General features: G+C 47.0%; 2 protein-coding genes across 2 annotated transcripts; both read right to left on the reverse strand.

Moving 5' to 3' along the window:
* Positions 1-972: 972 nt before the first annotated feature.
* On the reverse strand, positions 973-107,879 carry LOC134934217 (galactose-3-O-sulfotransferase 4-like). Its single transcript, XM_063929704.1, has 4 exons — positions 107,782-107,879; positions 107,610-107,702; positions 38,188-38,482; positions 973-1,827 (listed from the first exon to the last, which is right to left on the reverse strand). The coding sequence occupies exons 1-4, from the start codon at positions 107,877-107,879 to the stop codon at positions 1,057-1,059; spliced, it is 1,257 nt and encodes a 418-aa protein (XP_063785774.1). The 3' UTR covers positions 973-1,056.
* LOC134936017 (uncharacterized) lies at positions 13,712-26,636 on the reverse strand. Its single transcript, XM_063930916.1, has 3 exons — positions 26,267-26,636; positions 23,769-23,904; positions 13,712-16,235 (listed from the first exon to the last, which is right to left on the reverse strand). Exons 2-3 carry the CDS (start codon positions 23,835-23,837, stop codon positions 15,282-15,284), a joined length of 1,023 nt encoding a protein of 340 aa, XP_063786986.1. The 5' UTR covers positions 23,838-23,904; positions 26,267-26,636; the 3' UTR covers positions 13,712-15,281.
* Positions 107,880-144,179: the final 36,300 nt, after the last annotated feature.

The following is a 144,179-nucleotide window of genomic DNA, read 5'->3' on the forward strand; positions in this document are numbered from 1 at the left end:
GTTCTCTGCAGTAGAGCGAAGTTTTATACTTTGCATGTGTTCTCCGAAATCTTACTAATACCCTTCTCAGTCAGAAAACCATGCAATTACCTGGCCTTTCAGTGCCGGTTCATATTCCCGGGCTCTGTCCGATCCCCCTTTCACACAAAGAAACAAATTACCGGGTCAAGAGTTTCGACCTGGTAAATTGCTGGTCAACACGGGTATTTTGTCTGTGTGAAAGAGTCATCCCGGGTCAAAATTCCCGTGTCTCAAACCCTGGTAAATTCCTGGGTCGAAGTTCCGGGAATTTCAACTTGGGTTGACCCTTTCACACAGAAAAAGGACCCGTGTTTTTTGGGTAGAACTGCTTCACCCAGTAATTTAATTTTAATTTTTAAAATGATTGCCAGTGGTTATGTAATAAAGAAGGTAACGCACATATATATACTATTTAATCAGACTTTCAATTTTATTAATAGGTAAAGTATCCAATTTAAATCTTATGTATCAACAGTATGCTGTTTACATTTCTTATCTATAGTCCTCTTTCTGAGCTTAGGCCCCTGCAGCAATACAGTAATTATGTTTTTATTTTGTTCTTCCCACTAAATTGACGTGCGACTTAAGGCCAGTACTCTCTGGCCGATGCGGTAGAGATGTGTGCTGAGCGAACCACTCAGCACACATCTCTCCCGCCGCTCAGCACAGCGCGATGTGTGCTGAGCGTGCGGGGGGGGGGGGGGGGGGGAGACGGAGGGGGTGCTCACTGCACCCAGCGGGTGAACGACCAGGCCAATCTAGCAGCAGCAATAGCAATGCGCGGGGCTGCGCATCGCTATCGCTGTAGGGGGTACACACGGAGCGATCATGCTTAAATTCTAAGAAATCTAGTCAGATTGCTTAGAACAGGCCTGGCCAACCTGTGGCTCTCCAGCTGTTGTAAAACTACAAGTCCCATCATGCTTTGCCACAGTTTTTCTATTAGGGAATGCTAAAACTCTGGCAGGGCATGCTGGGATGTGTAGTTTCACAACATCTGGAGAGCCACAGGTTGGCCAGGCCTGGCTTAGAATATCATTCCGTGAGTACCCCCCTTAAGAGATTTATGTACTGCAACTCTGGAGTCACCATTTGAATACAACGTAGATGATCTTGGAGTGAAAGCTTTGTCTTTACATCCCAACCTAGGATCTTCTGCTCTCCAGATTGATAGGGCTCAATACCGTCTCCTTTAATGTCTTCTGGTCTAACAGGCTCCAGACTATCAAGGCACAGTTCAGCCAACTGCTGTCTCCTTTCGCTCAACCTCTTCACCTCATTGTCCATCTTTTCACTCCCAAAACGTTCCACTTTCTCCCAGAATGTACGGTTAAAGTAAGAATAGAGGTACCAGTCAAGAGAATTCCATGCCCTCAGTTGCTCAACCTCTCTTTGCTCCAGTGGCCTAGAGGCCTCACGCATGTTGAGTTTAAAGGTCTCCACATCATCAAGCTCCCAACAGAGCTCCTCTTTCAATAAGATCATGGATTCATCAAAGTGCTCAGTTAGAAGGACCAACTTAAAAGTCCTTTCCACTGTCTGAGCTACTGCTCTAGCCAGATCTTCTGTAAAGAGGGCATCTGGGTCATATCCTAGGTCAAACCACAATAGGTTGTGTGCATAATGGTGGTTTGTCACTCCCTGTTGATAGTAGTGTGATGGATGGGAAATAAATGCAGTAAAATTAGGCGCCTTCTTGAATGCAGGTGATAAGGAACGATAGTAGGAGAAGGCGGACTCTGCCACCGTAGCTGGATCTCGAAGAATTGTGAAATAGAAGGAGTCTGATGGCATGACCTTCTGAACCTGAAAAATATACAAACTCTGTTTTATACACATTCTTATGTAATTATTCCAAGGCTTATGTGCACAGTGACTAGACGCAAGTACAAGAAATATAGACGACAGAGGGTAAATCATATCAGAAACACTGGGAGTTAATGGATTAAATGTAGAACTAAAGAAGAGATTGGTCTTTAGGTAGCATTTTAAGATTTTGGACATTGAAATAAGGAAAACACCATTCCATAGATAAACTGGAAGTTGAGAGCATACAAGATTAGTAAAGGTTATGACAATGATGAAACATCACCATCACAGATCTATTTCAGTTATACTTGAAATGCTCGTGAAACAGTCATTAGCAGATGAAGAGATAGATCTATGCACCAACTCCATACAAGTGATCTTCGAACCTGTAGCATGAGAAAAGCTTACAGATACAGGTGATATAAACTTAGAAGATGTTGTTGCCTTTGGCTATGCAAAGTCCCCTCTATGTCTTCTTTATGATGCAGAATGTTTCCCAGTAAAAAGTGCTACTACATGGTCTCATAAAGGGATTATTTATAGTTGACTGTACAAGTTCAAGTTCAAAGTTTATTGTCATCAGCCAACACGTTGACAGACAATAGCAATATGACAGTAACCATGATTTGGGAACAACATGTCATACCTTCGAATAACAATACATTCACATATTTAACATACAGATGTAGCCATGGTCATCATTGGTGCTGTGCCATACATAGTCACGCCATACAAATTGCACAGGTAGATGAAGTAAGGCGTGATAACAGGGCTGTTTCTAGCCAATTTGGCTCCCAGTGCGAGATTTAAAAAAGCGCCCCCCATGACATAAAAAACATGTGCCCCCCCACACACACACACACCTAGATAAAAAAAACCGTGCGCGTGCATCTGGCAAGGGGGCGTGGCCTCATCTAAATGGGTGTGGCCTCGTCTGAAAAGACTACCTCACAGTTCAGTTTTTGACCCTGCTCCAACAGATCACGACCACCACAGGAAAAAAAAATTCTACCATATTAAGCCCCACACAGTAATGCCCCCTGCACCATATTATGCCACACACCGCAATGCCCTTGATACATTAAATCCCCACACTACGGCAGGCAAGAGTCCCCATTTCACACATTACGACAGGTGTCCCCATTTTACACATTGAGAAAGAGAGAGAGAGAGAATACTTGCAGAGGCAATTACAGCTCTTCGGCCCGCCTCACCAGTTGCTCCTCGCGCCGGCCTTTCCCTCTTCCTAACTTGGATTCCCCTCTGTACTCCGCTCGGGGGGGCGTTGGGAGTTTCACGGAGTGACGGAGTTGCGTCATGACGTAACGATGCAAACGCGTCTTTCCGTGAAACTCCGCCCCCGAGCGGGTTACTCTGGGAGAAATAGGAGGGGGAAGCAGGGAGCCACAGTTGGTGCCGCGGCGGGCGCCCAGTGCGGTTGCACTGCTCGCCTGCCCCAAGAAACGGCCCTGCGTGATAAAGCACAAGAGGATCCACAGCGTGCTATACACAGCTTTACCACTGGGTGGCGACTGTTCTACTAATGAAAACTACAGTACAGTGCTGAATAGCAGCAGATGAATATGACCCTGCAGAATACTGAACGCTGTAGCAAGCCCTGACAAGTGGGCCAGTGCACATTAAATATAGTAGTTCTTTTTAAAAAAAATAATACTGCAGGGTGGAGTACAAAATCACCAGAGTGGCAGGCACCCAGTGACATCAAGCCTTACAACTGAAAGCTCCCCTTGTGCACTGTATAAAAGTATCCGTTCATTAAGTAGAAATGTGAAATCGGAAAAATATTTGCTCAGTGTCTTCAATGCACACAAAGAAAATCACATTTCATAGTTCTACACAGCTCTTTAAAAGAAAAAATAATAATTAAAATCTGTGGTAGAGTTTGCAAACACAGTACTATAAAGAAAAAATGATAAAATGAGTGATATCACTATGTCACTGCAGGTGTCAGTCAACCGTCTCCATGGCTTTCTTGGCATAGTGGTATTGCTGATGGCTACAAGGCCCGTGAGCTAGGGTTCGATTCCTGCAAAGGACACACTTGTATATCTGTGTAAAAAGTAGCAGCAACATTTTTTTTCCCCAAAACAAGCTCTGTTGTGCTTCATATACAGACTCAGACATGCCTACAGATATAGTCAAAATTAGAAAAAAAGCTGTAGATGCTACTTTTTACACAGATATACTGTACAATACAAGTTTGACTTTTCAAATTACAAACGTCTTATCTTTATGAGACTGAGTTTACTGTACTTATTTCTGGTAGAGATGAGCGGGTTCGGTTCCTCGGAATCCGAACCCCCCCGAACTTCAGCCTTTTTTGCACGGGTCCGAGCAGACTCGGATCCTCCCGCCTTGCTCGGTTAACCCGAGCGCGCCCGAACGTCATCATCCCGCTGTCGGATTCTCGCGAGACTCGGATTCTATATAAGGAGCCGCGCGTCGCCGCCATTTTCACACGTGCATTGAGATTGATAGGGAGAGGACGTGGCTGGCGTCCTCTCCGTTTAGATTAGATTAGAGAGTCAGAGACACTTGAGTTGATTTACTAATTTGGGGAGCATTAGGAGGAGTACTCAGTACAGTGCAGCAGAGTTTTGCTGATAGTGTGACTGACCACCAGTTTAATTTTAATCGGTTCTCTGCCTGAAAAAAAACGATACACAGTCACATACCATATCTGTGCTCAGCCTCAGTGTGCTGCATGATAATATGATAATGATAATATATCATCTATGTATGTATTATATCTGACTGTGCTGAGTGCTCACTGCCAGTGCTGCTCACACAGCTTAATTGTGGGGGAGACTGGGGAGCAGTTATAGCAGGAGTACAGTGCACACTTTTGCTGCCAGTGTGACCACTGACCACCAGTATTTTGTCTGCCTGAAAAAGTTAAACAAACACTCCTGTGGTGTTTTTTTTTTTATTCTATAAACGCATTCTGCTGACAGTGTCCAGCAGGTCCGTCATTCATTATATTATATAGATATTTACCTGCAGTAGTGTTATATTTTTTTTGTTCATCTCTATCATCTTTATCATCTCTATATTAGCAGACGCAGTACGGTAGTCCACGGCTGTAGCTACCTCTGTGTCGTCAGTGCTCGTCCATAATTGTATACCTACCTGTGGTGGGTGTTTTTTTTTCTATCTTCTTCATACTAGTAGTTCAGCAGTCTGCTGACAGCATCCAGCAGGTCCGTCATTATATATTATATATACCTGCAGTAGTGATATATATATATTTTTTATATCATTATCATCTCTATATTAGCAGACGCTGTACGGTAGTCCACGGCTGTGGCTACCTCTGTGTCGTCAGTGCTCGTCCATAATTGTATACCTACCTGTGGTGGGGTTTTTTTTTTTCTATCTTCTTCATACTAGTAGTTCAGCAGTCTGCTGACAGCGTCCAGCAGGTCCGTCATTATATATTATATATACCTGCAGTAGTGATATATATATATTTTTTATATCATTATCATCTCTATACTAGCAGACGCAGTACGGTAGTCCACGGCTGTGGCTACCTCTGTGTCGTCAGTGCTCGTCCATAATTGTATACCTACCTGTGGTGGGGTTTTTTTTTTTTCTATCTTCTTCATACTAGTAGTTCAGCAGTCTGCTGACAGCGTCCAGCAGGTCCGTCATTATATATTATATATACCTGCAGTAGTGATATATATATATTTTTTATATCATTATCATCTCTATACTAGCAGACGCAGTACAGTAGTCCACGGCTGTGGCTACCTCTGTGTCGTCAGTGCTCGTCCATAATTGTATACCTACCTGTGGTGGGGTTTTTTTTTTCTTCTATCTTCTTCATACTAGTAGTTCAGCAGTCTGCTGACAGCGTCCAGCAGGTCCGTCATTATATATTATATATACCTGCAGTAGTGATATATATATATTTTTTATATCATTATCATCTCTATACTAGCAGACGCAGTACGGTAGTCCACGGCTGTGGCTACCTCTGTGTCGTCAGTGCTCGTCCATAATTGTATACCTACCTGTGGTGGGTTTTTTTTTTTCTATCTTCTTCATACTAGTAGTTCAGCAGTCTGCTGACAGCGTCCAGCATGTCCGTCATTATATATTATATATATATATATATACCTGCAGTAGTGATATATATATATATTTTATATCATTATCATCTCTATACTAGCAGACGCAGTACGGTAGTCCACGGCTGTAGCTACCTCTGTATCGTCAGTCACTCATCATCCATAAGTATACTAGTATCCATCCATCTCCATTGTTTACCTGAGGTGCCTTTTAGTTGTGCCTATTAAAATATGGAGAACAAAAATGTTGAGGTTCCAAAAATAGGGAAAGATCAAGATCCACTTCCACCTCGTGCTGAAGCTGCTGCCACTAGTCATGGCCGAGACGATGAAATTCCATCAACGTCGTCTGCCAAGGCCGATGCCCAATGTCATAGTACAGAGCATGTAAAATCCAAAACACAAAATATCAGTAAAAAAAGGACTCAAAAATCTAAAATAAAATCGTCGGAGGAGAAGCGTAAACTTGCCAATATGCCATTTACCACACGGAGTGGCAAGGAACGGCTGAGGCCCTGGCCTATGTTCATGGCTAGTGGTTCAGCTTCACATGAGGATGGAAGCACTCAGCCTCTCGCTAGAAAAATGAAAAGACTTAAGCTGGCAAAAGCACAGCAAAGAACTGTGCGTTCTTCGAAATCACAAATCCACAAGGAGAGTCCAATTGTGTCGGTTGCGATGCCTGACCTTCCCAACACTGGACGTGAAGAGCATGCGCCTTCCACCATTTGCACGCCCCCTGCAAGTGCTGGAAGGAGCACCCGCAGTCCAGTTCCTGATAGTCAGATTGAAGATGTCAGTGTTGAAGTACACCAGGATGAGGAGGATATGGGTGTTGCTGGCGCTGGGGAGGAAATTGACATGGAGGATTCTGATGGTGAGGTGGTTTGTTTAAGTCAGGCACCCGGGGAGACACCTGTTGTCCGTGGGAGGAATATGGCCATTGACATGCCTGGTGAAAATACCAAAAAAATCAGCTCTTCGGTGTGGAATTATTTCAACAGAAATGCGGACAACAGGTGTCAAGCCGTGTGTTGCCTTTGTCAAGCTGTAATAAGTAGGGGAAAGGACGTTAACCACCTCGGAACATCCTCCCTTATATGTCACCTGCAGCGCATTCATCATAAGTCAGTGACAAGTTCAAAAACTTTGGGCGACAGCGGAAGCAGTCCACTGACCAGTAAATCCCTTCCTCTTGTAACCAAGCTCACGCAAACCACCCCACCAACTCCCTCAGTGTCAATTTCCTCCTTCCCCAGGAATGCCAATAGTCCTGCAGGCCATGTCACTGGCAATTCTGACGAGTCCTCTCCTGCCTGGGATTCCTCCGATGCATCCTTGAGTGTAACGCCTACTGCTGCTGGTGCTGCTGTTGTTGCTGCTAGGAGTCGATGGTCATCCCAGAGGGGAAGTCGTAAGACCACTTTTACTACTTCCACCAAGCAATTGACTGTCCAACAGTCCTTTGCGAGGAAGATGAAATATCACAGCAGTCATCCTGCTGCAAAGCGGATAACTGAGGCCTTGGCATCCTGGGCGGTGAGAAACGTGGTTCCGGTATCCATCATTACTGCAGAGCCAACTATAGACTTGTTTGAGGTACTGTGTCCCCGGTACCAAATACATCTAGGTTCCATTTCTCTAGGCAGGCGATACCGAAAATGTACACAGACCTCAGAAAAAGACTCACCAGTGTCCTAAAAAATGCAGTTGTACCCAATGTCCACTTAACCACGGACATGTGGACAAGTGGAGCAGGGCAGACTCAGGACTATATGACTGTGACAGCCCACTGGGTAGATGTATTGACTCCCGCCGCAAGAACAGCAGCGGCGGCACCAGTAGCAGCATCTCGCAAACGCCAACTCTTTCCTAGGCAGGCTACGCTTTGTATCACCGCTTTCCAGAATATGCACACAGCTGAAAACCTCTTACGGCAACTGAGGAAGATCATCGCAGAATGGCTTACCCCAATTGGACTCTCCTGTGGATTTGTGGCATCGGACAACGCCAGCAATATTGTGCGTGCATTATATCTGGGCAAATTCCAGCACGTCCCATGTTTTGCACATACCTTGAATTTGGTGGTGCAGAATTATTTAAAAAACGAGAGGGGCGTGCAAGAGATGCTGTCGGTGGCCAGAAGAATAGCGGGACACTTTCGGTGTACAGGCACCACGTACAGAAGACTGGAGCACCACCAAAAACGCCTGAACCTGCCCTGCCATCATCTGAAGCAAGAAGTGGTAACGAGGTGGAATTCAACCCTCTATATGCTTCAGAGGTTGGAGGAGCAGCAAAAGGCCATTCAAGCCTATACATCTGGCCACGATATAGGCAAAGGAGGTGGAATGCACCTGTCTCAAGCGCAGTGGAGAATGATTTCAACGTTGTGCAAGGTTCTGCAACCTTTTGAACTTGCCACACGTGAAGTCAGTTCAGACACTGCCAGCCTGAGTCAGGTCATTCCCCTCATCAGGCTTTTGCAGAAGAAGCTGGAGACATTGAAGGAGGAGCTAAGAAAGAGCGATTCCGCTAGGCATGTGGGACTTGTGGATGGAGCCCTTAATTCGCTTAACCAGGATTCACGGGTGGTCAATCTGTTGAAATCAGAGCACTACATTTTGGCCACCGTGCTCGATCCTAGATTTAAAACCTACGTTGTATCTCTCTTTCCGGCAAACACAAGTCTGCAGGGGTTCAAAGACCTGCTGGTGAGAAAATTATCAAGTCAAGTGGAACTTGATCGGTCAACAGCTCCTCCTTCACATTCTCCCGCAATTGGGGGTGCGAGGAAAAGGCTCAGAATTCCGAGCCCACCCGCTGGCGGTGATGCAGGGTAGTCTGGAGCGACTGCTGATGCTGACATCTGGTCCGGACTGAAGGACTTGACAACGATTACGGACATGTCGTCTACTGTCACTGCATATGATTCTCTCACCATTGAAAGAATGGTGGAGGATTATATGAGTGACCGCATCCAAGTAGGCACGTCAGACAGTCCGTACGTATACTGGCAGGAAAAAGAGGCAATTTGGAGGCCCTTGCACAAACTGGCTTTATTCTACCTAAGTTGCCCTCCCACAAGTGTGTATTCCGAAAGAGTGTTTAGTGCCGCCGCTCACCTTGTCAGCAATCGGTGTACGAGGTTACTTCCAGAAAATGTGGAGAAGATGATGTTCATTAAAATGAATTATAATAAATTCCTCCGTGGAGACATTGACCAGCAGCAATTGCCTCCACAAAGTACACAGGGAGCTGAGATGGTGGATTCCAGTGGGGACGAATTGATAATCTGTGAGGAGGGGGATGTACACAGTGATGAATCGGAGGATGATGATGAGGTGGACATCTTGCCTCTGTAGAGCCAGTTTGTGCAAGGAGAGATTAATTGCTTCTTTTTTGGTGGGGGTCCAAACCAACCCGTCATTTCAGTCACAGTCGTGTGGCAGACCCTGTCACTGAAATGATGGGTTGGTTAAAGTGTGCATGTCCTGTTTATACAACATAAGGGTGGGTGGGAGGGCCCAAGGACAATTCCATCTTGCACCTCTTTTTTCTTTAATTTTTCTTTGCGTCATGTGCTGTTTGGGGAGTAGTTTTTTGAAGGGCCATCCTGCGTGACACTGCAGTGCCACTCCTAGATGGGCCAGGTGTTTGTGTCGGCCACTAGGGTCGCTTATCTTACTCACACAGCTACCTCATTGCGCCTCTTTTTTTCTTTGCGTCATGTGCTGTTTGGGGGGTGTTTTTTGGAAGGGCCATCCTGCGTGACACTGCAGTGCCACTCCTAGATGGGCCAGGTGTTTGTGTCGGCCACTAGGGTCGCTTATCTTACTCACACAGCTACCTCATTGCGCCTCTTTTTTTCTTTGCGTCATGTGCTGTTTGGGGAGTAGTTTTTTGAAGGGCCATCCTGCGTGACACTGCAGTGCCACTCCTAGATAGGCCAGGTGTTTGTGTCGGCCACTGTCTTGCTGTATAGAACTAGGGTGTGTGAGATTGCTCAATACATTCTGCGCTCACTGTTGCCCAGAACAGGCTTACACTTTAATGCAGCAAAACAAACAACACTTTTATGTCTCAATAGTAAATAATTTATTAGTTCTTATAGTATTTTCGTCAGGTATTAATTAGAGATGAGCGGGTTCGGTTTCTCTGAATCCGAACCCGCCAGAACTTCATGTTTTTTTTCACGAGTCCGAGCGACTCGGATCTTCCCGCCTTGCTCGGTTAACCCGAGCGCGCCCGAACGTCATCATGACGCTGTCGGATTCTCGCGAGGCTCGGATTCTATCGCGAGACTCGGATTCTATATAAGGAGCCGCGCGTCGCCGCCATTTTCACACGTGCATTGAGATTGATAGGGAGAGGACGTGGCTGGCGTCCTCTCCGTTTAGACACTTGATTTACTAATTTTGGGGAGCATTAGGAGTACTCAGTAGTGTACAGTGCAGAGTTTTGCTGATAGTGACCAGTGACCACCACTTTTATTTATAATCCGTTCTCTGCCTGAAAAAAGCGATACACAGCACACAGTGACTCAGTCACATACATACCATATCTGTGTGCACTGCTCAGGCTCAGGCCAGTGTGCTGCATCATCTATATATATTATATATCTGTCTGACTGCTCAGCTCACACAGCTTATAATTGTGGGGGAGACTGGGGAGCACTACTGCAGTGCCAGTTATAGGTTATAGCAGGAGCCAGGAGTACATAATATTATATTAAAATTAAACAGTGCACACTTTTGCTGCAGGAGTGCCACTGCCAGTGTGACTAGTGACCAGTGACCTGACCACCAGTATATAATATTAGTAGTATACTATCTCTTTATCAACCAGTCTATATTAGCAGCAGACACAGTACAGTGCGGTAGTTCACGGCTGTGGCTACCTCTGTGTCGGCACTCGGCAGCCCGTCCATAATTGTATATACCAGTGACCTAACCGTGTTTTTTTTTTCTTTCTTTATACATACATACTAGTTACGAGTATACTATCTCTTTATCAACCAGTCTATATATTAGCAGCAGACACAGTACAGTGCGGTAGTTCACGGCTGTGGCTACCTCTGTGTCGGCACTCGGCAGCCCGTCCATAATTGTATATACCAGTGACCTAACCGTGGTTTTTTTTTCTTTCTTTATACATACATACTAGTTACGAGTATACTATCTCTTTATCAACCAGTCTATATATTAGCAGCAGACACAGTACAGTGCGGTAGTTCACGGCTGTGGCTACCTCTGTGTCGGCACTCCGCAGCCCGTCCATAATTGTATATACCAGTGACCTAACCGTGGTTTTTTTTTCTTTCTTTATACATACATACTAGTTACGAGTATACTATCTCTTTATCAACCAGTCTATATATTAGCAGCAGACACAGTACAGTGCGGTAGTTCACGGCTGTGGCTACCTCTGTGTCGGCACTCGGCAGCCCGTCCATAATTGTATATACCACCTAACCGTGGATTTTTTTTCTTTCTTTATACATACATACTAGTTACGAGTATACTATCTCTTTATCAACCAGTCTATATATTAGCAGCAGACACAGTACAGTGCGGTAGTTCACGGCTGTGGCTACCTCTGTGTCGGCACTCGGCAGCCCGTCCATAATTGTATATACCAGTGACCTAACCGTGGTTTTTTTTTCTTTCTTTATACATACATACTAGTTACGAGTATACTATCTCTTTATCAACCAGTCTATATATTAGCAGCAGACACAGTACAGTGCGGTAGTTCACGGCTGTGGCTACCTCTGTGTCGGCACTCGGCAGCCCGTCCATAATTGTATATACCAGTGACCTAACCGTGGTTTTTTTTTCTTTCTTTATACATACATACTAGTTACGAGTATACTATCTCTTTATCAACCAGTCTATATATTAGCAGCAGACACAGTACAGTGCGGTAGTTCACGGCTGTGGCTACCTCTGTGTCGGCACTCGGCAGCCCGTCCATAATTGTATATACCAGTGACCTAACCGTGGTTTTTTTTTCTTTCTTTATACATACATACTAGTTACGAGTATACTATCTCTTTATCAACCAGTCTATATATTAGCAGCAGACACAGTACAGTGCGGTAGTTCACGGCTGTGGCTACCTCTGTGTCGGCACTCGGCAGCCCGTCCATAATTGTATATACCACCTAACCGTGGTTTTTTTTTCTTTCTTTATACATACATACTAGTTACGAGTATACTATCTCTTTATCAACCAGTCTATATATTAGCAGCAGACACAGTACAGTGCGGTAGTTCACGGCTTTATTCTACCTAAGTTGCCCTCCCACAAGTGTGTACTCCGAAAGAGTGTTTAGTGCCGCCGCTCACCTTGTCAGCAATCGGCGTACGAGGTTACATCCAGAAAATGTGGAGAAGATGATGTTCATTAAAATGAATTATAATCAATTCCTCCGCGGAGACATTGACCAGCAGCAATTGCCTCCACAAAGTACACAGGGAGCTGAGATGGTGGATTCCAGTGGGGACGAATTGATAATCTGTGAGGAGGGGGATGTACACGGTGATATATCGGAGGGTGAAGATGAGGTGGACATCTTGCCTCTGTAGAGCCAGTTTGTGCAAGGAGAGATTAATTGCTTCTTTTTTGGGGGGGGTCCAAACCAACCCGTCATATCAGTCACAGTCGTGTGGCAGACCCTGTCACTGAAATGATGGGTTGGTTAAAGTGTGCATGTCCTGTTTTGTTTATACAACATAAGGGTGGGTGGGAGGGCCCAAGGACAATTCCATCTTGCACCTCTTTTTTCTTTTCTTTTTCTTTGCATCATGTGCTGATTGGGGAGGGTTTTTTGGAAGGGACATCCTGCGTGACACTGCAGTGCCACTCCTAGATGGGCCCGGTGTTTGTGTCGGCCACTAGGGTCGCTAATCTTACTCACACAGTCAGCTACCTCATTGCGCCTCTTTTTTTCTTTGCGTCATGTGCTGTTTGGGGAGGGTTTTTTGGAAGGGACATCCTGCGTGACACTGCAGTGCCACTCCTAGATGGGCCCGGTGTTTGTGTCGGCCACTAGGGTCGCTAATCTTACTCACACAGCTACCTCATTGCGCCTCTTTTTTTCTTTGCGTCATGTGCGGTTTGGGGAGGGTTTTTTGGAAGGGCCATCCTGCGTGACACTGCAGTGCCACTCCTAGATGGGCCCGGTGTTTGTGTCGGCCACTAGGGTCGCTAATCTTACTCACACAGCTACCTCATTGCGCCTCTTTTTTTCTTTGCGTCATGTGCTGTTTGGGGAGGGTTTTTTGGAAGGGCCATCCTGCGTGACACTGCAGTGCCACTCCTAGATGGGCCCGGTGTTTGTGTCGGCCACTAGGGTCGCTAATCTTACTCACACAGCTACCTCATTGCGCCTCTTTTTTTCTTTGCGTCATGTGCTGTTTGGGGAGGGTTTTTTGGAAGGGACATCCTGCGTGACACTGCAGTGCCACTCCTAGATGGGCCCGGTGTTTGTGTCGGCCACTAGGGTCGCTTATCTTACTCACACAGCGACCTCGGTGCAAATTTTAGGACTAAAAATAATATTGTGAGGTGTGAGGTATTCAGAATAGACTGAAAATGAGTGTAAATTATGGTTTTTGAGGTTAATAATACTTTGGGATCAAAATGACCCCCAAATTCTATGATTTAAGCTGTTTTTTAGTGTTTTTGGAAAAAAACACCCGAATCCAAAACACACCCGAATCCGACAAAAATAATTCGGTGAGGTTTTGCCAAAACGCGTTCGAACCCAAAACACGGCCGCGGAACCGAACCCAAAACCAAAACACAAAACCCGAAAAATTTCAGGCGCTCATCTCTAGTATTAATACATAATCATAAATATAGGTATAATATCAAGAAACTACATCAATATCTTACCGTATATTGTAGCATCACTTGAGCACTCTGGATCGGGGAATCTCAGGACGATCGTCTCAAGGGGAAAATTCGGTATTCACACGCAGCACGTCTGCTAGCGTCTCAGGTGGATTCCGAAATTCCCCTAACATTCCCCGTCCTTTATACAAAACTAAAAACACAATCTATCCATATGTGGGTACATTCCGGGGGTTCTGAAACATCTTATCTAACTGAAAATGACAACATGAGTCCTTGTCTATAACAAACTGAAAATAACAACACGAGTCCTTGTCTATAACAAACTGAAAATAACAACACGAGTCCTTGTCTATTCTAAGAATCCTTCTTCTAGCATGAGACAAACACCCTTTCATAAGACAAACACCCTTGCTATTCTCTTGTCACTATGTGGCATAGTTACTGCGGCACAAAATGGAAGTCAGTCAGAAAACCCCACTCTCACCCTTTCATATCACACTCGTATCACAAACGGCCCTTGACTGATTCCAATTATAACGCATAACTTGCCATTACAACCTTTTGTCGTTTACAACATATGCGGTAAAATACCACACAGTTCCAAATAGATAAAATTATTATTATTATACACAGTATGAGAACAGGATGTATCAGAAAATTTAGCATATTGGATGCAGACGGAGAATATCCAGTAAACAAGTCCCACCAATGATGAGAAGTTGCATCCTGGACATCAGAACCAATTTTCTGTAATTGATCAGCAATTATTGTTGTTGTCACTTGATGAGTTACAATAGATTGATTTAGATATTTGATATGATATTCAATAACTTTGGATTGTTTCATAATTGTATGTAGTTTATCTAACTTCAAATCCCATTGGGGAATACTTAAATTTTGTGGACTCCAATATTTTGTAACATGTTCTTCACGGTCAGCATACAATATAAATGTCTCATTTTCCCAGGTTAAGGAACTAACATTACTAATACATCCGGAAAATGGAACTACCATTCCAGGTATGGCTGGTGTATCAGTTACCAAACATACTTCTTGTGGGGCTGCCTCCATCATCATTGTATATGACAAAGGTAGAACTATCCATTTGCATAAATTTACTCCATTCTCTAATAAGCAAGGTTCATAAACTGCAGATTGTACTCTACATATCTTGCCTTGTAAAGTGGGTGTACAAATACTCAAATCATGAGTTCTATTATTCTCATCTATATATTCTCCTTTCATAGTGGGGAACCAGTACCATTCTCCACCAGATGGTCCTAACAACAAAGGCATTACAATATATTTACACATTTGAATAACTTTGGTTACATTATACATAGTTAAAATACCTTGGCATATGGTGTCATTACAAATCATTTTAGCAGCTTCCAAGTGTATCCAAGCGTCCCTGGACACACTTGTATTAAAAATTGTTCTCCATACTTGTTCATTTCCGGTCATTAGCATAGTTTGCATAACGCCTTTTTGTTATTGCTCATACATAGTCTGTAGTGTACAGACGGTCCAATTTATAAATTTAGTAATGTTGGTATCAAATCCAACAGCAAAATCATTACTAGCATTAATTAGCTGGTTCATTAAAGTATCTATTCCAGCCGATATTTTGGCTGGCTCAAAAATAGTAGGCATCCATTTTGCTTGTAATGTAAGTCCGTCATTTAATTTACTACCGGCACTATGCATCCTATTGGCTAATGTTTCAATATCTATCCCATTTAATACTCCCGTTAGAGTCCCATATCCTCCCAACAATGTATCATACCAGGCACGTCGTTGCCGGGATATACATTGTCTATTATTGGGAGGGAAAACAACTTGTGTGACTAACACAGTCTTTTGAGCTTGTGTACCTACATTTTCACATGTAGATGGTAATCTTTTAACATGTCCAATATCGATTCGTGATGCATTGATATCAATAAACATTAAATCTTGTGCCCACCACGTTCGATTTTTTATTTCAGTAGCATTATGACATACCAAAATTAAAACGTCTTTTACGGCTAACCGAAATGTGGTTGCTCCTTGTTTAGAACAATTCTTGTATTCTTTATTCTTCTCTTCTTTAGGGAGAAATCGGAACCTATAAGGTTTGGAGCAGCAACTTATATTTACTGCAGCATTAATTGTGATGTTGCCTTCTGACTGATGTAAGGCAAATGTAGGTCGATATCTGTTTCTTTGTGGATCAGGCGGTCCAGCCCACATCGTTCCTGGAATTGTTATATTTACTATATTAGTACAGCGCTGATTGGCCTGACAAGTGAAATTATCTTGGGTTCTTGGTTTGGTGGCATTGTTCCATCCCCACCGTACAGTATGCAACTCTCGTTTCTCTATCTTCAATCCAGGTGTCCATGTACTAGAGGGGACGACCAATAATACAATTCCAAGGATTCCAAGACTGAGCCTCACGACAATCTATAGGTACAAAATCAGTGTAAGTTACTCTCGCAAATAAAATTTTTCTTGAGGTACATATTCCCATTTCTCTTGTCCTGGTTTCATTATTAAGAGTACTCTGTCTTTTCCCACAGCTATAACCTCAGCCGGTTCAGGCGGCCCTTGAGGCTTCTGTACCCAGATTTTTGCTCCTACATTCACAGTGTTAGATGAACCAAAACCTTTGTCTCCTCGAACAGTAAGTTCGGTTGGAGCTTCTCCCAATTGGATAGGCTCTATCAAAATGGGCATTATTAACAATTGTGCCACTCGGTCCCCTTCACAGATTACGCAGGGGTCTGGGCTCAAATTCATCACAACTATTTTAATTTCTCCTTGATAGTCGGGGTCAATTACTCCTCCTATCACTATTATTCCGTTCTTGGCCATACTAGAACGGGTTGACAACTGTCCATAATGATTAGAAGGCATTTTGCAACCTATCCCAGTAGGTATAACCTTAATCCCATAAGGAACAATAACATCAGGGTTTATAGCATACATGTCCAACCCTGCCGACATGGGCGTAGCTCTGTACGGTTCTATCGCCTTTTCGTGAATTTTCCAATAAATAAGGCTTTCTACTTTATGTGCTGCCTTGATTGATAAATTGGGGGTCAACATCCTCATCAGAGGAGTTGTGGATTCTGTCAATGGTCGGTTCCTAATAGTGCTCCATTGTGTAGCAGTCTTACAGGGGAAAGCTACCATTAATCCTGAGTATGTATCTACTGCTGTACATGCAAATTTACACCCTCGACTTTCTGGCAGGGGTCCAATAAAGTCCATCTGCCAGATTTGTCCAGGTAACTTACCTCTTCCAATATGGCCCATTACAGTATGGGGCACTTCCCTCTTTTGGGAGTGTTGACACAAGGGACACCGTAAAATCACAGATTTCACAATGTCCAATGTGAGGGGAATACCCCTTTCTCTGACGTCCTAAGTGGATGCTGGGGACTCCGTCAGGACCATGGGGATTAGCGGCTCCGCAGGAGACAGGGCACAAAACTAAAGCTTTAGGATCAGGTGGTGTGTACTGGCTCCTCCCCCTATGACCCTCCTCCAAGCCTCAGTTAGGTTTTTGTGCCCGTCCGAGCAGGGTGCAATCTAGGTGGCTCTCTTAAGGAGCTGCTTAGAAAAAGTTTTTAGGTTTCTTATTTTCAGTGAGTCCTGCTGGCAACAGGCTCACTGCATCGAGGGACTTAGGGGAGAGAAGTTCAACTCACCTGCGTGCAGGATGGATTGGCTTCTTAGGCTACTGGACACCATTAGCTCCAGAGGGAGTCGGAACACAGGTCTCACCCTGGGGTTCGTCCCGGAGCCGCGCCGCCGACCCCCCTTGCAGATGCTGAAGATTGAAGGTCCAGAAACCGGCGGCAGAAGGCTTTTCAGTCTTCATGAAGGTAGCGCACAGCACTGCAGCTGTGCGCCATTGTTGTCACACACTTCACACCAACGGTCACGGAGGGTGCAGGGCGTTGCTGGGGGCGCCCTGGGCAGCAATGTATAATACCTTATTCTGGCTAAAAATACATCACATATAGCCCCTGGAGGCTATATGGATGTATTTAACCCCTGCCAGGTTTCAGAAAAACGGGAGAAGAAGCCCGCCGAAAAGGGGGCGGGGCCTATTCTCCACAGCACACAGCGCCATTTTCCCTCACAGAAATGCTGGTGGGAAGGCTCCCAGGCTCTCCCCTGCACTGCACTACAGAAACAGGGTTAAAACAGAGAGGGGGGGCACTTATTTGGCGATATGTATATATATATATTAAAATGCTATAAGAGAAAAACACTTATATAAAGGTTGTCCCTGTATAATATAGCGTTTTTGGTGTGTGCTGGCAAACTCTCCCTCTGTCTCCCCAAAGGGCTAGTGGGGTCCTGTCCTCTATCAGAGCATTCCCTGTGTGTGTGCTGTGTGTCGGTACTTGTGTGTCGACATGTATGAGGACGATGTTGGTGAGGAGGCGGAGCAATTGCCGGTAATGGTGATGTCACTCTCTAGGGAGTCGACACCGGAATGGATGGCTTATTTAAGGAATTACGTGATAATGTCAACACGCTGCAAGGTCGGTTGACGACATGAGACGGCCGGCAAACCAATTAGTACCTGTCCAGGCGTCTAAAACACCGTCAGGGGCGTTAAAACGTCCTTTTACCTCAGTCGGTCGACACAGACACGGACACTGACTCCAGTGTCGACGGTGAAGAAACAAATGTATTTTCCTTTAGGGCCACACGTTACTTGTTAAGGGCACTGAAGGAGATGTTACATATTTCTGATACTACAAGTACCACAAAAAAGGGTATTATGTGGAGTGTGAAAAAACTACATGTGGTTTTTCCTGAATCAGATAAATTAAATGAAGTGTGTGATGATGCGTGGGTTTCCCCCGATAGAAAATTATTGGCGGTATACCCTTTCCCGCCAGAAGTTATGGCGCGTTGGGAAACACACCTTAGGGTGGATAAGGCGCTCACACGCTTATAAAAACAAGTGGCGTTACCGTCTCCAGATACGGACGCCCTCAAGGAGCCAACTGATAGGAGGTTGGAAAATATCCTAAAAAGTATATACACACATACTGGTGTTATACTGCGACCAGCGATCGCCTCAGCCTGGATGGGCAGCGCTGGGGTGGCTTGGTCGGATTCCCTGACTGGAAATATTGATACCCTTGACAGGGACAGTATTTTATTGACTATAGAGCATTTAAAAGATGCATTTCTATATATGCGAAACTCTGGCATCAAGAGTAAGTGCGATGTCCATATCTGCCAGACGATGTTTATGGACACGACAGTGGTCAGGTGATGCAGATTCCAAACGGCACATGGAAGTATTGCCGTATAAAGGGGAGGAGTTATTTGGGGTCGGTCCATCGGACCTGGTGGCCACGGCAACAGCTAGAAAATCCACCTTTTTTACCCCAAGTCACATCTCAGCAGAAAAAGACATAGTCTTTTCAGCCTCAGTCCTTTCGTCCCCATAATATCTGCCCAGGGATAGAGGTAAGGGAAGAAGACTGCAGCAGGCAGCCCATTCCCAGGAACAGAAGCCTTCCACCGCTTCTGCCAAGTCCTCAGCATGACGCTGGGGCCGTACAAACAGGTGCGGTGGGGGGTCATCTCAAGAGTTTCAGCACGCAGTGGGCTCACTCGCAAGTGGACCCCTGGATCCTACAAGTAGTATCCCAGGGGTACAGATTGGAAATTCGAGACGTCTCCCCCTCGCAGGTTCCTGAAGTTTGCTTTACCAACGTCTACCTCCGACAGGGAGGCAGTATTGGAAACAATTCACAAGCTGTATTCCCAGCAGGTGATAATCAAAGTACCCCTCCTACAACAAGTAAAGGGGTATTATTCCACACTATATTGTGGTACTGAAGCCAGACGGCTAGGTGAGACCTATTCTAAATGGAGTCACTCAGAGCAGTGATAGCGAACCAGGAAGAAGGGGACTATATGGTGTCCCTGGACATCAAGGATGCTTACCTCCATGTCCAAATTTGCCCTTCTCACAAAGGGTACCTCAGGTTCGTGGTACAAAACTGTCACTATCAGTTTCAGACGCTGCCGTTTGGATTGTCCACGGCACCCCGGGTCTTTACCAAGGTAATGGCCGAAATGATGATTCTTCTTCTTCAAAGAAAAGGCGTCTTAATTATCCCTTACTTGGACGATCTCCTGATAAGGGCAAGGTCCAGAGAACAGTTGGAGGTCTGAGTAGCACTATCTCAAGTAGTTCTACGACAGCACGGGTGGATTCTAAATATTCCAAAATCGCAGCTGTCTCCGACGACACGTCTGCTGTCCCTAGGGATGATTCTGGACACAGTCCAGAAAAAGGTGTTTCTCCCGGAGGAGAAAGCCAGGGAGTTATCCGAGCTAAGGATGTAGGACCAATCAAATTGGAAGGGGCGCTCGAGCTGTGTTTCCAAATAATATAATAATAATAATAATAATAATAAGCAGCTGTCTGAGTGGGATAGTCACGCCCACTATATCATGCAAAACAGAAACAAAACAAAATAAGACAGCGCTAACTGAAGATGGATTGTAGATAATACAGTACTAATTTATTAAAATGACAATATTCAACTAAACATTTTTTTAAAAATTCATAAAATCTAATTCACTGCACTTTTATATTGTAGTCACCATACATGTACTTATTGATCATTTGTTGTTATATCCAAAGTCCCCGTGAAGTCCGCTCATTTAATGTCCCATATCCTGGGGTTGTAGCACAATCCCTGGGCCGATAGTACGCTGGAGGAATGTCTTATCCCAATTCTTAAACAAGGCAAAAGGGAAGTGTCCTCACCAGCATTGCGTGTTGGTAATTCTCTTCGGTCCTTATTGTTGGATAGGGTGCAAAACTTGCGTTATTCAGCGGATTCCACAGAGGTCCAGGCAGTGTTGGGTGATCAGGGTAGGTGGCACAGGTTACACCTGACGCGTTTCTCAGCTTGACTGCTGCTTTTTCAAAGGCCTGTGCCACCTACCCTGATCACCCAACACTGCCTGGACCTCTGTGGAATCCGCTGAATAACGCAAGTTTTGCACCCTATCCAACAATAAGGACCGAAGAGAATTACCAACACGCAATACTGGTGAGGACACTTCCCTTTTGCCTTGTTTAAGAATTGGGATAAGACATTCCTCCAGCGTACTATCGGCCCAGGGATTGTGCTACAACCCCAGGATATGGGACATTAAATGAGCGGACTTCACGGGGACTTTGGATATAACAACAAATGATCAATAAGTACATGTATGGTGACTACAATATAAAAGTGCAGTGAATTAGATTTTATGAATTTTTAAAAAAATGTTTAGTTGAATATTGTCATTTTAATAAATTAGTACTGTATTATCTACAATCCATCTTCAGTTAGCGCTGTCTTATTTTGTTTAGTTATCCGAGCTAGTCAGGAACCTCCAAAAACCAGGAAAAGTGTCAGTGCATCATTGCACAAGGGTCCTGGGAAAAATGGTGGCTTCTTACGAAGCGATTCCATTCGGCAGATTTCACGCAAGAACTTTTCAGTGGGATCTGCTGGACAAATGGTCCGGATCGCATCTTCAGATGCATCAGCGGATAACCCTGTCTCCAAGGACAAGGGTGTCTCTTCTGTGGTGGCTGCAGAGTGCTCATCTACTAAAGGGCCACAGTTATGCATTCAGGACTGGGTCCTGGTGACCACGGATTCCAGCTTGAAAGGCTGGGGAGCTGTCACACAGGGAAAAAATTTCCAGGGAGTGTGATCAAGTCTGGGGACTTCTCTCCGCATAAATATACTGGAGCTAAGAGCAATTTACAATGCTCTAAGCTTAGCAAGACCTCTGCTTCAAGGTCAGCCGGTATTGATCCAGTGGGACAACATCACGGCAGTCGCCCACGTAAACAGACAGGGCGGCACAAGAAGCAGGAGGACAATGGCAGAAACTGCAAGGATTCTTCGCTGGGCGGAAAATCATGTGATAGCACTGTCAGCAGTTTTCATTCCGGGAATGGACAACTGGGAAGCAGACTTCCTCAGCACGACCTCCACCCGGGAGAGTGGGGACTTCATCGAGAAGTTTTTTCCACATGATTGTGCACCGTTGGGAAAGACCAAAGGTGGACATGATGGCGTCCCGCCTGAACAAAAAACTGGACAGGTATTGCGCCAGGTCAAGAGACCCTCAGGCAATAGCTGTGGACGTTCTGGTAACACCATGGGTGTACCAGTCGGTGTATGTGTTCCCTCCTCTGCTTCTCATACCAAAGGTACTGAGAATTATAAGACGTAGAGGAGTAAGAACTATACTCGTGGCTCCGGATGGGCCAAGAAGGACTTGGTACCCGGAACTTCAAGAGATGCTCACAGAGGACTCAGGGCCTCTGCCGATAAGAAGGGACTTGCTTCAGCAAGTACCATGTCTGTTCCAAGACTTACCGCGGCTGCGTTTGACGGCATGGCGGTTGAACGCCGGATCCTAAGGGAAAAAGGCATTCCGGAAGAGGTCATTCCTACCCTGGTCAAAGCCAGGAAGGAGGTGACCGCACAACATTATCACCACATGTGGCAAAAATATGTTGCGTGGTGTGAGGCCAGGAAGGCCCCACGAAGAAATTTCAACTCGGTCGATTCCTGCATTTCCTGCAAACAGGAGTGTCTATGGGCCTCAAATTGGGGTCCATTAAGGTTCAAATTTCGGCCCTGTCGATTTTCTTCCAGAAAGAATTGGCTTCAGTTCCTGAAGTCCAGAAATTTGACAAGGGAGTACTGCATATACAACCCCCTTTTGTGCCTCCAGTGGCACTGTGGGATCTCAACGTAGTCCTGGGATTCCTCAAATCACGTTGGTTTAAACCGCTCAAATCTGTGGATTTGAAATATCTCACATGGAAAGTGACCATGATGTTGGCCCTGGCCTCGGCCAGGCGAGTGTCAGAATTGGCGGCTTTGTCTCACAAAAGCCCATATCTGATTGTCCATTCGGACAGGGCAGAGCTGCGGACTCGTCCCCAGTTTCTCCCTAAGGTGGTGTCAGCGTTTCATCTGAACCAGCTTATTGTGGTACCTGCGGCTACTAGAGACTTGGAGGACTCCAAGTTGCTAGATGTTGTCAGGGCCCTGAAAATATAGATTTCCAGGACGGCTGGAGTCAGGAAAACTGACTTGCTGTTATCCTGTATGCACCCAAAAAACTGGGTGCTCTTGCTTCTAAGCAGACGATTGCTAGTTGAATGTGTAGTACAATTCAGCTTGCACATTCTGTGGCAGGACTGCCACAGCCAAAATATATAAATGCCCATTCCACAAGGAAGGGGGGCTCATCTTGGGCGACTGCCCGAGGGGTCTCGGCTTTACAACTTTGCCGAGCTGCTACTTGGTCAGGGGCACACCCTGGCTGAGGAGGACCTGGAGTTCTCTCACTCGGTGCTGCAGAGTCATCCGCACTCTCCCGCCCGTTTGGGAGCTTTGGTATAATCCCCATGGTCCTGACGGAGTCCCCAGCATCCACTTAGGACGTCAGAGAAAATAAGATTTTACTTACCGATAAATCTATTTCTCGTAGTCCGTAGTGGATGCTGGGCGCCCATCCCAAGTGCGGATTGTCTGCAATACTTGTACATAGTTATTGTTACAAAAAAATCGAGTTGTTATTGTTGTGAGCCGTCTGTTCAGAGGCTCCTACGTTTGTCATACTGTTAACTGGGTTTAGATCACAAGTTATACGGTGTGATTGGTGTGGCTGGTATGAGTCTTACCCGGGATTCAATATCCTTCCTTATTGTGTACGCTCGTCTGGGCACAGTATCCTAACTGAGGCTTGGAGGAGGGTCATAGGGGGAGGAGCCAGTACACACCACCTGATCCTAAAGCTTTAGTTTTGTGCCCTGTCTCCTGCGGAGCCGCTAATCCCCATGGTCCTGACGGAGTCCCCAGCATCCACTACGGACTACGAGAAATAGATTTATCGGTAAGTAAAATCTTATTTTCTTGCGCCCACCTGTAAGTTGCCTTTTCTCCCAGATGTCCACTCTTTTGGTGTGCCCAAAGGGCTGTACCCTGCAACCATGATTCCAATTCCTTCGTCTCTCCTGCCACTGGCTCATGAGATGACTTAGCAATGGCGGCTTGTGCATCTGCTTGTGAATTAAACAAACGTTCAAGTGAGTCTAATGGTACATGTGCATCAACATGGAATACAGTTACTTTTGTTTGTTTAGTGATAACTTCAATGTCCTCCCAGACTTCCTTTCCCCATAACTCTTTCCCATGAATTTTCCAATCATGTTTCTTCCAGCTCATCATCCATGTGGCTAATCCATTGGCTACTGACCATGAATCAGTATAAGTATTACATTCACCTCCAATTTCCTGTCTAAGGGCCAAATATACTGCAAATAATTCGGCATATTGGCTACTCTTTCCTTCCCCTTCTATTTCTAATGTCTTAGACATGCAGGGATTAAACGCAACTGATCTCCACTTTCTTCTTCCCGCAACATAACGTGCGGATCCATCTGTAAACCATGTGTGACATTGAGATTTGTCGCTTAACTCAGAATAAGGTTTACCCCATTTTACTGGTGATTCTTCCAGTTCTCTATAATCCACACTCATGCGCCAGGAGCCATCGCTCTTTTTCAATGGCCATACCGTATTATTCCAAGCAGTAGTGGTATATCGTACCACTCCTGTATCCATTAATTCTTTAATGGTTTCGCTTATTCCTTGATGGCCCCCCGGTATACGATATTGTTTCATTGCAATTAATTTAGTTGCAGGTGGGACATGTACTGGGGGCATTTTTACTTTTCCCACCACAATAGGTCTGGCCTGAATACAATTACTTCTGACTCCAAAACTAAATTTTCCTGTATCTAAATAAAGGGTCAGTCCTTTTAAAACATCAATGCCTATAATATATTCTCTAATGGGTACTATTAGTACTCGGCATTTCTTAATAGGTAAATTTCCTATTTTTAGAGGTATTTCCACCTGTACCCCTTCAGTTACTCGACCCCCCCAACCCTGCAATTTTAATTCGGGGTCCTTTAAATCTATTGGGATTTCCATATATTAGGGTAACCTCCGCCCCTGTGTCAATTAACGCGGGGACCTCTTGTACATTGCCCCGTGACCAATGGATTCCTAATTTGACATAAGGTCTCTCATCATGACGAATCCATACAGGGGCTTGGCTGGCTACCTATGCATCACCCTCTGAATCTTCCTGTTCCTCGGGAGGAGCAGTAGGCTTCAAATTTTGCAACATCTTGTCTATCTACATCAACCCCTCCAGCGCCATCCTCTACCAAACGGACCAGCCAGGTAAGGACGCCTTCCCCGGGGCGTTGTGAAAATTTGGTCAATAGTTCCATAACTTCATTTTGAGTGAAATCTTGCAGTATCATTTTCTCTTTGAGGACTGCCTGCCCTCCACCTTCTGCAACCTTAGTTAATTGCCTGCGCGAGACAGGACAAGCATTTGCCCCAGGAGGGTCAATGACAGGATTGGGAGGATCCCATCCCCCCTTGTCCTCTCCCTCCTCCCCATTACTACTATCCCATACATCACCATCCCATGTATCGGGATCCCATTGAAGATCGGCAGAAGCAATAATTGCTTGTACAATCTGATATTTCTGGGCTTTTTCTGATAACATCTGATTGCTGCACTGTAACAATCCTATCTTTCCTTGTTCAATTACTGTTTGTTCTATATCTAAATAATGTGATTGTAACTGCTGATATCTTTGGTGCATTTTACGGTATGCTGATACTAGTATCCAGCACCGTCTTCCCAGCGCCACTACATCACCTGCCTTGGCAGGGACCCCCTCAAGTACATATACAACATCGAGGGGTTCTGCACGGTATGCTGATACTAGTATCCAGTACCGTCTTCCCAGCGCCATTACATCACCTGCCTTGGCAGGGACCCCCTCAAGTACATATACAACATCGAGGGGTTCTGCATTCTTGAGTTTACCATCCCATGATTCTGCTAAACCTGACGTTAATAACTCCTGTGCTATAATATTGTAGGGACTTTCAGTCCACCCTGGGATGGTGATTTGCTCCGCTCCAGCCTTTTTTCCTTACGAAACATCCTTACCGTGCTATGTTGTTATATATCGGCGAAAACTTGGCAACCTGCCAATTGACAAAACTTTGCACAGAGGTAAGTCTGGCCAGGACCCACCACTGTACAAAAGCGTTTTACACTATAAGTATCCTACACCGAGATATAAGAAAACATAGATCCTGCCGACTACGCCAAAAATGTCTTGCTGTATAGAACTAGGGTGTGTGAGATTGCTCAATACATTCTGCGCTCACTGTTGCCCAGAACAGGCTTACACTTTAATGCAGCAAAACAAACAACACTTTTATGTCTCAATAGTAAATAATTTATTAGTTCTTATAGTATTTTCGTCAGGTATTAATACATAATCATAAATATAGGTATAATATCAAGAAACTACATCAATATCTTACCGAATATTGTAGCATCACTTGAGCACTCTGGATCGGGGAATCTCAGGACGATCGTCTCAAGGGGAAAATTCGGTATTCACACGCAGCACGTCTGCTAGCGTCTCAGGTGGATTCCAAAATTCCCCTAACATTCCCCGTCCTTTATACAAAACTAAAAACACAATCTATCCATATGTGGGTACATTCCGGGGGTTCTGAAACATCTTATCTAACTGAAAATGACAACATGAGTCCTTGTCTATAACAAACTGAAAATAACAACACGAGTCCTTGTCTATTCTAAGAATCCTTCTTCTAGCATGAGACAAACACCCTTTCATAAGACAAACACCCTTGCTATTCTCTTGTCACTATGTGGCATAGTTACTGCGGCACAAAATGGAAGTCAGTCAGAAAACCCCACTCTCACCCTTTCATATCACACTCGTATCACAGCCACTAGGGTCGCTTAGCTTACTCACACAGCTACCTCATTGCGCCTCTTTTTTTCTTTGCGTCATGTGCTGTTTGGGGAGTAGTTTTTTGAAGGGCCATCCTGCGTGACACTGCAGTGCCACTCCTAGATGGGCCCGGTGTTTGTGTCGGCCACTAGGGTCGCTTAGCTTACTCACACAGCTACCTCATTGCGCCTCTTTTTTTCTTTGCGTCATGTGCTGTTTGGGGAGTGTTTTTTGGAAGGGCCATCCTGCGTAACACTGCAGTGCCACTCATAGATGGGCCAGGTGTTTGTGTCGGCCACTTGGGTCGCTGAGCTTAGTCATCCAGCGACCTCGGTGCAAATTTTAGGACTAAAAATAATATTGTGAGGTGTGAGGTATTCAGAATAGACTGTAAATAAGTGTAAATTATGGTTATTGAGGTTGATAATACTATGGGATCAAAATGACCCCCAAATTCAATGATTTAAGCTGTTTTTTAGGTTTTTTTGAAAAAAACACCCGAATCCAAAACACACCCGAATCCGACAAAAAAAATTCGGTGAGGTTTTGCCAAAACGCGTTCGAACCCAAAACACGGCCGCGGAACCGAATCCAAAACCAAAACACAAAACCCGAAAAATGTCCGGTGCACATCTCTAATTTCTGGGACTCCCCATTGCTTTAATAGGCAGCCTCCCCGACCCCCAATCCCACCCCCATGAGACTTGTGATTTCACAGACTGGGTGTACTGCTTAGTAAATGACAGCATGAGCCATTCATTTACATATAGTAGTGTACTGGCCGTGTTGTGTTTTATAAAGCAGTACACTCAGTCCGTGAAATCACAGGTCTCATAAGGGGTGGAATGAGGGGGCTGCTTATTAAAGCAATGGAGAGGCTTGGGAAGAAATACTGTAAACTCAGTCTCATAAAGATAACACTCTTGTAATTTGAAAAGTCACACTTGTATATCTGTGTAAAAAATAGCATCCATGTTTTTTTTCTCTAATTTTGACTATATCTGTGTACATGTTTGAGTCTGTATACAAAGTATAACAGAACTTGTTTTGGGAAATTTAGATAGAATTTCCATGCACACATGGATGCCAGTGCCGAAAACAAATTCCAGTCCATCCTTGGTCCAGACACACAAGTGGCTGTGCTGTATAGTGAATGTGTATAGGGGCATGCTGCACGCTGATGTATACTGTGCTATACTCTACTGTACTGGCTGTGCTGTGTGCAGACTCAAGTGGCTGTGCTGTATAGTGACTGTATATAGGGGCACACTGCTGTAATAGTGCACTATACTCTGCTGTACTAGCTGTGGTGTGTCCAGACTCACAAGTGGCTGTGCTGTATAGTGACTATATATAGGGGCACACTGCACACTGCTGAATGCTGCGCTATACTCTGCTGTACTAGCTGTGGTGTGTTCAGACTCACAAGTGGCTGTGCTGTATAGTGACTGTATATAGGGGCACACTGCACACTGCTGAATGCTGCGCTATACTCTACTTTACTAGCTGTGGTGTGTCCAAACTCACATGTGGCTGTGCTCTGTATAGTGACTCTATAGCGGGCACACTGTTGTATACTGTGCTATACCCTGCTGTAAATTGTACTATTTGGTGTGCTTTACCCTAGTGAGCTCTCTTCATGTGCATCTATAAGCCCTGTGATCCATTCAGTTTGAACTGAGCTGCAAGTTAAAACACAGGAAAATATATACTGTGTGTGTGTGTGTGTGTGTGTGTGTGTGTGTGTGTGTGTGTGTGTGTGTGTGTGTGTGTGTGTGTATATATATATATTAAGGCTGGGCAAGTTAACGCGATAATATCGCGTTAACGCATTAACTAATTAACGGGTGACAATTATTTTAACGCTGCGCACCGGCAGCTGCCTTTGAAGGATAGAGGCTAAGCCGCGGCGCTATTCTAACTACAATGCTGTCCGTGAGCCAATCGGAGGTCACGGGCTGGCAGCCAATCAGGAGCTGCCATTTGGCAGCTCCTGATTGGCTGCCAGCCCGTGACCTCCGATTGGCAGCTGCCAGCCCGTGACCTCCATTTGGCAGCTCCTGATTGGCTGCCAGCCCGTGACCTCCGATTGGCTCACGGACGGCATTGTAGTTAGAATAGCGTTGCAGCTCTGTTCCTCCATGCCGTGGCTGCCTGGCAGTTCGCAGGCAACTGGCCCTGTCCCGATCTTTGCTGCTGCCTCCCGGGTCCCTTCAAAATGTAAGTTTTGTAGAATGCAGGGGGGAGGAATGGGCAGCAGTGCAAGTACGCGGGAACTTAGATATCTGGCACTGGGGGGGGGGAATGTATACCTGGCACTGGGAGCATATCTGGCACTGGGGGGACTTGTGTACCTGGCACTGGGGTATATCTGGCTCTGGGGGCATATCTGGCCCTGGGGGGATATCTGGCACTGGGGGGCATGTATACCTGGCACTGGGGGTTTATCTGGCACTGGGGGATATCTGGCCCTGGGGGGACTTGTCTACCTGGCACTGGGGGATATCTGGCACTGGGGGCATATCTGGCACTGGGGGGACATGTGTATCTGGCACTGGGGGCATATCTGGCCCTAGGGGGATATCTGGCACTGGGGGACGTGTATACCTGGCACTGGGGGTATATCTGTCACTGGGGGGACTTGTGTACCTGGCACTGGGGTATATCTGGCACTGGGGGCATATCTGGCCCTGGGGGGATATCTGGCACTGGGGGGCGTGTATACCTGGCACTGGGGGCTTATCTGGCACTGGGGGATATCTGGCCCTTGGGGGACTTGTCTACCTGGCACTGGGGGATATCTGGCACTGCGGGCATATCTGGCACTGGGAGGACATGTGTACCTGGCACTGGGGGCATATCTGGCACTGGGGGGACATGTGTATCTGGCACTGGGGGCATATCTGGCCCTAGGGGGATATCTGGCACTGGGGGACGTGTATACCTGGCACTGGGGGTATATCTGTCACTGGTGGGCATGTATACCTGGCACTGGGGGTACATCTGTCACTGGGGGGCATGTATACCTGGCCCTGGGGGCTTATCTGGCACTGGGGGGACATGTGTGGTGCATACAGTAGTTAGCTGCAGGCAGCCATGGAGACCGTGACAGCGCCGGTGCCATTTCAAGTGTATTGCTGGCCACCAGCGAGCCAATCGGAACTCGTGTACTGGCAGCCAACCAGGAGCGCAATACACTACTTTTGAATTCATTATTGAATCTTGCGCATAACAATGCGATTAATCGCGATTAATCTGAGAAAATCATGCGATTAATCGCGATTAGAAATTTTAATCGTTGCCCACCACTAATATATATAGATAGATAGATATTTCTGTTGTTTGTACTGTTTGATGCGCTTTGTTCACATGCATCTATAAGCCCTGTGATCCATGCAGTTTGAACTGAGCTATAAGTTAAAAAATAGAGAAATAACAGTAAAATATATATTTCTATTGTTTGTACACTTTACCCTAAAGTGCTTTGTTCACGTGCATTTATAAGCCCTGTGACTCCATGCAGTTTGATCCGAGCTGCAAGTTCAAAAACACAAAAATATAAATAGATCTATTGTTTGTACTGTTTCCTGATTGGCTGCCAGCCCGTGACCTCCGATTGCCCGTGCCATTTGTTCAAATCCCTGTGACTCCACACAGTTTGAACTGAGCAGCAAGTTCAAAACAGAAAAAAATATAGATCTATTGTTTGCACTTTTCTGTACACTTTACCCCAGTACGCTTTGGCAATATTTCATAGATGTGCTATAAACTGCTGTGTGTTTGTGCTACTGCTCTGTCACTTAGGGCGTCATTCCGAGTTGATCGCTCACTGACGATTTTCGCAGTGCAGCGATCAGGTAAAAAAACTGCAAAACTGCGCATGCGTATGCACCACAATGTTCAGGCGCGTCGTACGGGTACAAATCGGTTCGTTGCTGAACGATGAATTTAATGAAGAATCCATTTGCACAGCCGATCGCAAAGAGATTGACAGGAAGAAGGCGTTTATGGGTGTCAACTGACAGTTTTCTGGGAGTGGTTGGAAAAAGTCAGGCGTGTCCAAGCGTTTGCAGGGCGGGTGTCTGACGTCAATTCCGGACAGGAACAGGCTGAAGTGATCGCAAGGGCTGAGTAAGTCCAGAGCTACTCTGAAACTTCCCAAAATGTTTTTGCAGAGCTCAGCTGCAAAGGCGTTATCACACTTGCAAAGCGAAAATACACTCCCCCTTGGGCGGCGACTATGCGTTTGCACAGCTGCTAAAAGTAGCTAGCGAGCGGTCAACTCGGAATGAGGGCCTTAGTTACCAGCCAGATCACTGCAGCCTTTGGCCAATATTGGTGAAAACAATGGTGGTCATTCCGAGTTGTTCGCTCGCTAGCTGCTTTTAGCAGCATTGCACACGCTAGGCCGCCGCCCCCTGGGAGTGTATTTTAGCTTAGTAGAATAGTGAACAAAAGAGTAGCAGAATTGCTACTAAATATTTTCTTGCAGTTTCTGAGTAGCTACAGACCTACTCACAGATTGCGATCAGCTCGGTCCGTTTAGTTCCTGGTTTGACGTCACAAACACGCCTTGTGTTCGGCCAGCCACTCCCCCATTTCTCCAGCCACTCCTGCGTTTTTACCTGGCACGCCTGCGTTTTTTAGCACACTCCCGGAAAACGCTCAGATACCACCCAGAAACGCCCCTTTCCTGTCAATCACTCACCGATCAGCAGTGCGACGGAAAAGCGCCGCACAGACAACAGCAAAACTGCTAAGTTTTTAGTTAAATAACTAAGGGCATGCGCGCTGCGTACCATGCGCATGCGCATTTAGCAACAAATCGCAGCATAGCGAAAATCAGCAACGAGCGAACAACTCGGAATGACCACCCATAATGTAAGCTGTAAATTAATGTTAAAGGTTAATAAATCACCCATGACTTTATTCCGACGAACTTAACATTTATAACTAGCTAGCTTATCACTAAGAAATAAACACACGGACACCAACTGCTAGATTTAAAAGGTCAAACAGATATTTATTGTTTGGTGACCTGTCGTTTAAACTAAGAATATTGGAGGATGGCAAGAAAAAGGCGCTACCAACTCACCAGCACCAGTCAACTATAATAAACCATAAAATAGGAGGGGCCTCACAACCGCCTCCTTAACATAACCTGCACTGCGCAGGCTCACCCCCCTTACTTTAGCAGAGCCGTGGACGAACCCGCACGGGAACATCCGTAGTCCACCCGCAAGGGGAGGGCATACTCGCTGTTCATTCAAAAGGGGGTGCCCCACAGTGACCACTTATGTAACTATTTGACCGCTGGCTGGTAGCGACTTTCCGCCACAACAAGGATTTTAACAAAAAACCGCAGACCGCCATCCACCAACAACAGGAAAAGAGATTCAACCGGACAGTACTCTAAAAATACTGTCCAAGAACACACCAATACCCGCAGGGGAAAGGTGAATACCATCTTCCCTATAAAACTGCACATTGTGCAGCACCAAAAGCGGATGCCTAACCACTAAACCTCCTATCGCCTGCACGTATACTGACACTGCGGAATTAACTTTCTTCCTAGCTTTCTCTATAGCAGAGAAGCGAATAGCACCCCGCCAATGGAAACGGGGCACTATGTCGGACCACACCGCTATCACCCGTGGCCAAGATGCCCGCAACGCCACTAAGTCCGCTTTGATACTCAAGATGAGATCAATGCCTTTGACCCTCCCCATATCGTTCCCCCCGAGGTGAATGACAACCCAGCCGGGCCGCCCCCACCTCCGCTCATGGCGAAACAGCAAGCGAAGTAAACCCATCCAACGTAAACCTCTAACTCCTAACCATCCTTCTACCTTGTCCCCAAATAATTCGCCTGTTCGTCCTGCCATTGGATGCCTCTCCGCCCAAAAAATAAAAGAATGGCCAATGAGCCAAATCTGATCCGGGATGTCCAAATTAGCTGCAAAAAGAAAATTCCTTACCGTCAGACATTATACAGATCGAAAAACAAATTAACTTAAACATGCAATTAAGAACCCGAGTGAAGGAGAAAACTCAAAAAACCTCCCGTGAACCGTGTGTGAATGCCAATTGTAATTCGGTCCCCTCGGAGGAAAATTTAAAAATTCACTTCACACCCTCCATTTCTGAACGCTAGCCGTTCAAAAACCGACGAGTAAAACACGTTTCTGGGTTCGCGCAACAGGCGCAATAACAACAATACTTAACATATTCATTATACAAGGCGCAAGCCTAGCCAACTGAATACCGGTTGCCATAACCCCAACGGTATCCCGCCCGCAGGGGCAAGACCCACTCCCCGGAGAGGGCCTTAGTCAACGATTCTCCACAGGAAGGGCGGCACCAATAGACCCCCAACCTCCGCATCAGGGACCAGCTCCCTAAACTTATCGAACTCAAAACGCGACAGTGCGTCAGCAATTCTGTTGTCAACCTCTGGGACATGCGCAGCCATGAAATGAATGTTATGCCTCAAGCACTTGAGCACAAGATAACGCAACAAGCGCAGAGCCTCAGGAGAGGACGAGCGCTGGTTATTAACGGCGTGCACGACGCCCAGATTGTCGCAGCGAAATACAATACTCCGATCCGACAAGCTGGGTGCCCACAACTCGACCGCCACTATCAAGGGGAATAACTCTAGCAGGAGCAAGTTCTTTGTAAACCCTCGGGTCACCCATGCTGTGGGCCAAGGGGCGGCGCACCACTCTGTTCTGAAAAAAGCCCCAAAGCCCGAACCACCAGCGGCGTCGGTGAAAAGTTGTAACGCGGCGTTGGAACAGCGTTTCGCTGGCCACAACACCTCCCTGTTAAAAGAAACCAAGAAAGTGGACCAGGTTCTCAAGTCCTCCCTGACCTCGCGCGAAATGTAAACCGTATGGTGAGGTTTCCGTACCCCCGCCATGGATCTCTCAAGTTTACGGCAGAAAACCCGGCCCATGGGTATGATCCTGCACGCAAAATTAAATGACCCGAGCAACGACTGAACCCGTTGTAGTCTGACCCTGCGCGTGAGGAGGCACTGCTCTATGAGACCCAACAACTTGAGTACCTTATCGGCCGGAAGCCGGCAACAACCGGCTTCCGAATCGATTTCAATGCCCAAATAACTGAGGCACGCCGTGGGCCCCTCGGTCTTATCCGAGGCCACGGGAACGCCCAGGCGACCGAATAAACTCTGAGCTAAACCCAGTACATCCCCGCACACTGACCCCTCCCTTGGACCCACAAAGAGAAAATCGTCTAGGTAGTGGGCGACCCCCGGGTGGCCGGAGGCCGACACTATGCACCAATGCAAAAATGAGCTGAATTTCTCAAAGTAGGCACAAGAAATGGAACACCCCATGGGCAAGCACCTGTCTACATAATACCCACCCCCTAACCTGAAACCAAGGAAACGCAGGGAGTCGGGGTGGATGGGCAGGAGGCGGAAAGCGGACTCAATGTCCAGCTTGGCCATGAGGGCGCCGGGACCCGCCCCTTGGACTAACCGCAGGGCCTCATCAAACGATTGATATCACACCCTGCAAGCTTCCTCCGGGATGGCGTCGTTGACCGAGCCGCCACGGGGGTGTGACAAATGCTGAATGAGGCGGAATTGACCCTGAGCTTTCTTTGGGACCACCCCTAACGGTGAAACGCACAGGCGGGGCAGTGGTGGGAACGGGAAAGGGCCGCACATGCGCCCCACATCGATTTCCGCCTGGACCTTACGGGCGACCACGGAGGGGAAATCGCGTGCGGATTTTAAATTGCGCCTGGAGACCACGAGGACCGAATCTGGGATGGGAAGCCTGAAACCGTTACGAAAACCTTCCAACAAAAACAAACCCGAAGCGACGTCGGGGTAACTGCCCAACCATTTAGCCAATTCGGGAACGTTGATGGGGGAAAACGCCTTACTTTCCACTTCCGGGCGCGTCGGCAGCATCAGAGGGCCTGGACCCGGGAGTGGACTGGCAATCTTTGGCCGGGTGACCCCCGCCACACACCTTGCAGGAGTGTCAAAAACGGCAGTTAGCCCCGCGGGAACACTTGCCCTCGTTGAAAGCAAAGCATTTCCCTTTATTCCCCATGGGCGGGCTCGGCCGGACATTTAAACCCGGCTTGCCGCCCTGGGCTTCATAAAGGGGCTTATTCTGATGAGTGACCTCTAACCAAACTTCCACGTCCTTGAACCCCAAGGGTAGTGTCGGGTTACCGTCTTGGTTACGATGGAATTTCTCATCGTAATCCCTCCACGCGTAACCCTTGGATGTCAAGTACATTTCATGCACCAGGTACAAATACTTGACCGTGTTGTGATATTCCTTAGGCCTCGTCTCGTAGCACGCCGTGAACACTAAAAACCCCCGGAGCCACTGGTGAAAATTGCGAAATGCATTCTCGCCAATGCCTCCAACCTTCTTGGCCTTATCGAACGCCTTCCGCATGTCATCCGTAAGGGTGAACATGTCGATGTATTTACCTTTCTTAATCTTCTCCCTCATCCGTTTACGTAAACCCCTGGTGACCGCAGTGTTTGCGCAGTGCACCATTTCCGTAAAACGCGGAGGTTCAGGCGTGGTTGCCGCAGCTGCGCCCTTGGCCTTCCTCTCTTTCTTGTGCAAGCGATGCGCAATGAGCCTAGCTAACTTACGCGGGCGCCTGGGGGACCCGGAAGACCTAGTATCAGAAGAGGAGCTGGAAGAAGAGCTATCAGAAGAAGAATTAACTGCCTCACCCATTCCAGGAGGACCGCCCGTGTTTACTGCTGCGGTGGCGGGGCCGGATGGAACCTCTTCAGGGACCCGAGATCCCCCCGTCTCCACATGTTCAGCCTGCCTCGCCGCTCCTGTCTGTGCCTCGCTGGATGTTGCTGTCGTCGTGGCCCCCGACAATCCGGCCGGGGGAGAGACCCCCCTCGACGTACCTGCACCTGTTGGGGAAACAGAAGGGGGGGGTGGGGAGGAACAAAAGCAGCCACCTCCGGGGGGGGAACCGGAGGCAGCGGGGGAGGGGGAGCCGCAAGGGGGGCCGCGAACCGAGTGCGGGCAAGCCCGATGTCGCGACACCCGCCATTTCAAACGCTGCGCCAGACGCTGGAGGCAATGTGCCCGGGGAAGTAAAACCAGCGTGCCAAGAGGACGGAGCCTGTGAAAACGGCGACGCCCAGTAAGGCGTCTGGCCGAGTGCCCCTGGGGTAAAACCACCGGAGTAAGAACCCCCCCATTGCGCAAAACCCGGACCACTCGGCGTGGGCCAGGAGGTCACCGATTCCTGCGCGTGCGTAAATAAGAGGACGAAAAGGGGGCCGGAACCCCGCGGAATGCGGGTGCCGCCCCGGAAGTCATGACCAGGAGCTGCAATGACCCCGACCAGGCCACCGACACCGAAGCCGCCGGAAGGAAACCCGCGGGCGAAGCCGTATACGTGCCGCCCCGGTACGCAAATGGAGCGGCCAAGGAACTTGGTCCTGACCCCATCTGGTGCACCAGGAGCTGGCCAGCAGACGGCGTCGGCTCGCTGGGCCACAGGCCACTCACAGGCGGCAGCAGTATCTGGGACACCGGGAGCGCCCCGGGGTAAATCCCAGATGCCTGCCCGCTGACGCCCGACACCCCGCTGCCCACCAGGATATTGGCACCCATTGAAACGTTGGGGGGAAACAGAGCCTGCGCATGCTCAAACTCAGGCCCCGCACCCCCCGTTGTCCCTGGACCAGAAGGCAGGGACACTACATCCTGCACCAGCCAGGCACCCGCAGGGGAGCTGGCCGGTGAAAGACCCGTCATTCCCCTCCTAACCGCTGATTCGCGGCACCCGCCCGCCGGGTCACGTGACCCGCCAACCGCGGCCGTGTGGAGGGGCGTACTAACGCCTGTGGAGGCCGGAGCCCCGGCGCGCGCGGCTCTGCCGCTGCGCCGGGCTCCGGGAACGACCGACGCTGGGGAAGCACGGCCGCCCGTGGAGAGCAGGACCCTGTCTCCGGCGGGCGGCGAAGCGGAGGGGGGGACCGCGTGCACCCGCGGCCGGCGATAGCCCGCTGCCGCGAGCGGTCGGGAGGCCTCCGCCAGGCGGCGGGGGGGGAGCTGTTCTCTTGGGACGGGGCATATTGAAGGTGCAACTGGAAAACCTACTAACAGCTCACACGCACAGTAGCAGCAGGAGAGGGAGCAGCAGCTATACAGTATATCACAAGGGGGGAATTAGCCAATTACTGACAGGATGTTCTTACCACCATCCAAGAAAAACTGGCAAGAGGAAGATGGCTGCCAAAACCCTGAACTATATACCCCTGTGTATACTCCTCCTACCTATCCCTAATAGGCACCCATCTGTCACCTGACCACAACTGTCAATCACTAAGGCTAGCCCTGCCTATCCTCAACACATGTCAGAAAAATTCAGGGTGTTTATGTGGCTTCGAGCCTATGCGGATCTCTGCCTGCTTAATACTCTTGGAACTAAAAAAAAAAGGCCCAAATTGTGTGATTTTAGCTGTTTTTTTGTGAATTAAAAAAATTCCAAATCAAAAGCAGGATGACGAATCAGAGCCAAAACCAAATCCAGCAAAAACTGTTCAGCGCACATGTCTAACTTGTACAATGGACACACACCTGGTAACAGTTAGTAAGTATAATACTAGAAGAGATAGTTCCGCAACAGGTTGTGATATCAGACAGCAACCACTAATGGATGATGGTCTGATTACTGACTTTTAATGATAGTACACGAAGTGTGATGATTAGACGTCGGTGGCAGTGGCAAACGCAGGGGGATTTCCAAATGCAGGCCACAATCTCCCACTCTGTGGAACATTAGAGCAAGTGTGGGAGTCTGGGGGAACGGTAGAAGAACCTAATAATAACCCTGGACATTAATGCAGCGGAGGAGATGGAGCGGACGGGGGGGCTTTGTCTTCTTCTCGTTTTCCAACAGTTAGTAAGTAGTCAGATATTTAATAGGAGCAGACAAACACAACCTAGAGACACTGGGAATGGAATAAATGGGTTGACCCTATTTAAGTCGACACTCACTAGGTCGACCACTATTGGTCGACAGGCTCTAGGTCGACACCTGGAAACGGTCGACATGAAAAATAGGTTGACATGAGTTTTTTGGTTTGTTTGTTTTTTTGGTGTTGTTCTTCAGAAAGTGACTAGGAACCCCAATTAGTGTACTAATTTTTTTACGTACAAATTTAGATTTGAGCGACAGATTAGTCCTTTCTCATCTGCTCCGCTGCAAGCACCCCCATCGCAGGTGCGACTAAGGATCGCTGCTGCGTGCACAGTGCATGCGCACAGGCAAACTAGTTGCGGAAAACGAGCCACGTTTCGCCACGCCGGAGAGCAAGGATGAGGGGCGTCACATCTGTAGGACACGCCCCTTCCAACTTTAAATCTTTCTGCACATTTTTATGTTCGGCTCAGTTTACACGGCAACAAACGGTTATAGGAGAACACATGACTGTGGCGTTACCTCTGATAGTTTGAAGCGCATGTGGTGACAGATGATGTCATAGGTCGGCCTCATTGGAGAATCATACCCTTTCACGCTGTGACGGTGGAAGAGGCTGGGATAGTCGAATTGGTGTTTGAAGGGCAGAGCGAAGATTAATCTGTTCCTGTCTCCATAGCGGTGCAGTAGGTTCAGAACGCTGCTCGAAGCCGTTTTGTGCGTCTTTAGGAACACAATGTGTCTTTTCGCCTGGCACGTCGGAAGAGAGGATGAAGGCTCAGCGAACACCAGGCGCAGCTCAGCTGTCTGCCGATACCTGACAATGGAGTACACTCATTTACTTCTCAGTATACAGGTCAGCGCATATATTTACACAGACTCATTAAGGCGAGGAGATGCATAGCTGGTCCTAGAAGCAGTATTTCTCTGACGTCCTAGTGGATGCTGGGGACTCCGTAAGGACCATGGGGAATAGCGGCTCCGCAGGAGACTGGGCACAACTAAGAAAGATTTAGGACTACCTGGTGTGCACTGGCTCCTCCCTCTATGCCCCTCCTCCAGACCTCAGTTAGAATTTTGTGCCCGGCCGAGCTGGATGCACACTAGGGGGTCTCCTGAGCTCTTAGAAAGAAAGTATATTTAGGTTTTTTATTTTCAGTGAGATCTGCTGGCAACAGACTCACTGCTACGAGGGACTGAGGGGAGAAGAAGCGAACCTACCTGCTTGCAGCTAGCTTGGGCTTCTTAGGCTACTGGACACCATTAGCTCCACAGGGATCGCACACAGGCCCAGCCTCGGTCGTCCGGTCCCGGAGCCGCGCCGCCGTCCCCCTTGCAGAGCCAGAAGCAAGAAGAACGTCCAGAAAATCGGCGGCTGAAGACTCCGGTCTTCATTAAGGTAGCGCACAGCACTGCAGCTGTGCGCCATTGCTCCCCATGCACACCACACACTCCGGTCACTGAGGGTGCAGGGCGCTGGGGGGGGGGGGAGGGGGGCCATGGGCTGCAATAAGAGTACCTTATATTGGCAAATAAACACATAATATAGTCAGCAAGACTATATATCTGTAAAATCCCCTGCCAAAAATATCCTGAAAAAAGCGGGAGAAGTCCGCCGGGAAGGGGGCGGGGCTATCTCCCTCAGCACACTGGCGCCACTTCCTCTCACAGCTCCGCTGGAAGGATGCTCCCAAGGCTCTCCCCTGCAGTTTCCAGGCTCAATAGGGTAAAAAAGAGAGGGGGGGCACTAAATTTAGGCGCAAACTGTGTATTATAGCAGCTATAGGGGATAAAATCACTGTGTGTAGTGTGTATCCCTGCATTATATAGCGCTCTGGTGTGTGCTGGCATACTCTCTCTCTGTCTCCCCAAAGGACTTTGTGGGGTCCTGTCCTCAGTCAGAGCATTCCCTGTGTGTGTGCGGTGTGTCGGTACGGCTGTGTCGACATGTTTGATGAGGAGGCTTATGTGGAGGCGGAGCAGGTGCCGATAAATGTGATGTCACCCCCTACGGGGTCGACACCTGAATGGATGGACATGTGGAAGGAATTACGCGACAGCGTCAACTCCTTACATAAAAGGTTTGACGACATTACAGATGTGGGACAGCCGGCTTCTCTGCCCGTGCCTGCCCAGGTGTCTCAAAAGCCATCAGGGGCTCTAAAACGCCCACTACCTCAGATGGCAGACACAGATGTCGACACGGATACTGACTCCAGTGTCGACGACGATGAGACTAGTGTACATTATATGATTACGGCAATGAAAAATGTGTTGCACATTTCTGATATTACCCCAGGTACCACAAAAAAGGGTATTATGTTTGGGGAGAAAAAGCTTCTAGTGGTTTTTCCCCCATCTGATGAATTAAATGAAGTGTGTGAAGAAGCGTGGGCTTCCCCCGATAAGAAACTGGTAATTTCTAAAAAGTTACTAATGGCGTACCCTTTCCCGCCAGAGGACAGGTCACGTTGGGAGACATCCCCTAGGGTGGATAAAGCGCTCACACGTCTGTCAAAAAAGGTGGCACTACCGTCTCCGGACTCGGCCGCTCTAAAGGAGCCTGCGGATAGAAAGCAGGAGGCTATCCTGAAGTCTGTATATACACACTCAGGAATTATACTGAGACCGGCTATTGCTTCAGCATGGATGCAGCTGCGTGGTCAGATTCCCTGTCGGAAAACATTGATACCCTAGACAGGGACACTATATTGCTAACCGTAGAGCATATTAAAGACGCTGTCTTATACATGCGAGATGCACAGAGGGATATTTGCCGGCTGGCATCTAAAATAAGCGCAATGTCCATTTCTGCCAGGAGAGGATTGTGGACTCGGCAGTGGACAGGAGATGCAGATTCTAAAAGGCACATGGAAGTTTTGCTTTACAAGAGTGAGGAGTTGTTTGGGGATGGTCTCTCGGACCTCGTTTCCACAGCGACAGCTGGGAAGTCAGCATTTTTACCCCATGTTCCCTCACAGCCAAAGAAAGCACCGTATTATCAGGTACAGTCCTTTCGGCCCCAGAAAGGCAAGCGGGTTAGAGGCGCTTTCTTTCTGCCCAGAGGCAGAGGTAGGGGGAAGAAGCTGCAACATACAGCCAGTTCCCAGGAACAAAAGTCCTCCCCCGCTTCCTCTAAATCCACCGCATGACGCTGGGGCTCCACAGGCGGAGCCAGGTACGGTGGGGGCCCGTCTCAAGAACTTCAGCGACCAGTGGGCTCGCTCACGGGTGGATCCCTGGATTCTACAAGTAGTATCTCAGGGGTACAAGCTGGAATTCGAGACGTCTCCCCCTCGCCGTTTCCTCAAATCTGCCTTGCCGACAGCTCCCCCGGACAGGGAGGCAGTACTGGAGGCGATTCACAAGCTGTATTCTCAGCAGGTGATAATCAAGGTACCCCTCCTTCAACAAGGACGGGGATACTATTCCACAATGTTTGTGGTACCGAAATCGGACGGTTCGGTGAGACCCTTTTTAAATTTAAAATCTTTGAACACTTATATACGAAGGTTCAAGTTCAATATGGAATCGCTCAGGGCGGTGATTGCAAGCCTGGACGAGGGGGATTACATGGTATCACTGGACATCAAGGATGCTTACCTGCATGTCCCCATTTACCCTTCTCACCAGGAGTACCTCAGATTTGGGGTACAGGACTGTCATTACCAATTCCAGACGTTGCCGTTTGGTCTGTTCACGGCACCGAGGGTATTTACCAAGGTAATGGCCGAAATGATGATACTCCTTCGGAAAAAGGGAGTTTTAATTATCCCGTACTTGGACGATCTCCTTATAAAGGCGAGGTCCAGGGAACAGTTGTTGATCGGAGTAGCACTAGCTCGGGAAGTGCTACAACAGCACGGCTGGATCCTGAATATTCCAAAGTCGCAGCTGGTTCCTACAACGCGTCTACTGTTCCTGGGGATGGTTCTGGACACAGAACAGAAAAAAGTGTTTCTCCGGGAGGAGAAGGCCAAGGAGTTGTCATCACTAGTCAGAGACCTCCTAAAACCAAGACAGGTGTCGGTGCACCACTGCACGCGAGTCCTGGGAAAGATGGTGGCTTCTTACGAAGCAATTCCATTCGGAAAGTTCCATGCAAAGATCTTTCAGTGGGATCTGTTGGACAAGTGGTCCGGATCGCATCTTCAGATGCATCGGCTGATAACCCTGTCTCCAAGGGCCAGGGTGTCGCTACTGTGGTGGCTGCAGAGTGCTCATCTTCTAGAGGGCCGCAGATTCGGCATACAGGACTGGGTCCTGGTGAACACGGATGCCAGCCTTCGAGGTTGGGGGGCAGTCACACAGGGAAGAAACTTCCAGGGACAATGGTCGAGTTAGGAGACTTCCCTACACATAAATATTCTGGAACTAAGGGCCATTTACAATGCCCTAAGTCAGGCAAGACCCCTGCTTCAACACCAGCCGGTGCTGATCCAGTCAGACAACATCACGGCGGTCGCCCATGTAAACCGACAGGGTGGCACAAGAAGCAGGATGGTGATGGCAGAAGCCACAAGGATTCTCCGCTGGGCGGAAAATCATGTGTTAGCACTGTCAGCAGTGTTCATTCCCGGAGTGGACAACTGGGAAGCAGACTTTCTCAGCAGACACGACCTCCACCCGGGAGAGTGGGGACTTCATCCAGATGTCTTCCAAATGGTTGTACACCGGTGGGAAAGGCCACAGGTGGACATGATGGCGTCCCGCATCAACAAAAAGCTAAAAAGATATTGCGCCAGGTCAAGGGACCCTCAGGCCATAGCTGTGGACGCTCTAGTGACACCGTGGGTGTACCAGTCGGTTTATGTGTTCCCTCCTCTGCCTCTCATACCCAAGGTACTGAGAATAATAAGAAGGAGAGGAGTAAGAACCATACTTGTGGTTCCGGATTGGCCAAGAAGAGCTTGGTACCCAGAACTTCAAGAAATGATCTCAGAGGACCCATGGCCTCTGCCGCTCAGACAGGACCTGCTGCAGCAGGGGCCCTGTCTGTTCCAAGACTTACCGCGGCTGCGTTTGACGGCATGGCGGTTGAACACCGGATCCTAAAGGAAAAGGGCATTCCGGAGGAAGTCATCCCTACGCTGATTAAAGCTAGGAAGGAGGTGACCGCAAACCATTATCACCGCATATGGCGAAAATATGTTGCGTGGTGTGAGGCCAGAAGGGCCCCAACGGAGGAATTTCAGCTGGGTCGATTTCTGCACTTCCTACAGTCAGGGGTGACTATGGGCCTCAAATTAGGTTCCATTAAGGTCCAGATTTCGGCTCTGTCGATTTTCTTCCAAAAAGAACTGGCTTCACTGCCTGAAGTTCAGACGTTTGTTAAAGGAGTGCTGCATATTCAGCCCCCTTTTGTGCCTCCAGTGGCACCTTGGGATCTCAACGTGGTGTTGAATTTCCTTAAGTCACATTGGTTTGAGCCACTTAAAACCATGGAATTAAAATATCTCAAGTGGAAAGTGGTCATGCTTTTGGCCTTGGCTTCGGCCAGGCGTGTGTCAGAATTGGCGGCTTTGTCATGTAAAAGCCCATATCTGATTTTCCATATGGACAGGGCAGAATTGAGGACTCGTCCCCAATTTCTTCCTAAGGTGGTATCAGCTTTTCATTTGAACCAACCTATTGTGGTGCCTGCGGCTACTAAGGACTTGGAGGACTCCAAGTTGCTGGACATAGTCAGGGCCCTAAAAATCTATGTTTCCAGGACGGCTGGAGTCAGGAAAACTGACTCGCTATTTATCCTGTATGCGCCCAACAAGTTGGGTGCTCCTGCTTCAAAGCAGTCGATTGCTCGCTGGATCTGTAGTACGATTCAACTTGCACATTCTGCGGCTGGACTGCCGCATCCTAAATCTGTAAAAGCCCATTCCACGAGGAAAGTGGGCTCTTCTTGGGCAGCTGCCCGATGGGTCTCGGCTTTACAACTTTGCCGAGCTGCTACTTGGTCGGGTTCAAACACATTTGCTAAATTCTACAAGTTTGATACCCTGGCTGAGGAGGACCTTGAGTTTGCTCATTCGGTGCTGCAGAGTAATCCGCACTCTCCCGCCCGTTTGGGAGCTTTGGTATAATCCCCATGGTCCTTACGGAGTCCCCAGCATCCACTAGGACGTCAGAGAAAATAAGAATTTACTCACCGGTAATTCTATTTCTCGTAGTCCGTAGTGGATGCTGGGCGCCCATCCCAAGTGCGGATTGTCTGCAATACTTGTATATAGTTATTGCCTAACTAATGGGTTGTTGTTATGAGCCATCTGTTCGTGAGGCTCAGTTGTTGTTCAAACTGTTAACTGGATATAGTATCACGAGTTGTACGGTGTGGCTGGTATGAGTCTTACCCGGGATTCCAAATCCCTTCCTTCTTCCGCTTTTTTCAGGATATTTTTGGCAGGGGATTTTACAGATATATAGTCTTGCTGACTATATTATGTGTTTATTTGCCAATATAAGGTACTCTTATTGCAGCCCAGGGCCCCCCCCCCCCCCCAGCGCCCTGCACCCTCAGTGACTGGAGTGTGTGGTGTGCATGGGGAGCAATGGCGCACAGCTGCAGTGCTGTGCGCTACCTTAATGAAGACCGGAGTCTTCAGCCGCCGATTTTCTGGACGTTCTTCTTGCTTCTGGCTCTGCAAGGGGGACGGCGGCGCGGCTCCGGGACCGGACGACCGAGGCTGGGCCTGTGTGCGATCCCTGTGGAGCTAATGGTGTCCAGTAGCCTAAGAAGCCCAAGCTAGCTACAAGCAGGTAGGTTCGCTTCTTCTCCCCTCAGTCCCTCGTAGCAGTGAGTCTGTTGCCAGCAGATCTCACTGAAAATAAAAAACCTAAATATACTTTCTTTCTAAGAGCTCAGGAGAGCCCCTAGTGTGCATCCAGCTCGGCCGGGCACAAAATTCTAACTGAGGTCTGGAGGAGGGGCATAGAGGGAGGAGCCAGTGCACACCAGGTAGTCCTAAATCTTTCTTAGTTGTGCCCAGTCTCCTGCGGAGCCGCTATTCCCCATGGTCCTTACGGAGTCCCCAGCATCCACTACGGACTACGAGAAATAGAATTACCGGTGAGTAAATTCTTATTATTATTAACATGTATTTGCTTACATCAAAGAGGATATATTTGTGAATGTTAACACATGATCTCTGTAAGTAAATAAAAAAAAATCCAAAATGAATTATAAACAATATATGATTGTGCAACTACCATTGGGCGAGCAGGGTACGTCAACCAGATTAAGGGGGGGTTCACAGGGGGTATCACTCGGGCCCCCCTTTCTTCAAGATGGTTTCTGCACCATTGTGCAAGTAGGACCTGCGCTACTGATGCTGTCTGATGGGGTAAAGAGCAGGACCGGTGCTACCCGTAGGCAGCGTTAGGCACTGAGGCTGTTTGTATAAAACTACGTAGGTCGCTGAAAGAGACGTCCTTATATTGCAGTACTTAACACTGGTGGCAATGACAGATACTGGAGTAGCTACCATAGGTGCAGGGGATGCGGCTGCTATGGGGCCCGAGAAGCCTGCAGGGCCCGTAGCTCCCCTGCACCCTGTCATGCTACAGCACAAAGCAGCCAGGTCGCTGAAGAGACACTGGTCACTGCTTGATGCGGTGCTGCTGTTCTGTTGAGAGACATCTGTGGGAGGAGGCAAAGACATGACATCCCAGCAGGGCAGGCAGCAGCTGACCGTTCCACGAGTCCCAATCTCTCCTCGTACCGCGGGGCCCCAGAGCGTGCATTTGACACTTTTCTGGGTGTGCAGTGTTGCTGGCGGATAAGTGCTGGCCACGGGCACAGCTTCTGCTGTTCAGTGCGGGGGGGGGGGTGCGCTGGGGGCCCCGTGGAATTTGTGCTATGGGGCCCCCAAAGGTGTAGCTTCGCCGGTGGCAGATCCTACATACCGTGGCTGCTGCCCCTGCACTTATCAGCTGCTATCTGGCTGGAACTGATTTCACAGTCTAAAGGGCCCTACAGACTCTACGACCCGCCGTCGAGCTGCCCGACCGCCGATACGGCAGATGGGTGACCCGCCTGCAGGGGGGAGGCGACGGGGGGAGCACCTCATGCAAAGATGTTGAAGAGGTGCAATGAGGTGGCTGTATGACTAAGCCAAGCGACACAAACAATTCCAACTGTAATTATACGTCCAAACCACTGGAATTAAATGGCAAGATCACTGGAATTAATAATTATTAATCACTGGAATTAATTAGCAAGATCACTGTAATTATAAGTCCAAATCACTGGAATTAAATGCAAAGTCTCGCTATCGCCTGCCTAGTGAAGCTGAATCTGGATGGGATTTGTTACCGGGGACACAATACCTCCATCAATTGTCTAAATCCCACTGTACTAATGGCGGATACCGGATGCACGTCTAACACCAACATGAGTGTCAAGGCCTCAGTTACGAGGGATTCCATCGTCATGTGAAGCTACGAACCACTAGTCATGAACATAGGCCAGGGCCTCAGCCGTTCCTTGCCCCGCCGTGTCGTAAATGGCATATTGGCAAGTTTACGTTTCTCCTCAGACTATTTAAATTTCTTTTTTGGGTTCTTTTTACTGAACTATGGCTTTTTGGATTTTACACGCCCTTTACTATCACATTGGGCATCGGCCTTGGCAGACGACGTTGATGGCATTTCATCGTCTATGTCATGGCTAGTGGCAGCAGCTTCAGCACTAGGCAGAAGTTGTTCTTCTTGATCTTTCCCTATTTTAGCCTCAAAATTTTTGTTCTCCATTATTTTTTGGGAGTTATATGAGACTATGGGGGTAATTCCAAGTTGATCGCAGCAGGATTTTTGATAGCTAACAAAAATCCTGCTGCGATCAACTTGGAATTACCCCCAATATGCGGCACAGGAATGACTGCAATGACTGATGAGACAGGACACTACCACTGGTCTGATGCAGCACAACAGGTTGTTGTTATAATTAATATACTGCAGAAGTGGAAATATAGCAGCAGCGTATATCGTCACTGGAATGACTGATGAGACAGAACACTACCACTGGTCTAATGCAGCACAACAGGTTGTTGTTATAATTAATATACTGCAGAAGTGGAAATATAGCAGCAGCGTATATCATCACTGGAATGACTGATGAGACAGGACACTACCACTGGTCTGATGCAGCACAACAGGTTGTTGTTATAATTAATATACTGCAGAAGTGGAAATATAGCAGCAGCGTATATCGTCACTGGAATGACTGATGAGACAGAACACTACCACTGGTCTGATGCAGCACAACAGGTTGTTGTTGTTGTTGTTGTTGTTGTTATAATTGTTATACTGCAGCAGTGGACATAGAGCAGCAGCATATATCGTCACTGGAATTACTGATGAGACAGGACACTACCACTGGGTCTGCACAACACAGCACCACTTTATACTAGAGATGAGCGGGTTCGGTTTCTCTGAATCCAAACCCGCCAGAACTTCATGTTTTTTTTCACGGGTCCGAGCGACTCGGATCTTCCCGCCTTGCTCGGTTAACCCGAGCGCGCCCGAACGTCATCATGACGCTGTCGGATTCTCGCGAGGCTCGGATTCTATCGCGAGACTCGGATTCTATATAAGGAGCCGCGCGTCGCCGCCATTTTCACACGTGCATTGAGATTGATAGGGAGAGGACGTGGCTGGCGTCCTCTCCGTTTAGAATAGATTAGAGAGACACTTGATTTACTAATTTTGGGGAGCATTAGGAGTACTCAGTACAGTGCAGAGTTTTGCTGATAGTGACCAGTGACCACCAGTTTTATTTATAATCCGTTCTCTGCCTGAAAAAAGCGATACACAGCACACAGTGACTCAGTCACATACCATATCTGTGTGCACTGCTCAGGCTCAGGCCAGTGTGCTGCATCATCTATTATCTATATATAAATAATATTATATATATCTGTCTGACTGCTCAGCTCACACAGCTTATAATTGTGGGGGAGACTGGGGAGCACTACTGCAGTGCCAGTTATAGGTTATAGCAGGAGCCAGGAGTACATAATATATTATATAGTGAGTGACCACCAGACACACAGTGCAGTTTATTTAATATATCCGTTCTCTGCCTGAAAAAAGCGATACACACAGTGACTCAGTCAGTCACATACCATATCTGTGTGCACTGCTCAGGCTCAGGCCAGTGTGCTGCATCATCTATATATATTATATATCTGTCTGACTGCTCAGCTCACACAGCTTATAATTGTGGGGGAGACTGGGGAGCACTACTGCAGTGCCAGTTATAGGTTATAGCAGGAGCCAGGAGTACATAATATTATATTAAAATTAAACAGTGCACACTTTTGCTGCAGGAGTGCCACTGCCAGTGTGACTAGTGACCAGTGACCTGACCACCAGTATATATAATATTAGTAGTATACTATCTCTTTATCAACCAGTCTATATTAGCAGCAGACACAGTACAGTGCGGTAGTTCACGGCTGTGGCTACCTCTGTGTCGGCACTCGGCAGCCCGTCCATAATTGTATATACCACCTAACCGTGGTTTTTTTTTCTTTCTTTATACATACATACTAGTTACGAGTATACTATCTCTTTATCAACCAGTCTATATATTAGCAGCAGACACAGTACAGTGCGGTAGTTCACGGCTGTGGCTACCTCTGTGTCGGCACTCGGCAGCCCGTCCATAATTGTATATACCACCTAACCGTGGTTTTTTTTTCTTTCTTTATACATACATACTAGTTACGAGTATACTATCTCTTTATCAACCAGTCTATATATTAGCAGCAGACACAGTACAGTGCGGTAGTTCACGGCTGTGGCTACCTCTGTGTCGGCACTCGGCAGCCCGTCCATAATTGTATATACCACCTAACCGTGGTTTTTTTTTCTTTCTTTATACATACATACTAGTTACGAGTATACTATCTCTTTATCAACCAGTCTATATTAGCAGCAGACACAGTACAGTGCGGTAGTTCACGGCTGTGGCTACCTCTGTGTCGGCACTCGGCAGCCCGTCCATAATTGTATATACCACCTAACCGTGGTTTTTTTTTCTTTCTTTATACATACATACTAGTTACGAGTATACTATCTCTTTATCAACCAGTCTATATATTAGCAGCAGACACAGTACAGTGCGGTAGTTCACGGCTGTGGCTACCTCTGTGTCGGCACTCGGCAGCCCGTCCATAATTGTATATACCACCTAACCGTGGTTTTTTTTTCTTTCTTTATACATACATACTAGTTACGAGTATACTATCTCTTTATCAACCAGTCTATATATTAGCAGCAGACACAGTACAGTGCGGTAGTTCACGGCTGTGGCTACCTCTGTGTCGGCACTCGGCAGCCCGTCCATAATTGTATATACCACCTAACCGTGGTTTTTTTTTCTTTCTTTATACATACATACTAGTTACGAGTATACTATCTCTTTATCAACCAGTCTATATTAGCAGCAGACACAGTACAGTGCGGTAGTTCACGGCTGTGGCTACCTCTGTGTCGGCACTCGGCAGCCCGTCCATAATTGTATATACCACCTAACCGTGGTTTTTTTTTCTTTCTTTATACATACATACTAGTTACGAGTATACTATCTCTTTATCAACCAGTCTATATATTAGCAGCAGACACAGTACAGTGCGGTTGTTCACGGCTGTGGCTACCTCTGTGTCGGCACTCGGCAGCCCGTCCATAATTGTATATACCACCTAACCGTGGTTTTTTTTTCTTTCTTTATACATACATACTAGTTACGAGTATACTATCTCTTTATCAACCAGTCTATATATTAGCAGCAGACACAGTACAGTGCGGTAGTTCACGGCTGTGGCTACCTCTGTGTCGGCACTCGGCAGCCCGTCCATAATTGTATATACCACCTAACCGTGTTTTTTTTTTCTTTCTTTATACATACATACTAGTTACGAGTATACTATCTCTTTATCAACCAGTCTATATTAGCAGCAGACACAGTACAGTGCGGTAGTTCACGGCTGTGGCTACCTCTGTGTCGGCACTCGGCAGCCCGTCCATAATTGTATATACCACCTAACCGTGGTTTTTTTTTCTTTCTTTATACATACATACTAGTTACGAGTATACTATCTCTTTATCAACCAGTCTATATATTAGCAGCAGACACAGTACAGTGCGGTAGTTCACGGCTGTGGCTACCTCTGTGTCGGCACTCGGCAGCCCGTCCATAATTGTATACTAGTATCCAATCCATCCATCTCCATTGTTTACCTGAGGTGCCATTTAGTTGTGCCTATTAAAATATGGAGAACAAAAATGTTGAGGTTCCAAAATTAGGGAAAGATCAAGATCCACTTCCACCTCGTGCTGAAGCTGCTGCCACTAGTCATGGCCGAGACGATGAAATGCCAGCAACGTCGTCTGCCAAGGCCGATGCCCAATGTCATAGTACAGAGCATGTCAAATCCAAAACACCAAATATCAGTAAAAAAAGGACTCCAAAACCTAAAATAAAATTGTCGGAGGAGAAGCGTAAACTTGCCAATATGCCATTTACCACACGGAGTGGCAAGGAACGGCTGAGGCCCTGGCCTATGTTCATGGCTAGTGGTTCAGCTTCACATGAGGATGGAAGCACTCAGCCTCTCGCTAGAAAAATGAAAAGACTCAAGCTGGCAAAAGCAGCACAGCAAAGAACTGTGCATTCTTCGAAATCCCAAATCCACAAGGAGAGTCCAATTGTGTCGGTTGCGATGCCTGACCTTCCCAACACTGGACGTGAAGAGCATGCGCCTTCCACCATTTGCACGCCCCCTGCAAGTGCTGGAAGGAGCACCCGCAGTCCAGTTCCTGATAGTCAGATTGAAGATGTCAGTGTTGAAGTACACCAGGATGAGGAGGATATGGGTGTTGCTGGCGCTGGGGAGGAAATTGACCAGGAGGATTCTGATGGTGAGGTGGTTTGTTTAAGTCAGGCACCCGGGGAGACACCTGTTGTCCGTGGGAGGAATATGGCCGTTGACATGCCAGGTGAAAATACCAAAAAAATCAGCTCTTCGGTGTGGAGGTATTTCACCAGAAATGCGGACAACAGGTGTCAAGCCGTGTGTTCCCTTTGTCAAGCTGTAATAAGTAGGGGTAAGGACGTTAACCACCTCGGAACATCCTCCCTTATACGTCACCTGCAGCGCATTCATAATAAGTCAGTGACAAGTTCAAAAACTTTGGGTGACAGCGGAAGCAGTCCACTGACCAGTAAATCCCTTCCTCTTGTAACCAAGCTCACGCAAACCACCCCACCAACTCCCTCAGTGTCAATTTCCTCCTTCCCCAGGAATGCCAATAGTCCTGCAGGCCATGTCACTGGCAATTCTGACGAGTCCTCTCCTGCCTGGGATTCCTCCGATGCATCCTTGCGTGTAACGCCTACTGCTGCTGGCGCTGCTGTTGTTGCCGCTGGGAGTCGATGGTCATCCCAGAGGGGAAGTCGTAAGCCCACTTGTACTACTTCCAGTAAGCAATTGACTGTTCAACAGTCCTTTGCGAGGAAGATGAAATATCACAGCAGTCATCCTACTGCAAAGCGGATAACTGAGGCCTTGGCATCCTGGGTGGTGAGAAACGTGGTTCCGGTATCCATCATTACTGCAGAGCCAACTAGAGACTTGTTGGAGGTACTGTGTCCCCGGTACCAAATACCATCTAGGTTCCATTTCTCTAGGCAGGCGATACCGAAAATGTACACAGACCTCAGAAAAAGAGTCACCAGTGTCCTAAAAAATGCAGCTGTACCCAATGTCCACTTAACCACGGACATGTGGACAAGTGGAGCAGGGCAGGGTCAGGACTATATGACTGTGACAGCCCACTGGGTAGATGTATGGACTCCCGCCGCAAGAACAGCAGCGGCGGCACCAGTAGCAGCATCTCGCAAACGCCAACTCTTTCCTAGGCAGGCTACGCTTTGTATCACCGCTTTCCAGAATACGCACACAGCTGAAAACCTCTTACGGCAACTGAGGAAGATCATCGCGGAATGGCTTACCCCAATTGGACTCTCCTGTGGATTTGTGGCATCGGACAACGCCAGCAATATTGTGTGTGCATTAAATCTGGGCCAATTCCAGCACGTCCCATGTTTTGCACATACCTTGAATTTGGTGGTGCAGAATTTTTAAAAAAACGACAGGGGCGTGCAAGAGATGCTGTCGGTGGCCAGAAGAATTGCGGGACACTTTCGGCGTACAGGCACCACGTACAGAAAACTGGAGCACCACCAAAAACTACTGAACCTGCCCTGCCATCATCTGAAGCAAGAAGTGGTAACGAGGTGGAATTCAACCCTCTATATGCTTCAGAGGTTGGAGGAGCAGCAAAAGGCCATTCAAGCCTATACAATTGAGCACGATATAGTAGGTGGAATGCACCTGTCTCAAGTGCAGTGGAGAATGATTTCAACGTTGTGCAAGGTTCTGATGCCCTTTGAACTTGCCACACGTGAAGTCAGTTCAGACACTGCCAGCCTGAGTCAGGTCATTCCCCTCATCAGGCTTTTGCAGAAGAAGCTGGAGGCATTGAAGAAGGAGCTAAAAGGGAGCGATTCCGCTAGGCATGTGGGACTTGTGGATGCAGCCCTTAATTCGCTTAACAAGGATTCACGGGTGGTCAATCTGTTGAAATCAGAGCACTACATTTTGGCCACCGTGCTCGATCCTAGATTTAAAGCCTGCCTTGGATCTCTCTTTCCGGCAGACACAGGTCTGCTGGGGTTGAAAGACCTGCTGGTGACAAAATTGTCAAGTCAAGCGGAACGCGACCTGTCAACATCTCCTCCTTCACATTCTCCCGCAACTGGGGGTGCGAGGAAAAGGCTCAGAATTCCGAGCCCACCCGCTGGCGGTGATGCAGGGCAGTCTGGAGCGACTGCTGATGCTGACATCTGGTCCGGACTGAAGGACCTGACAACGATTACGGACATGTCGTCTACTGTCACTGCATATGATTCTCTCAACATTGATAGAATGGTGGAGGATTATATGAGTGACCGCATCCAAGTAGGCACGTCACACAGTCCGTACTTATACTGGCAGGAAAAAGAGGCAATTTGGAGGCCCTTGCACAAACTGGCTTTATTCTACCTAAGTTGCCCTCCCACAAGTGTGTACTCCGAAAGAGTGTTTAGTGCCGCCGCTCACCTTGTCAGCAATCGGCGTACGAGGTTACATCCAGAAAATGTGGAGAAGATGATGTTCATTAAAATGAATTATAATCAATTCCTCCGCAGAGACATTGACCAGCAGCAATTGCCTCCACAAAGTACACAGGGAGCTGAGATGGTGGATTCCAGTGGGGACGAATTGATAATCTGTGAGGAGGGGGATGTACACGGTGATATATCGGAGGGTGAAGATGAGGTGGACATCTTGCCTCTGTAGAGCCAGTTTGTGCAAGGAGAGATTAATTGCTTCTTTTTTGGGGGGGGTCCAAACCAACCCGTCATATCAGTCACAGTCGTGTGGCAGACCCTGTCACTGAAATGATGGGTTGGTTAAAGTGTGCATGTCCTGTTTTGTTTATACAACATAAGGGTGGGTGGGAGGGCCCAAGGACAATTCCATCTTGCACCTCTTTTTTCTTTTCTTTTTCTTTGCATCATGTGCTGATTGGGGAGGGTTTTTTGGAAGGGACATCCTGCGTGACACTGCAGTGCCACTCCTAGATGGGCCCGGTGTTTGTGTCGGCCACTAGGGTCGCTAATCTTACTCACACAGTCAGCTACCTCATTGCGCCTCTTTTTTTCTTTGCGTCATGTGCTGTTTGGGGAGGGTTTTTTGGAAGGGACATCCTGCGTGACACTGCAGTGCCACTCCTAGATGGGCCCGGTGTTTGTGTCGGCCACTAGGGTCGCTAATCTTACTCACACAGCTACCTCATTGCGCCTCTTTTTTTCTTTGCGTCATGTGCTGTTTGGGGAGGGTTTTTTGGAAGGGACATCCTGCGTGACACTGCAGTGCCACTCCTAGATGGGCCCGGTGTTTGTGTCGGCCACTAGGGTCGCTAATCTTACTCACACAGCTACCTCATTGCGCCTCTTTTTTTCTTTGCGTCATGTGCTGTTTGGGGAGGGTTTTTTGGAAGGGCCATCCTGCGTGACACTGCAGTGCCACTCCTAGATGGGCCCGGTGTTTGTGTCGGCCACTAGGGTCGCTAATCTTACTCACACAGCTACCTCATTGCGCCTCTTTTTTTCTTTGCGTCATGTGCTGTTTGGGGAGGGTTTTTTGGAAGGGACATCCTGCGTGACACTGCAGTGCCACTCCTAGATGGGCCCGGTGTTTGTGTCGGCCACTAGGGTCGCTTATCTTACTCACACAGCGACCTCGGTGCAAATTTTAGGACTAAAAATAATATTGTGAGGTGTGAGGTATTCAGAATAGACTGAAAATGAGTGTAAATTATGGTTTTTGAGGTTAATAATACTTTGGGATCAAAATGACCCCCAAATTCTATGATTTAAGCTGTTTTTTAGTGTTTTTTGAAAAAAACACCCGAATCCAAAACACACCCGAATCCGACAAAAAAAATTCGGTGAGGTTTTGCCAAAACGCGTTCGAACCCAAAACACGGCCGCGGAACCGAACCCAAAACCAAAACACAAAACCCGAAAAATTTCAGGCGCTCATCTCTACTTTATACAGCTACACTGGATATATGGCAGCAGAGAACACCAGCACTGTGACTGGCTGGACTGATGCAGCACAATACACTGACTACACTGGACTGGTCTGCACAACACAGCACCACTTTATACAGCTACACTGGATATATGGCAGAAGAGATCACCAACACTGTGACCCGCTGGACTGATGCAGCACAATACACTGACTACACTGGACTGGTCTGCACAACACAGCACCACTTTATACAGCTACACTGGATATATGGCAGAAGAGATCACCAACACTGTGACCCGCTGGACTGATGCAGCACAATACACTGACTACACTGGACTGGTCTGCACAACACAGCACCACTTTATACAGCTACACTGGATATATGGCAGCAGAGAACACCAACACTGTGACTGGCTAGACTGATGCAGCACCAGTGCCGTAACTAGGAATTTTAGCGCTGTGTGCAAGAGACAGTGTTGGCGCCCCTCCCCCTATGCAAGACAGGGGAAGTGCACGCCATAGGCGCGCAACAAATATATAAGGGTGTGGCTTCATGGGGAAGGGGCATGGTCACCTAATAATACCAATTCATACTACGGTGCACAGTAGTCTCCATTATTCAAATGACGCTGCACAGTAGCGCCACTACACCAGGTAGAGCCCCTTTTACACATTATGGCAGACAGTCCCCCTTATTACACATTACGGCAGACAGCGTCCCCTTTTTACACATTACGGCAGACAGTGTCCTCTTTTTACACATTACGGCAGACAGCGTCCCCCTTTTTACTAGTGATGAGCGGGTTCGGTTTCCGAGAAACCGAACCCCCCCGAACTTCACCCTTTTTAGACGGGTCCGAGCCATACTCGGATTCTCCCGTATGGCTCGGTTAACCCGAGCGCGCCCGAACGTCATCATCCCGCTGTCGGATTCTCGCGAGATTCGGATTCTATATAAGCAGCCGCGCGTCGCCGCCATTTTCACACGTGCATTGAGATTGATAGGGAGAGGACGTGGCTGGCGTCCTCTCCGTTTATATAGTTATATACTATACAGTTGATCTGATAGCTTAGCTTATTGTGGGGAGGATTGGGGAGCAGCTGTTAGGAGGAGTACAGTGCAGAGTTTTGCTAATAGTGACCACCAGTTTTTTATCCGTTCTCTGCCTGAAAAAAACGCTCCATACCATATCTGTGCTCAGTGTGCTGCATGATATATCTGTGCTGAGTGCTCACACTGCTTAATTGTGGGGACTGGGTAGCAGCTATAGCAGGAGTACAGTGCACAGTTTTGCTGACAGTGACCACCAGTATACGTTTGTCTGCCTGAAAAACACTCCTGTGGTGTCTTTTTTTTTTATACTATAAACGCAGTCTGCTGACAGTGTCCACCAGGTCCATTATACTGTATATAGCAGTACGGTAGGCCACTGCTGTACCTACCTCTGTGTCGTCACTCGTCGTCCATAAGTATACTATCCATCCATCTACATTGTATACCTGTGGTGTCTTTTTTTTAATACTATAAACGCAGTATGCTGACAGTGTCCACCAGGTCCATTATACTGTATATAGCAGTATGGTAGGCCACTGCTGTACCTACCTCTGTGTCGTCACTCGTCGTCCATAAGTATACTATCCATCCATCTACATTGTATACCTGTGGTGTCTTTTTTTCTTTATACTATAAACGCAGTCTGCTGACAGTGTCCACCAGGTCCATTATACTGTATATAGCAGTACGGTAGGCCACTGCTGTACCTAACTCTGTGTCGTCACTCGTCGTCCATAAGTATACTATCCATCCATCTACATTGTATACCTGTGGTGTCTTTTTTTTTTTATACTATAAATGCAGTCTGCTGACAGTGTCCACCAGGTCCATTATACTGTATATAGCAGTACGGTAGGCCACTGCTGTACCTACCTCTGTGTCGTCACTCATCGTCCATAAGTATACTATCCATCCATCTACATTGTATACCTGTGGTGTCTTTTTTTTAATACTATAAACGCAGTCTGCTGACAGTGTCCACCAGGTCTATTATACTGTATATAGCAGTATGGTAGGCCACTGCTGTACCTACCTCTGTGTCGTCACTCGTCGTCCATAAGTATACTATCCATCCATCTACATTGTATACCTGTGGTGTCTTTTTTTTTATACTATAAACGCAGTCTGCTGACAGTTTCCACCAGGTCCATTATACTGTATATAGCAGTACGGTAGGCCACTGCAGTACCTACCTCTGTGTCGTCACTCGTCGTCCATAAGTATACTATCCATCCATCTACATTGTATACCTGTGGTGTCTTTTTTTCTTTATACTATAAACGCAGTCTGCTGACAGTGTCCACCAGGTCCATTATACTGTATATAGCAGTACGGTAGGCCACTGCTGTACCTACCTCTGTGTCGTCACTCGTCGTCCATAAGTATACTATCCATCAATCTACATTGTATACCTGTGGTGTCTTTTTTTTTAATACTATAAACGCAGTATGCTGACAGTGTCCACCAGGTCCATTATACTGTATATAGCAGTACAGTAGGCCACTGCTGTACCTACCTCTGTGTCGTCACTCGTCGTCCATAAGTATACTATCCATCCATCTACATTGTATACCTGTGGTGTCTATTTTCTTTATACTATAAACGCAGTCTGCTGACAGTGTCCACCAGGTCCATTATACTGTATATAGCAGTACGGTAGGCCACTGCTGTACCTACCTCTGTGTCGTCACTCGTCGTCCATAAGTATACTATCCATCCATCTACATTGTATACCTGTGGTGTCTTTTTTTCTTTATACTATAAACGCAGTCTGCTGACAGTGTCCACCAGGTCCATCATACTGTATATAGCAGTACGGTAGGCCACTGCTGTACCTACCTCTGTGTCGTCACTCGTCGTCCATAAGTATACTATCCATCCATCTACATTGTATACCTGTGGTGTCTTTTTTTTAATACTATAAACGCAGTCTGCTGACAGTGTCCACCAGGTCCATTATACTGTATATAGCAGTATGGTAGGCCACTGCTGTACCTACCTCTGTGTCGTCACTCGTCGTCCATAAGTATACTATCCATCCATCTACATTGTATACCTGTGGTGTCTTTTTTTCTTTATACTATAAACGCAGTCTGCTGACAGTGTCCACCAGGTCCATTATACTGTATATAGCAGTATGGTAGGCCACTGCTGTACCTAACTCTGTGTCGTCACTCGTCGTCCATAAGTATATTATCCATCCATCTACATTGTATACCTGTGGTGTCTTTTTTTTTTATACTATAAACGCAGTCTGCTGACAGTGTCCACCAGGTCCATTATACTGTATATAGCAGTACGGTAGGCCACTGCTGTACCTACCTCTGTGTCGTCACTCGTCGTCCATAAGTATACTATCCATCCATCTACATTGTATACCTGTGGTGTCTTTTTTTTAATACTATAAACGCAGTCTGCTGACAGTGTCCACCAGGTCTATTATACTGTATATAGCAGTACGGTAGGCCAATGCTGTACCTACCTCTGTGTCGTCACTCGTCGTCCATAAGTATACTATCCATCCATCTACATTGTATACCTGTGGTGTCTTTTTTTTTATACTATAAACGCAGTCTGCTGACAGTTTCCACCAGGTCCATTATACTGTATATAGCAGTACGGTAGGCCACTGCAGTACCTACCTCTGTGTCGTCACTCGTCGTCCATAAGTATACTATCCATCCATCTACATTGTATACCTGTGGTGTCTTTTTTTCTTTATACTATAAACGCAGTCTGCTGACAGTGTCCACCAGGTCCATTATACTGTATATAGCAGTACGGTAGGCCACTGCTGTACCTACCTCTGTGTCGTCACTCGTCGTCCATAAGTATACTATCCATCCATCTACATTGTATACCTGTGATGTCTTTTTTTCTTTATACTATAAACGCAGTCTGCTGACAGTGTCCACCAGGTCCATTATACTGTATATAGCAGTACGGTAGGCCACTGCTGTACCTACCTCTGTGTCGTCACTCGTCGTCCATAAGTATACTATCCATCCATCTACATTGTATACCTGTGGTGTCTTTTTTTTAATACTATAAACGCAGTATGCTGACAGTGTCCACCAGGTCCATTATACTGTATATAGCAGTACGGTAGGCCACTGCTGTACCTACCTCTGTGTCGTCACTCGTCGTCCATAAGTATACTATCCATCCATCTACATTGTATACCTGTGGTGTCTATTTTCTTTATACTATAAACGCAGTCTGCTGACAGTGTCCACCAGGTCCATTATACTGTATATAGCAGTACGGTAGGCCACTGCTGTACCTACCTCTGTGTCGTCACTCGTCGTCCATAAGTATACTATCCATCCATCTACATTGTATACCTGTGGTGTCTTTTTTTCTTTATACTATAAACGCAGTCTGCTGACAGTGTCCACCAGGTCCATTATACTGTATATAGCAGTACGGTAGGCCACTGCTGTACCTACCTCTGTGTCGTCACTCGTCGTCCATAAGTATACTATCCATCCATCTACATTGTATACCTGTGGTGTCTTTTTTTCTTTATACTATAAACGCAGTCTGCTGACAGTGTCCACCAGGTCCATTATACTGTATATAGCAGTACGGTAGGCCACTGCTGTACCTACCTCTGTGTCGTCACTCGTCGTCCATAAGTATACTATCCATCCATCTACATTGTATACCTGTGGTGTCTTTTTTTTAATACTATAAACGCAGTATGCTGACAGTGTCCACCAGGTCCATTATACTGTATATAGCAGTACGGTAGGCCACTGCTGTACCTACCTCTGTGTCGTCACTCGTCGTCCATAAGTATACTATCCATCCATCTACATTGTATACCTGTGGTGTCTATTTTCTTTATACTATAAACGCAGTCTGCTGACAGTGTCCACCAGGTCCATTATACTGTATATAGCAGTACGGTAGGCCACTGCTGTACCTACCTCTGTGTCGTCACTCGTCGTCCATAAGTATACTATCCATCCATCTACATTGTATACCTGTGGTGTCTTTTTTTCTTTATACTATAAACGCAGTCTGCTGACAGTGTCCACCAGGTCCATTATACTGTATATAGCAGTACGGTAGGCCACTGCTGTACCTACCTCTGTGTCGTCACTCGTCGTCCATAAGTATACTATCCATCCATCTACATTGTATACCTGTGGTGTCTTTTTTTCTTTATACTATAAACGCAGTCTACTGACAGTGTCCACCAGGTCCATTATACTGTATATAGCAGTACGGTAGGCCACTGCTGTACCTACCTCTGTGTCGTCACTCGTCATCCATAAAGTATACTATCCATCCATCTACATTGTATACCTGTGGTGCCTTTTAGTTGTGCGCATTAAAATATGGAGAACAAAAATGTGGAGGTTAAAAAAATAGGGAAAGATCAAGATCCACTTCCACCTCGTGCTGAAGCTGCTGCCACTAGTCATGGCCGAGACGATGAAATGCCATCAACGTCGTCTGCCAAGGCCGATGCCCAATGTCATATGTCAAAGTCAGAAAAATGTCTCAATGCACGTTGCCATATTTGCACCGCACACTGGTCCGTGCTGCGCATGCGTACGCTCTCCCGTGGAAGCGCATACCCGCAATAGCGTGCACTCGCACGCGCAGTATGCGCATTTACGGTAGAGTTTATGTGATCGTAGCGTGCGACTCATTAGTTACAAATGTTCACAATTAATGTAGTTTATAGATCATGATCCCTTTGATAGTTTCTGTAAGTTTGGTTAAAGTATAATGTCCCAGAGCTGAGGAATCCCTCTTTGCATCGTACGAAGGGTTTAACAGGAATCATACTGCAGTGTTTGGTACCCATCGGAAGAGTATTTAATTAGCAATATTCCGGTGTTGGTTTGGAGCGTATTAATCGCTCGTGCGAATAGTTATGGACATAAGAAGTTTATGTCCATTTCTATGATTTGCACATACTCAGGTATGCGGCGGGAAACCCAGTTTCCCACCCACCTGAGCTGTTGGAAATCGTCACAGCCCACCTGTATGAATCACCCTATGACCTTTTGTTATGATGCAGGGCCGAATTCCTTCGGCCAATGGACAATGGGATTGTAGGACCAGGAGATTGCATTGTGTGTGGAGCATAAATAGGCAGGCCGACCACATCCAGCTCTCACTCTCTCATCAACGGTTATCTGCTGATAATCGGGAGCTGGATATCGAGGCGCTGGCGATCATACCCTTTGTGCGTAAGTTCTCTCCGTAATCATTGTCTTTCTGCGAGCCAATCTCTCTCTCTCTCTATCTCTCTCTCTCTCCTCTTTTTCTCTTAAATACCTTATAGTATTATAGTATTGTATCGTGTTGCATTTAGGTCAGTGTAGTATTGTCTTTTTGTATTTATTGTTTAGTTCTGTGGTTAGGAAGTCTCTGTTATATTGTAGTGTATCATATGTACTGTTATCCCCTTTTACAAGTATATTAGACATAATACAGTTAATAGGCCTTGGAAACCTAAACCAGTATCTGTGTATTTCCTATAGTGATAAGTGTTCATTTGAGCGTCGGTGACGCTCATGCAGCTTTGTAGATAGTCAGGTTCCACAAGGTTGCACTTACACCCTGTACTCACATTAAGGTATTCAGTGTATTTCATCGGTATAAGGTTTAACATAAAGGTATAGTGTTGTGAGCGTCTGCATCGCTGGTGACCTCCTCGTGGTCTCTAGCGTACGCTACGCTACAGCGAATCTTTCCCCTAGACATAGCCAATAACGTGTCCTGTGATCACTGGGCCGTGAGCGAACGTGACGCTTGAGCGTCTCGCCTACGGCTGAGCGATCGCTACGCAGATAGCGTACCATTACGGTACTTCTTAAATAAACAGCGTACAGTGTTCTTAGCTTCATAAGGGTTGTTTATACGACAAGGAATTTAGCATTGTCAATTGCGGGCTCGTCCGGTCCTTTTCACATCTGCACTAGGTAGATCAGCAGACATTATCCCCCAGCAAAAGGGTGGGAGGTTATCTCGCAGTTGCTGACGGGATAAGCGTCTGCTTCGCTTAGGTAAAGAGTGCTGAAGGAATCCGGTAACCGGAAGTAAGAACAAAACGCTTGTGTCTTTTAAAACTGTTTATTTTTCTTTTGTCTTGCGTACGCACGCATATATCTGCATTTCTGTTTCATTTTCGTATATCACTATTCCTGTTTGCCAAATTTTATAGTTGATAGAAAGGGCTAAAAGGAGATTTGCTGTTATTTAATAGTAGAGGTAATAGTTAAAGTATAGAACAACACACGGGTTGTCTGGAAAACAAGGCAGTCAGTGTGGATTGCGGTAGATGATCAGGGATCATCTACATTGATAAATAAATATATTGTGTTACGGTGGATCCTTTGCATTGCGTACACGTGTCGCTAACAAAGACTAGCGTACGCAATCCAAAAGGCAGACGCACGCAGCGTACATTACGCAACGTAGCGTCCGGTTACGCCCACGTAGCCCAAGTCACGAAAAGCGATAATTAGCGCAAAGCGATAATTAGCGCAAGGCGATAAGTATCGCAAAGCGGTAAATAACGCAAATCTATTTTTGGAAAATCTAAAATTTAGTTTAACAGATCCTGCTCCTAATTGGTAACACTCTTGGCCTGAAGACAATTTCTGCGCAGAAATAGATATAGAAACAAAAGTGTACATGTGTTGAGTGAGTGTGTTTTGTATACAAAAGTTTATACAATTTTAAAGGTGGAACCAAAAGGAAAGTCGGGTACTCGTTAAGGAACATACGTGTAAGTGACATATACGGTGGCCAGGGAGGCATCTCTGGTTAAATAATATTTGAGCATTAGAGTATAGCGGACCATAAGGTAACAAGACCAGGAGGTCATAAGGAACAAGACCAGGAGGTCGTAAGGTAAAAGGTCCGCTATAAAAGTCCAGTGGCACAACGCCTGGGGTGTTGGTGCAGAACCCATATAGGCCATACAAGCTCTGGTTGAAGGAATCGCAGCCGAAAAACATCGATTCCATTGATCTTTCAGTACATGACAAGTAGTGCTCGTATACTGAACGATTGGACCGCACGTTATTGTGTGCAGTAGTTAGTAATCTGACCTAATACCATTAGAGTAAAGTGGTCACAAACGCTATCTGTACATTCTGACGTGATTTGTGTAATTTTTTATTTTTGGAAGGGAAGTTCGCTGGTCACTCAGGAACTATCTAACAACCCCAACTTTACTGGAAAGAGTAAGTGTCCTGCGGGTAACCCTCATATGTTCCAGTAAACTAAAGGTTCACAGGGGCCCTGGGTTGGGTACCACAGCTCTGGTTTACAGTGATTGCGGCATAGGCCAACGTGGGCGAGAAGTAAGTGGGGTACTTGATAAACCACCACCGCCGGCCTGCCCAAGGACATCTTGGTTTGTTTGTAAGGGTGCGCTGAAAACCTTGATATTCAAGGAGGAATAAGCAACGCCTGCAGATTATGGGGGCCATTTGTTCCGGTAGGGGGCGATCAACCCAGGTTCAGGTTGATTCGGAGGACCGACCAATTGGGTCGGCAAGATACATTATGTGTGAAAAATACGGTAGTCACACAGAGGTTTTATGTGATGAATGGCAAAGAATGACTGTACAAGACAGGGACAAGTTCCCAAGAATAGGTAGCTTCAGTCCAGAGGTGTTACAAAATTTAAGGAGGAGGATAAGTCTCGTTGAACTAACGAAGAGACAAAATAAACATTATGAATATTTACAGTTATGGCAACAGGAAAGTGAATTACAAAGAGAGTCTATTGACTTTTCTGACTCTTATCTTGAGAGGAGAGACATGGCATCGGGAGAGGAGTTGATTGCGGAGAGAAAAGCACAAGGGTGGAACAATAAAAACGCTCTTAGCAACTGTAATATAGATTATAAGAATAAGTGTAATAAATGTAACAATGATTATTGTAATACTGTTGAATGTACAACTATTAACCTGTGCCAGTTGCACCCCATGTCAAACCTCCCTCAGGAATACAAACAAGACAGTGAGCCCAGAACGATGTCAGCACCTCTTCCAACAACCATCACAGAAGCCATCCAGGTGGACACGACCAAATGGGTAAAGGCAATAATCGAACCCCCTAACGGAGGGTCAGGTGAGGTCGTGTCCACAGGTACGTACAATGTTTCATATCACGCACAAACAGATGTACCCCATATTGTAAGGCCAACACAAGATGATGGAACTGAGCTCAATCTGGCCAGGGTGATCTCAGTCCCCAATGGGAAGACTGACGATCAGGGAATCATTCCCGTCAAGGACAGTGCAATGCGCTGTCTCTTGTCCCGGACCGAATTGAGATCAATTGTGTCTGAATTTCCTGATCCTAGGAAAAATCTAGCCAAATGTCAAAGGTTTATAAAAGAACTAGGAAACGCCACAGAACCCACCAACAAAGAGTGGCGGACAGTGCTGAGGGCATGTTTGCCCTCCAGGGTTGACCCTGAAAAGTTCATTGCTGATTGTAAATTAAACACAGAGGTACCTTGTACGGAGGAACACAATCAGGAATGTATTAGGCAGATTAACCGACAGTTAGGAATATATTTCCCAGCTGCTGTCAAGTGGAATGAAATTTTCTCCATAAGACAAAACGAAAGGGAAAATGTTTCTAATTATCTCAATCGAGCACTGCAAATAATGGCTGGAAACACTGGGATCACGGACATCAAGACAAATGCACAACATAGAAGAATAGCGGTTAAGGTATTAATGAATGGTTTAAAAGATGAATTAAAAACAAGGGTACAGACCACCAACCCAAACTGGAGAGATATCTCGGTGACTGCACTAAGAGAGGCCGTCATCAATCAGGATCAGAATATCACCAGATACAGAGAGTCACAAAGAGATAAGTTAATGGCAGCAAAAATACAGGCCCAAACCACAAGACCACCCCAACAAAAGCCCCACACCCCTGCGAGAAATCCAGATATGGTAGTCTGTTACCATTGTCATAGAAAGGGACACATTGCAAGAGATTGTAGATCACGAGAAAGACCACACCATAATCATAAAAACCAAGGAACCAGGGAAGCACAGGGGAAACGATTGATGATGATGAGCATCCGAGCGTTTGAGGAGGCATCAAATCAGCCAAGACCCCATTTCACTGACACTTGGAGGAAGCCCAGGATTTTTTACCATTGTAGGAGAGAAGGGCATTATGCCCACAACTGCAACAGCCCACATAAAGTTAGACCCCCTAGACCAAGAAATGAGCAAAATTACAACACACACCATGATAATCAAGAATCACATAGGCAGGAAAGGTGATTGTTAGGAATGGAGGCAAGCCTGAGGTAACGGTTAATAAATTGGGAGGTCATTCACTGAAGACACAGGAATGACCAGGTTAAACGTTGTAAATGTATTTGTGAAAAATGTTTTTCTCTTTTCTCACTCTCTATCCCCATCTCTGACGATTATTGGTAAGAATTCAAACATTGCATATTCGCTTGGTCCTTGCAGAAGTCTACCAAACCCCAGCATGACCTATCCACCACAATGTATTCTGGCCAGATACAGACAGTGGAATAATGCAAGTGCTGGTGGGGAGGGACTGCTCAAGGAGACCATTAGACACGTAGATACGACAGCCTAATAAGTCTGACAATGTTTTTCTAATACTAACAATGTTTTCTTACAATGTTTAAAAATGCTTTGTTTCTCTTTTCTTATTGATGGTTATTGTCGAGTTATGTGATGTATATATGCACATGAATTGTTCTCTATCTCTTTTGTTTTTTTTGTTGTCTCTCTCTTCTCACTCATGTTTCCATGATTTAAAGATGGTATGTCACCCCTAAGTGTTAACCAATGGTAATGCCAGATTTTTGCTCCTTACAGAAAGATCGTCGGTTAGGAAGGAATATTGCATCACCAGAATGATCGTTTTTGAAGACTGAGAGACAACACCTTTGAGAGGACAGCAGAACAAGAAGAACAACAAGACGAGAGAACTTATTATCGTAACGAGTTCTCTCCCCCTCAAACTGTTTTCTTATACCCCCTTTACAAATTTCTTCTTTTCTCCTCCTGTAAGATGGACTTGCCCCAAGAGACTGTGACATGGATTTTCCCGTTAACCATGATGTTGACCAGAGCAGTCTGTTTCGGTGAGAGTACCAGTGAGGTCGAGAAAGGATCCAGAAAGGTCCTGATGACTGAGACGGAGGTGTAAATTTCCAATAGCAACCCAATCACCAAGCAAAGGCGAGTACCGGGCACGATCTAACAACCATGTTATTTGTAAACAACTGTGAAGGAATGTTAGTTCAAAAAGAAAGTTGTATCTGTAGGCTCTGTAACAAAGTAATGCCAATCTAGTTTTAATATCCATATAGACCGGCATCCATTGAGTGACTATCACTCCTTAGTGGGTAACGTGTTAAACCAAACAGATTGTTGGGTATGCTCTCAAGTACCTCAGGGTCACAGTAAATCAGGGCTAGTACCATTTCCTTTAACGTTAGGGGAGGTACTTGAGCTAAGTGGTGGGAGACCGGTGGACCGGAGGTTTAACATCTCCAGCCCTCCTAGTTTGAAGCTCCACCAATACCATGTGGATAGGTCCCTCATATGTTTTAACATCTCCAATCCCAGAAAACCGGGAAATTGGGAAGTGTCATGGAGCAACCTTACCATGACCTTTTCACACAGAGCAGATAGAATGCCTACAGATACAGAGCTGGTACGCCACATAGCCAGTAGAGGAAAATCATTCCGGTATCGATATACCTTAGGAAATAGGATTACTAAAGTTGGAGAGGTATCACCAGGATACTGTGCACATATCGTACAAACTGATACGTGCATTAGACAGATGGAAGAATTAGGGTCAGGAGATTTCACCTGGAAGGTTTGTAACATGGTCATGTCCTTCTCCGTCCCATATGTTCTCCCCGATGATGCATATTTCATATGTGGGAGAAAGGCGTACAAGTGGCTTGCCCCAAACTCTGAAGGATTGTGTTATATTGGAAAAGTATTGCCTGAAGTAATGACTGTTACACATGACAAAATGAAGGACATACACCGTGGTGCCCAAACTCCTTATACTCACACTCACTACGAGCACCTTGTTAAAAGACAACTGTCAGAAAGGTTAGAGCATCCGGCCTCTGATCTTATCCATGAATCCACCGGGATTCAGGTTCTGGTAGCGTTAGATTTCACTCGTACCGCTCGAGGAGTGATGAATTATAGATACATTTCCGCACTCGCCAATTTGTTAGATAATATCACTGAAATGTATGATGACACGTTTAGATACACTGGAAGAGAACTTCAAGCTTACAAAACAGAACTAGTTCAGCATAGGATGGTTCTTAATTATCTTACAGCAGTAACAGGCGGATATTGTGTTACATTGGCAACACAGTACGGCATAAAGTGTTGCACGTATATCACAAATAGCACCGAGGATCCGGTAGAGGTCATAGACCAAAAGATGGACGATATTCTGCAATTAAAGTGGGAATTTCGTCGAAAACACAATCTCACCCTTGCTGCTGTAGGTAATGAGCTGACTGGTTGGGTGTCATGGTTGAACCCGCGAAATTGGTTCTCCGGTTTAGGAGACTGGGCTCAAGGAGTCATAATGGATGTTGGAAAGTTTCTCCTATGTATTTTGGGTGTCGTTATATCGTTTGGATTGATATTTAGATGCGGGCAGGCTTTAATAAGGTGCAAACAAAGTACAAAAGTGATGAGCTTGAGGAGTGAGGAAACTGTAATTAACCTGGATTTGATTTATGACCCAATGCTAGAAACCATGACGTAATGATGTAATGAGTATACGGTCCGTCTTTCACCCATTTCTATGTTTTCCTCCGAGGTACAAAGACCCACGTAGACGAAGGATTTGATGAGCCAAGGGGCCGACAACGGAAAGATGGAAAGAAGAAGAGCAGACGACCTGATATACAAGATTTTGATGGACAATGCCATGGGTACCCCAGTTTCCCTAGGAACTTTAAAATCACGATAGCCCAACATTTTTTGTAAATCCATGGACGTTGTATGCTTTACTCACGATTTATGAGCAAAAGCACAAAGAAGAAGACTCCAATCAACCGACACCAATCAAGACCCCAATCGACGAACGTACATTAACCTGACATAGAATATCATTGCATTTTTCGTAAGTGTTCTTTATCTTCATCTCTGCAACCCTCAGGTAATAACACACATAGTCGATAGGGAATACAGGCACAGATAGCAGCAACCACATACCCCCCCCAATTCATGTATCATCAACTAAAATGTGCATCCCCATTGTGTTACAACCACAGCCGAAATGAGCTCGGTAGAGTTTGACAGCCCATCCACAGACCTGTACCACAGGATAAGAAGGAATTCAAATGTATACTTCGCAATACCTCGAAGCTTGATCTACCACACGTACGGCACGATGATACATGACCCTCCAAACATGGACTCATACACACATGCTCCTGCTTTCTCACTAGGTCATACCCTCTTCACACCTTCTCCTCTCTCCTCCCCTACCCAACCATGGAAATCAATTAACCCCTGACTTACATTTTTCTCCTTAAATGTTTTGTGGCAGTTATTATTGACTGCCAAAGGGTGGACTGTCAAAGTCAGAAAAATGTCTCAATGCACGTTGCCATATTTGCACCGCACACTGGTCCGTGCTGCGCATGCGTACGCTCTCCCGTGGAAGCGCATACCCGCAATAGCGTGCACTCGCACGCGCAGTATGCGCATTTACGGTAGAGTTTATGTGATCGTAGCGTGCGACTCATTAGTTACAAATGTTCACAATTAATGTAGTTTATAGATCATGATCCCTTTGATAGTTTCTGTAAGTTTGGTTAAAGTATAATGTCCCAGAGCTGAGGAATCCCTCTTTGCATCGTACGAAGGGTTTAACAGGAATCATACTGCAGTGTTTGGTACCCATCGGAAGAGTATTTAATTAGCAATATTCCGGTGTTGGTTTGGAGCGTATTAATCGCTCGTGCGAATAGTTATGGACATAAGAAGTTTATGTCCATTTCTATGATTTGCACATACTCAGGTATGCGGCGGGAAACCCAGTTTCCCACCCACCTGAGCTGTTGGAAATCGTCACAGCCCACCTGTATGAATCACCCTATGACCTTTTGTTATGATGCAGGGCCGAATTCCTTCGGCCAATGGACAATGGGATTGTAGGACCAGGAGATTGCATTGTGTGTGGAGCATAAATAGGCAGGCCGACCACATCCAGCTCTCACTCTCTCATCAACGGTTATCTGCTGATAATCGGGAGCTGGATATCGAGGCGCTGGCGATCATACCCTTTGTGCGTAAGTTCTCTCCGTAATCATTGTCTTTCTGCGAGCCAATCTCTCTCTCTCTCTATCTCTCTCTCTCTCCTCTTTTTCTCTTAAATACCTTATAGTATTATAGTATTGTATCGTGTTGCATTTAGGTCAGTGTAGTATTGTCTTTTTGTATTTATTGTTTAGTTCTGTGGTTAGGAAGTCTCTGTTATATTGTAGTGTATCATATGTACTGTTATCCCCTTTTACAAGTATATTAGACATAATACAGTTAATAGGCCTTGGAAACCTAAACCAGTATCTGTGTATTTCCTATAGTGATAAGTGTTCATTTGAGCGTCGGTGACGCTCATGCAGCTTTGTAGATAGTCAGGTTCCACAAGGTTGCACTTACACCCTGTACTCACATTAAGGTATTCAGTGTATTTCATCGGTATAAGGTTTAACATAAAGGTATAGTGTTGTGAGCGTCTGCATCGCTGGTGACCTCCTCGTGGTCTCTAGCGTACGCTACGCTACAGCGAATCTTTCCCCTAGACATAGCCAATAACGTGTCCTGTGATCACTGGGCCATGAGCGAACGTGACGCTTGAGCGTCTCGCCTACGGCTGAGCGATCGCTACGCAGATAGCGTACCATTACGGTACTTCTTAAATAAACAGCGTACAGTGTTCTTAGCTTCATAAGGGTTGTTTATACGACAAGGAATTTAGCATTGTCACATAGTACAGAGCATGTAAAATCCAAAACACAAAAGATCAGTAAAATGACCCAAAAATCAAAATTAAAAGCGTCTGAGGAGAAGCGTAAACTTGCCAATATGCCATTTACGACACGGAGTGGCAAGGAACGGCTGAGGCCGTGGCCTATGTTCATGGCTAGTGGTTCAGCTTCACATGAGGATGGAAGCACTCATCCTCTTGCTAGAAAAAAAAAAAGACTTAAGCTGGCAAAAGCACAGCAAAGAACTGTGCGTTCTTCGAAATCACAAATCCCCAAGGAGAGTCCAATTGTGTCGGTTGCGATGCCTGACCTTCCCAACACTGGACGGGAAGAGCTTGCGCCTTCCACCATTTGCACGCCCCTTGCAAGTGCTGGAAGGAGCACCCGCAGTCCAGTTCCTGATAGTCAAATTGAAGATGTCAGTGTTGAAGTACACCAGGATGAGGATATGGGTGTTGCTGGTGCTGGGGAGGAAATTGACAAGGAGGATTCTGATGGTGAGGTGGTTTGTTTAAGTCAGGCACCTGGGGAGACACCTGTTGTCCATGGGACGAATATGGCCATTGACATGCTTGTCAAAATACAAAAAAAATCAGCTCTTCGGTGTGGAATTATTTCAACACAAATGCGGACAACAGGTGTCAAGCCGTGTGTTGCCTTTGTCAAGCTGTAATAAGTAGGGGTAAGGACGTTAACCACCTCGGAACATCCTCACTTATACGTCACCTGCAGCGCATTCATCATAAGTCAGTGACAAGTTCAAAAACTTTGGGCGACAGTGGAAGCAGTCCACTGACCACTAAATCCCTTCCTCTTGTAACCAAGCTCCCGCAAACCACACCACCAACTCCCTCAGTGTCAATTTCCTCCTTACCCAGGAAAGCCAATAGTCCTGCAGGCCATGTCACTGGCAAGTCTGACGAGTCCTCTCCTGCCTGGGATTCCTCTGATGCATCCTTGAGTGTAACGCCTACTGCTGCTGGCGCTGTTGTTGTTGCTGCTGGGAGTCGATCGGCATCCCAGAGGGGAAGTCGGAAGACCACTTGTACTACTTCCAGTAAGCAATTGACTGTCCAACAGTCCTTTGCGAGGAAGATGAAATATCACAGCAGTCATCCTGCTGCAAAGCAGATAACTCAGGCCTTAGCAGCCTGGGCGGTGAGAAACGTGGTTCCGGTATCCATCGTTACTTCAGAGCCAACTATAGACTTGATTGAGGTACTGTGTCCCCGGTACCAAATACCATCTAGGTTCCATTTCTCTAGGCAGGCGATACCGAAAATGTACACAGACCTCAGAAAAAGAGTCACCAGTGTCCTAAAAAATGCAGTTGTACCCAATGTCCACTTAACCACGGACATGTGGACAAGTTGAGCAGGGCAGACTCAGGACTATATGACTGTGACAGCCCACTGGGTAGATGTATTGCCTCCCGCTGCAAGAACAGCAGCGGCGGCACCAGTAGCAGCATCTCGCAAACGCCAACTCGTTCCTAGGCAGGCTACGCTTTGTATCACCGCTTTCCAGAATACGCACACAGCTGAAAACCTCTTACGGCAACTGAGGAAGATCATCGCAGAATGGCTTACCCCAATTGGACTCTCCTGGGAATTTGTGACATCGGACAACGCCAGCAATATTGTGCGTGTATTACATCTGGGCAAATTCCAGCACGTCCCATGTTTTGCACATACCTTGAATTTGGTGGTGCAGAATTATTTAAAAAACGACAGGGGCGTGCAAGAGATGCTGTCGGTGGCCCGAAGAATTGCGGGCCACTTTCGGCGTTCAGGCACCGCGTACAGAAGACTGGAGCACCACCAAACACACCTGAACCTGCCCTGCCATCATCTGAAGCAGGAGGTGGTAACGGGGTGGAATTCAACCCTCTATATGCTTCAGAGGATGGAGGAGCAGCAAAAGGCCATTCAAGCCTATACATCTGGCCACGATATAAGCAAAGGAGGTGGAATGCACCTGTCTCAAGCGCAGTGGAGAATGATTTCAACGTTGTGCAAGGTTCTGCAACCCTTTGAACTTGCCACACGTGAAGTCAGTTCAGACACTGCCAGCCTGAGTCAGGCCATTCCCCTCATCAGGCTTTTGCAGAAGAAGCTGGAGACATTGAAGGAGGAGCTAAAACAGAGTGATTCCGCTAGGCATGTGGGACTTGTGGATGGAGCCCTTCATTCGCTTAACCAGGATTCACGGGTGGTCAATCTGTTGAAATCAGAGCACTACATTTTGGCCACCGTGCTCGATCCTAGATTTAAAACCTACGTTGTATCTCTCTTTCCGGCAGACACAAGTCTGCAGGGGTTCAAAGACCTGCTGGTGAGAAAATTGTCAAGTCAAGCGGAACGTGACCCGTCAACAGCTCCTCCTTCACATTCTCCCGCAACTGGGGGTGCGAGGAAAAGGCTAAGAATTCAGAGCCCACCCGCTGGCGGTGATGCAGGGCAGTCTGGAGCGAGTGCTGACATCTGGTCCGGGCTGAAGGACCTGCCAACGATTACTGACATGTCGTCTACTGTCACTGTATATGATTCTCTCACCATTGAAAGAATGGTGGAGGATTATATGAGTGACCGCATCCAAGTAGGCACGTCAGACAGTCCGTACGTATACTGGCAGGAAAAAGAGGCAATTTGGAGGCCCTTGCAGAAACTGGCTTTATTCTACCTAAGTTGCCCTCCCTCCAGTGTGTACTCCGAAAGAGTGTTTAGTGCCGCCGCTCACCTTGTCAGCAATCGGCGTACGAGGTTACTTCCAGAAAATGTGGAGAAGATGATGTTCATTAAAATGAATTATAATCAATTCCTCCGTGGAGACATTCACCAGCAGCAATTGCCTCCAGAAAGTGCATGGGGACCTGAAATGGTGGATTTCAGTGGGGATGAATTAATAATCTGTGAGGAGGGGGATGTACACAGTGAAAGGGGTGATGAATCGGACGATGATGATGAGGTGAACATCTTGCCTCTGTAGAGCCAGTTTGTGCAAGGAGAGATTGATTGCTTCTTTTTTGGTGGGGGCCCAAACCAACCAGTCATTTCAGTAACAGTCGTGTGGCAGACCCTGTCGCTGAAATTATGGGTTCGTTAAAGTGTGCATGTCCTGTTTATACAACATAAGGGTGGGTGGGAGGGCCCAAGGACAATTCCATCTTGCACCTCTTTTTTCTTTCATTTTTCTTTGCATCATGTGCTGTTTGGGGACAATTTTTTTGAAGTGCCATCCTGTCTGACACTGCAGTGCCACTCCTAGATGGGCCAGATGTTTGTGTCGGCCACTTGGGTCGCTTATCTTAGTCACACAGCTACCTCATTGCGCCTCTTTTTTTCTTTGCGTCATGTGCTGTTTGGGGAGTATTTTTTTGAAGGGCCATCCTGCGTGACACTGCAATGCCACTCCTAGATGGGCCAGGTGTTTGTGTCGGCCACTAGGGTCGCTTAGCTTAGTCACACAGCTACCTCATTGCGCCTCTTTTTTTCTTTGCATCATGTGCTGTTTGGGGAGTATTTTTTTGAAGGGCCATCCTGCGTGACACTGCAGTGCCACTCCTAGATGGGCCAGGTGTTTGTCTCGGCCACTTGTGTCACTTAGCTTAGTCACACAGCGACCTTGGTGCGCCTCTTTTTTTCTTTGCATCATGTGCTGTTTGGGGAGTATTTTTTTCAAGTGCCATCCTGTCTGACACTGCAGTGCCACTCCGAGATGGGCCAGGTGTTTGTGTCGGCCACTTGGGTCGCTTAGCTTAGTCACACAGCTACCTCCATTGCGCCCTTTTTTTCTTTGCATCATGTGCTGTTTGGGGACAATTTGTATGAATTGCCATCCTGCCTGACACTGCAGTGCCACTCTTAGATGGGCCAGGTGTTTGTGTCGGCCACTTGTGTCGCTTAGCTTAGCCATCCAGCGACCTCGGTGCAAATTTTAGGACTAAAAATAATATTGTGAGGTGTGAGGTGTTCAGAATAGACTGGAAATGAGTGGAAATAATGGTTATTGAGGTTAATAATACTATGGGATCAAAATGACCCCCAAATTCTATGATTTAAGCTGTTTTTTAGGGTTTTTTGAAAAAAACACCCGAATCCAAAACACACCCGAATCCAACAAAAAAATTTCGGTGAGGTTTTGCCAAAACGCGTCCGAATCCAAAACACGGCCGCGGAACCGAACCCAAAAACCCGGTGCACATCACTACTTTTTACACATTTCGGCAGACAGCGTCCCCCTTTTTACACATTACGGCAGACAGCATCCCCTTTTTACACCTTACGGCAGACAGCGTCCCCTTTTTACACATTACGGCAGACAGCGTCCCCCTTTTTACACATTACGGCAGACAGCATCCCCTTTTTACACATTACATCAGCCAGTCCCCCTTTTTACACATTACATCAGCCAGTCCCCCTTTTTACACATTACGGCAGCCAGTCCCCCTTTTTACACATTACGGCAGACAGCTTCCCATTTTTACACATTACGGCAGCCAGTCCCCCTTTTTACACATTACGGCAGACAGCGTCCCCTTTTTACACATTACAGCAGACAGCATCCTCCTTTTTACACATTACGGCAGCCAGTCCCCCTTTTTACACATTATGACAGACAGTGTCCTCCTTTTTACACATTACAGCAGACAGCATCCTCCTTTTTACACATTACGGCAGCCAGTCCCCCTTTTTACACATTACGACAGACAGTGTCCTCCTTTTTACACGTTACGGCAGTCAGTCCACCTTTTTACACATTACGGCAGACAGCGTCCCCCTTTTTACACATTATGGCAGCCAGTCCCCCTTTTTACACATTACGGCAGACAACGTCCCCCTTTGTACACATTATGGCACAGTCCCCCTTTTTACACATTACGGCAGACAGTCCCCCTTTTTACACATTACGGTAGACAGCGTCCCCCTTTTTACACATTCTAGCAGACAGCGTCCCCTTTATACACATTACGTCAGACAGCGTCCGCTTTTTACACATTACGGCAGACAGTGTCCACCTTTTTACACATTACGGCAGACAGTGTCCCCCTTTTTACACATTTCGGCAGCCAGTCCCACTTTTTACACATTACAGCAGACAGAATAGAGAGAGAGAGAGAGATAGACAGACAGATAGATACTTACCATCACTCCCCGCAGGCAATCAGGCTCCTCGCGCTGGCAGTTCCCGGGCAGCTGCAGGGGAGAAGAAGGAGGAGGGAGGGGGACTGGAGCCGCAGAAGCGCTATGTAATTGGTAGAGGCGCAGCTGCAGCAGTCATCTCTCCTTCCGCAATGGCTTGCCGCTGCTGTGAATGCTGGGATGAGGGAAGCGCATCCCAGCATTCACAGTGTGCCGGGCAACCAAAGCGGAAAGAGAGGGGACTGCTGTAGTGGCGCCACTACCAATTACATAGCATTGCTGCGGTTCCAGTCCCCCTCCCTCATCCTCCTCTCCTACCTCCGGCACTGCTGCTCTCCTCCCGTGCCTCCGGCTTCAGCGCGGCGCACACAGCCAGCTGCAGGCCTGGTCACACAGACTCAAAAGGTCATCTACCCAGATGACTGAGAGCCAGACTGGGAAGTGCGGCGAAAACCAAACACATATGTACCATTGACTGTAGTCATTTTTCTGTTGTATTGTATTGCTTTGTTATTGTAATTTGTAACCCCCTTTCAGTAATAATATGTTGTGTTGTCGGAACCCGGCATTTTAAATACAAACTGGTGTTGCGTTTTCCTTTCTCTGCTAAGGTTATAAGTGTATTACTATCACATGTAAAGCTGTTAAGGGTTCACGGTGTATCTTTAGGTGTGTACGCATTGAGTGTACTTTGTACAGCCAGCACGGCGTTCATACGCAAACTACATACACGGTACGGGGCTCTGTATGCTAATGGTGTAATAAGTACGTAGGCTGAGGATTAAGTTTAGCGGCCGCAGCGGCTCCATTCAAAGTGTATGAAATGTCTTTTTAGAGTGTTGCTTTTAGTCCTGTATGTAAATCAGCATTTACAATTGAGGGCATCGTCTGGTTTCCACATACTCACTTCCTAACAGGTCATAGCAGACTTAATCTATCAGCAAAGGGCGGAAAGAAGTTATCCTACGTAACCTTTTCTTGGTCGATGGATACACTGAAAACCCTACTTGTGTGCTGATTAGATGGCGTCTGCTCTGTATGGTCTGCAGAGGTGCTGGTAGAACCCGTAAAAAAACACAGGAAAAAAGCTATTTAAAAATCTGTGAATTTTTTTTTTGGGCGCAAAAAAAAGCATACACAAAGGGCACCCATACTTTGCATACCCTCTCACATTGTTGCCACAAGACTCAGATTGCTAGATTCATTTATATCTGTGTGAAATCGGATACATTTGTTGCTATATAGTTAAAACTAAAATAAAAGTGTTTAAGGAAGTAAATATAAAGCATAACACGCAAGTCTGGCCCGGTCGTTAAAAGTTACACAGAACAAGCGTGGGTTGTGCTTGTGAGCGAGTATAGTTAGCATTGCTCACATTTATAGAGCTGTGGGATTTGTTTTATTGCGGACGCACGGTTTTGTACACGTGTCTCGGACAAAGTACAGGACTGCGCACGCAGCGTAAAAGACATGCACGGTCGCGTGTTTACGCAAAGTGCGTAAGAGTGCAGGAGTCAAGTACAAATTACACAATAGTGTTGTTTAGTTAAAAGGTGGGACAGTAGCCATGCTACAATAGCACAAAACTACCCGGTTTCTAAAACAGATTAGAATAAAACTTTTGTTTAAACTGTATTGCCTCTGGGGTTAAAGCTGCCAATCAGAACGAGTGAAAATTTTCTGTACAGAAAAACAAAGTGTATTTGAGTGAGCGAAAGCGGAGTGAGTGGATTTGAACCCTGGAAATCGGGTCCCGTGGTACACCAAGTAAGTGGAGGCTTGGTGGCGTGAGGCGGCTGACTCACGTTAATATAGATTGAAATACGCAAATCGTGAGGAGATTTGCAGAGGAGTGTAATAGGGAATTGTGCATTGTGTAGTACTGAAGTAAAAAGGTTTTTTGTTACGCTCTAAACTGAGGGTCGCAGTTTGTACATCGACCCGTGGTCGTACGGCAGATAGGTAACAAGTACCTATATGCTGTGCGATTGGACCGCGTGTTTGTGGGTGCGGTACATAGCGCAACTTGATACCCCTTTCACGAGCTTTTGCGTAAAATCGCGGTATCATTAGCGCTGTGTAGAGCATACACAAGCGTGATTTGTGTATAAAAAAAGGTGTATAGGGAGTTTTCGCTGGTCTCTCTCAGGAAATTCTCCAGCGGTGGATATTTACTGGAAAAGGTAAGTCACTCCTAACACTTCCAGTAAATAGAAACCAATAGGGCCTCACTGGGTACGCGGTGTTCACTATTGGAGTGAGTCGTGGTACTCAGCGGAGAAGGATCGAGTGAAAGCGCTAGGTGTCTTTCACCATCTATTTGCGGTGTGCATTGGGGATTGCGTTTATTGGCAAAAAGTCAGCGATGAGATCCAATTGCACAAGCAGTGGGCGTTTGGTAGCTAGGGTTCAGGCAGAAGAAGTGGGACCGAAAAGGTCAGAATTGCGACCAAGAGGGTCAGCAAGGTTTATTATATGTGAAAAATATGGTTCACACACGGAGGCTGTTTGCAATGAATGGTTACGTATGACTGACAAAGATTGGGTACCATTCCCTAAGGTGGGCAGCTTTGAACCGGAGGTATTGCAGAACTTAAGGATAAGGATATGTCTGGTAAAATCCAGAAAACAAAGGATTAGACAAACCGATTGTTTAAATTTATGGCAGCAAGAGGGGGAGATGCAAAGGGAATTAGCTCGCGCAGCAGGTTTCAAACCTAGCGGGAAAACAATGGCGACCGCACCACTACCACCATATATTGTTGGGGAGAAAGTGGCTACAAGCAATGGTGCATTGGTACAGGATAGGAATGTGATTGATAAATTAACTAATGCTAACCCTTGCCAGCTGTATCCATTTTAAATTTTCCCCAGGACTGTGAGCAGGAAGATGAGCCCAGCACGATATCGGCACTCTCTCTAGCAGCCACCATACAGGATACTCAGGTGGGCATGGCCCAACCATCAATAGTTGTAGCAAGGCCCCCTAGCGGAGGGATAAGTGAGGTTGTGTCCACAGGTATGTATGGTGTAACGAAACGAGATGGACTTGGACTGAGAACCTTTATATTCATCACTCGTTTCTCTCAGTATAATGTACTTTTTAATCCTTGGCCCAGTCTAGGTATATACACCAGAGCCTAGGTGTATCATGTATACTGTTATTTCATGTTATTAGGTATTTATTGTCCTTGCTATTACCTGCAATATGGTATGTATTGGAGATATAAAGACAATTGCCATACTGTGTGACTATAGCAGGACAGGCCATAGTGTGTGACATGAGGAGAGCCAGGCAGCTGTGCTAGTTCATTACCATTTGTATCACATATGTGAGTCCATTGTGTGAGATGTGATAGGTGTTGCTGGTAATGTAATCAGAACAATGACTGAGTGACTGGTAAGATAGCTAGCTGCCAGCCCAAGTTATGTATCTAGGTCATCTGGGAGTTCTAATTAGGTTAGAACTCCCAGAGGATGTACAATGGCTCTCCACAGCACTATACTGGCTGAAATAGCCTTGGGATATCCTGACCCAACCTCCTGAGTAGACTGTTTGGCACCAGAGGGGATCTGCCAGTCAGGTATATAAGGAGAGCAGGTCTCAATGGAAGAGAGTCTATTGTGGTGGATCCTGTGAATCAGACATCAGCAGGAAACACTCTGAGCTGGGCATCGTTGTGCCACCAGAGGAAACCCTACCAAGACAGGGTCAGTGTGAGCCAGTACCCCAGGCTGGGGGACACATGACTGTCTAGCAAGAGGTAGTGGTAAGGATACAGATTACTTCTATTGCTACTTATGGATGCTGACTGCAAGAGGCTGCTGGAGGATATGTGCTACCAATTACCCTGTAACATGTGACTATTTTATGGTGTTGTGCTGTCATAATAAAGACTTATTTTTTATATATTCTGATCTGCCCGAGTGAATTGAATCCCACAGAGGGTAACCACCATCCCAGTGAAGCGTGGTTTCCTCACAATTGGCGGCAGCAGTGGGATCACTCGGTCCGGTATCACAAGAACCGGGAGGCTGCGAGGAATGCAAGCGTTTGCAGTCCAAGAGCCTTGCAGGGACAGCACAATACGGGAAACACAGCACTCAGAGAAAGCCAGTCAGAGGACTTATAAGAAACGTGAGCCATGAAGAGATACAGCTCCCTAAACCTGAAGCGGATCCATGAAATATGCCGGGCAAGGAAAATTTCTACTACCCGTGATGACTCCAGGACACAGCTAGTGGGAAAACTACACCAATGGGACATGTCCCTACTCGATGAGGCAATCGGTATGAAAACAGTGGAGGTCCCAGCAATAGAATTCTCTTTAGTTGGGACTCATGTAGCAGAGATTCTGGATGCCAGGCAATCAGGTGTGGACAAGGAGCAACCCCGTATGTTGGTACTGAGTGATGGAGCCATGCTATTTGCAAAACCATCTGAGGTGAGCGTTATTAAGGAAAGGCAGGAGAACTTCCCAGAAGTGGTGGGGGAATGGTCCAAGGAAACTGGGGTGAGTTACTACACCACCTCACTTCCTGAGGAGCAGACGCCACTGGAGTCCACAGACCTGGCACTACTCTTTCAGGAACAGCCAGTAAAGATTCCTGAGATTGCAGCTACCGTGCAGACCAAACCCACCACAGGCCAGTCAGCAGTGCGCAGTGGAAGCTGTGACTACGATCAGCTTTGCCGAGAGCTGCAGGAAGTTCTGAGTCGGTGGATCTTGAAAAAAGGTCTTGGGTCAGTAAAAGCATGGCTGCCTGACATTTTACTCAACCTTCAGGATTGGGTGGCCAAGTGGAAGCCACAGTCCCAGGAAAAGCCACAAAAGGGGCAGAAGGAAGGCCCAATGCGACCCAGCAACCGAGGACACTTGGGAGAAGTCTGGAAGCGGTGCCATCGATGTGGACATTGGGGGCATCTCCGTCGGGAGTGTCCCAGAAAGAGAGGTCAGTTGGATCAATCCCCAACCACAGGTGTTGTTGGCAGGAGCCATGATTGGGAAACCAAACATTACCTCCCTGATGCGCCAGAGGCGAGGGGGGTAAATGCCACTTGCAATGTTATTGTTGGTGAAAAGCAAAGCAACAGGCAAAGGAAGAACTTTCACCACTACACACCAGTGACAACTGGGTATCAGCAACCCATTTTCCCCTCCTCCGGACCTCTGAGGGTGAGTAGCCAAGACCATCCTGAGGGGGTGTTAGTCCTAGGGGAGGAGGCTAAGTCTAGACTGCAAGAAGCCCAGTTACTAGATCCAGAACTAGATGGGATGCGGGCAATTGCAGATAGGGCATATGAGACCGGGATGCCAGAGGAATGTGTTTGGATGGATGGATTACTGCATACCGTGTCCAGTCCAAATCATAAGTACAGGTTGGTAGTCCCACCCGAATATCGGGGTCTGTTCCTAGCTCAGGCCCATAGGGCAGGTACCAGTCACTGGGGAAAACGAAGAACAAGAGCCCGGCTCAGGCAGCATTTCATGTGGTTAGGTTTAGCAAGGGATGTAGATCGCTACATAGCCAACTGTGCAGATTGCCAGAATAAGTTACAGCACGGCTGCATCAGTGACAGTCAGACACAGGAGGAGGGTAGGCAGCATAGACAGCAAGACATTGAGGACTGTGTGCTATCACTGTCAGTAGTCCCTGGGGGAAGTAAAGAGCAGCAGGAATCCTGCAGGCAGTCAGTCCATAAGCGGGCGCAGACTGGGGAAATAAGTAACCCCAGGACAGATAGGAACTGGGGGAGGTGGAGGCGCAGCCAGGCAGGGCCCCAGGCAACCAAGGAAAGGCAGTGGGTAGGTCACTCAGACAGTAGGGCTCAGACTAGCTACTGGAGAAGGAGACAGAGACTTCCTTCAGAGGTTCGGGGAACTGACTGGTGCTGGTGGTTACAAGAGAACAACATGGGACAACAAGTAAACGCTGGAAGTGGTGCACAGACCAGCAGGAATTGTTTCAACATGCGGAGGTCAACATACAACCTGCAGTAGTGTCTGCAGAAGAGACTGGGGCTCAAGTTTAAAAAGTGGGGGAGGTATATGTAACGAAACGAGATGGACTTGGACTGAGAACTTTTATATTCATCACTCGTTTCTCTCAGTATAATGTACTTTTTAATCCTTGGCCCAGTCTAGGTATATACACCAGAGCCTAGGTGTATCATGTATACTGTTATTTCATGTTATTAGGTATTTATTGTCCTTGCTATTACCTGCAATATGGTATGTATTGGAGATATAAAGACAATTGCCATACTGTGTGACTATAGCAGGACAGGCCATAGTGTGTGACATGAGGAGAGCCAGGCAGCTGTGCTAGTTCATTACCATTTGTATCACATATGTGAGTCCATTGTGTGAGATGTGATAGGTGTTGCTGGTAATGTAATCAGAACAATGACTGAGTGACTGGTAAGATAGCTAGCTGCCAGCCCAAGTTATGTATCTAGGTCATCTGGGAGGTAATTAGGTTAGAACTCCCAGAGGATGTACAATGGCTCTCCACAGCACTATACTGGCTGAAATAGCCTTGGGATATCCTGACCCAACCTCCTGAGTAGACTGTTTGGCACCAGAGGGGATCTGCCAGTCAGTTATATAAGGAGAGCAGGTCTCAATGGAAGAGAGTCTATTGTGGTGGATCCTGTGAATCAGACATCAGCAGGAAACACTCTGAGCTGGGCATCGTTGTGCCACCAGAGGAAACCCTACCAAGACAGGGTCAGTGTGAGCCAGTACCCAAGGCTGGGGGACACATGACTGTCTAGCAAGAGGTAGTGGTAAGGATACAGATTACTTCTATTGCTACTTATGGATGCTGACTGCAAGAGGCTGCTGGAGGATATGTGCTACCAATTACCCTGTAACATGTGACTATTTTATGGTGTTGTGCTGTCATAATAAAGACTTATTTTTTATATATTCTGATCTGCCCGAGTGAATTGAATCCCACAGAGGGTAACCACCATCCCAGTGAAGCGTGGTTTCCTCACATATGGTACCATACATTATGCAGAAACTATAGCTCCCCACATTATAGAATCAAACCAGAATGATGTAATTGAATGAAATCCTGTCAGGGTAATTGCAGTTCCCAACGGGAAAACTGGCAATCAGGGAGTAACTCCCATCAGGAACATTGCCATGCATTGTCCCTGGTCCCGGGCAGAGTTAAGGTCAATTATGTCTGAATTTCCTGATCCCAGAAAATATCTAGTCGGATGCCAGAGATTCATTAAAAAGTTAGGTAATGCCCATGAGCCTACAAATAAAGATTGGCGAACAGTGCTTCGAGTGTGTTTACCCTCAAATATTGACACCACGAAATTCATAGCAGACAGTCAGTTAGATGCAGACGTACCTCTCACTGATGAATACAATTAGGAGAACGTAAAGCAAATCAATCTGCAACTAGGAGTGTATTTCCCTACTGTTGTCAAGTGGAATAAAATTTTCTCCATAAGACAAAAGGAAGGTGAAATGGCATCCGAGTATTTCCATCGAGCACTGCAGGAACTGGCTAGATACACTGGGATTGAGGACATTAAAGATAATGCACATCACAGGGAGGTAGCTGTTACTGTATTAATGGACGGGTTGAAGGAGGCATTAAGAACAAGGGTACAAACCTCTCTACCTAACTGGAGAGGTATCTCGGTGGCTGCATTGAGAGAGTCCGCTATCGAGCACGACCAGAATATCAGTAAACACAGGGAGTCTCGGGGATAAGCTGATGACAGTAAGTATAAATGCTCTTACAACAAAACCACATCAGCCAAAACTCCAGACCCCTGATGGTAAGTCACGGTCAATAATATGCTTCTATTGTAAAAAGGAAGGACACTTTGCAAGGGACTGTAGGAATAAAGGTACACATAACATATACTGACCCCCTAGACCAGGATATGAACCACACTACAATTCACATAATTGGGATCAGGGACCACCTAGGAGAAATTACGAGACACATACAGGGGAAACAAGGAGGTACCCACCAAGGAGAGATTGGCAGACCTCCGAAAATTCTCAGATACCCCCCTCACATATTGTAGCTGCCAATGCGCTGTGGGAGGGTCCCAATATACAATAGGGGTTGGGCCACACCTGTAGTCTGCAGCCAGTGAAATTGATTGCTAGCCTTGGTAGCGAACCTGAGGTCACGGTTGATGTAGCTGGTGTACCATTACCATTTCTTGTAGATACAGGGGCGGCCAGGTCAGTGTTGAATTCCACATCAGGTATAAAGACCATGAGAAAAATGATTTCGGCAATGGGAGTAACAGGAACGGTGCAACAATACCCTTTGAGTAGACCTGCAGAGATTACGATAGGGCCCTTGCAAACCAAACATTCTTTTCTGTTGGTTGCATCGGCTCCGACTAATCTACTCGGCAAAGACTTATTGTGTAAAATGCGGTGTGTCATATATTGTAATCCTGAGGGTGTCTTCTTGGATATACCTGAGAACCACGCTCAAGAAGTGCAAGATATATTAGACACCCCTCAAAGGCTAATGTCGCATTCTACTGTTATAGACAAGGTTCCATCAAAGGTAGAGGAAATGATCTCACAAATACCGGGTTCCCTTTGGACCAAAGATGGACAAGACACTGGATTGATGGCGAATGTAGCTCCAGTAGTAGTACAAGTAAAAGATGGTAGGATAGCTCCAAAAATCCCTCAGTATCCTCTGAAGCCAGAGGTAGAATTAGGAGTGTACCCCATCATAGAGCGGCTGCTACAGCAGGGCATCCTAGTCAGGACGTCCAGCACCGCCAATAGTCCCATCTTCCCTGTGAAAAAGAGTGGGGGGAGGGGTTACAGGCTAGTGCAGGATCTAAGGGGGATAAACAAGATAGTTGAGAGTCAATTCCCCGTAGTGCCCAATACAGCTGTCATCCTCATGCAAATTCCCTCTACTGCAAAATTCTTCACTGTCATTGACCTCTGTTCTGCTATCTTTTCTGTCCCTCTTCACCCTGACAGCCAGTACCTTTTTGCCTTTAAATACAAGGGAGTACAGTACACCTGGACTCGTCTCCCCCAAGGTTTCATTGACAGCCCAAGTATTTTCTCCCAGGCTTTGCATGACTGTTTACAATCCTTTCAACCTGATAGTGGATCAGTACTAATACAGTATGTTGATGACTTATTGTTGTGTTCTGACTCACTCGAATCGTCCTTGAAAGACACGAAATAGCTTCTGTTTCATTTTTCCCAAATGGGACACAAGGTTTCAAAGAATAAGTTGCAGTTGTGCCGGACCATGGTCAAATATTTGGGACATTGCTAGACTCAAGGACTTAGACACCTCACTGCTGATAGAATACAGGCGATTCGCAACATGACTCTACCACAAACTCAACAACAGATCCGCACTTTCCTTGGAATGTGTGGGTACTATCGAAACTGGATTCCAGGGTTCTCTGTACTGGCTCTACCTTTGCAAGAAATGATCTCTTCGAATAAACCAGTCCGAACTGGCGTTTGAGAGACTCAAACAGTGCCTATCACAGGCACCTGCATTAGGTATGCCAGATTATGAGAAGCCCTTTGAATTGTACGGTACTGAAAGTGCTGGGTGCGTGGCAGGGGTTTTATCTCAGAGACATGGTGATGCCAGCAGACCGGTAGCTTACTACAGTGCACAGTTGGACACTGTAGCGCGGTCTCTCCCCACTTGCTTGCAAAGTGTTGCAGCGATAGCTTTGCTGGTAAGTAAAAGCGAGGACGTAGTGTTAGGACATGACCAGACCATTCATACACCTCATGCAGTATCAGCCTTACTGAACTCAGCCCAAACCAGACATGTCTCATCTGCTCGGTTTACAAAGTGGGAATTATCACTGATGGCCCCGGTAAACATCACTATTAAGAGATGCAGCTCACTAAATACTGCAACTTACTTGCCAAGTGTGCCTGGACAGGCACAAAGGGTGGAGGATGAGAATGTTGTGAAGGAGGATTTAATGCAGACACTGATATGCATGATTGTATGGAATACCTGAATCAGACTTTCACAGCGAGACATGACATCAGTGACAACCCACTGGAAAGAGTAGACTTTACCTTCTACACTGACGGTAGTTGCCACAGACAGACAGAATCAGGAGACTTGTGCACTGGATATGCAGTTGTAGATGATGAAGGTATCATAGAAGCTGAACCCCTGGGCCCACTGCACTCAGCACAAGTTGCTGAATTGGTCGCCCTAACCAGAGCATGTGAATTGGCCAAGGGTAAGTCAGTTAATATATACACAGATTCTAGGTACGCCTTTGGAGTAGTGCATGATTATGGGGCCCTATGGAGCCTCAGAAATTTCATGACGTCAGCTGGCACACCTGTAGCGCATGCGTCCCACATCAAAAGGCTTTTGACAGCAATACAGGAACCAGACAGAGTGGCTGTTATCAAGTGCAAAGCACACACTTACAACCAAGACCCAATTTCACTTGGTAACAGCCGGGCAGATGAAGCTGCTAAATCAGCAGCAAGCACCCCCATACAAACGAACACCACATCACTGATGACATTTAACACGATCAACACACAACAATCAATCGAAATGCAAAATTTGTGTTCCCTACAGGAAAAGGCAGTCTGGACAGCAAAGGGGTATGGCCAGGAGTCCTCAGGACAGGTGGACACGGTAAGCCAGTGGCCCCCAGAGCATATCTTCCAAGACTAGCTGAGGCGGCACACGGTCTGACTCATCTGGGCAAAGAGGGTATGTGCAAGTTGGTAAGAGCCTATTGGTGTGCGCCAGGATTCTCTTCTCATGCAGGTAAGAGAGCAATGACATGTTTTACTTGCTTGAGGAAGAATATTGGAAAGACAATACCAACAGAACCATCCCATATCCCGCCGACAGACGGACCTTTTCAGGTAATACAAATCGATTTCATACAGTTACCACCCTGTAGGAATTTTAAATATGTGTTAGTTTGTATTGATGTATTTTCCAACTGGGTAGAAGCGTTCCCTGCTGCCACAAATACTGCTACGTTTACTGCAAAGAAAATTGTGCAGGAATTTGTGTGTAGATATGGTATCCCTAGAATAATTGAAAGTGACAGGTGTACCCATTTTACAGGTGAAGTCTTTCAGGTCATGTGCAAACTGATGGGAATTAATAGCAAGCTGCATACTCCATACCATCCACAGGTGAGTGCAAAGGTAGAGAGAGTGAACAGCACTATTAAGAACAAGCTGAGCAAATTAATGGCTGAAACTGGATTGTTGTGGCCCGAAGCTTTGCCACTAGTGTTGTACAGCATCAGAACCACTCCAATGTCTCTACTTAACTTATCACCCTTTGAAATTCTTTTTGGTCGACAATCTCATGTAATGATAGACCCCCAGGATGATTTGAAATGTAATAATGAAGTGACAGTGAAATATTTGGTTGGGATGAGCCAGCAGCTGAGAAATCAACAAAGAAATTTAAAGCTGGTGATTCCTGACCTACCGAACAGTAATTGTCATGACATTGAGCCTGGGGATTATGTGATGGTTCGAAATTTCTTACGATCAGGTTGCCTCATAGACAGGTTGGAAGGACCATACCAAGTCTTGTTAACCAGCACGACAGCATTGAAGGTCACCGAAAGAGAGACTTGGGTCTACTCGTCCCACTGCAAGAAGGTCGCTGACCCGGAGAGAACTCGTGACAAAGAGCTGAGTGTAGAGAATCTCATATCACTGAAGTGTTTGTTCCGGGAAAGTTGAGAGGCAGGACTGTTGAAGGGCATCTGAGCACGGAGAGCAACAAGATCTAGAACGGTTGTCACACCATTTTCTTTTTTCACCTCACCCTGCATTTTCCTTTCTTTTCTCCTTATTTTCCTCCTCTCCCCTAATGAAATGGATCGATCACAAGAGACTGCGTTTTGGGTTCTATTAGCAATTCTGATTTAGATCAGGGCAGTTTGTTTTGGTGAGGGTCCCAGAGAGGTCGAGCAGGGATCTGGAATGGGTTCTGATGGCAAGTATGAATTTGTAGGATCTCAGAAGCAGCACATCACTCGAGTAAAGGCTGGCATCAGTAAGCACTCTGGTAGTCAGGGAGCTCGGAGGCACTGTGAAGGGTTATTGTCTGATGAATATTGTATTTGTAGGAATTGTGAGAATATAGTAGAGGATGGGTGCATCCAGAGATGTCAGTCCAACCTTAATATCGACATGGACCACCATCCGTTGAGTGATTACCACTCACTAGTGGGTAAGGTCTTAAACCAGACAGAATGCTGGGTGTGCTCACAAGTACCTCAAGGTCAGAGTAAGTCAGGATTAGTACCATACCCTTTAGCAATAGATGAGGTACTCAAATTGCGGGGTGGGAGACCGGTGGACAAGAAATTCAATATCTCTAGGCCCCCTAGTTTGAAGCTCCACCAGTATCATGTAGACAGGTCCTAATTGTGTTTTAATATTTCCAATTACCGAAAACCGGGAAATTGGGAAGTGACGTGGAATAACCAGACAATGACTTTTTCACACAGAGCCGATAGGATACCCATAGACTCTGAACTTGTACGACAAATAGCCAACAGTGGGAGGTATTTTCGGTATAGGTATACCTGTGGAAGCAAGACCATGTGGGTTGGAAAAGTATCATCAGGGTATTGTGCTCATATCATCCAGCCCGACACTTGTACTGAGCAGATGGGAGAACTAGGGATTGGTTTCTTTACTTGGAAAATTTGTAATATGGTGATGTTATATTTTGTCCCCTATGTTCTCCCAGATGATGCCTATTTCATATGTGGGAGGAAAGCATACAAGTGGCTTGCCCCGAGCTCAGAGGGATTGTGTTATATTAGGAAAGTACTACCCGAGGTCATGACCATAACCCATGATAAAATGAAAGACGTTCACCGCAGTGCTCAGGCTCCTTATACTCATACTCACTATGAACACATCATCAAGAGACACCTCATAGATAGGGCAGAGCATGCAGCCTCTGATTTGATCCACGAATCCACCAGGATTCAGTTCCTTCTCGCATTAGACATTACCCGTACTGCCAGAGGTACTATAAATTATAGGTATATCCATGCGCTAGCGAACTTGATAGATAATATCACTGAGATGTATGACGACACCTTCAGGTATACGGGAAGGGAGTTACAAGCTTACAAGAAGGAACTGATTCAGCACAGGATGGTCCTTAATTATGTCACAGCCGTGACAGGTGGGTACTGTGTTACTCTGGCAACTCAATATGGTGTAAAGTGCTGTACATATATAACGAACAGCACTGATGACCCAACGGAGATCATCGATCAAAAGATGGATGATATCTTGCAGTTGAAGTGGGAGTTCAGGAGGAAGCACAACCTTACCTTAGCGACTGTGAGTAATGAACTGACCGGCTGGGTCTTATGGTTGAACACACGCAAATGGTTTTCAGGTTTAGGAGAGTGTGCTCAAAATGTCATTATGTGTGGGGAAGTTTCTCCTTTGTATCCTGGGAGTCGTCATAATTATTGGTTCGATATTTAGGTGTGTTCAAATTCTAATGCGGCGCAAGCACGGCACAAATTTGATGAGTCTAAGGAGCAAGGGCACTGTTATAGCAGCAGATTTAATCTACGACCCATCCATAGAGACAGTGTTATGATAAGGATTGCAAATGAATTTCATGGCCTGTTTCTTTCACCCGTTTTTCTTTGTCTCCCCCTCTGCCCAGATACATCCATCCGGAAAAGACGTCAGCCCTACCCAAAATGTTTATGTGAATGTATTTTTATATATGTGTCTTATCTTCATCTCTGCAACCTCCAGCTAATAGCACACATAGTCGACAGGTGATATCCACATATACTAGCACTCACATATGTCCCACCCCATGTATCATCAACTAAATGTGCACCCCATTTGTTGGAACAAGAAGCCGAAAAGAGCTCGGTAGTGTTTGTTGGCCCATTTATAGACCCTTAATACGGGATGAGAAGGATTTAATGTATACTTCACAATACCTCGAAGCTTATGTAGAACATATACGGCACGATGATACATGCCCCTCAGACATGGATTCATACATACATGCTTTTATTATCCCACTAGGTCATACATTTCCCACCTACAACTCTCCCCCGACCATCCAAGCTTCTGTAGATATTGTATAGATATTTTTCTGTTTATTGATTAGATAGTGGCAGTTATTGGTGACTGCCAAAGGGTGGACTGTTAAAATCGAAAAAAAATATTGCAGTACACACATCACGTACAAACTACACACAGATGGCCTCCGTTCGTGTACTTGTTCTGCCGTGCATGCGCATATTCACAATTTGCATATGATCGCTCCCGCGGTCCTGCGCATTAGCATGTGGTATGAGTATTTACGGTAGAGTTTGTGAACGCATGGAAAAGCCATCAAAACACATTACATATTTAATCAAAATAGTGCACAATGTACACATAGTCTCCCTGCACAACACCAGCAAGTTACAACAGTTTAAGTGGTATCAGAACAAAGAGATTCACCTTTACAGGATAGGAGGGGCAGAACAAGGTTATAAGGTGGTGTTTGGTATCCAGCTGTAGGGTATTTTAAGGGTAATATTCCAGTGTTGGTTTGCAGCAGATCGCACGTTCCTGCGAATAGTTATGTGCAGGAGCAGAATATAGATATAAACTGTATTTACTGTACATTAGGTATGCAGCGGGAACCCAGAGGAGACCACCCACAAGTGCATCTGGAACAGACATCGCCCACCTATTCAAACCAACCTATGACCTCTCCTGTACTGTAAATGACCATCCCTGTGTCCAATGGACAAAGAGATTACAGTATCCATTGTGTTAAGTTTTGGAAGATTGTATAAAAGGAGCCAGCTGCAGGCCTGGTCACACAGACTCAAAAGGTCATCTACCCAGATGACTGAGGACCAGACTGGGAAATGCGGTGAAAACCAAACACGTATGTGCCTTTGACTGTAGCCATTTTTCTATTGTATTGTATTGCTTTGTTATTGTAACCCCCTTTCAGTAATAATATGTTGTGGTGTCGGAACCCGGCATTTTAAATACAAACTGGTGTTGCGTTTTCCTTTCCCTGCTAAGGTTATAAGTGTATTACTATCACATGTATAGCTGTTAAGGGTTCACGGTGTATCTTTAGGTGTGTACGCACTGAGTGTACTTTGTACAGCCAGCGCGGCATTCATACGCAAAGTACGTACACGGTACGGGGCTCTGTACGCTAATGGTGTAATAAGTACGTAGGTTGAGGATTAAGTTTAGCGGCCGCAGCGGCTCCATTTAAAGTGTATGAAATGTCTTTTTAGAGTGTTGCTTTTAGTACTGTATGTAAATCAGCATTTACACAGAGAACACGTCCTCTCAATACACTCTCCGAGACTGGAGTGAAAATGGCCGCAACGAGCGGCTCCTTATATGGAATCCAAACCCCGCGAGAATCCGACAGCGGGATGATGACGTTTTGTCACGTTCAGGTTTCCGAGTCAGGGAAAACCCGATCCTGACTCAGATCCAGGCTTGAGACATGAAATTCGGTAGGTTTCGGTTCTCTGAGAACCGAACCCGCTCATCTCTAGATGATACCCCGCAATGTTGGCCAAGTGTCAGGAGGGTGTGAGAGTAAAGAAATACAAAATATGTGATGTTATGTATACTGTACAGAGAAGATGTAATTAGATAGGGAAGCCCTGAAGGTTATGTTATAAGGTTATACATATATTCGATGTCCCCATTAAGAGACTATCCAATACAGTAAATACATATTTTTAGGTCTCATCTGTATATACATTCAACAGAGGGGTCAGGTGTTTACAATTTCCACAATAAAGACAATACAGTAGAGATCATAGATAAAAAGAAAATGATTATTATATAGTGTTGACTCTAGGATCTGATCTGGGCAGGGCGCCGGACTGTGAGGGGCAGAAGCGGGTGCGCTTGACCAAAAAGGGACGTGGTCACGCTAAATAGGGGGAGTGGTCAATATACATAAAAGTGGGCGTCTCAGCCCACAGACTGGGGGCGTGGGCGGCTGGCGGCGTCACTGTTGGGGGGCGTGCCCAGCACCTACAGAGGTGCTGGGCTTCCCCCAAGCTCTCCCACAGCGTGAATGGATGCCGTGTGCATGCACGCGGCATCTTTACATGCTGGGAGGGCAGGAAACGGGCGGCTGTTCTAGCAAGGCGCCGCAGAAAGGGCAGGGTGGATTTTGCTCTTAAAAAAATTGGCCAGGGCACGGCGCCCTGCTAAAACAGCCTAGCGTGAACACTAATTATTTATAGGGGTAGGTGGTCATAGTACAACATTTAATTCCATGGTTTTATTTAAGCCTGTCGGGTGAGGGGAATTAAACTGGAGCATCCAGTAAATCTCCCTTTTACACAGTGTGTGGGACCGATATGTTCCAATGCGGTAACAGACGGGTGTTTAGGGTCTCCCTTATGAACGTATTGGAAGTGGCGTGGAATGCTATGTTTAGCATAGCCATTGTCAGTGTTACATCTATGCTCCAAGAATCCAGGGGGTAATTCAGACCTGATCGCTAGGCTGCGTTTCGTACAGCAGGCAATCAAGTCTAAACTGTGCATGCGTATACAGTTGCACCGCAATGCACAGGTGCGTCACATGGGTACAAAGCAGATCAACGCTCAGTGATGGGTTTGTGCAAAGGATCCATTCGCACTGGCATTCGCAAGGAGATTGACAGGAAGAGGTGGCAACTGACTGTTTTCTGGGAGTGTTTGGAAAAACGCAGGCGTGTCCAGGCGTTTGCAGGGCGGGTGGCTGACAGCTACATTTTAATAAATAGATGATATTTGTTGAATCGCAGTTTATAAACGTTTGTATCTGATATACATCCACTGTAGTTGGTATTTCCACAGGTGTAGTTTTTCTTAATGTAACCCTTTCCTACCCACTATTTCCCTACAGTGAGGGGGTTACTATCAGTGACTACTAAGGCGTGCCTCCACCCAAGCACTTATGTAGTTTAGGCATGCTTGGGAAAGCCAATGAAGAGCATGTATTAATACCCTTCCCCTAGGTTGCACTTTGACCTGTATCTGCACAACTGTCTGTTCTTCCTTGTGTTTCAGATTCACTCCAACGGTCATCAACTGGATTCTCAATTAACTCTATTGGTAAGTATTTATGGCAAATAAAACACAACCACTTCTCTCACTTATAACTATTGTACTAAATCTTTACCTCAGCTTAACTCTTTATATCATAGAATATCCTATATACTCTATACCAGACATTTCCAACTGCATGCATTACAAAAAAAATACTCTTTGAAATAATAACACCTATAGGTGTTTGAGTGACCCGGGTACTCTTAGGGTGATAGTGCACTCTAGGGCCTATAAACCTATGAAAACATCAGCATTTAGTACAGACTATGGTGGTCATTCCGAGTTGATCGCTCGTTGCCGATTTTCGCTATATTGCGATTTTCCGCTTACTGCGCATGCGCAATGTCCGCAGTGCGACTGCGCCAAGTAAATTTGCTATGAAGTTAGGTATTTTACTCACGGCATTGCAAGGCTTTTTCTTCGTTCTGGTGATCGTAATGTGATTGACAGGAAGTGGGTGTTTCTGGGCGGAAACTGGCCGTTTTATAGGTGTGTGGGAAAAAACGCTACCATTTCTGGGAAAAACGCGGGAGTGGCTGGAGAAACGGGGGAGTGTCTGGGCGAACGTTGAGTGTGTTTGTGACGTCAAACCAGGAACGAAACTGACTGAACTGATCGCAATGGCAGAGGAAGTGTCGAGCTACTCAGAAACTGCTGTTATGCACACCAGTGCCTGCAGGAAAGTACTGGTGTCAGAACTGTTATGCACTCCAGTGTCTGCAGGAATGTACTGGTGTTTGAACTGTTATGCAAAACAGATGGACTCACAGACAAACTGGGGAATATGACATAATGTACACAGAAGGTGATAGGGTAACAAAATACACACAAAGTGAACAGAGAAGCCCAGAGGCTAAGGAACTGGGTATCTCCCTTGTATTAGAACTGCTCAGATGGAAAAGCAAGATGTTGTGTTTTAATACGTAGAGAACCCGAAATGCTGTTGCTAAGGGCAACAGCAAAACCCTAAAGGGTTACCAACGGGTGTGGCAGTAAGCTCCTTGGTCAGAGATGGAATGATAGACACAAGGAGAATCTCCACAATCCTAATTCTCACTTGCAGTGCACAGGTTTTAGCTTACTGCCACTAAACTGACCCCTGACACCTAGCACAGTGAGACAGGATTAGACAGGCAAGTCTTAGAATACAGCCGCAAACTTGCTAAGTTCACAGAGTAGTAACAGAACCCCAGCAAGCTAAACGACTGACTCCAGTCTTACTGCTAGGTCTGGATTGGCAGAGTGTAATACCAAATCCCCAGGCCTATTTGCAGTAAGCAACAAACAAATACAAAGCTACACAGTACTGGCTAACTTTCATGAACTGACTAACCAACAAAGATTCAGCAGCATCTGCTTACCCTGAAAAGAGGCCTTATAAAGCAGGTGCTGTCCACGCCCCACTCAGACCTCAAAGACTGTGAGCACAAAAACCAGCACCGGATCCCCTGCCGTGTACAGAGCCTATAACCACTGCACAGCAAAAGACCCGAACCGGAGTATCAGCTGCGCTCAGGTTACTCCACTAGCACTTGTCTCCCGGTTGCCATGACGACGTGGCAGCACAGGGCAGGAGACCCTAACAGTACCCCCCCTCTGACGAGGGGTCAAAGAACCCCTACCACCGGGTTTATCGGGGAACTGCGAGAAGAAAGAGCGTATCAGTCTGGGGGCATGAAGATCACAACTGCGCACCCACGACCGCTCCTCCGGGCCATACCCCTTCCAGTGCACCAAAAATGACAGCCGACCCCGAACCACCTTGGAGTCAAGAATCCTTTCAACAACAAACTCCCTCTGGCCACGTATCAGAAGAGGGGAAGGTCTTCCACTGGAAGAAGGATTACTAATCGCCCGTTTTAAAAGGGAACAATGAAATGTTTTATTGATACCCAAAGAACGGGGCAGATCTAACTGAAATGCCACCGGATTGATAACCCTGGTGATCTTATATGGGCCGATGAACCGGGGCCGTAACTTATGAGATGGCTGTCTCAACTTCAAATTCTTGGTAGACAACCAGACGAAGTCTCCTAATTTGAAGCTGCAGGGTCTTTTCCGCTTATCAAAAACCCTTTTGGTCACTAATGACACAGACACAAGGGCTTTCTTCACTTTCCGCCAAATACCTCTAAGGACCGAAACCACAGAGGAACCACCAGGCGTGGAGTCCAGGGGGTCAAAAGAATTGGCCTTAGGATGATGCCCATACACACAAAGGAAGGGAGAGATCCCTGTAGCAGAGTGAGCCGCGTTGTTATAGGCAAACTCCGCCATGGACAGATGAGCAACCCAGTCAGTCTGACACTTGGAGACATAACACCTGAGGAACTGCTCCAAGGACTGGTTCACCCTTTCAGTCTGCCCATTAGACTGCGGATGGTAGCCTGACGACAAGCTGACAGAAATCTGGAGATCGGAACAAAATGCCCTCCAGAATTTGGCCACAAACTGGGATCCGCGGTCAGAGACCACATCAAGTGGCAACCCGTGGAGACGCACAACATGCAGCATAAATAATTCAGACAGGCGTCTGGCTGATGGCAGCCCAACCAGTGGAACGAAGTGCGCCATCTTCGAAAACCTGTCAACGACAACCCAGATGGCTGTCATCCCCGAGGATTTGGGCAAGTCCACCACAAAATCCATTGAAATGTGGGTCCATGGCTTAGATGGGATAGAGAGTGGATGTAATGGGCCAACAGGAACCCCTCTAGGAGTCTTATTTCGGGCACAGATGTCACATGCCCGAACCCACTGATCCACATCCTTAGCCACCGAGGGCCACCACACCGCCCTAGATAGCAACTCCCGAGTTCTGGCAATACCCGGGTGACCTGCCGACTTCTTGGCATGGAATTCCAGGAACACTCGCTGTCTTAACCTAGGAGGCACAAACAAAAGACCTACCGGAAGGTCTGGAGGAGCCTGCTCCTGTGCTCTAAGGACTAATGATAAGAGGTCCTGGGTAATGCCCACTTTAATACATGATGGGGAAACAATGGGCAACGGCTCCTCGGTGGTCTCCTGGATTGGAGAAAAACTCCGCGAGAGCGCATCAGCCTTGATGTTTTTTGACCCAGGGCGATATGTTATCAAAAAATTAAAGCAAGCAAAAAACAAAGCCCATCGTGCCTGCCTGGCATTGAGACGCTTCGCTGACTCTAAATATGCCAGATTCTTATGGTCAGTGAGAATTGAGACCACAAACTTAGCCCCCTCAAGCCAGTGTCTCCACTCCTCGAGTGCATCCTTAATAGCCAACAATTCCCGGTTACCCACGTCATAATTCATCTCGGCAGGCGAAAATTTACGGGAAAAGTAAGCACAGGGATGAAGGCGATTATCAGACACTCCCATCTGAGAAAGCACTGCCCCAATACCCATCTCAGAGGCATCCACCTCCACCACAAAAGGACGCTCTGGATCTGGGTGCCGCAGCACCTTGGCTGAAACAAATGCCCTTTTGAGACGGGCAAAAGCCGCTTTAGCCTCACAAGACCAGTGAGCAACATCCGCCCCTTTCTTAGTGAGTGCCACCAAGGGCGCCACTATAGACGAAAATCCAGCGATAAATCGTCTATAAAAATTCGCAAAGCCCAGAAAACGCTGAAGCGCCTTCAAGCTAGTGGGCTGCACCCAATCCAGGACTGCCTGTACCTTGGAACCCTCCATTTGGAAACCTTCTGGGGAGATAATATATCCTAGAAATGCGATTTGCTGAACTTCAAATTCGCACTTCTCCAGCTTCGCCCCAAGCCGGTGGTCTCTGAGTTTCTGGAGGACTAAGCGTACATGCTTCCGATGTTCCTCCAGGGAATGGGAGAAGATTAGGATGTCATCTAAGTATACAACTAAGAATCTATCCAAATATTCCCTGAGCACATCATTCATGAAATCCTGGAAGACTACCGGGGCATTACAGAGCCCAAAAGGCATCACCAAATATTCATAATGCCCTGAGTGGGTATTAAAGGCAGTCTTCCATTCATCCCCCTCTCTTATTCGGATTAGATTGTACGCACCGCGTAGGTCAATCTTAGAAAAAATGGTGGCAGTACGAAGCTGGTCAAACAAGACCGAAATGAGAGGCAGTGGGTAGTTTTTAATCGTGATACGGTTCAATTCCCTGAAGTCGATGCAGGGTCGCAACGAACCGTCCTTTTTACCCACGAAGAAGAACCCCGACCCAACTGGAGACTGTGAAGGTCTGATAAATCCCTTAGCCAAGTTCTCCTGAATGTACTCTGCCATAGCCTGAGTCTCAGGACGTGACAGGGAGTACAACCTGCTCTTGGGAAGCTTAGCATTTGGCAACAAATCAATGGCACAGTCATAGGGGCGATGGGGAGGTAGTACCTCTGCAACTTTTTTGGAGAACACGTCCGCAAAATCTGCATAACACCCTGGCAATCCTGGCAAACTTAGCTGCGAGAGCCTGACTGGAAGGCTCAAGCAACTCCTGAAACAATCAGTACCCCAACTAAGAATCTCCCCAGATACCCAGTCAAATTGAGGATTGTGGGCCCTTAACCAGGGTAACCCCAACACCAATGGGGCAAAAGTACAGACAGTCACATAAAAAGACAATTTTTCAGAGTGTGTGGCTCCAATAAACAAAGAAATCTGGCTAGTGCAAGAGGTAATTTTACCTTGGGATAATGGTTCCCCGTTTAACCCACACATCTCAATTTCCGATGCCATGGGTACTAAGGGAACAGAGTGTTTCAGGGCGAATTGGCGGTCCATAAAAACCCCGTCGGCCCCACTGTCCACAAAGGCCTCAGTCTTGACAGTTTGACCGAGGATCTTCAAGGTCACCGGAATGATAAAAGTCTTCTTGGGAAATTCTGACTTCTGGCCTGACAGGATATTTCCCATCACCCTCAGGCCCTGAAGTTTTCCGGCTTTTCTGGGCATGATACTACCACATGACCTTTATTCCCACAGTACAAACACAACCCCTGCTGTCTCCTCCGCGTCTTCTCACGCGAGGAGAGGCGGGTAGCCCCAATCTGCATAGGCTCCTCGGAAAATTCCTCAGAGTCTGAGGTTCCCTTTGGAAGGAAGGAAATCTCAGTCTCCCTTTCAAGCCTACGCTCTCTCAGCCGTCTATCCACTCGGATGGATAACTGCATGAGCTGATCCAAGCTATCAGGCAAGGGATATTGTACCAGTTGGTCCTTTATCTGGTTATAAAGACCTCTTCGGTACTGGTGTCTCAGGGCTGGGTCATTCCACTGGGTATCATGGGCCAACCTCCGAAACTCCGTACAGTAAACCTCAACTGGCCTTCTGTTACGATTCCTGTACTCCAGACTGGAGAAGATCTTATGGCGGAGATCTGAGTACAGGAATGGAATACAGGTTGTGGGAGCTGGAGAGCCTAGTAACCCCTGGCGCCCTAACTCCGTTGTCTCGCCCGTGTTATCAGAAATCCCCTGCGAGACTATGGTTGCTTGAGCCCATGGCAGCCGCGTTCGAAGGGCGGATTATGTCTGCCCAACCCCGATGCCCCCGCAGGTCTTAATGGGAGACAAGGGGAAGTCCGAGACAGGGTGATAACAAGGGGCCCTCTGACTAAGCAACCAAGCCAGGGGTTACAAGCTAACTTAACTAAATCAAAAGGTATGTGCGGACTAGCCGCCAGGGAAAAGGACAACCAAGGATCCACGGATCCGACACTCCTATCCGGCACCGCTGGACACCAGAGTGGATCTTGTGGAAGCGGAATCCTCCGCAAAGCTCCAGAACTCAAAATAAACACAATAATAAATAGTAGCGGACAAGCCGCAACACACGGCTGCGCCGCGACTCACGAACACCACCAGATGTTAAAGGTGCTCGGTCAGACTCCAGGAACAGATGGTAACTTCCGAGTACAGGATCACTGAGAACAGGAACAAACGAACAGACCGGGACTGGGAACTCTCTCTGCAGCAGAATCAGGCAAACAGGAAGCTATCACCGGCGTCTGAGAGGAGTCCAAAGAGTGCTTTTATTTAGGACCCCTCCAATCAGGATCCAGACAGGACAATCAATCTTTATGCCGTGCAGCTGCATGCTGCACGGCCAGGAAAACACTGCACTGATAATTAGACCTAGCAACGGGGAACGCGGTCTGACAGTGGCGTCCCCGTTGCTATGGTCAGAGCGGCTCGGTGCGCCCGGCGTCTGACGTTGCTAGGGAGCCGGCGGCTGTCTGCCTGCGGCGTCCCTAGTTGCTAGGCGCCGGGCCGCACGGACGGGCGGACCCCGGCGCCTAACAGTACCCCCCCCTTGAGGAGGGGTCAAGGAACCCCTAAATCCGGGTTTCTGAGGAAATTCTTGAAAAAATGCCCTTTTGAGTCTTGGGGCATGAAGGTCCTCATCCAGGACCCACGACCTTTCCTCAGGACCATAACCTCTCCAATGTACCAAAAAATAGAGCCGACCCCGGGACAACTTGGAATCGAGAACCTTCTCAACCACGAACTCCTGCTGACCCTGTACATTAACTGGTGATCTCCCCTGAGGTTTTTTACGAGGAAATCTGCTAGATGAAACATATGGTTTGAGCAAAGAGCAATGGAAGGTATTTCCGATCCGTAACGTTTTTGGTAGCTGTAACCGGAAAGCAACTGGATTGACTTTTTTGATAATGAGAAATGGTCCAATAAATCTAGGACCCAATCTGGCTGAGGTTTGTCGAAGTTTGATATTGCGAGTCGACAGCCACACCCTGTCTCCTACTCTAAAAGTGCACGGCCGCCGGAACCTGTCCGAAAAATCTTTTTCCCTGAAAGCTGCTTTTCTGAGAGCTATGTGCACTTTTTTCCAAATAAGTTTAAGATGAGAGGTCAGGGCCAGAGAGGAGACAGAGGAATGTTGGAAAAATGAATTAGCTCTGGGGTGGAAACCAAAAACTGCAAAAAATGGAGACACATTGGTGGAGGAATGACAGGCATTATTATAAGCAAACTCTGCCAATGGAAGAAACTCAGACCAGTCATTTTGGAGTTTGGCCGAGTACAAACGCAAATATTGTTTTAAGGATTGGTTCACTCGCTCAGTCTGTCCATTTGATTGTGGATGATAACCGGAGGTTAATGATAATTTCATTTTTAACGAAGCACAAAAAGACTTCCAAAACTGTGCAATGAATTGTGGACCCCTGTCAGAAACAATATCAGTGGGTAACCCATGGAGTCTGAAAACATGACGGAGGAACAAGACTGCCAATCCCTGGGCAGATGGCAATCGGGGAAGACCAATAAAATGAGCCATCTTACTAAAACGGTCCACTACCACCCATATGACTGTGCATCCAGCTGACAGAGGGAGATCCACCACAAAATCCATGGAGATATGCGACCATGGTCTAAGAGGAACATTCAATGGCATAAGTTGACCAATAGGCAAAGAACGGGGAACTTTATGCTGTGCACAGACCTGACACGAAAAAACAAACTCTTTAATGTCTTTAGAAAGACCAGGCCACCACACTGAGCGGGATACCAATTCAAAAGTTTTAGCGACTCCCAGATGCCCTGCAACTTTGCTATCATGAAATTCCTCCAAAACAGTTGCTCTCAAAAACTCAGGAACAAAAAGACGACCAACAGGAGTATTTCCCGGAGCTTGATGTTGAAGCAGCTTCAATTGAGAAAAAACATCCTGTGTGAGACCTGCCTGAATGACTGAAGGCGGAAGTATGAGAGTAACAGGACTGTTGTCTTGAACGGGAAGAAAACTGTGTGAGAGGGCATCTGCCTTGGTATTCTTGGAACCAGGTCTGAAGGTGATAATGAATTTGAAACGAGTGAAAAATAAAGCCCAACGAGCCTGTCGGGCATTCAGTCGCTTAGCTGATTCAATGTATTGAAGATTTTTGTGATCCGTCAAAACAGAAATGGTATGGGTCGCTCCTTCAAGCCAATGTCTCCACTCCTCAAAAGCCCATTTAATAGCCAGCAACTCCCGATTACCAACATCGTAGTTGGATTCAGCAGATGAGAATTTCCGGGACATAAAGGCACAAGGATGTAACTCAAGGGAATCTGGATCCTTCTGAGAAAGGATAGCCCCTACACCAACCTCCGAGGCATCTACCTCAACGATGAAAGGCAATTCTGGGTTGGGATGTCTAAGGACAGGGGCTGAGACAAAGGCTTGTTTCAAGGCCTGAAAAGATACTTTAGCTTCACATGACCAATTGGTAGGATCTGCTCCCTTCTTAGTGAGTGCCACAATGGGAGCAACTATGTCAGAGAAAGAGTGAATAAACCTTCTATAGTAGTTTGCAAACCCTAAAAAGCGCTGAATTGCTTTTAAGTTGGTGGGTTGCGCCCAACTCAGGATGGCTTGGAGCTTCTTAGGTTCCATTCGGAATCCCCGAGGGGAAATAATGTACCCTAAAAAGGATACCTCCGTGACGTGAAATTCACACTTCTCCGGTTTGGCATACAAGTGATTTTCACGTAATTTCTTAAGTACCTGACGCACCTGGGTAACATGTTGTTCTATAGAGTCAGAATAAATCAAAATGTCGTCTAAATAGACCACAACGAATCTTCCCAGAAACTCACGGAGCACATCATTAATGAGATCCTGAAAGACTGCCGGAGCGTTAGATAGGCTGAAAGGCATGACCAGATACTCATAGTGACCTGATTGAGTACTGAATGCCGTTTTCCACTCATCCCCCGATCTGATTCTAATGAGATTATATGCTCCTCTCAGGTCAATCTTAGAAAAAATAACAGCCGAACGTAGCTGATCAAAGAGGACAGAGATCAGAGGCAGAGGGTAAGTATTCTTTACTGAGATTTTATTCAGGGCTCGAAAGTCAATGCAGGGTCTGAGGGAACCATCCTTCTTCTCTACGAAGAAAAAACCTGCACTTAAAGGGGATTTAGATGGCCTGATAAACCCTTTCTCAAGACTTTCTTTCACATACTCATTCATGGCCACAGTTTCAGGACCAGACAATGCATATAACCTTCCTTTAGGCAACGTGGCACCAGGAATTAACTCAATGGTACAATCATAAGGCCTATGGGGAGGCAAAATATCCGCATTGCCCTTGGAAAACACATCCAAAAAATCTTGGTACTCTCCAGGAATATGTGCGGACCTGGCAGCAGCTACTCGGATAGGAAGTGTAATACATTCTTTATCACAGATGGTACTCCATTGTAGAATCTCCCCAGACTGCCAATCTATGATGGGATTATGAAAGGCCAGCCAAGGGTGACCCAGAACCACAGGAACTGCTGGACAATGGGTAAGAAAAAACTCAATCTTTTCAGAATGTAGAGCTCCCACCGAGAGCAAAACAGGAGGTGTACATAGAGAAATAACCCCATTGGATAAGGGACTCCCATCTAAACCATGCATGGTGATACACCTACTTAAGGTTAACTGAGGAATACCTAAGGCCTTGGCCCATGTTAAGTCCATAAAGTTTCCTGCAGCTCCACTGTCCACAAAAGCAGAGACCGAGGAACAGAGGCTGTCATAATAAACTTTAGCAGGAACCAATAGTGAATTATTTGAGGAGATGAGCTGTAGACCAAAGTGAACCCCCTCACTATTCACTTGGTCAGGAAGTTTCCCGACTTGTTTGGGCAACTACGGGCAAAATGTCCCTTACCTCCGCAGTACAAACACAGACCAGAATTTTGCCTCCTGGTTCTTTCTTCCGGAGACAATTTGGAGAGACCAATCTGCATAGGCTCCTCCATGTCTATCGGAACGGAAGAAACACAGGGAAAAGAAACTACAGATGCCCCTTTCTCAGTCCTCCGCTCTCTGAGCCGACGATCTATTTTAATAGAGAGCTCCATGAGTTTATCAAGGTTCTCAGGAGCGGGATACTGAAGGAGGCTGTCCTTTATAGATTCAGATAAGCCGAGGCGAAACTGACTGCGCAGGGCAGGATCATTCCAGCCACAGTCGTTCGACCAACGGCGAAACTCAGTACAATAATTCTCTGCAGGATTCCTACCCTGTCTTAGAGCACGCAACTGACTTTCTGCGGATGCCTCTCTATCAGGGTCGTCATACAATAGCCCTAAAGATTTCAAAAAGGCGTCTACAGACGATAAGGCCGGATCGTCTGTTTTTAAACCAAAAGCCCAAGTCTGAGGATCCCCCTGAAGCAGAGAAATTATAATTCCAACCCGCTGAGCCTCCGTACCTGAGGAAACTGGTCTTAAACGAAAATACAGTTTACAAGACTCTTTAAAGTTAAAAAACTGTTTTCTATCCCCAGAAAAACGGTCAGGCAGATGCATTTTTGGTTCAGGGATGACCCTCGGGGAAGTCCGTAACAGATCTTCCTGTGAGCTCACCCGGAGGGACAGATCCTGAACCATCTGGGTAAGTTCCTGAATCTGACTAACCAAAAACTGGCCAGGATTTGGCCCAACACCGGTGGGATTCATGAGGCCGACAAAATTCTCCCAACTGGATAAGTGAAAAAATTAACTCCTGTTGAAATTTTTTCTTTTGTTTGGCCGGTGATAATGTTACGATTCCTGTACTCCAGACTGGAGAAGATCTTATGGCGGAGATCTGAGTACAGGAATGGAATACAGGTTGTGGGAGCTGGAGAGCCTAGTAACCCCTGGCGCCCTAACTCCGTTGTCTCGCCCGTGTTATCAGAAATCCCCTGCGAGACTATGGTTGCTTGAGCCCATGGCAGCCGCGTTCGAAGGGCGGATTATGTCTGCCCAACCCCGATGCCCCCGCAGGTCTTAATGGGAGACAAGGGGAAGTCCGAGACAGGGTGATAACAAGGGGCCCTCTGACTAAGCAACCAAGCCAGGGGTTACAAGCTAACTTAACTAAATCAAAAGGTATGTGCGGACTAGCCGCCAGGGAAAAGGACAACCAAGGATCCACGGATCCGACACTCCTATCCGGCACCGCTGGACACCAGAGTGGATCTTGTGGAAGCGGAATCCTCCGCAAAGCTCCAGAACTCAAAATAAACACAATAATAAATAGTAGCGGACAAGCCGCAACACACGGCTGCGCCGCGACTCACGAACACCACCAGATGTTAAAGGTGCTCGGTCAGACTCCAGGAACAGATGGTAACTTCCGAGTACAGGATCACTGAGAACAGGAACAAACGAACAGACCGGGACTGGGAACTCTCTCTGCAGCAGAATCAGGCAAACAGGAAGCTATCACCGGCGTCTGAGAGGAGTCCAAAGAGTGCTTTTATTTAGGACCCCTCCAATCAGGATCCAGACAGGACAATCAATCTTTATGCCGTGCAGCTGCATGCTGCACGGCCAGGAAAACACTGCACTGATAATTAGACCTAGCAACGGGGAACGCGGTCTGACAGTGGCGTCCCCGTTGCTATGGTCAGAGCGGCTCCGTGCGCCCGGCGTCTGACGTTGCTAGGGAGCCGGCGGCTGTCTGCCTGCGGCGTCCCTAGTTGCTAGGCGCCGGGCCGCACGGACGGGCGGACCCCGGCGCCTAACACCTTCGCCCTTGCTTAAGGATCGAAATCTGAGCCTCGGCTGAGGCCGTCTTGTCAGGGTCATCATACAACATGCCCAGTGCCGTAAAAAAAGCATCAACACTTTTAAGCGACGGACAGTCAGGCTGCAACCCATATGCCCAGACCTGTGGGTCTCCTTGTAGCAAGGAAATCACTATGCCCACCCGCTGAATCTCCGACCCAGAAGACTGAGGCCTAAGCCGGAAGTATAGCTTGCAGCTCTCCTTGAAACAAAAGAACTGCGAGCGATCTCCAGAAAAACGATCCGGGAGATTTACTTTCGGCTCCTTAACCCCTGCAGGTGCTGCTGCTGCGGGAGCTCCTCCAGCAGCCTGGGAGGTGTGTATTTTAATGGACAAATCATTAAATTGTCGAGTCAGGACCTGCACCTGATCGACCACCTGTTGCAACGTATTTTGAGGGGTATGCTCCATATTCCCACAAAATTTCAACAGGAGTATTAGGCTGCTGAATATGTTATGCACACCAGTGCCTGCAGGAAAGTACTGGTGTCAGAACTGTTATGCACTCCAGTGTCTGCAGGAATGTACTGGTGTTTGAACTGTTATGCAAAACAGATGGACTCACAGACAAACTGGGGAATATGACATAATGTACACAGAAGGTGATAGGGTAACAAAATACACACAAAGTGAACAGAGAAGCCCAGAGGCTAAGGAACTGGGTATCTCCCTTGTATTAGAACTGCTCAGATGGAAAAGCAAGATGTTGTGTTTTAATACGTAGAGAACCCGAAATGCTGTTGCTAAGGGCAACAGCAAAACCCTAAAGGGTTACCAACGGGTGTGGCAGTAAACTCCTTGGTCAGAGATGGAATGATAGACACAAGGAGAATCTCCACAATCCTAATTCTCACTTGCAGTGCACAGGTTTTAGCTTACTGCCACTAAACTGACCCCTGACACCTAGCACAGTGAGACAGGATTAGACAGGCAAGTCTTAGAATACAGCCGCAAACTTGCTAAGTTCACAGAGTAGTAACAGAACCCCAGCAAGCTAAACGACTGACTCCAGTCTTACTGCTAGGTCTGGATTGGCAGAGTGTAATACCAAATCCCCAGGCCTATTTGCAGTAAGCAACAAACAAATACAAAGCTACACAGTACTGGCTAACTTTCATGAACTGACTAACCAACAAAGATTCAGCAGCATCTGCTTACCCTGAAAAGAGGCCTTATAAAGCAGGTGCTGTCCACGCCCCACTCAGACCTCAAAGACTGTGAGCACAAAAACCAGCACCGGATCCCCTGCCGTGTACAGAGCCTATAACCACTGCACAGCAAAAGACCCGAACCGGAGTATCAGCTGCGCTCAGGTTACTCCACTAGCACTTGTCTCCCGGTTGCCATGACGACGTGGCAGCACAGGGCAGGAGACCCTAACAACTGCTAAGAAATGTCTACTCGCAATTTTGCGAATCTTTCGTTCGCAATTCTGCTAAGATACACTCCCAGAGGGCGGCGGCTTAGCGTGTGCAATGCTGCTAAAAGCAGTTAGCGAGCGAACAACTCGGAATGAGGGCCTATGTAACATCATTACTAAATACTAAGCAATAACCTTCAATTCTCCCTTTAGCTAGTGAAAGGCCTCTTGGCTCAGTATGGAAAATTATTGCAACAGTTACTGTCCTATATAATGTTACAAATGTTTCTCTGTGGTCTGCTGAGTAGAAGGTACTTCTTACTTATATGTATCAAACACTAACAATCGGCTTTTCCCCTTCACAGTAGATGTGTATTTTATATGGTACTCCTTGGGACGTTAGTATATCTGATCCCTGGCGGCTGTACCTCCTTAACCAACTGTATTCCTGTGTATTTCCTAACACAAGGGTCCTCTATGTTCCTGCAGAGTTTAAGTGTTTAAGCTGTCCCTTAGGCGAGATCCGGGTTAGAAGCAATATATGAAATATAATCACAGTCTTGGTGTACTTGAATAGGATATGTGGGTGGGGCAGTGCTGTGATTGAAGTGATTGAAATAAGCAATTTTTGACAATATATATTAAAATTATTTATCAATTTATTAAAAAACAAATAAAATATGAATATTATTTACTCCTCAGAGTTAGCTAGTAAAAATACTGATATGCACCTAGATCAGTTCATCTTCATCTATATGTTAGACCATATGTGTCTGTTCCTGAGTAATTGCCCAGGTTAGTTCACAAGTCCCTCAGAGGTTTGTTTGCAAAATGACACAGTTCGGTTATTTGATAGTTACCGATCACCGTATTAGAGGTGGAAAGGCTTCCATGAAGGTGCTTCCATGCTGGAAATGAATGTCCTCATTTAGACTGCTTCACTGCTTCACTGCTTCCCCAAAAGATGTGCACCTTTGACAAAGCTGCACATCTTTTGGGGAAGCAGTGAAACGCGTTAGGACCCCCCATCTGCACCACTTCAGTTCTTCAAGACCGCTATTTTGTGTCTGAACCAGCCCAGGACTCACCATCAAACCTTTGCTTACCCTAAATGAGGACAATCACAGCTATCACCATCTAAATGAGGACATTCATTTCCAGCATGGAAGCACCTTCATGGAAGCCTTTCCACCTCTAATACGGTGATCGGTAACTATCAAATAACCGAACTGTGTCATTTTGCAAACAAACCTCTGAGGGACTTGTGAACTTACCTGGGCAATTACTCAGGAACAGACACATATGGTCTAACTAACATATAGATGAAGATGAACTGATCTAGGTGCATATCAGTATTTTTACTAGCTAACTCTGAGGAGTAAATAATATTCATATTTTATTTGTTTTTTAATAAATTGATAAATCATTTTAATATATATTGTCAAAAATTGCTTATTTCAATCACTTCAATCACAGCGCTGCCCCACCCACATATCCTATCTTTGTTACCTTCAGGAGTGACTCTCCTGTATATTAGCAGCTTGGTACAGCAACTCATATTGAGCGCCTGTTCTTCTTTTTAGAAGGTTCCTCTTGGTGTACTTGAAGTAGTTTGGCTCATAATAGTAGAGTCTTTTATATGCTGACTACCAGTCTCTTCGCCTTGTACTTATGGAACAGGTGAATTGTTCAGCAACTATTTATAAAATGCAGATTCATTTGGACTATCCCTTTACTATTGACTCTGCTTTTATTTGCTGCCTTTATATAAATGCTGCGCTTAATATCTCAGTCTCCGCTCTTATTGTTTTCCTAAGCAGAATGACACCCTTTGTTTACATAGCAGTTCCTATCCTTCCAAAATTTAATTAAAAATGAATCCTCAGGGCTGCTTAATGTTCTGCTTCTCCTGCACCAGTGCTAATTTGATGCTGTGCAGCACTGGTAACTGACACTGCTAGAAATATTTATGCAGCGCTACTATAGTCCTTGGGCACAGTTCCACAGGTACATATACATAGCCCTCTACCACTTTCCAGCTTTCTTCATTTCTTATGATGGAGCAGGAACCGATACTGTACAATCCACACTGGACTAATGATGCAAGAAAATTTGATTCCTCTGTACTATAGTCGCCTCCTCTGTATCTGTTGTCTAGCGCTAGTATAATCAGTCCCACTCCTGTCATAGACTAGAGCGATAGTACTGCTGGTGTGCAGTGTACGATAAAGGGCCCTCATTCCGAGTTGTTCGCTCGGAGTTTTTCATCGCATCGCAGTGAGAATCCGCTTAGTGCGCATGCGCAATGTTCGCACTGCGACTGCGCCAAGTAACTTTACTATGAAGATAGTATTTTTACTCATGGCTTTTTCATCGCTCCGACGATCGCATTGTGATTGACAGGAAATGGGTGTTACTGGGCGGAAGCACGGCGTTTTAGGGGCGTGTGGCTGAAAACGCTACCGTTTCCAGGAAAAAACGCAGGAGTGGCCGGAGAAACGGTGGGAGTGCCTGGGCGAACGCTGGGTGTGTTTGTGACGTCATCCAGGAACGAAAAGCACTGAACTGATCGCACAGGCAGAGTAAGTCTGAAGCTACTCTAAAACTGCTAAGTAGTTTGTAATCGCAATATTGTGAATACATCGGTCGCACTTTTAAGAAGCTAAGATTCACTCCCAGTAGGCGGCGGCTTAGCGTGTGTAACTTTGCTAAAATCGCCTTGCGAGCGAACAACTCGGAATGAGGGCCAATATCTGCTTAAATACACTTACACCTCCGCCCATTGATGCTGCAGTAAGGGGCTCTCCCTATTTGCATAGGCCCCTTCTTCGCTGCTTATAGGTGCCTCACTCTGTGGCTCGGCCTGGGGTTAGGGTGTGTGTGGCTGTTGCTAGGCTGCTACTGGCGTCTACGTTGTTATAGCACCGGCCAACTCCGCTTCCCCCCCCCCCGCTGCTTCTGCCGCTCAGAGGACTCTAAGATGGCTCTCCGCAGGGTCACACTACCTTCCCCTGCCTGCCTGGAGGACTCTGCGGGGGCAGCGTGCGGCGGCACAATACCTCAGCGTGATCTCCTCCTCTCCTCCCGATGCCTGGAAGGATAGCTGGCAGGTACCGTGCAGACTCCGGGCTCCCGACCGCGTCTTCTCTGGGCTGCATCACACTCTCACCGCGCTCCCCATTGTAAAGTTCTGCCGGTTCTCCCTAGCGGCTGTCACTTGTGTCCTCTCACCGCTCCCGGGGCTGGCTGTGTTCAGCAGTTCCCAGCTGCATCCAGTCTCCTGCGTCACCGGCACCAACTGACTTTTGTGCACCCGCTCTCCTCCTCATGCGTTCTCTGCCATTTGACCGTTATAGCAGCATGAGGGTCAGTTTCTGGAACAGTCACTCCAGCTGCCCGATAAGTAGTATCATCCCTGTACACCATGTTATCGTTCCCAGCCACATACATAGTTATCGTTCCCATAGTTAAATATATATTTAATGGAAAATACATTAATTCATTTATATACACCATTACCTAGTATAATTCAATAGGTCACAGTAACTTGTCATACCTCTAAATAAACTCCCATGGTCTTCCTATGTTAGGGCGCTACATTAACGTGTGTGGACACATTTTTCAACTCTCTTTGCCACAACGCAAAAAACCCCCCGGAGGTTTATTCTTCAACCATTCCGAGCTTCGTGCTGCTTCCTTTTTCTTAATTTGTTTACTATGGCTAGGCGTCAATAATGTCTTTGGGGACCTGTTTTTCCTGTATATGACTTGAGGTGTAGATGGAAGGAAGTTCCTTAGAATATGATCTTGTCAAAGTATTTTATAATAATTGGTAACTAGATCCAGCCCGCTAACAATCCTGATGGTTGGCATGCGAACCAGCAGGGACCATTCCCCCTCGTGAGTGTCCACGACAGCCATAGAGTGGGAATAAAATCTTGTTGCGCTCGCCACCGCCATTCCGCTGCCGGGACACCAGCGTCAGTATGCTGAGGAGACCGCCGGTCACACATACCCAACCCTTTAATTTCATGGGCACAGCTGTTATATTTACATAGAAAAGAGGTGGCTCTACCTCTAGTTCCAATGCTCCTTTATTTATTTATTTATTAACAGTTTCTTATATAGCGCAGCAAATTCCGTTGCGCTTTACAATTTGAACTAACAATAACAAACTGGGTGATAACAGTCATAGAGGTAGGAAGGCCCTGCTCGCAAGCTTACAATCTATAGGGAAATAGGCATGTGTACACAAGGAAAGGTGCTATCTATTGCATAGAATGAGAAGACATGTAAGGATATGTGTGGACTGTACAGAGTGGATGTAATTTGATAGGAAGGTTTATGAAAGTTATGTGGGCGGTTCAGGAATTTGATACGCTTGCCTGAAGAGGTGAGTTTTGAGGGAACGCTTGAAGGTTTGGAGACTAGAGGAGAGTCTTATTGTGCGTGGTAGGGCATTCCACAGAGTGGGTGCAGCCCGATGAAAGTCCTGCAGTCGTGAGTGGGAGCGAGTAATGAGTGTGGATGAGAGACGCAGGTCTTGTGAAGAGCGAAGAGGTCGGGTTGGGAGATATTTTGTGATAAGCGAAGTGATGTACGTTGGTGTAGTTTGGTTAATGGCCTTGTGTGTGAGTAAAAGTATTTTATATTGAATTCGGTAGAGTACAGGTAACCAATGGAGGGACTGACAGAGTGGATCTGCAGACGATGAACGTCTAACGAGGAAGATAAGCCTCGCCGCTGCATTCAGAATGGATTGTAGTGGTGAGAGTCTCGTTTTGGGAAGACCAGTTAGGAGACTATTGCAATAATCAATGCGGGAGATAATGAGAGCGTGGATTAGAGTTTTAGCAGTGTCTTGTGTAAGGTATGGTCGTATTTTGGATATGTTTTTTAGATGCATGTAACATGATCTTGAGACAGATTGAATGTTTTTGGTTTATATTGTGAAAAGGAATTTCTGTCCATACTCAAGACCTCCGATAAGGCTGTTTGTAAAAGGTGTTCTGGGTATCCACAGTCTTTAAAAGATTCTAATTACATTTGCCTGTTCTGAAAAGGGGAGGGGGGGGGGGGCACCGGCACCTGCACGGCCCACTTACCCTCCGCTGCCAGAGCTTGCGCAATTTTTACCTGCCCTCCACAGCCGCCCCGCCACAGGGCCATCTTCCTGTCCTCAACCAGCTCTTCCTGCTGGGAGCGTGACCACGATGTGTCATGCCCAGGGCCAGCAGCAGAAATCTTGGGGCCCAGTACAGTGAGATCCTTGAGATATATATACCAGATGGTGCTCAACTCCAAGGAATGGTGGGTTCCAATAAACAGTCATTTATGAAAGAGGGCACTCACCAATTTTTTTAAAAGGTCAAGGGTTATTTATTACCACATCATGAAGTCAGTCAACGTTTCGATCACATCCCAGTGATCTTTGTCAAGACATCAGCAGAGTACTGTAGACAGCAGGACACCAAAAGCAGCATGTCCAGCCAGCTCACCTAGTGTGATATTTATACCCCCATCAATTAGAGAGCATCAGACACGCCCACATCCATAAGTATATATACAGAATATATTAAAGTGCAACAGAATGTGCTGCACTATATAAGAAACTTAATAAATATATAAATATACATATATAAATATGTATACCACAGTCTGTGTCTCCCTCTCTCCTTCCTCCCATACACCCCACAGTCTGTCTCTCCCCAATGACTTTATGTTGCATTCCCATCTCCCCCCAGCCCATCCCAAAGCCCTGTATCCCCTCACCAATCCACTCTTACCCCGGGGAGATAGTCACCTGTTCTGCACTCCCCAGTATCCAGACCCAAGCACCATACAGCAGGCACCATGTGGCCCTCACACCTCACCACAAGATGCCGGCGCAGGGCACAGGAATCCTGGCCAGTGGATCTGCTGCCATGTCCCGTAACTGTCTGCAACAGAGCTGTACCCGGAAGAGCTTACATCCCTGCTGGGCACTAAGTGGTGTATCTTTGGGGCCCCTGTGATCCTTGGGGTCCAGTGAAGGTGTCCCCTTTGACCCCCCTGGTCATACACCCCTGTCTGCTCGGCCTGCTGCCTGCCGCCTCACCCCACCGGCTCCCAGTTCTCAGGTCCCAGTAGGTAAGGAAAGGAGGGCGAGAGGTGACACTTTCATAGAATTAGTAAGGGGGAAGGGGGGGGGGGGGAGAAGAAACTTAGAGACATTGAAGGGAGGGATAAGAAAGAGACACTTAGGGACATAGAAGGGGGTGAGAGAGAGGCTTTTGGAGACAAACATACATTGAGAGGGAGAGAAAGAGTCACTGAGAGACATAGAAGGGAGAGAGAGAGACACTGAGAAATATAGAAGGGGAGAGAGAGACACACACAAGGAAAGGGGGAGAGACACACACAAAGAAATAGAAGGGGGGAGACATTGAGAGGTATAGGAGGAAAGGAGGAGAGAGACAATGAATAGGGGAGAGATACAGCGAGACAAAGAAGGGGGATAGACACACTGAGAGACATGGGGGGGACAGACAGACACTGAGACATAGAAAGGGAGAGAGAGGGAGACACTGAGAGACATAGAAGGGGGAGACACACACACACACACACACACACACACACACTAAAAGACATACAAGGAGATGGAAAGAGAGAGTCACTGAGAGCAATGCCGTAACTTCATCGACAACTTTGCTTCCTGGTTTCCTCACTTCCTCTCTTCTGACATTCCCACCATTATCCTAGGCGATTTCAACATCCCTATTGACATACCCACACAATCCCCTGCCTCTAAACTCCTTAACCTCACCTCTTCACTTGGTCTCTCCCAGTGGACCTCCTCACCCTCCCATGTGAACGGGAGCTCAGTGGATCTGGTCTTCACTCACCGCTGTGATATTTCTGATTTCTCCAATTCCCCTTTTCCCCTCTCTGACCACCATTTGCTCTCTTTCAACTTAGCTCTCTCTGCTTCCCCATATCTGCCTCCTAAGGCTACCATCACTAAGCGTAACATTGAGGCTATTGACACCACATTCCTTTCCTCCCTGTTTGACTCACTTCTCTCTCCTGTTCTCTCTCTCATGCCCTGAACAAGCCACTTCCACATACAATGCATCCCTTACTTCTGCTCTTGACTCTGTTGCTCCACCAACCACTATTCACCCTCGCAAATTAACACCGTCGTTCAGCCCCCTCCCACCTAGCGACCGTCTCTGTCTCAGAGGCGATCGCTAGGTAATGAAAGCTGCCATGCGCCGGCGCACTGTGGCGCCGGCGCATGCACAGTTCCATCCCGATTGCTGCGCTGCGGCAAACTGCAGCGAGCGATCGGGTCGGAATGACACTGAGAGACATAGAAGAGGGAGAGAGAGACACTGAGAGACATAGAAGGAGAGGGGGCATTGGCGTTTCTATGATGGGTGCAATGGGTGTGGTGCACACGGGCCTCTGGGTCCAGGGGGGGGGCCCACACCGCACCAACTGCACCCATTTTAACACTTACCTTTCCAGAGTCCAGCACCAGGACCTTCAATCGTTGCGGAAATCACTACCAAAATGGCCGCCGTGCATGCGCAGTAGCCAAATTGGTCTCTGGATCATGATGGGTGCCATGTTTCCGGAGACCTGCGCATGCAAGTCTATAGCGCCGTACAGAGGAGGGGGCTCCCCCGGAGGTGCACACGGGCCCCCTCCTCTGTAGAAACGCCCCTGAGAGGGAGAGAGAGACACACTGAGAAACATAGAAGGGGGGTGAGAGACACTGAGAGGCATAGATTGGGGAGAGACACTGAGAGACATAGAAGGGGGAGAGAGACACTGAGAGACAGAAGGGGGTGAAAGACACTGAGAGACATAGAATGTGATGGTACATTTAGAGATGCTGCAGGGGCTAGGTGATGGTGTGCAGAGAGGTGACACAGGGGAGGTGATGGTGTGCAGAGAGGCGACACAGGGGAGGTGATGGTGTGCTGAGTGACGTCGCAGGGGGAGAGGATGGTGTGCTGAGAGAGATGACACAGGGGAGGTGATGGTGTGCAGAGAGGCGACACAGGGGAGGTGATGGTGTGCAGAGAGGCGACACAGGGGAGGTGATGGTGTGCTGAGTGACGTCGCAGGGGGAGAGGATGGTGTGCTGAGAGAGATGACACAGGGGAGGTGATGGTGTGCAGAGAGGCGACACAGGGGAGGTGATGGTGTGCAGAGAGGCGACACAGGGGAGGTGATGGTGTGCTGAGTGACGTCGCAGGGGGAGAGGATGGTGTGCTGAGAGAGATGACACAGGGGAGGTGATGGTGTGCAGAGAGGCGACACAGGGGAGGTGATGGTGTGCAGAGAGGCGACACAGGGGAGGTGATGGTGTGCTGAGTGACGTCGCAGGGGGAGAGGATGGTGTGCTGAGAGAGATGACACAGGGGAGGTGATGGTGTGCAGAGAGGCGACACAGGGGAGGTGATGGTGTGCAGAGAGGCGACACAGGGGAGGTGATGGTGTGCTGAGTGACGTCGCAGGGGGAGAGGATGGTGTGCTGAGAGAGATGACACAGGGGAGGTGATGGTGTGCAGAGAGGCGACACAGGGGAGGTGATGGTGTGCAGAGAGGCGACACAGGGGAGGTGATGGTGTGCTGAGTGACGTCGCAGGGGGAGAGGATGGTGTGCTGAGAGAGATGACACAGGGGAGGTGATGGTGTGCAGAGAGGCGACACAGGGGAGGTGATGGTGTGCAGAGAGGCGACACAGGGGAGGTGATGGTGTGCTGAGTGACGTCGCAGGGGGAGAGGATGGTGTGCTGAGAGAGATGACACAGGGGAGGTGATGGTGTGCAGAGAGGCGACACAGGGGAGGTGATGGTGTGCAGAGAGGCGACACAGGGGAGGTGATGGTGTGCTGAGTGACGTCGCAGGGGGAGAGGATGGTGTGCTGAGAGAGATGACACAGGGGAGGTGATGGTGTGCAGAGAGGCGACACAGGGGAGGTGATGGTGTGCAGAGAGGCGACACAGGGGAGGTGATGGTGTGCTGAGTGACGTCGCAGGGGGAGAGGATGGTGTGCTGAGAGAGATGACACAGGGGAGGTGATGGTGTGCAGAGAGGCGACACAGGGGAGGTGATGGTGTGCAGAGAGGCGACACAGGGGAGGTGATGGTGTGCTGAGTGACGTCGCAGGGGGAGAGGATGGTGTGCTGAGAGAGATGACACAGGGGAGGTGATGGTGTGCAGAGAGGCGACACAGGGGAGGTGATGGTGTGCAGAGAGGCGACACAGGGGAGGTGATGGTGTGCTGAGTGACGTCGCAGGGGGAGAGGATGGTGTGCTGAGAGAGATGACACAGGGGAGGTGATGGTGTGCAGAGAGGCGACACAGGGGAGGTGATGGTGTGCAGAGAGGCGACACAGGGGAGGTGATGGTGTGCTGAGTGACGTCGCAGGGGGAGAGGATGGTGTGCTGAGAGAGATGACACAGGGGAGGTGATGGTGTGCAGAGAGGCGACACAGGGGAGGTGATGGTGTGCAGAGAGGCGACACAGGGGAGGTGATGGTGTGCTGAGTGACGTCGCAGGGGGAGAGGATGGTGTGCTGAGAGAGATGACACAGGGGAGGTGATGGTGTGCAGAGAGGCGACACAGGGGAGGTGATGGTGTGCAGAGAGGCGACACAGGGGAGGTGATGGTGTGCTGAGTGACGTCGCAGGGGGAGAGGATGGTGTGCTGAGAGAGATGACACAGGGGAGGTGATGGTGTGCAGAGAGGCGACACAGGGGAGGTGATGGTGTGCAGAGAGGCGACACAGGGGAGGTGATGGTGTGCTGAGTGACGTCGCAGGGGGAGAGGATGGTGTGCTGAGAGAGATGACACAGGGGAGGTGATGGTGTGCAGAGAGGCGACACAGGGGAGGTGATGGTGTGCAGAGAGGCGACACAGGGGAGGTGATGGTGTGCTGAGTGACGTCGCAGGGGGAGAGGATGGTGTGCTGAGAGAGATGACACAGGGGAGGTGATGGTGTGCAGAGAGGCGACACAGGGGAGGTGATGGTGTGCAGAGAGGCGACACAGGGGAGGTGATGGTGTGCTGAGTGACGTCGCAGGGGGAGAGGATGGTGTGCTGAGAGAGATGACACAGGGGAGGTGATGGTGTGCAGAGAGGCGACACAGGGGAGGTGATGGTGTGCAGAGAGGCGACACAGGGGAGGTGATGGTGTGCTGAGTGACGTCGCAGGGGGAGAGGATGGTGTGCTGAGAGAGATGACACAGGGGAGGTGATGGTGTGCAGAGAGGCGACACAGGGGAGGTGATGGTGTGCAGAGAGGCGACACAGGGGAGGTGATGGTGTGCTGAGTGACGTCGCAGGGGGAGAGGATGGTGTGCTGAGAGAGATGACACAGGGGAGGTGATGGTGTGCAGAGAGGCGACACAGGGGAGGTGATGGTGTGCAGAGAGGCGACACAGGGGAGGTGATGGTGTGCTGAGTGACGTCGCAGGGGGAGAGGATGGTGTGCTGAGAGAGATGACACAGGGGAGGTGATGGTGTGCAGAGAGATGACACAGGGGCTAGGTGATGGTGTGCTGAGAGATGACACAGGGGAGGTGATGGTGTGCTGAGAGATGACACAGGGGAGGTGATGGTGTGCTGAGAGATGACACAGGGGAGGTGATGGTGTGCAGAGAGATGACACAGGGGAGGTGATGGTGTGCTGAGAGATGACACAGGGGAGGTGATGGTGTGCAGAGAGATGACACAGGGGAGGTGATGGTGTGCAGAGAGATGATGCAGGGGAGGTGATGGTGTGCTGAGAGATGATGCAGGGGAGGTGATGGTGTGCTGAGAGAGTATGCAGGGGATAGGTGATGGTGTGCTGAGAGATGACACAGGGGAGGTGATGGTGTGCAGAGAGGCGACACAGGGGAGGTGATGGTGTGCAGAGAGGCGACACAGGGGAGGTGATGGTGTGCTGAGTGACGTCGCAGGGGGAGAGGATGGTGTGCTGAAAGAGATGACACAGCGGAGGTGATGGTGTGCAGAGAGATGACACAGGGGAGGTGATGGTGTGCTGAGAGATGACACAGGGGAGGTGATGGTGTGCTGAGAGATGACACAGGGGAGGTGATGGTGTGCTGAGAGATGACAGAGGGGAGGTGATGGTGTGCAGAGAGATGACACAGGGGAGGTGATGGTGTGCTGAGAGATGACACAGGGGAGGTGATGGTGTGCAGAGAGATGACACAGGGGAGGTGATGGTGTGCAGAGAGATGACACAGGGGAGGTGATGGTGTGCTGAGAGATGACACAGGGGAGGTGATGGTGTGCTGAGAGATGACACAGGGGAGGTGATGGTGTGCAGAGAGATGACACAGGGGAGGTGATGGTGTGCAGAGAGATGATGCAGGGGAGGTGATGGTGTGCTGAGAGATGATACAGGGGAGGTGATGGTGTGCTGAGAGAGTATGCAGGGGATAGGTGATGGTGTGCTGAGAGATGACACAGGGGAGGTGATGGTGTGCTGAGAGATGACATAGGGGAGGTGATGGTGTGCAGAGAGATGACACAGGGGAGGTGATGGTGTGCAGAGAGATGATGCAGGGGATAGGTGATGGTGTGCTGAGAGATGACATAGGGGAGGTGATGGTGTGCAGAGAGATGATGCAGGGGGTAGGTGATGGTGTGCAGAGAGATGACACATGGGAGGTGATGGTGTGCAGAGAGATGATGCAGGGGGTAGGTGATGGTGTGCAGAGAGATGACACAGGGGAGGTGATGGTGTGCTGAGAGATGACACAGGGGAGGTGATGGTGTGCTGAGAGATGATGCAGGGGAGGTGATGGTGTGCTGAGAGATGATGCAGGGGAGGTGATGGTGTGCTGAGAGAGTATGCAGGGGATAGGTGATGGTGTGCTGAGAGATGACATAGGGGAGGTGATGGTGTGCAGAGAGATGACACAGGGGAGGTGATGGTGTGCTGAGAGATGACATAGGGGAGGTGATGGTGTGCAGAGAGATGACACAGGGGAGGTGATGGTGTGCAGAGAGATGATGCAGGGGATAGGTGATGGTGTGCTGAGAGATGACATAGGGGAGGTGATGGTGTGCAGAGAGATGATGCAGGGGGTAGGTGATGGTGTGCAGAGAGATGACACAGGGGAGGTGATGGTGTGCTGAGAGATGACACAGGGGAGGTGACGGTGTGCAGAGAGATGATGCAGGGGGTAGGTGATGGTGTGCTGAGAGAGTATGCAGGGGAGGTGATGGTGTGCTGAGAGATGACACAGGGGAGGTGACGGTGTGCAGAGAGATGATGCAGGGGGTAAGTGATGGTGTGCTGAGAGAGTATGCAGGGGATAGGTGATGGTGTGCTGTGTATAAGGAGACTGTGTGCACTGAAGGCACGTGCTGCAAAAAAGGATTTGGTCTCTCAAGGAAGGTGTGTAGACACAGTATTCAAATTACACCACAGAATAGCACAATCATATTCTCATTACATCATACATAATGCCTGATTCATATTACTCCACAAAGTAGTGTCCCTAATTCACGTTACGCCACACAGTAGTGCCCCTTATACACGTTATGCCATGCAGTAGTGCCCCCTATACACATTATGCCACACAGTAGTGCCCCTTATACACGATACGCCTCACAGTAGTGCCCTTTATACACATTATGCCACACAGTAGTGCCCCTTATACACGTTCTGCCACAGAGTAGTGTCCCTTATACATGTTATGCCACGCAGTAGTGCCCCTTATACACATTACGCCACGCAGTAGTGCTCCTTATACACATTACGCAACGCAGTAGTGCCCCTTATACACATTACGCCACACAGTAGTGCCCCTTATACACGTTATGCCATGCAGTAGTGCCCCTTATACACATTACACTATGCAGTAGTGCTCCTTATATATGTTACACCATGCAGTAGTGCCCCTTATACACGTTATGACACACAGTAGTGCCCTTATACATGATATGCCATGCAGTAGTGCCCCTTATACACATTATGCCACACAGTAGTGCTCCTTATGCCGGCGCTGCTGTCTGTCATACAGTATGTCAGACGCAGCGGGCAACAACAGACAGGGGACAGCAGTTGGGATGCAGAGCAGGGCGAGCGCCTCTCACTCCCACGCTTCCCTGCGTTGCATCCCTTTGCTGGGTTACTCTGGCTCTCCCAGTCAGTGTGGATGGTGTAATGGTTAGCATTACTGTCTCATAGCACTGCGGTTTGAATCCCACCATGGCTCTAACTGTGCAGAGTTTATATGTTCTCTCCATGGTTGCGTTGGTTGCACACTCTAAAAACATACTGGTACTGTAGGCTAATTGGCCCCAAACCAAAAATGTACCCTATTGTGGGACGCTTATGCGGCCACATCCCGATTGCAAGTTGTTGCGCCCCTTGTACGACCTGTTTGCAGGAGAGTATGCACCCATGTGATCCCATGAAATGGTTTACAGACAAGATGGAAAACAAAACATTTACATTGCATCTCAAATGTGACTGAAATAATACAGTGAAAGCAACATTGAACTGCTTTAAATAACAATAAAAAGAATGGCTTAACTTACGTGATAATGTGGTATATACATGTAGTGTATAATGTGTAGTGGTTTTGTGCTAAGCCTACTCTGGATATATATTACTGCATCTTGCAGCACAGTTGCCGACTTCCAAGTCGGCACAGCTAGGGGGCGATGTGCAGGGCCGTCTTTCCGTATGGGCTCAATGGGCTCTTGCCCAAGGGCCCCAGGAGTATAAGGGCCCTAAGCTGATAGCTGAGGGTACCCTCTTTCCAGGGGTACCAGAGATATCCGACTTCAAAGCAGTGGTCTCCATCCAAGCCTTTTAATTGCTCTACCCGGCCAGATATCTCAGATTCTGTTTGACTTACAGTTTTTCTGATGGTATACTCCAAAATCTGGGACTCTCCCCTTTTGGTGAACATTGGCAGCTTGTCTCTACTATACCCAGAACCAGAGATATCAGCCTTCCAGCAGCTGGTCCCTGCTCCAGCTCCACATGCCTGGTATACAGTTTTATATTTTCGTTGGTGGAATGCTCTGTCTCCTGAACTCTGATCCCCAAGTCCTCAGTATCTCCTGGAGATATCTGCAGTCAAGCAAGCTGTCCTACCACCGGAAATTGATGAATATTAAGCCCACCCCACTATCCACCCCTCCCCTGCACATTAAAAACCCCCTACCATCCTGGAAGTTATGTACAGGGGCCCCTTCATTCAGCCCAATACACCCTTCTACAGTTTAGTGTTCTCACTTCCGCCCCATCTGTGCAGTAAAGGATTAATTAACAGAAATTACAGCTCCAGGTCCTACAGTACATGCTGAGCGAGAGATAGAACACCCCCTGCCGCCCACGGAACATCAAAGCTCCCGCTGATAGCACCCCCAACCCCTACCGCTGGAGGATAGGTAGGGGCCCCAGTGCATTGTTGTGCCCAGGGGCCCACAATGCTGTTAAGACGGCCCTGGCGATGTGAAGGTGTGAGGCATCACAGGGGGTGGGGTGGAGGCGTGACAATACAAACCGGGGTCATGGTGGCCTTGATCTCCAATCATAGCTATGCTCCCTCCTCTATACAATGCCTATATTACCGTCACTATACAGCAGGAAGCATGACTACGATGATGCGATTCAGCGAGAATTGCGTCATCAGCTGCCCGGACCGCCCACTTTACATGCTAAGTGGGCAGCCAGGCAGGGGTGCAGCTGAAATCTGGAGACATGCCCATTCTTCCGGATCTGTCAAGAAGGATGCACCACTTAGCAAGGAGTTTCAGGCCTGGGCTGACCAGTTTGGGGGTGGTTTACATGATGGTAGTGGGACCACATGATGTGTGTCTATCTGCTATGGTGTCACAGCCCGGTGCTGGATACTAAAAAAAATGGTGGGGCCTCCGGATTTTACAGTACTAGACTATCCTCAGAGTTCTTAGTATCAGTTTTATTGATCGCTGGACAGGAAACCGGCAGTCACACTATGGAATCCCGAAGTGCGAAATCTCAAGTGAGCCGAGGTAAGTGATCCCCCCTCTCCCCTAACCCTAACCCTCCCTTCCCGCAGCCTAACCCTACCCCCTCCCCCCGCCTCCCCGTACCCTATCTCTCCCGGAGCGCAGCCTAACCCTATCCCCCCCCCCCCCGCTGTCTAAACCTTACCCCCCCCTACAACTTACCCCTCCAACGCCGCGTTGTCTGGGTGTTTAGCGTACCAGCTGTCGGGATTCCGGCGCCGGGGTGTATACCTATTCGGGACGCCGGATCAAGCATTCCAAATAATGTCTGGGTACCAGCGTCTGTATTCTGACAGCCGGAATCCTGACTGCATCGCGTTGGATTGCAGAGATATCGTAATGTTAAAAACAACATTGATATAACAGGACCATTTAGTTATTCACTCACCTCACGAGATGATAGATAGGAAGAAGAGGCATTATAAATCCAATTATCAAAAATATAATGAGGCTTAAACCCAGGATTCGTATCCCGTGCTCTTTATGAAACGACATTCTTCAAGTTCTAATAAAAAAAAGGAGCAAATGTAAAGACACCTTATGTTCCAATACTAAAAAATTTTTCTCTCCGGGTGAAGATTAACAGTATTGGGGGTAGAGCTGGACTAGTAGCGTCATCAGGCACCGCACCCTTGCTGTAAAATGCGCAAATTTGAATAGGGTAAATGATGCAATTACAAGGGAGGCACATTATTAGGCCCCACCCCATCCTGACAAACAGCGGCGTGACAAAGAAAGGGCCAATTATCTGTTCAGACTTCTAGCATATACCTTTGGAGGCAATAGGGGTAATTCAGACCTAATCACTGCTGTGCGTTTTCACACAGCGAACGATCAGACACAAACTGCGCATGCGTATGCACCACAATGCGCAGGCGCGTCACACGGGTACAAAGCGGATCGCCGATCAACGATGGGTTTGTGCGAAGGATCCATTTGCATGGGCGATTGCAAGGAGATTGACAGGCGGCAACTGACCGTTTTCTGGGAGTGTTTGGAAAAACGCAGGCGTGCCCATTCGTTTGCAGGGCGGGTGTCTGACGTCAATTCCAGGCTGAAGTGATCGCAGCGGCTGAGTAAGTCCTGTTTGTACAGCTCGGCTACACATGCCGCAGTGAAAATACACTCCCACTGTAGGCGGAGACTATTTGACTATAAAAATCGCTGCCCAGCAATCAGGTCTGAATTAGGCCCAATATCTGCATATCTGAGGTAAGCTGGTCACATTGTGCTGGCAATTAACCCTTGCAGCTCCACAGGCTATTTTAGACAATACGTTCACTGTTGCACTATAGACTGGTTTGTACAGCACAGAGCGCATAGTGAATACGTCACACAATTGCACAGACAGAACACGTGGGTCATAACCATAGACATACATCACACAATTGGCATACTGTATACTCACTGGGTGTTGTCCAATAGGTCTACAGTAAAAAAGATAGACAGTCAATATATCGACGCCAAGTGGTCAGAAGGTCAACAGGGTCAAAATGTCGATGGTGTCAAAAGGTCAACAAGGAAAAGGTAGACAGGTGCAAAAGTCAGAGAGTCAAATGGTCAATATGAAAATGGTTGACACAAAAAATGGTCGACACACTTTTTGCTGTTTTGGTGTCATTTTGTATGTTTCACCATATCTGAGCCAAATTAGTGGAAACGTGTCCTCGTGGGCTCACTTCACTCGCCACAGTGCTGCAGGCTCCAGCATCAAGCTGGAATATACTGCGCATGCCCAGGTCTCCAGAAACATGGTGCCTGCCATGGTCTGGAGACAAATTTTGAACTGCGCAGGCGCGGTGGCCATATTTGGATGGATTTTTGCCGCATATGCAGCGGCTGTAATGTTAGTCGTGGGACTCCGGAGAGGTAAGTATAAACAACATGGGTGCAGGGTGTGCCGTGTGCCCCCCCCCCCCCCCCCCCCCGAACCCAAAGGCCCATATGCACCACACTCATTGCACTCACGATAGAAACGTCAATCCGTGGATGGTAACTGATGAAAAAATTTAAAACATCTAAAAACTGTAAAAAAACTTGCGTCCAACATGTGTCGACCAGTATCACATCGCGTTTTGAACCTGTCAACCTTTTCAACCTGTCAACCTTAAGGACTACTTTTTGCCTGTCGACCTTTTGACCCCGTCGACCTTTTCCATGTTGAACATTTGGGTCAACCAGATACAATATTCACTGTAGCAACATTCACAATACAACTTTACAATATTTGTACAGTATTAAAACTTACTGAACCGCTGGGTAACGTGGGACCTAGTAGAACCCAAAAGTCCAGGGCTAAGAGCCATGAGTTTAATAACAGACCAATGGTAGTGGTGGAGCGGAATCAGGGCTACAAATGTCCATTAGCCTAATAATAGTATTACTCACAGTCAGAAATGACCTTCTTGCTACCAAATCCAAGGACCACTACTCTCTGCCCATTCTCCTTGACCTCTCTACTGCATTTGACAACATGGACCACTCTCTCCTCCTTTAAATTATTTACTCCCTCATTCTGCGTGATACTGCACTTTCCTAGCTACTGTATCCTACTATTTATTAACAGTTTCTTACATAGCGCAGCATACTCCGTTGCGCTTTACAATTAGAACAACAGTAATAGAACAAAACTGGGCAAAAAAAGACATAGAGGTAGGATGGCCCTGCTCGCAAACTTACAATCTATAGGGAGATAGGCATTGATACACAAGGTTTGATGCTACCTGTTACATAATGGTCCACCAGATTGCCAGGTTCTTAATAGGTTGTATGATATGATCACCCAGCAATGTCGGCCAAGTGCCAGGAGGCTGCGAGAGTAAAGAAAGACAAGATATGTGATGTTATGTATACTGTACAGAGAGGATGTAATTAGATAGGGAAGCACTGAAGGTTATGTTGGTGGGTCTGAAATTTGGTAGGCTTGTCTGAAGAGGTGAGTTTTCAGGGAATGTTTATAGGTTTGGAGACTAGAGGTGAGTCTTATTGTGCGTGGGAGGGCATTCCACAGAGTGGGTGAAGCTCGGGTAAAGTCCTGTAATTTTGAGTGGGAACAAGTAATGCGTGTGGATGAGAGACGCTGATCTTGTGCAGAGCGGAGAGGTCTGGTAGGAAGATATCTTGAGATGAGTGAAGAGATGTATGTTGGTGCAGTTTAGTTAATAGCCTTGTATGTAAGTAAAAGTATTTTATATTTAATGAGGTAGAATACCGGTAATCAATGGAGGGATTGACAGAGCGGATCTGCAGATGATGAACGTCTAGTTGCATTCAAAATAGATTGTAGTGGTGAGAGCCTATGTTTGGGAAGGCCGGTCAGTAGACTATTACAATAATCAATGTGGGTGATAATGAGAGCATTGTTTAGAATATTTGCTCTATGTTGTGTAAGATATGGTCATTTCTTAGATGTATTCTATGTAACATGATTTTGAGACAGATTGAATGTGGGGAACAAAGCACAGTTCAGAGTCAACGATGACACCTAGGCAGCGAGCTTGTGAAGTAGGAATGATTGCTGAGTTATAAACAGTGATAGAGATATCAGGTTGGTACCTACAATTGGCCAGTGGAAATATTGTAGCCCCTTACAAAATGGGTTTTATGGGGTCGCACTGTAGAGCATAGCAAGTGAGTGAAGATAATTGTAGGAAAAAAAATAAATATATATATATATATATATATATATATATATATATATAAGATTCACAGAGTTGTTCAGCTACCATAAAGAACCCAAATAAACCAGTGATAGAAATATACCTAGAAAAGGGCACAATTCGAGCAGATTTGTGTAAATGTAAACAAATGCATATATATATATATATATAAAGTTGTAACACTGTAGGGGTGCAAGGCGCCTCTTCCTGGGGAATATGGCAGCACGCAGCAGCTGAGGAATAACACAAGTCCAGTTTCTGGTACAACTGACCCCGGCCAGTTTTATTGAAACAGAAAATAAAACAAACCCCAAAATAAAAATACCTTGCCTGTCCGGCACTAACTAAACATAAGATATTCTTAACTGTCACTAAACAAAACACAGAGTTCTTCAGTACATACTGTATAGCTCACTTGCATCAGAAAGCGTGTCTCTCACACACAGATCCTTCCCAGGCAGTCTGCCCATACTAATCAGGTTAGAAGCACTATAACACTCTTACACAGCTGAAACCCTGATTAGCCCTCTGTGAGGCCAAAGACCCGAACTGGGCCCAATGTCTAGAACTCGCCTTATCTCTCTCTCAGAGCCTTTACCCAGCTTTTACAGCAAACTGAAAAGGTTCAGACAAAACAAAAAGCATTTTTCCTAGAAGTTAACATTTTCTAAAACATGTAAGACAAGAACCTGGGACAAATATACCTGCCCTCAAACACTATCCCAGTGTTCTTGTCACATATCCCCCTCCCCTGTTTCGACCTAGGGGCCGGAACACTTGTAGCCCCCAAACAGAAGATGCGAGACAATGCATCTGCGTTGGCCAATTGTGTTCCCGGTCTATGTTCGACAGTAAACTTAAAGTCCTGCAACGCTAGAAACCATCTAGTTACACGAGCATTCTTGCCTCTATTTACATACATCCATTTTAAAGGGGCATGGTCTGTCACTAGTCTGAATTGTCTACCCAAGAGGTAATATCTCAAGGTATCTAGTGCCCACTTAATGGCCAAAGCCTCCTTTTCCACAATGGCATACCTTTTTTCATGCTCATTGAGTTTCCTACTCAAATAAATGATAGGGTGTTCGTCCCCATCTCTGGTTTGGTACAGCACAGCCCCTATCCCTACCTCTGAGGCATCTGTCTGTACCACAAATTCTTTTGAAAAATCCGGTGTTATCAATACTGGTTGTGAACACAAAGCCACTTTTAACGCTTGGAACGCTTTTTCTGCATCAGGGTTCCATTTCACCATATTTGACTGCTTCCCTTTGGTAAGGTCTGACAACGGCACCGCCGTGGTCGCAAAATTGGGCATAAACCGTCTATAGTACCCAGTTATTCCCAAAAAAGCCCTTACCTGTTTTTTATTCACTGGACGAGGCCAGTTTTGAATAGCATCAATTTTATTAAATTGGGGCCTAATCAGACCTCTGCCTATGGTGAAGCCCAAGTATTTGACCTCCTCCATTGCGAGGCAGCACTTCTTTGGGTTAGCAGTTAACCCTGCCTCTCTGATTGAGTCCAGTACTGCTTGTACTTTAACCAAATGGGACCCCCAGTCTGTACTGTGAATTACTACATCATCCAAATAGGCAGCTGCATATTTTCTATGGGGCCTCAAAATTGTATCCATCGCCCGTTGAAAGGTTGCTGGAGCCCCATGCAACCCAAAGGGTAACATCTTGTACTGGTACAGCCCCTCCGGAACCGAAAAGGCTGTTTTTCTTTTGCGCCATCAGATAAAGGTATTTGCCAGTAACCTTTGGTCAGGTCCAACGTGGTGAGAAACCTGGCTGTTCCCAGCCTTTCTATAAGCTCGTCCACACGGGGCATGGGGTATGCGTCAAACTTGGACACCTCATTTAACTTACGAAAGTCATTACAGAAGCGTATGCTACCGTCGGGCTTCGGGATGAGAACTATGGGACTGGACCACTCACTGTTAGACTCCTCTATGACTCCAAGTTCTAACATGGTTTTAACTTCTTTAGAAACAGCTTCTCGCTGAGCTTCCGGAATCCTATATGGCTTTAAGTGGACCCTGACCCCTGGTTCTGTGACAATGTCATGTTTTATTATGGTCGTTCGGCCAGGCAGCTCTGAAAATATTTCCCTATTTTGGACGAGAAACTCTTTAACCTGATTTTTCTGACCAGCTGATAATGTCTCTGACACCTTCACTGCGGGAAGCAACCGAGGTGAAGACACCGAAGGGCAAGGCTCCGCTGACAGAGACAACCTATCTTTCCAGGGTTTGATTAAGTTAACATGATAAATTTGTTCAGGTTTTCTCTTTCCCGGCTGGTATACTTTGTAATTAACCTCATTCACTTTTTCCCTAATCTCAAACGGACCCTGCCATTTAGCTAGGAACTTGCTTTCCACAGTGGGTACCAAAACAAGAACTCTATCTCCAGGAGCAAATTCCCGTATCTTGGCACTCCGGTTGTATACCCTCTGTTGAGCACTTTGGGCCTGTTCCATGTGCTCTCTGACAATAGGTACCACGGCTGCAATCCTATCCTGCATTTGTGATACATGTTCAATAACGCTTCTATAAGGAGTGGGCTGTCCTTCCCACGTCTCTTTGGCAACGTCCAACAGCCCTCTGGGGTGTCTACCATACAACAAATCAAATGGAGAAAACCCCGTAGAGGACTGAGGAACTTCTCTGATGGCCATTAACAAATAGGGCAACAAACAATCCCAATTTTTCCCATCTTTATCAACCACCTTTTTTAACATACTTTTTAATGTTTTATTAAACCTTTCCACCAACCCATCAGTTTGGGGATGGTAAATGGACGTCCGGAGGTGAGTGACCTTAAATAATTTGCACAATTCTTTCATGACCTTTGACATGAATGGAGTACCTTGGTCAGTCAAAATTTCTTTTGGTATTCCCACTCTACTAAAAACCTGCACCAGCTCCCTAGCTATCGCCTTGGTTGTGATAGTGCATAAAGGGACAGCCTCAGGATATCGAGTGGCATAGTCCATTATTACCAGGATATACTGATGGCCCCGAGCGGACTTTAACAAGGGCCCCACGAGATCCATGGCTATTCTGTCAAACGGGACCTCTATAATAGGCATGGGAACTAGTGGGCTCCTGAAATGGGGTCTAGGGGCATGATACTGGCATTCAGGACAGGAAGAACAATATTCAGACACTTCTTTATAAACCCCTGGCCAAAAGAACCTTTGTAAAACTCTTTCAGTGGTTTTTTTCTGCCCCTAAATGTCCTGCTGTAACGTGACTATGAGCTAAATCTAGTACCGTTCTCCGATAAGGCTGGGGTACTACCAGCTGTTCTACCACATCCTCACCCTTTTTGACAATGTGGTACAAGAGCTCATTACAGATGGCCATGTGGGGATACGTAACCCTGTCACCTGGTACCACAGGCTCCCCATTAACAATCTTAACATTCTCTCTAGCCTTTATCAAGGTAGGATCCTTTAACTGTTCAGATGCAAACAGATCCTTTTTTACCTCCAGGTCAGGCACGCTTTCGTTTCCAACCACTATGTCTCTGTTCCCAGCAAGAGGGTCCTCACTGGACTCCCCATCTGTCACTTCCCCAGCCAAACTGGCAAAAGGCAAAGGGTCAGTAAGTGCCGAAGACACACGTACATCCATACAATCACCGGCATTATCAACTGGCTCTTCACTTCTCACATCTGTTGATAAACGTGATTCCCACAGTTTCCAAAAATGAGGAAAATCCCTCCCTATTATGGCCTTATGCACCAAGGTGGGGACCAGTCCTACTTTAACCATTGCTGACCCACAACAAGTTTCTATATTCACTTCAGCAGTGACATAATACTGGGTATCCCCATGTATGCAAGTTACCCCAATAGGTATTTGCTGGACCTTTAAGGGGTTCACTAACCCAGCTTTCACGAGGGTAACTAAACTTCCTGAATCTAGCAAGGCCTCTACCCGGTTACCCTCTAAGAACACATCACTCATTTGTTTTTCCAGCACAGGTGAAGGTACCACAATACAGGCTAACCTAGCAAAGAAAGACATTCTGCGACATTCAAAGGCAGCATCACATTGCATGGGTTCTTGCATGACTGGGCAATTGGCAATAACATGACCTGGCATACCACATCTAAAACATTTAACCACACGATTATCAACCCGTTTGGGCAACATAGACCGTTCTAGCCCCATTGGCCTGTCTCCAGGGCCAGTGTTTACAGTCTCTCCAGCCTTGCGTTCTCTTAACCGCCCAGCAACGTTTTCCCACGGAACAGTCTTACCAGTCTTTACTGAAGGGCGCTGTCGAGGATCTATGGGTTGCTGGGTGGTCATCAGTAGTTCCTCTGCTGCCAAATACCGCTCTACCATGTCCACTAATTGGTCAGCAGTACCCGGGTTTCCATGGCTCACCCACTTGCGCAGGACCATGGGCAAAGATCTCAAGTAGCGGTCCATGACGACTCTTTCAACCATCTGGAGACCAGTTAATGTCTCTGGCTGTAGCCATTTTTTTGTTAGCTGAATAAGGTCATGCATCTGAAAGCGCGGAGGCTTCTCCATGGCGTACACCCAACGGTGCACCCGTTGTGCTCGTACTGACAGCGTGACTCCCAGGCGGGTCAGGATCTCAGTCTTTAGTTTATCATAGTCCCGAGCCTCAGCAGGGCTTAAATCAAAGTAAGCTTTTTGGGGCTCACCTGACAGAAAAGGTGCCAGCAGACTGGCCCACTGTGCTTTTGGCCAGTTCTCACGCTCTGCAGTCCTTTCAAACGTGGTCAAGTAGGCCTCCACATCATCAGCCTCTGTCATTTTCTGCAGGAAGTGACTGGCCCGTATAGAACTAGAGCTGGTCGGAGCATTGACGGCCATATCTCCAATCCGGGCTGCAAGGCTCTGCACCACTTCTGCTAAGGCCTCTCTATCCTGACGCTGTTGCCTGTAAAGTTCGTCAATAGCCACCTGCTGCTGTCTCCTATTTTCCTCCGTTGCCACCTGCTGCTGTCTGTTGGCCTCCTGCTGAGCCGCTGTAGCTTGCAGCAAGGCTTTAAGCAGATCCTCCATGTCGACAGATTTTCCAGGCGGCTTTGTAGCTGCTTTCACCCAGGACATATATCAAACCCTCAGGGGTGAGTCTTAGTAACTTCCCACTGGGCTGTATCTGCATAAACCACTGTTTTCTGCAGGCCTCACAAAGCTGCTGCTTTCACTTATGCGCAGAACGGAGTTGCTCGCATTCTCCACCAAGTTGTAACACTGTAGGGGTGCAAGGCGCCTCTTCCTGGGGAATATGGCAGCACGCAGCAGCTGAGGAATAACACAAGTCCAGTTTCTGGTACAACTGACCCCAGCCAGTTTTATTGAAACAGAAAATAAAACAAACCCCAAAATAAAAATACCTTGCCTGTCCGGCACTAACTAAACATAAGATATTCCTAACTGTCACTAAACAAAACACAGAGTTCTTCAGTACATACTGTATAGCTCACTTGCATCAGAAAGCGTGTCTCTCACACACAGATCCTGCAGCCTTCCCAGGCAGTCTGCCCATACTAATCAGGTTAGAAGCCCTATAACACTCTTACACAGCTGAAACCCTGATTAGCCCTCTGTGAGGCCAAAGACCCGAACTGGGCCCAATGTCTAGAACTCGCCTTATCTCTCTCTCAGAGCCTTTACCCAGCTTTTACAGCAAACTGAAAAGGTTCAGACAAAACAAAAAGAATTTTTCCTAGAAGTTAACATTTTCTAAAACATGTAAGACAAGAACCTGGGACAAACATACCTGCCCTCAAACACTATCCCAGTGTTCTTGTCACAATATATATATATATTATGTTTATTAATGTTGATGGGCGATGGCTAGGGGCCATTTAGGTGTTTAAGGGCGAACTAGGGCTGGATGCTTCTGGAGCCCTCTCGCGCTGAATGGCAGAGGATCCCTCGAGGAGGGAACGGAAAATGACTGGGGGAGGCGGGCGCGTGAGCGGCAAGTCAGTTAGAAAAAACTGCGCTGGATGCTGGAGGAGAGGGCGCGTTATTGCAGTATAATAATAATAATAATAATAATAATAACAACACAACAACCACCACAAGTCCCTTACAGTGTTGTTGTGCTGTGCTGCATCAGACCAGTGGTAGTGTCCTGTCCATCAGTCATTCCAGTTACCAGGCAGTCACAGTGGTATACGCTGCTGCTATATGTCCACTGCTACAGTGCTATAATAATAATAATAATAATAATAATAATAACAACAACCACAAGTCCCTTACAGTGTTGTTGTGTTGTGCTGCATCAGACCAGTGGTAGTGTCCTGTCCATCAGTCATTCCAGTGACCAGGCAGTCACAGTGGTATACGCTGCTGCTATATGTCCACTGCTACAGTACTATAATTATAATAATAACAACCACAAGTCCCTTACAGTGTTGTTGTGTTGTGCTGCATCAGACCAGTGGTGGTGTACTGTCCATCAGTCATTCCAGTGACCAGGCAGTCACAGTGGTATACGCTGCTGCTATATGTCCACTGCTACAGTACTATAATTATAATAATAACAACCACAAGTCCCTTACAGTGTTGCTGTGTTGTGCTGCATCAGACCAGTGGTAGTGTCCTGGCCATCAGCCATCAGTCATTCCTGTGCCGCATATTTTGTTATATAACTCCAGAAACATAATGGGGAACAAAAAATTGGAGGATACAATAGGAAAAGATCAAGAACCACTTCCTCCTAGTGCTGAAGCTGCTGCCACTAGCCATGACATAGACGATGAAATGCCAACAACGTCGTCTGCCAAGGCCGATGCCCAATGTGATAGTAGAGGGCATGTAAAATCCCAAAAGCCAAAGTTCAGTAAAAAGAACCAAAAAAAGAAATTTAAATGGTCTGAGGAGAAACGTAAACTTGCCAATGTGCCATTTACGACACGGAACGGCAAGGAACGGCTGAGGCCCTGGCCTATATTCATGGCTAGTGGTTCAGCTTCATATGACGAAAGAGTAACAGAGTTAAGCTGGAAAGAGCACAGAAAAGAAATGTGCGTTCTGAGATGGTATAACAAATCCCCAAGGAGAGTCCAAGTGTGTCGGCAATTGCGATGCCTGACCTTCCCAACACTAGACGGGAAGAGGTGGCTCCTTCCACCACTTGCACGCCCCCTGCAAGTGCTGGAAGGAGCACCCACAGTCCAGTTCCTGATATTGAAATTGAAGATGTCACTGTTGAAGTACACCAGGATGAGGATATGGGTGTTGCTGGCGCTGAGGAGGAAGTTGATGATGAGGATTCTGAGGGTGATGTGGTTTGTTTAAGTCAGGTACTGGAGGAAACACCTGTTGTCCATGGGATGAAGAAGCCCATTGTGATGCATGGGCAAACTACCAAAAAGCCACCTCTCTGGTATGAAATTCCATCTAGGATCCATTTCTTTAGGCAGGTGATACCGAGAATGTACACAGACGTCAGAAAAAGAGCCACCGGTGTGCTACAAAATGCGGTTGTATCCAGTGTCCACTTAACCACGGACATGTGGACAAGTGGAACAGGGCAGACTAAGGACTATATAAATGTGACAGCCCACTGGGTAGATGTATTGCCTCCAACAGCAACAACAACAGCAGCGGCACCAGTAGCAGCATCTCGCAAACGTCAACTCGTTCCTAGGCAGGCTACGCTATGTATCACCGCTTTCCGTAAGAGGCACACAGATGACAACCTCTTACGGAAACTGAGGAACATCATTGCAGAATGGCTTACCCCAATTGGACTCTCCTGGGAATTTGTGATATCGGACAACGCCACCAATATTGTGTGTGCATTACATCTGGGCAAATTCCAGCATGTCCCATGTTTTGCACATACAATTAATTTGGTCATGCAGAATTTTTTGAAAAATGACAGGGGTGTGCAGGAGATGCTGTAGGTGGCCCGAATAATTGCGGGCCAATTTTGGCATTCTGCCACTACGTGCTGACGACTGGAAGGCCAGCAATCACTACTGAACCTGCCCTGCCATCAACTGAAGCAAGTGGTGGTAACGAGGTGGAATTCAACACTCTATATGCTTCAGAGGATGGAGGAGCAGCAAAAGGCCATTCAAGTCTATACATCCACCTACAATATAGGCAAAGGAGGGGGAATGCACCTGACTCAAGAATGAGAGAATGATTTCAACGTTGTGCAAGGTTCTCCAATCCTTCAAACTTGCCACAAGTAAAGTCAGTTCAGACACTGCCAGCTTGAGTCAGGTCATTCCCCTCATCAAGCTTTTGCAGAAGCAGCTGGAGAAATTGAAGGAGGAGCTAAGATGGAGTGATTCCGCAAAGTATGTGGGACTTGTGGATGGAGCCCTTCATTCGCTTTGCCAGGATTCAAGGGTGGTCAATCTGTTGAAATCAGAGCACTACATTTTGGCCACTGTGCTCGATCCTAGGTTTAAAGCCTACGTTGTGTCTCTCTTTCCAGCAGACACAAGTGTGCAGAGGTGCAAAGACCTGCTGGTTAGTAAATTGTCAACTCAAGCGGAACGTGACCCGTCAACAGATTGTCCTTCAATTTCTCCCACCACTGGGGCTGCAAGAAAAAGGATAAGATTTCCTAGCCCACCCGCTGGCGGTGATGTAGGGCAGTCAGGAGCGAAAGCTGACATCTGGTCCGGACTGAAGGACCTGACAACGATTACTGACATGTCTACTGTCACTGCATATGATTCTGTCACCATTGAAAGAATGGTGGAGGATTATATGAGTGAGAGCATCCAAGTAGGCATGTCAGACAGTCCGTATGTATACTGGCAGGAAAGAGTCAATTTGGATGCCCTTGCACAAACTTGCTTTATTTTACCTAAATTGCCCCCTGCCCCTCCAGTGTGTACTCCGAAAGAGTGTTTAGTGCAGCCGGTCACCTGGTCAGCGATCGGCGTAGGAGATTACTTCCACTAAATGTGGAGAAGATGATGTTCATCAAAATGAATTATAAATTCCTCTGGGAAGACCTTGACCAGCAATTGCCTCCAGAAAGTACACAGGGACCTCTTATGGTGGATTCCAGTGGGGACGAATTAATACTCTGTGAGGAAGAGGATGTACACAGTGAAAGGGGTGAGGAATCGGAGGATGAGGATGAGGTCGACATCTTGCCTCTGTAGAGCCAGTTTGTGCAAGGAGAGATTGATTCTTTTTTGGTGGGGGCCCAAACAAACCAGTCATTTCAGCCACAGTCGTGTGGCAGACCCTGTCGCTGAATTGATTGGTTTGTTAAAGTGTGCATGTCCTGTTTATACAACATAAGGGTGGGTGGGAGAGCCCAAGGACAATTCCATCTTGCACCTCTTTTTCTTCTTTGCATCATGTGCTATTTGGGGACTAGTTTTTTTAAGTGCCATCCTGTCTGTAACTGCAGTGCCACTACTAGAGGGGCCAGGTGTTTGTGCTGCACACTTGTGTCCCTTAGCTTAGTCATGAAGCCACCTCGGTGCAAATTTTAGGCCTAAAAACAATATTGTGAGGTTAGAGGTGTTCAGAATAGACTGGATATGAGTGGAAATGATTGTTATTGAGGTTAATAATACCGTAGGAGCAAAAATTACCCCCAAATTCTGTGATTTAGCTGTTTTTATGTATTTTTTCAAAAATCATCCAGATCCAAAACCAAAACCAAAACCCAAAAGGGTGGTTTTGGCAAAACCAATCCAAAACCAAAACACGAAAGTGGAAGTAGAACCAAAACCAAAACACAAAACACGAAAAGTGCCAGCTACACATCTCTAGTTTATACATCCTCTTTTATTATTAGCTGCAGGAGCCTCCATTTGAACCTCTTTGTTCAGCTGACCTTAAGTAGCTTTCCCTTAAGGTGGTGTTCTTGCTGGCTATTGCCTCTGCTAGAAGAGTGTCGGATCCGGGTGCCTTGTCTTGTAGTTCCCCATTTCTGAGTTTTCACCGTGACCAGGCAGTTTTTAGGACTCGTCCCGGATATTTACCTAAGGTAGTTTCTTCGTTCCACCTTAATCAGGAGATTGTGGTTCCAGCCTTTGTCTCTCCTGATTTGTCTCCCAAAGAGCTGTCTTTGGATGTTTTACGAGGTCTCCGTATCTATGTGAAGAGAACTGCTTCTATTTGAAAGGCTGATTCTCTCTTTGTTTTGTTTGGATTTCACAAACATGGCTGGCCTGCTGGATTAGAATGGTGATTGCACATGCTTATGGGAAGGCTGGTCTGTCAGCTCCTGCTCACATTACGGCCCATTATACTCGGTCTGTTGGACCTTCTTGTGCGACCCACCGTGGTGCGACCCTTGATCAATTGTGTAAGGCGGCTACGTGGTCCTCCGGGAACACGTTTATAAGGTTCTATGTCTTCGATACTGCAGCTTCCCAGGATGCTTCCTTTGGACGCAAAGTTCTTGTGCCCGCTACAGTGCGTCCCCTCCCATAAGGAACTGCTTTAGGACATACCCATTGTCCAGACTTGTGGAGCCCAGTGTACCCCGCAGCAGAAAACGAGTTTTATAATAAGAACTTACCCTTGTTAAAACTCTTTCTGCGAGGTACACTGGGCTCCACAAGGTGCCCACCCTGACGCACTTAGCTTCTTTGGGTTGATATGGCATTAGCCGCTGACACTTCTCCTGTCGTGTGAATGTCGTGTATGTGGCTACTAACCGTTGTCGTCTCTTTTCCTGCTACTGCATTGGACTGGTTAACTAAAACTGAGCTCCTGTGCTGGGAGGCGGGGTGATATAGGAGGCAGCGCTGTGCATTCTGGGAACAGTCAAAGCTTTGAGTCTGTTGGTGCCACGGTTCAAGATCCTACTCTACACCCCATTGTCCAGACTTGTGGAGCCCAGTGTACCTCGCAGAAAGAGTTTTAACAAAGGTAAGTTCTTACCATAAAACTAGTTTTTTCATAGTTTGATGAATTTCCCTGAGGAATGTAGAAATTGTGACATTTTAATGATGATGAATATGCCCCTTATACCATTATCTCCCTACTGCCTACAACAACACCAAACCAAAGCCAACAAAGGCCCCTGATCTTGCCAGGGTGGTATCTAGAGAGGAGGGGACCTGTGTGCAGTCTCCGAGTGTGGTCCACCTCCTGTCCCGTCCCGTAGCCAGCAGCAGCGCTGTTAGCGCTCTGTCTGAGCGCTAGAGACTCTGGCACAATGCCAGAGTCTACAGCGAACGCTCAAGTCTCCCAATAAATGGCGCGGCGGCCATATTTTCAGAGACCTGCACATGCGCTGTAGACTCTGGCACCATGCCAGAGTCTCAAGTGCTCAGACAGCTGCAAGGCCGGCTATGGGACTCGGGAGAAGAGGGGGCCCAAACCCCCGCACCAGAAAGATAAGTATATAGAAGAAATGGGGGCAGTGTGTGCGGTGTGGGCCCCCTCTGCACCCATTATTGATACGCCACTGGATCTTGCACCTTTCGCGGGCTGGTTTTGGGCAGAATTTGCACCAATTGTTTGAAGCTCTATGGGGCAGCGAGCACTTTTGTGCAAATTGGGGCGTAAAGTGCGCCCACTACCGCTATAATTTGCATCCGCAAAATCATAGGATTGACCCCTGAGTATGTGAAAGTTTGAGCAACTATGGGCTATTGAGAGTCATTGACACCTTCTGCTTCACTCGCATCACATTAAGTGTAACTGCATGCCATCTGGGCTTAGGTACATAAGCTTGGTGGTGTATGCTGTAGTTGCCCATATAAACTTCCAGGAATACGATGTAATGGCCAGTGACAGACCAGGTCATGAAGGGTCTACCAGAGGAATACTGCGGTAGGGAACCATGCCAGCCACCATACCTGAGCCTGACCACCAAGTAGCTGACCCTCTCATAAAGCAACGCTGTATTATTCCAGTGCATGGTCTGGTACCTAACCCACCAAGGATTTCCACCCCCCACCGTTAAACCGACCCTGATAACATAAAAATCTGGGAATGTGTTCATGTAGGAGCTAATGCCATATTAAGGGGTGTGCATGTTCATAGGTGTATAACGGAGCTTGGCCCTCATTCCGAGTTGTTCGCGCGCTAGCTGCTTTTAGCAGCATTGAACACGCTAGGCCGCCGCCCTCTGGGAGTGTATCTTAGCTTAGCAGAAGTGCGAACGAAAGATTAGCAGAATTACTACTAAATAATTATTTGCAGTTTCTGAGTAGCTCCAGACCTACTCCTAGATTGCGATCAGCTCGGTCCGTTTAGTTCCTGGTTTGACGTCACAAACACGCCCTGCGTTCAGCCAGCCACGCCCCCGTTTCTCCAGACACTCCCGCGTTTTCCCCCGACACGCCTGCGTTTTTTAGCACACTCCCGGAAAACGCTCAGTTACCACCCAGAAACGCCCTTTTCCTGTCAATCATTTACCGATCAGCAGTGCGACTGAAAAGCGTTGCACGAACACCAGCAAATCTACTAAGTTTTGTGTTAAATAACTAAGCGCATGCGCTCTGCGTACCATGCGCATGCGCATTTAGCAGCAAATCGCAGCATAGCGAAAATCAGCAACGAGTGAACAACTCGTAAAGACCCCCCATGTGCAGGTGTGTCACATTGATGTATATGTCACAATATTGCTCTATGGGCCTAACTCAGAGTTGATCGCAGCAGCAAATTTGTTAGCAGTTGGGCAAAACCATGGTGGTCATTCCGAGTTGTTCGCTCGTTTGTGGGCGTGTTTGTGACGTCAAACCAGGAACTAAACGGACTGAGCTGATCGCAATCTAGGAGTAGGTCTGGAGCTACTCAGAGGGGGTAATTCTGAGTTGATTGCAGCAGGAATTTTTTTTAGCAGTTGAGCAAAACCATGTGCACTGCAGGGGAGGCAGATGTAACATGTGCAGAGAGAGTTAGATTTGGGTGGGGTGTGTTCAATCTGCAATCTAAATTGCAGTGTAAAAATAAAGCAACCAGTATTTACCCTGCACAGAAACAAAATAACCCACCCAAATCTAACTCTCCCTGCAAATGTTATATCTGGCTCCCCTGCAGTGTTCATGGTTTTGCCCAACTGCTAAAAAATGTCCTGCTGCAATCAACTTGGAATTGCCCCCAGAAACTGCAAGGAATTATTTAGTAGCATTTCTGCTAATCTTTCGTTCGCTATTCTGCTAAACTAAGATACACTCCCAGAGGGCAGCGGCCTAGCGTGTGCAATGCTGCTAAAAGCAGCTAGCGCGCGAACAACTCGGAATGAGGGCCCATGTGCAGTGCAGGTGGGTCAGATGTAACATGTGCAGAGAGAGTTAGATTTGGGTGGGGTGTGTTCAAACTGAAATCTAAATTGCAGTGTAAAAATAAAGCAGCCAGTATTTACCCTGCACAGAAACAATATAACCCACCCAAATCGAACTCTCTGCACATGTTACATCTGCCCCACCTGCACTGCACATGGTTTTAACCAACTGCTAACAAATTTGCTGCTACGATCAGATCTGAAGGACCCCCTATATTTGTAAACATTAAAACACAATCTTTCAGGGGCAGATAGTGTCACAACTAAGAAATTCGGTATATGAAAGTGACTATATTTTTTGATGAAGCTGTTTTTATTAGAGATGAGCGGGTTCGGTTTTACTCGGATTTACCCAAATTTCCTTTTAGGCTATCGGACGTCACGTTTTTTGGATAGCCAATAAGAAAATTCCAGAAAATAAGAAATGGCGATAAATTGGCGTAAAGAACCGAGTAAATCCGAACCCGCTCATCTCTAGTTTTTATGTGTGGCAATGTGTGTGTATTTATAACTATCATCAGTCAAAGTGAATACACTTATTACCCTATCACAGCGGCTCTGTTATCCTTATTCTCCTTATTCTAAAATTTTGGAACTCCACAACACAAGGATTAACAAGTGAAGCCTTCTTCTCGATGATTTCTGCCAAGGAAGAAATGTATCTCTTCAGCTTCTGTATTAATTCAACGTTGCTTCACTGTTACAAACAGACCCTGCTGACAGCAGTTAAAAAATTCTCCACACTTGGGGGTCTATTTATTAACATTCATTTACTAAATTAATGTGAAAAAGTGTTTTCTGTTTTCACAACCCTTTTCACATTATTTTAGTATTACCTGAATGTATTAAAGGGCATTTGGAGCAGTTTTCATGAAAAACTTCTCTAAATCCTTTCATTGTCATTTTTTTGTAAGCCACATCGCAATTCCCCATGGAAAATGCGATGTGGCCGAATTTACTAAACAAAAATGTAAACAAAATACCGCAGTGTGCCCAGTGATATTAATTCCAGCTCAGGCTGGCAAATTCACAGGGCATCACTGCGATGTGCACCCTTTGCCCAGCTTTCTCTGCTGCTGGCAGCGAAAGCTGTGCGGAGACCGGGCTCCAGTGATCATCTCTGTGTGTCCGACGATTCAAAAATAAAATGATGACGATAAAATGATGATTCAAAAATAAAACTGTATTGTGTAAGCATATAGGATAACTGAAGCAAAAATGAAGGAAAACACAAGTAAGATACTTTACCTGGAAAAGGGGAACAGTCTCAGACGTACGGAGCGGATGATGTGCAGGATTCTGGTTACAACAACGACTCGGGAACAGCACAAAGCATACAGGAACTAAAAACTGGCATGCAAACTGGCTGAGTGACTGACTATAGCTAGCACAGAACCTCACAGCTAAAACATATTTGAAGACAGCAAAACCAATCGCTGCAGCACACTAGAGCAAGCATGGGGCAGATGTACCAAGCCTGGAGAAAGCATAAAGAAGTGGTAAAGCCGTGATAAGTGTAAGGTGATAATGCAGCAGCCAATCAGCTCATAACTGTCAATTCACATATCGGGGCTGATTGGCTGGTGCGTTATCACCTTGCATTTATCACCGCTTTATCACTTCTTTATGCCTTCGCCAGGCTTAATACATCTGCCCCAAAGTGCCTCACTGCTTCACCTGGAGGATCAAATTGAGCAACCTGTTACACCAGCTGGTACTGGTCTCACACAACAGCACCTCTGACCACTCAGAGGCACTGCAGGCCGAGATACAACAACAGCAGCACCACTGGCCGCCCAAAAGTACTGCAGGCCAAGATACAACAGCAGCACTGCTCGCCGCCCAGAGGCACTGCAGGCCAGAACATAATGGATGGCAGAGATGTAACAATACACTGCTGATTACATTTGTCATGTAGACAGTCCCTTAAACTACCTCCAGTCCCTTAAACTCCCTCATAGTATTAGATCACGCAGACATGCCTGAATGCCTCTGACTTGTGAGACCTCAGACAGCAGAAGCCGGGAAACTGCAATTCCTGGACCTGTGACATTTTCCCTGACTATATAAGGTTATTACTGGATGACTCCTTTTGATACCACATGTGTATTTTGGAAGACTGCTCCACATAAATATGACATCATCTGTACTGCTTGTGCTTAAAGTGTGCACATGGGGAAGGGGGACCCTGCCATCCTGTTTGTGTCCCTTATCCCTGTGCAAACCTCAGGTATCTGCAGGGAAGTAACATGGGCAGTGTTCTCCCCACACTTTATTTCTCAGTCAGTCCACACCGTAAAATTCCCCTGCCACCAAGCACTGTAACGTGGTGAGTAAGTTGCATTGCACTATTTCTATATGAAACATCAGTGCAACGTGATGTTTGGCGCGTCACAGACTGGAGGGCAGAGCATATCCCTTCCACAGTATAAAATAAAGGGCATGCAGTTGCAGCTGTTCACTGACCAGTGAATAGAATGGACAGTTGCTGCATGTTTGATACTAGACTTTTTTTTAAACCAGCAAGTATGGACGTATCTGGACATTGTTGGCATCTGTGTCCAACCAGCAAGCGAAAATAAAGGGTGAGACTTGCAAAGGACGGCTTACCCTTTGAGGTCACATCCCTTGTAGCGAGGACATGCCCCTTAACGTGTGTGAGTGCAAGCACGCACCCATACATCCTGCCACCCCCACCTCACAAAACGCAGTCATGGATCCAGTGAGCTGCATGAGTGCACACACTGACAGCCAGTAAGCCAAATAAGTTGTGTGCCGTGTCTTCCTGTGTGGCATTGTGTGTATTATGGGTGTCAAAGTCAGAAAAATGTCTTAGTGCACACTGCCATATTTGCACCGCACACTGGTCCGTGCTGCGCATGCGTACGCTCTCCCGTGGAAGCGCATACCCGCAATAGCGTGCACTCGCACGCGCAGTATGCGCATTTACGGTAGAGTTTATGTGATCGTAGCGTGCGACTCATTCGTTACAAAAGTTCACAATTAATGTAGTTTATAGATCATGTTCCCCTCAATAGTTTCTGTAAGTTTGGTTTAGATAGAATGTCCCTGAGCGGAGGAATCCCTCTTTGTATTGCACGAAGGGTCTAACAGGAGTCATACAACAGTGTTTGATACCCATCGGAAGAGTATTTAATTAGCAATATTCCGGTGTTGGTTTGGAGCGTATTAATCGCTCGTGCGAATAGTTATGGACATAAGAAGTTTATGTCCATTTCTATGATTTGCACATACTCAGGTATGCGGCGGGAAACCCAGTTCCCCGCCCACCTGAGCTGTTGGAAATCAGCACAGCCCACCTGTATGAATCAACCTATGACCTTTGGTTACAGTACAGGGCCGAATTCCTGTGTCCAATAAACTGTAGGATTGTAGGGACTAGGAGATTGCATTGTGTGTGGGGCATAAATAGGCAGACCGACCACATCCAGCTCACTCTCTCATCAACGGTTATCTGCTGATAATCGGGAGCTGGATATCGAGGCGCAGGCGATCATACCCTTTGTGCGTAAGTTCTCTCCGTAATCATCGTCTTTCTGTGAGCCAATATCTCTCTTTCTCTCTCTATCTCTCTCTCTCCTCTTTTTCTCTTAAATACTTCGTAGTATTATTGTATTGTATTGTGTTAGACCAGGATAGCATTGTAGTTTATCCCTTAGTTAGGTGTTTGGTTAGGAAGTCTTTGTTATATTGTAGTGTATCACTTGTACTGTGTTACTCTTTTACAAGTATACTAGATATAATACAGATTATAGGCTTTGGAACCCTAAACCAGTATCAGTGTATTTACTATAGTATTAAGTGTTCACTTGAGCGTCGGTGACGCTCAAACAGCTTTGTAGATAGTCAGGTTACACAAGGTTGCATTTACACCCTGTACTCACATTAAGGTATTCTGTGTGTTTCATCGGTATAAGGTTTAATATCAAGGTATAGTGTTGTGAGCGTCTGCACCGCTGGTGACCTCCTCGTGGTCTCTAGCGTATGCTACGTTACAGCGAATCTTTCCCCTAGACATAACCAATAACGTGTCCTGTGATCACTGGGCCGTGAGCGAACGTGACGCTTGAGCGTCTCGCCTACGGCTGAGCGATCGTTACGCAAATAGCGTATCATTACGGTATTTCTTAAGTAAGCAGCGTACAGTGTTCTTAGCTTCATAAGGGTTGTTTATACGACAAGGGAATTTAGCATTGTCAATTGCGGGCTCGTCCGGTCCTTTTCACATCTGCACTAGGTAGATCAGCAGACATTATCCCCCAGCAAAAGGGTGGGAGGTTATCTCGCAGTTGCTGACGGGATAAGCGTCTGCTTCGCTTAGGTAAAGAGTGCTGAAGGAATCCGGTAACCGGAAGTAAGAACAAAACGCTTGTGTCTTTTAAAACTGTTTATTTTTCTTTTGTCTTGCGTACGCACGCATATATCAGCATTTCTATTTCATTTTTTCGTATATCACTATTCCTGTTTGCCAAATTTTATAGTTGATAGAAAGGGCTAAAAGGAGATTTGCTGTTATTTAATAGTAGAGGTAATAGTTAAAGTATAGAACAACACACGGGTTGTCTGGAAAACAAGGCAGTCAGTGTGGATTGCGGTAGATGATCAGGGATCATCTACATTGATAAATAAATATATTGTGTTACGGTGGATCCTTTGCATTGCGTACACGTGTCGCTAACAAAGACTAGCGTACGCAATCCAAAAGGCAGACGCACGCAGCGTACACTACGCAACGTAGCGTCTGGTTACGCCCACGTAGCTCAAGTCACGAAAAGTTGAATTAGCGCAAAGCGATAATTAGCGCAAAGCGATAATTAGCGCAAAAGCGATAAGTAACGCACAGCGGTAGATAACGCGACGCGGTAAATAACGCAAATCTATTTTTTGGAAAATCTGAAAATTTAGTTTAACAGATCCTGCTCCTAATTGGTAACACTCTTGGCCTGAAGACAATTTCTGCGCAGAAATAGATATAGAAACAAAGTGTACATGTGTTGAGTGAGTGTGTTTTGTATACAAAAGTTTATATAACTTTAAGGTGGAACCAAAAGGAAAGTCGGGTACTCGTTAAGGAACATACGTGTAAGTGACATATACGGTGGCCAGGGAGGCATCTCTGGTTAAATAATATTTGAGCATTAGAGTATAGCGGACCATAAGGTAAGGGTAACAGACCAGGAGGTCATAAGGAACAGACCAGGAGGTCATAAGGTAAAAAGGTCCGCTATAAAAGTCCAGTGGCACAACGCCTGGGGTGTTGGTGCAGAACCCATATAGGCCATACAAGCTCTGGTTGAAGGAATCGCAGCCGAAAACATCGATTCCATTGATCTTTCAGTACATGACAAGTAGTGCTCGTATACTGAACGATTGGACCGCACGTTATTGTGTGCAGTAGTTAGTAATCTGACCTAATACCATTAGAGTAAAGTGGTCACAAACGCTATCTGTACATTCTGACGTGATTTGTGTAATTTTTTATTTTTGGAAGGGAAGTTCGCTGGTCACTCAGGAACTATCTAACAACCCCAACTTTACTGGAAAGAGTAAGTGTCCTGCGGGTAACCCTCATATGTTCCAGTAAACTAAAGGTTCACAGGGGCCCTGGGTTGGGTACCACAGCTCTGGTTTACAGTGATTGCGGCATAGGCCAACGTGGGCGAGAAGTAAGTGGGGTACTTGATAAACCACCACCGCCGGCCTGCCCAAGGACATCTTGGTTTGTTTGTAAGGGTGCGCTGAAAGCCTTGATATTCAAGGAGGAATAAGCAACGCCTGCAGATTATGGGGGCCATTTGTTCAGGTAGGGGGCGATCAACCCAGGTTCAGGTTGATTCAGAGAACCGATCCATCGGGTTGGCACGATATGTGATGTGTAAGAAATATGGAAATCACGCTGAAGTTTTTTGTGATGAATGGGAGAGAATGACTGTACAAGACAGGGACAAGTTCCCAAGAATAGGTAGCTTCAGTCCAGAGGTGTTACAAAATTTAAGGAGGAGGATAAGTCTCGTTGAACTAACGAAGAGACAAAATAAACATTATGAATATTTACAGTTATGGCAACAGGAAAGTGAATTACAAAGAGAGTCTATTGACTTTTCTGACTCTTATCTTGAGAGGAGAGACATGGCATCGGGAGAGGAGTTGATTGCGGAGAGAAAAGCACAAGGGTGGAACAATAAAAACGCTCTTAGCAACTGTAATATAGATTATAAGAATAAGTGTAATAAATGTAACAATGATTATTGTAATACTGTTGAATGTACAACTATTAACCTGTGCCAGTTGCACCCCATGTCAAACCTCCCTCAGGAATACAAACAAGACAGTGAGCCCAGAACGATGTCAGCACCTCTTCCAACAACCATCACAGAAGCCATCCAGGTGGACACGACCAAATGGGTAAAGGCAATAATCGAACCCCCTAACGGAGGGTCAGGTGAGGTCGTGCCCACAGGTACGTACAATGTTTCATATCACGCACAAACAGATGTACCCCATATTGTAAGGCCAACACAAGATGATGGAACTGAGCTCAATCTGGCCAGGGTGATCCCAGTCCCCAATGGGAAGACTGACGATCAGGGAATCATTCCCGTCAAGGACAGTGCAATGCGCTGTCTCTTGTCCCGGACCGAATTGAGATCAATTGTGTCTGAATTTCCTGATCCTAGGAAAAATCTAGCCAAATGTCAAAGGTTTATAAAAGAACTAGGAAACGCCACAGAACCCACCAACAAAGAGTGGCGGACAGTGCTGAGGGCATGTTTGCCCTCCAGGGTTGACCCTGAAAAGTTCATTGCTGATTGTAAATTAAACACAGAGGTACCTTGTACGGAGGAACACAATCAGGAATGTATTAGGCAGATTAACCGACAGTTAGGAATATATTTCCCAGCTGCTGTCAAGTGGAATGAAATTTTCTCCATAAGACAAAACAAAAGGGAAAATGTTTCTAATTATTTCAATCGAGCACTGCAAATAATGGCTGGAAACACTGGGATCACGGACATCAAGACAAATGCACAACATAGAAGAATAGCGGTTAAGGTATTAATGAATGGTTTAAAAGATAAATTAAAAACAAGGGTACAGACCACCAACCCAAACTGGAGAGATATCTCGGTGACTGCACTAAGAGGGGCCGTCATCAATCAGGATCAGAATATCACCAGATACAGAGAGTCACAAAGAGATAAGTTAATGGCAGCAAAAATACAGGCCCAAACCACAAGACCACCCCAACAAAAGCCCCACACCCCTGCGAGAAATCCAGATATGGTAGTCTGTTACCATTGTCATAGAAAGGGACACATTGCAAGAGATTGTAGATCACGAGAAAGACCACACCATAATCATAAAAACCAAGGAACCAGGGAAGCACAGGGGAAACGATTGATGATGATGAGCATCCGAGCGTTTGAGGAGGCATCAAATCAGCCAAGACCCCATTTCACTGACACATGGAGGAAGCCCAGGATTTGTTACCATTGTAGGAGAGAAGGGCATTATGCCCACAACTGCAACAGCCCACATAAAGTTAGACCCCCTAGACCAAGAAATGAGCAAAATTACAACACACACCATTATAATCAAGAATCACATAGGCAGGAAAGGTGATTGTTAGGAATGGAGGCAAGCCTGAGGTAACGGTTAATGAAGTGGGAGGTCATTCACTGAAGACAC

The sequence above is a fragment of the Pseudophryne corroboree genome, chromosome 6, assembly GCF_028390025.1.
Source record: "Pseudophryne corroboree isolate aPseCor3 chromosome 6, aPseCor3.hap2, whole genome shotgun sequence".
Taxonomy (NCBI): Eukaryota; Metazoa; Chordata; class Amphibia; order Anura; family Myobatrachidae; genus Pseudophryne; species Pseudophryne corroboree.

What these genes read in the sequence shown, in the direction of transcription:
- LOC134934217 (XM_063929704.1), bottom strand. Translation starts at nt 107,879, where the DNA reads ATGAGGAGGAGAGCGGGTGCACAAAAGTCAGTTGGTGCCGGTGACGCA. An exon ending in CACAGCCAGCCCCGGGAGCG is followed by an intron (nt 107,703 to 107,781) that starts GTGAGAGGACAC and finishes AGTGTGATGCAG; the next exon opens with CCCAGAGAAGACGCGGTCGG. An exon ending in TGCGCTTCAAACTATCAGAG is followed by an intron (nt 1,828 to 38,187) that starts GTAACGCCACAG and finishes TATATTTTTCAG; the next exon opens with GTTCAGAAGGTCATGCCATC.
- LOC134936017 (XM_063930916.1), bottom strand. Translation starts at nt 23,837, where the DNA reads ATGGTTGCAGGGTACAGCCCTTTGGGCACACCAAAAGAGTGGACATCT. An exon ending in GGAGAAAAGGCAACTTACAG is followed by an intron (nt 16,236 to 23,768) that starts GTGGGCGCAAGA and finishes TTGTACCTATAG; the next exon opens with ATTGTCGTGAGGCTCAGTCT.